Raw genomic sequence first — 144,179 nt, 5'->3', positions numbered from 1 at the left:
AATTCTATTTATTAATAAAAAATAGTCTTTCTATTGGCTCCCCCTGGATCATAGCCTCGATAAGGTCTATCAAGGTAGTGGACTTGATCATTGGGGACCCAACATTGTCCAAATCCAACTTGATTAACCAAGTTTGACTTGGGGGCCCATGCTTGGACTATTTTTCTATTTGCTCTACTTACAAGAGATAAATAAGACTTGTATTTCCTTTTAGCCTTAAATCCAAATCCGGATCGGTTGTAAACAGCTCGTTGTTTTCCAAGAATCAAATTAAGATTCTTGAAACCTAAGGTGAACTGTTCCAACATATCCTTTAGTTTCTTAATTTTTCATGCCAGAATTCTCTTCCTCAAGCTTTTAGACTTGAGTTGAGGTTCCAGTCTGAATGTGGTTAGTCAAGGAGCTAGGGTTAGTCACTTTTTTAAGGGTTGTTACCTCCTTTTGAAGTGATTTGACTCGGACATTGGATTTAGCTAATTTGCGCATAAGGTAATTGACTAAATTATAAAGTTTATTTACTTGAGAAATTCTTACAGTGGGTTTAGGCCATTCGGAAACGAATACGGATCCATGGCTTCTCTCGGACTCTGTTTCCGATTCGCTCTCGGTCTCCAATTCGTCGATTTGTTCCCGAGCTGTCAGTGCAAGGAAGCTCCTCTGCTCGAGCTCTTCATCGGAATCTTCTGACAAGGACTCATCCCAAGTTGCTTGCAGTGCTTTCTTCTTCCTCTGCTTCTTTGCTTCCTTTTAGTTTGGACAGTTGACTTTGACATGTCCCTTTTGATTGCAACCATAGAAGGTTACTTCGAACTTCACCTTTGGACTTGTTTGTACTTTCTTGGATTGAATCACCTTTTTAATGTCCTTCTTTGTGAATCTCTTCTTCTTTTTGTAGAGTCTATGCGCTAGGTTGACGAGTTTGGGTGCTATTTCGTCGTCGTCATCGTTTGAGTCTGGTTCTTCTTCGGACTCGGGTTCAATCTGATGCTTCTTTCTAGCCTCCTTTTCCTTGCTTGTACCTACAATCAACGCAATACCTTTCTCGGCCGGACGTGCATTAATCTGTTCATGCAATTCAAATTCGGAAAACAACTCATCTAGTTTAATTAAAGACAAATCCTTAGATACCTTGTAGGCGTCTACCATTAATGCCCATAACATATTCCTTGGGAAAGCGTTGAGTGCGTACTTTATTACATCCCGATTCTCCACCTTTTGTCTGATTGCATGGAGGTCGTTGAGAAGATCTTAAATACGCGCGTGAAGTTGGCTAGCCGCCTCACCTTCCTGCATTTTGATGTTATACAGTTTATTAAAAAGTAAATCATGCTTGCTTACCTTCATGTCGGAAGTGCCCTCGTGCAGCTTGATCAATTTTTCCCACAGCTCTTTCGCGCTTAAGAACGGGCCAACTCGGTTCAGCTCCTCCTTTGTCAGTCCACATTGAAGAGTGCACGTTGCTTTGGTGTTGGCATCGACCTTCTTTATTATACTTCCGTCCCAAATCTCACATGAAATTGGTTTTACCGTGCCGTCAAGTGGGAGTGTAATGCCGATTTTGATGACCATCCACATCTCGAACTGGGTTTGAAGGTAAGACTCCATTCGACCCTTCCAGTAGCCGAAATCTTCGCCTGAGAAGAGTGGCGGTCGAGTTGTGATATAGCCTTCTTGATGGGCCATTTTAGAGAAAACCTCGCACACAAAAAGAGAAAAAACTTTGTTCCAAGACTTGGTCTTGGATTTAGTAGTGTGTGATTTAAGAAATTAAAATGCAAACTCGAGTGGTGTTGCACCAACTTCGAGAGAAAAAATCGATTGCGATAAAAACATATCGAAAGGCAGCAATTTTACCGATTCCGATCTACTCCTAAAAAACTGAAAATTATCAGAAAAAAATACTTGAATGATGGTTTCACCAATTCAAAGCGACCCCGCTCTGATACCAATTGTAGGATCGAAAGCGCTAGAAGGGGGTGAATAGTGCTCGTGGCTATTACGTTCGTTTAAAGCAATCGAGTAATACGCAGCGGAATAAAAGCAATAAAAGAAATGTCACGTTGGTTTTACTTGGTTCGAAGCCTATGGCGACTCCTACTCCAAGGCCTGCGATCGTTGATCGCTTTCGGTGGATATCACTATAAGCTCGGAAATTCTTTACAATTTCAAGTACAATATTAAAGCAGTAATAAAAATTATACCGACTACTAAGAATAGTAAACTTGAAACTTCTGGTCTTCGGAGTCTTGTTACAGCTTTGTCGGATCATCCTTTGAGTAGCACACGGAGAAAAGATCATGAGTTTGTGTTGTTGCCTTGCTACTTCTCGAACCGGGCTTAAGTAGCCCGTGGAGGGCGCCTCCAACACTATGGAGGGTGCCTCCAACACTATGGAGGGTGCCTCCAACACTATGGAGGGTGCCCTCAATCCCGTCGAAACCGCAGTGTGGATGAGCTCCGAACTGGTCACCGTTTATCCGCCTGAGGGCGCCTCCAACTCCATGGAGGGCACCCTCCACCAGCGTCCAGGGCGCCTCCAGCTCCATGGAGGGCACCCTCTGCCCTGCTGCGTGGAGGTGTTCGGCTAGTGTACCCGAGGCGCCTCCAAGCTCCATGGAGGGCGCCTCAGGTACTATTCATCCTAGGATTTACATCGTTTTTGCTCCCTATAAGATGTGCTAGTCCAAAATATAAAATATATTATGCAAAACAGAGTTAGGCATAATAAAATAATATTAAGATAAATATTTGACAGTCATTAGACTGTTTGGTTCTGACTTCGGATTTCCAACCGAAAATCCTAGGTCAAACCGATGTCTACTGTTCCCTCATTGGGGAAAGCGCCCTCACCTACTCCACTAAGGAGATTATACTTATTGTCAGACCGGTCTTCCAAACCGACTGGACTTTTGTTCATCGCCCAAGGTTCCAGGTCTTTCTGCTGGACGTCCACTCCACGACCCGTCCAGTCTACCACCTGGTTCGTGATATCAGGACTTTCCACCTAGAGTCCCCGACTCTAGGTGTAACGCCCGCAAATTCTCAAAACTATTCTAGAAATATTCTATGATTTTTCTAGAATTTTAGGATATTTTTACAGAATTTTTAGAGTAGCGGAAGTAGCAAAAACAAATAGAAAACGAAAACGGCCTAAGCGGGAATTGAACCCGAGACCTATGGTTTACGGATAATTTTAGTAACCAGTTGAACCCAGCAGGGCCGTGCTGAAAGGAAAGGGAGGCAATTAAATTTATATTAGAGTTGGGTGAATTAATCCTTTAATATAAATAGGGAATTAATAGGTGAAGAGTTATTTTAACGTAACTTTTCTCCTCCTCACCCTAACCTCACGCCGCCCACTTCTCCTCTTCCTCTCTCGGCGCCAACCACAAGGAAGGCTAGGGTTCCTTTCCTAGGGCTTCAAGGACACCTTCCGGCGACATCTCCGACACGAGGACGTTCCTCTCCGCGAGAAGAACGCATAGACGCGAGAAGATCGTCGAAAGGATCATCTCCTTCGGAAATCTAGCGATTAGAATCGTAAGAAAATCCGAAAATGAGTTAAGAAACCCCTCACCTGCAGTATAAGTAGCTTTCGTGTGAATTCCATGTCTTAGTTTAGTAATATGTAGACTATCGACACAAAGGATGCGAATTAGCGCATACTAAGTGTTCGATTAAATTATTTAGCACAGAAAAATGCAACTTAGACATTTTAATAGCTCAGTAAATGCAATAGAAGCATTTAAATAGTTTAGTTAGCCTTGCCACAGCATATATGGGACTACGGTCCAATGGGTGGGCACCCACAGTCGCCTCTAGGTTCAGATAACCTAGTAAAAGCAAGGTAAATTAATTAGCTATGATCCAGTATTTTACTTCCAGTAGGGGCACTGTACAGGATTAGATATCCATTGGGCTGGGCTCCCATAGTCGGTCCCTAGGTTTAGATAACCTAGTAAACCTTACTAAATTCGGGATTTGCAACACCGGGTCTAGTTAAGGATGTGCGCATAGCATGTACAGTTGCCGGGGCCGTTAGCAGTATGATTATGTACTTTAATCTATTACATTATTAGTTTTTCAAAACTCACAAAGATTAGTTATGTTAGTTGAGTTTGAATTCAGCTCCAGTCTAGCTCAATTTATGTTCAGTTCAATTTTTTTATTATTGATACCTATGCTAGTTTATGGTTAGCTTTGTATGCCATGCTTTGGTGTTCATGTTCAGTTTTGTTACACATGTTAGATGATAGTATGTCATGACTAGCTTTGATTTCTATGTATGATAGCATGCCATGTTTCAGCCTAATCAGTACATATTTTAAATAGCATGTTTTCAAAGCATGATTTGCATCGATTGCATGTTTTGTGAGGTAGATGATTTCTTACTAAGCGAAAGCTTACAGATACTTTTTCCTTATACTGCAGATAAAGGTAAAGGAAAGATGGACTAGCGGAGGCTGGAGGGCAATGCTACGAAGATGTGTGTGGGCAGGAACTTGGAAAGAAGATCTTAGGAAACTCTAGCAAGTTGTTTAAACATTAGAACTTTTCAGTGTTTTAGTATTTTGCACTTCAGTATGTTAATTGTCATGAATTAGTTAACCATGCACCTGATCATGCTTAGAACACTTCTTTTATGATGTTAGAATGTTATTTGTTAGTGGTAGAGTGATTTCTAGTCATTTTAGAACTTGTAATAGGATTGAGGCACGAAACAGTGCTGAAATCAGAGCTTAACTGTAAAATCAGAAACCCCAATTGATCGGTGGATCGATTGGGGGGTCCCAATCGATTAGCTGATCGATCGGGCAAATTGCTCCGCGAACAGTAGGTTCCTGGATCGATCAGCCGATCGATCCAGCAATTTCTGTCGCGAACAGAAGGTTCTGGGATCGATCACTAGATCGATTGGTCAGTCTGGATCGATCAGCCGATCGATCCAGAATATCGTCCCGAGCACAGTAGCGTGCTGGATCGATCACTGGATCGATCCAACCTATGTCCCGCATACAGTAGCCGGCTGAATCGATCCCTGGAACGATCCGACGTTCCAATCGATCAATGGATCGATTGGGAGGTCTAATATCAGCGGGAAAATGTCTAAGTTCAGTTCCTTGGCCATGGGGGAAGTAAGACATGTTATGAATAGTTAGTTACATCCCTTAGTATGCATAGAATCAAGAAAAGCAATAGTTTAGCAAAATTTTAATTAGTACAGCTTCCGCATCTAGATTTAATAATGGGCATGGAATAGCATTAGCACAGCATAATGTGACGATCAGCCTCACAGCCTAGTTAGTAGGAGGCGGGTCGTTACACTAGGACTTTTGCCCGAAGCACTCGACCCGCCAAGACTTTATGTCTAGGGTTACCACCACCTAGGACCTAGGGTTACTAACCCCTAGGGTTTTCCACTTGCCTAACCGTAGCTAGGACTTTTGTCTAAGTACACTTAGGACTTTCCTACAAACTCATTCAAACACGTTAGATAACAAATAACCTTAACTTTGAACTCTTTGTCATTATCGAAACTTAAGTTCAATCATCGGATGCTTCCCACACTAACAAAGTCAACTTCTAGATGACTGATACCTCGATTATAATCCATAAATAGATTGTTCCTTGGTCGAGTATTAGTATAAGTAAGAATCTACCTAAATCCCAAAATGCAAGTCATTTGATTCTCAACTTAAGAGTTACCATATTAAGCTCCGACTTCATCACTAAAGACGAATGCTACTAGGTTACTTGTCCCTAGATGAACACTGCTGATGGTGTCATTTTCACTGGCTCAGACTCCTCCTATCCCTCTTCCTCTGATGTTGCAATGGTGTGTGCTCTTTGGTATATTTGTTGTTAGGGTCCTGTGAGTCAACGCATGTCAGTCGGCATTGTCGACATAACCCCTCTGACAGTCAAGTCAACAATGAGGTGAAAGTGAGGAAGCGAAAGGGCTTGAAGAAGAAGAAGAGAGTTGTCTTTGCATAAGAGAAGAAAATTATACCTTTACTTACCTTTTCAGAACCCTATATATCCATGAAGGTGGAAGGTCCACATAAGTTACCATGCGAGCCCTAAACAGGTCAGGTGGACGACCACCCAAGCGAAGTGTTGCTTGATGAACAACTGCCCAAGTGGGGCGTTGCATTAAGGAGGACAACCATTAGAATGTACTCTTGGCACTGTCTGGCTATTAGCCCAACGTTGCTTTCCCAATAAGCAGCTTCACTAAGGTTGGTTTTGCGTCCGATGCTGTCGGAGATTGAGGTTAGGTAGAAATCGCTCGGCTAGGATTCCTTGTCGTCCTAGAACTATTGTAGCCATGCGGGTAGGGGAGATCGATGTCAACCAACGTATAAGGTCGAGATAGGGTGATGATCTGATCCAGTTTACTCAGGCTGCATCACATGTCCCCCTCCAAGTCGGACTGAGGATCGCAGTCAAATGAAGGTCGATGAAATGAGTAGGAGGTTGTCAGGGACAAGGGTAGAATGACCTCCCCGCCTGGGAGAGGAGCTTGGTTTCATGACTGTGATCATAATCTAAATTCCAAGAATGCCAAGAGTATCAGGAATAGGCAAAGAATATCAGAAGTTCAATCCTGTCCCGATCGGGGAGAGGAACTTGATCCCTTGGTCATGAGGATAATAATTAGGATATTAAGAATAGCTAGATGATGCCATGAATACTAGAGTACAAACTATAATACGATCGAGGAGAGGAGCTCGATCCCACATCTATGAAAACAACCATAAGAACTCTAGGATACTAGAATGTCAACTACAATATGATTGGGGAGGGAAGCTTGATTCCACGATTATAAGAATAACCATAAGAATGTCATAATAACATAATGTTAACTATAATATGATCGAGGAGAGGAGTTTGATCCCACGGTAATAAGAGTCACCATAAGAATGCAAGAATACCATAATATCATCATACCATTATAATCTGACTGGGGAGAGGAGTTGAATCTCTATGTTATGAGAATAACCATAAGATTTCTAGAATACTATGTCAATTATAATTTGATCAGGGAGAGGAGCTTGATTCCAAGATTATGAGAATAACCATAAGAATAGCAAAATACTAATTTGGTTGGGAAGAGACGTTTTATCTCATAGTTATGAGAATAACCATAAGAATGCCCGGATACCAGAATGTCAATTATAATCTGACTGGGAAGCGGAGTTCGATCACATGGTAATGAGAACCATCATAAGAATGCCAGAATATGATAACATCAATTATAATCTGACTGGGGAGAGGTGCTTAATCCCACAGTTATCATATTGTACCAAAATAGGGCAAATCTTGCCCCGATCAAGGAGAATAGTGATCCCATGATCATGAGGATTATACCATAATTGGATAAATTCTATCCCGATCAGGGAGAGTAATAATCTCATAGTCATGAGGATTGTACCAAAATAGCTAAATATTCATTTAATTTGGACCGGGAAAAGGAGTAATCTCTTGGTCATGGATAATTGTATCAAGATAGAGCAAATCTCCCCTCGACCAAAGAGAGTAGCGATCCCGTGGTCATGATGATTGTACCAGAATAAGGTAAATTCTATTCTGATCAGGGAGAGTAGTGATCTTATGGTCGTGAGGACTGTACTAAAATAGCTAAATATATATTTAATTTGGATCAGATAGAGGAGCAATCCCTTGGTCATGAATAATTATATTAAGATAAGATAAATCCTGCCCCGACTAAAGAGAGTAGTGATTTCATAGTCGTGAGGATTATATCAGAATAGGACAAATCCTGTCCCAATCAAGGAGAATAGTGATCTTATGGTTGTAAGGATTATACTAAAATAGCTAAATATCCATTTAATTTGGACTAGAGGAAGGAGTGATCCCTCGATTATGGATAATTATATCAGGATAGAGTAAATCCTGTCCCGACCAGGGAGAGGAGCAATATCACGATCGTGAAAATTATACCCATGAAGATTATACCCATGAGAATGCAGCTTTGATAGTTACCTTTGTAGGAAAACTGGCATAGAAAAATAGATAACCATGAACTAAATAAGGATACTGGGGATTATACTCGTGAGAATGTTCATTGGTGAGTGCTGATGTTAGGATTGATCAATGTAGTTATCGGTGCAGCTCAACTCAGCTCTTTGATTCAGCCCTAGGATCGGAGTTAAACACCTGCTTTAAGAGGCCATACTTTTAACAATAATGAAGCCCATTGAGGCTAGACACCTACTTTAAGAGCCACACTTTTTACTATAATGAATCCTATTTAAGAAGCTCCGGAGCCATGAGTACATCACATGTCCTCATTCGTTTCTCACATGTGTTATTTTTCAATGTTTCATATCCTCGGCATGTGACCGACACATGCCCTAACCCTGTCCACCCTCTGACCTGTTTATCGCACATTCATAGCGCTAATGCTAGTCAGCTTGACTCTCGAGGTTCTATTCGGTAGTGCGTTTTTATCGAGCTCTGAGAGCTCTTCGCCGAGCTCGGTTCCTCGAGTCCTCAGGGGGCATTTTATTTAGGGGAATAAGAGTGGGGAATGGAAACAACAATCATTGATTGTCATTGTTGATGTTTGAATTATAATAATGTAAATACAAATAAGGGAATGAATCTTTATAATTGGGTAATGATTCATTCCCATGTCTCCCCCCTTGGGGTGTCAATTCGGGTGGGTCGGGTCGGATTGGGTCAGGTTGAGTTTTCTTTTTTTAAACCCAACCTGAACCCGACCCGAACCCGAGTTCAACCCAAAACACCTCAACCCGAACCCGAACCCGACCAACCCGATCAACCCGAACCCGACCCATATAACCCGAAAATCCGATTCAAAATGACTTTTTTGGGCTATTTTCCCTATAATTCTTCATTTTTATCTCAATACTCCATCATTATCATACAAACATGATATTAATATACATAAAAACATCTAAATTTTTAAAATAAAATTTGATTTAACCCCAAAAAAAACCCACAAAACCCTATATTTAAGTCAACTCGGGTCAACCCGAACCTGACCCGAAACTTTTTTACTCTCCATCCCGAACCCGACCCGAACTCGAAAATACCCAACTTGAACCCGATTTTTTTCGGGTCGACTCGGGTTGGGTCGTCGGCTCGGGTTCATTTTTGACACCCCTATCTCCCCCCTCCTCCTTCAATGAGTCATTACTCTATTTTCAACAATCAAAATATTCCCTTATTCCAAAAATACCCTTGACCCAAAACTAAAATTTTCCCCCTTAATATCAAATATCAAAATATATTTATTTAATTTTTCTTTCATATCACTTTCTCTCTCCTTATTCTATCATCATATTTTTTTCTCTCCTCATTTTATCACCCCTTTCTCTCTCCTTAATCTCTCTCATCACACTTTCTTTCCTCTTTTTTCTCATTTCACTTTCTCTCTCATCTCACTTTCTCTCTCTTTAATGTCTTTCATCACACTCTCTTTCCTCTTTTTTCTGATTATATTTTCTCTCTCATCATACTTCCTCTTTCATCATATTTTCTCTCTCCTCAATCTCTCATATCACAATCTCTTTTCTCTTTTTCTCATCACACTTTCTCTCTCATCATGCTTTTTATCTCATCACACTTTCTCTCTCAATCTCTCCCATCACACTCTCTCCCTTTTTTCTCAACACACTTTCTCTCTCATCATACTTTCTCTCTCATCATATTTTCTCTCTCCTCAATCTCTCCCATCACACTCTCTCTCCTTATTTTTTCTCATTACACTTTCTCTAATTCTCTCTCTCTTCAACCTCTCTCATCATATTTTCTCTCTCATCTTCTATTATCATGTTCTCTCGCATCACACTCTCTTTCCTCATTTTCTCTCATCGCACTTTCTCTCTCTTCATTCTTTCCCATCACACTTTCTCTGTCATCATACTTTCTCTCTCATCATATTTTTCTCTCACATCTATTTTTTTCTCTTATTTTCCTTTAAGGGTAAAAAAGAAAATTTTGATTCATTCTGATAGAAAATATTCGACTAACCAAATATTAATTTTAAGAGTGATATTCATATTCATACTCATTCTCATTCCACAATACTATGATTCCTATTCTTAGGAAAGAACCAAATACCCCCTCAATTTAATAGCTTTTAAGAGTGATATTCATATTCATACTCATTTTATTTCACAATACTATGATTCCTATTTTAGAAAAGAACCAAACGTTCCCTCAATTAGGAAAGAACCAAATACCCCCTGAATTTAATAGCTTTTTAAGAATGATATTCATATTCATACTCATTTTATTTCACAATACTATGATTCCTATTTTAAGAAAGAACCAAACGTTCCCTCAATTTAGTAGCGATCATAAGTTGAAGTGGCCCACGACCTCTATATGGTCCCTCCATGCTCCACATTCATTACTTCCAGAATTAATGGACAGTAGTAGCATTCGAACGTTTGACATGAATGGAAACAATTAAACGATTTCCTGAAGATCATGGGCATCATCTCTACATGTTTCTCTCATCTCGTATTTATAAATACAAAACTAGTGACTTTGTCAAATTACTCTGACGCCCTCCGATATTTACTCTAGTATGTACAGGTCAGGCAACGCTATCCCAGTGGGCCATCCTATGTAAGCCAGACTATGCTTCTTCCATCTCAACATCCACCTTATTGGCAGACCTCTACATCATCACTAGCACATTTTAGCATCTCAACATCCACCTTATTGGCAGACCTATATATATATATATATATATATATATATATATATATATATTAATTTGATATAATTTTTGATCTGGCATATCGATCAAATGTAGAAAAGCAAATCAAAACAGCATAGTTGCCAGCAAAGAGGAAAAGGGCATAGGATCATACATTTCGGTGCACTATGGGATCTATTTCTTCTGCAAAATCTGCTGTAGTGACTTGTAAAATAGCGAATTCAATGAACCTCTTATCAATGCCGGCTTATGGAAAATCAAATAGAATGCAGATGGTATGAAAAAAAAAAATACCGAAACTCCAAATTTAAATTTTCATCAAATAGTCAGATTACAACACAGTGCTTAGAGTTTGAGGTTTCACTTGAAATATTTTCAGTATAAACAGTCTTGAAATGAAACATACATTAGGCTGACCACAGATAAACAATAGAGACGCTCATCAAATGTCATCTTCCCACCATGACCTTAACCCACCAATAGTCATCTTCTCATCATAACCTTAACCCATTGCGTACCTCTGGGCCCAGCTCCTTGCTGTAGTCTCGTACTTGGTCCTATCTGTCTTGTACATGTGAGCAATTTCTGGAACCAACGGATCGTCCGGGTTTGGATCAGTTAAGAGGGAACAGATTGACAACAGCACCTGAAACAGAAAATTTCCTCCAAGCTTATTTTGTTACACAATGATATACAGGTTCAATAGGAGACGAGTGTTGGAAAGATAATGATAAAAAATTTCAGGGTGATGCAAACAAAAGACGATCAAATTCACAAGAATCATTTTTATATTTCTTGAACCAATCATCTATAGTAACTGAAGGCACTACTGAAAGTTATTGACAATTTGGAGAACAGGAAAACAATTTGCCCAAGGTCAAACATAGTTCTTGTTGTGACCATATGAGACAGTTTGAGAAAACAGCAGAATTAATACATACCATATTGATGGCAATGACCAGCCCTTAATGGAATCTTAAATATGATCATTTCATTGCAAAATAAATGCAACCCAAACTGTTATAGATTAAGTGATACAAAGAATAAAGAACCTTGGAAATAGTTAATGCAGGGCTCCATTGTTCCTTCAAGATGTCAAGGCAAATGCTTCCGTTGCTGTTAATATTTGGATGAAAAACCTTCGTCTTGAAAGCAACCTGGAGAAGAAAATAAAGTCAGATATACTCTTAAATAGATGCTAATTAACTTGGGTTATCAACCAGAAAATAAATATCATGATGTCCAAGTGAAGCAGACGCTGCAGTACATGGAGAGAACTTTACCATTTTTTTTGCTTTTTTTTTAATATTTTCCATAAATGTTACGGCCAGGCTTTTGTGTCAAAGGTTAGGGGTAATGCAATATATCAATATATATATATATATATATATATAGATAGTTGTATTAGGCTTTGATTAAGTGTATTTAGATCATCCCTATTATAGCTAAGAGTTAATTAAAATTATTAACCTAAAGTTTAATTTAATTATTCCAATACACTGCACCATGTGTCGTCACACCGTGACCCGCAGAGGTAAAAAATGACATAAGGCTAAATGTTGTGAAAAAAATAACATAAGACCATAGGTTAACACCCCAAGATACATCATAAAAGAAAATGGCATAAGACTAAATTGTCGGGCAAACTTTCAAAGTCATTAAAGATTGATTTTACTTCCTTCCCCACAAACTTCCCTCAAATATACACCAATGAAACTGCACATGGAATTTTCAGTTTTCTACTATCATAAACAAATTATTAAGGACACATTTCCTTGGGCAAGAATACTTAGAGAAGGAAACGACCACCCGGAAAGAGTATTTGACTTACCTTTTTCCCTTTGTTTGCTTGGGTAGAAACAAAGAGAGGGAAGGAAACAACTGAGAAACACTATCCCCAATTTTAGCCAAAATACTTTGCTTAAAAATTAAGCAAAAAGTTCCAATTCTACCTATATGCCACAAAATTTGGCAAAAACATTATTTCTTTCACTGTTTTTTATTTTTTATTTGTTTTTTAATAATCATTTAACAAAATAAAGTTATCCTCCCTCTCATTTCACTCCAAGGAAATAGGGGGAAAGATTTTCTTTTCCTCCTTTCTTCCCTCCAAGGAAACACAATTGGGAGTTCCTTATCCTTCCCTACAAATTTATTTCCCTACTCTCATTCGCTCCTCCAAATGTTTGCTCTTTGTAGAAAATCAAGGCTTAAGTGCTTTCTATTTATGATTTGATTCAATTTCAAGTATTTGCATGAGTCAACTTTACCATTGTCTTAGAAACACCAAAAGCCGATAAAATTAGAGTAGCAGATGACAAAAGATGATCTTCTTAATTAATAATATTTGATAGCCAATGTTAATTGGTCAATGTTTTAGGCTACAATGACAATATTCCATGTTCTGAATGTAATAACTGTAATAGAACTAATTATGCTAAAATAGTAATATTTAATTGCACTAATAAACGACGAGCATGCAATAAACTTTAATAACAGCAAAGGGTTAAGAAATTGTGTATCTCCGGTCAAAGCGTCGGACGTGCCGACTGTCTTTAGAGAATTGATTGCCGCCCACGGTGCAAAGGCTCTCCGGCAAAATCCTCCCAAGATCCGACAACCGCTCGCGTCGCTCGTAGGTGCACTCCAAAACGAGCACCGCACTCGGACTCAACCTCAAATCGCAAACCAAGCCTCAGAACTCGGAACAAGGGGAGAGAAGAAGAAGCAGAAGGCAGAAGAAATGCTTTGCTTCGGTGTGTTTTCAGAAGGAACGGAGGAAGTGTATTTATACACTTCGAAACAGTGCAGAGGAAGGGACGCACTTCCTCTTCTCACGCGCAGATGAGTTGTATCGCATCCTCATACGACGCGGAGCGCGCGCGGATGCGTTGTATCGACGCGGAGCGCTGCTTCGCTTCCTCACGCGGACCAGAAACGAGACCAAACCAGAAACCAAACTGGTTTGGTTCAGACTGAACTAAACCAGCAAAAACAGACCGGACCGCCCGTGAGCGCAAGGCCCACGGGCTGGGGATTTGCACCCCCCCTGCGCGCGTTAATCACGCACGTGACGCCCGGTTTATGGATTTCCGGCTCGAACCCCCCAAATCCACTCGATTTGGGCTTGGCCCGCGCATGTGTGTAGGTCTTCTTATTATTGCTAAGCAAGGATGGAAGGGCTTCATATATAAGCCCTTCCAAGCTTCTCCACTTAGCAATGTGGGACTAAAAAACACTACAAAAATTGCTTTGAATTTAAAACAAAACTCAACAATCCCCCACAAATTGAAATTTTTTAGTCAAAAACAAAGATATGTTCTGAGGCTTGGTTGCAATGAGCTTTCAGTGAAAATACCTTCCGGTTTGAATTTTCACCTAAGTACACCAATCTTATTCACATAGGTTTGAAGAGAACAGAGTCTTGATCTTAAACCTTTTATATGTGAAGATCAATTGGTAACAACTCATCACTGGCGACGGTTGAATCCTTCGGGTTGGTGCATTACGACCATGCCACCGAATCTTGTTTCATAAGTGCTAAGGAGAGTTGCCTAGACCCCCCACACTGCGGCCTCACAGTTACACTTACATAGGTGAGTTCTCCAAGGATGTACTGCAAGCATCCTGTCATTAAGACCTTGAACTCATTAAGAGCTCCTAAGCTCATCCTTACTAGCAGTCAAGCATCTATCCAGGGAAGAGACTATGAGATTACATCTCAATTAATTTGATGTTTACGTTCCACCCTTATAGCTTGTTTGTACCACATTGAACTTACTTTTTGGGATCTCCAATCGGATAGGTTGGGTTGCCGCTATACATGAAACCAGGACAGGCCTCGGTCCCATTCCCTTACTGGATCTCTTGATTTTCTCGAATCAAGTCCTTTAGTGAGTGGGTCAGCAATATTGTCTTTTGAACTTACAAAGTCCAATGACACCACTCCAAGAGACACTAGCTCACGAATAGACTTTAATCTTATTCGTACATGTCTCTTCTGTTTCGGTTATACTTGGAGCTTCTAATCTGAGCTATTGTTGTTTGATTGTCACAGTATCTGAAATAGAAGGTATTGGCTTCATCATCAAGGAAATTTCAGAAAGAAGACCCTTAAGCCAATCGACTTCGTTTGTGGTATCCAAAGCACACAATTCGCCTCGATGTAGAACGGGTTATAATCGTTTGTTTAACACCAAGCAACTGCACCGCCTCCAAGTGTAAAGACATAACCAGTAACGCCTTTACACTCAGCAGTGTCGACTATCCAACTGGCATCACTATATCCCTCCAGGACTGCAGGGAATCTCCCATACCACAAGCCCAAGGATATAGTGCCTTTTGGATATCCGAGTACTCTATCTAATGCATCCCAATGCGTTCTGTCCGGACAGCTGGTAAACCTGCTCAATTTCGATATAGCAAAAGAAATATCAGGTCTAGAACAATTAGCAAATACATTAAACTACCTATTATTTGTGAGTATCTTAATTGAGACACTGCCACACCACTATTATTCTTGTGGAGAGTTTTTGAAGGGTCATATGGTGTGACAACAGATTTAACTTGGCTATAGCCATATTTCTCTAATACTCTCTCAACATAGAGTGATTGAGAAATTGCTATTCCATCAGTTGATCGAGTCAACTTTAGCCCTAAAATCATATCAGCACAACCCATATCCTTCATATCAAACTTACCACTTAAGAGGGTCTTAGTCTCATTAATAATTGAAAGATTAGTTCCAAATAGTAGAATATCATCTACATATAAACATAGGATAATACAATTATCACCTTTCATTTTAGCATACACACATTTATCAGAGTCATTTACTTCAAAGCCAAACGATAGCATAGCTCTATCAAATTTTTCGTACCACTGCTTTGGGGCTTGCTTCAAACCATAAAGAGATTTGACTAACCTACAGACTTTATTCTCATTTCCAGAGACTACATATCCCTCAGGCTGATCCATATATATCTCTTCTTCTAGATCTCCATTTAGGAATGCCGTTTTGACATCCATTTGATGGACCTCAAGATGATATATGGATGCTAATGCGATTAACACTCGGATTGTAGTAATTCTGGTAACAGGAGAATAAGTATCAAAATAGTCAATCCCTTCTTTCTGTTTGAATCCCTTAGCAACTAAGCGGGCTTTGAATTTATCTACTGACCCATCAAGCTTTAGTTTTCTCTTAAACACCCATTTACATCCTATGGTGGTACACCCAGGAGGTAAATCTACCAACTCCCAAGTGGCATTAGAGATAATAGAGTCCATTTCACTTTTAATGGCCTCTTTCCAGTGTTTAGCTTCAGGAGAAGCCATAGCATCTCTATATGTCATAGGTCACCTTCTATATTATAGGTAATAAAGTCCTGGCCTAAATCCGTAGACACACGTTGCCTCTTGCTCCTTCTCGTTCTGTACACTCACTAGATTCATCTAGTCTAGAGTGACTTGAGGAAGGTGTACCCACTACGGATAATGGGACCTCTATGGAAGAAGGCTCATTTCTAGTAGGAATACTAGATTGAGGTGTTCTCGTCTTCATAGGAAATATATCCTCAAAAAATATAGCATCGCGAAGTTCTACAATAGTATTTGTATCTATTCCAGAAATTTCTGATTTAATAATCGGGAACCTATATGCAATACTATTTTGAGCATAACCCAAGAAGATACCATCTACGGTCTTTGGACTAAGTTTTTTTTCCTTCTGTGTTCAGGTACTAGTACCTTTGCAAGGCACCCCCACACTTTAAGGTATTTCAAACTTGTCCTTCTACCTTTCCAAAGCTCATATGGGGTTTTATCCCTTGACTTCATTGGGACTCTATTTAGCACATGGCATGCAGTGTATAGAGCCTCCCCCCACATAAAGTTGGGTAACCCAGAACTACCTAACATGGAATTAATCATATCTTCAAGGGTTCGATTTTTTCGTTCTACTATACCGTTGGATTGAGGACTATATGGAGCAGTTACCTCATGGATTATACCTGTATCTTGACAAAATTTTTGAAACAGGTTCGAGGTAAATTCTCCACCCCTATCAGACCTTAACCTCTTAATAGTTTTATCGGTTTGATTCTCAGCTTCAGATTTAAAAATCATAAATTTATCTAAAGCTTCATCCTTGGTTTTAGCAAATAAACATAACAATAACGAGAGTGGTCATCAATGAAGGTAATGAAATACCTTTTATGGTCTCTCGTTATTACACCGTTAAACTCACAACAGTCAGTATGAATCAATTCTAAAATATCAGAATTTCTATCAACTGATTTGAAGGGTTTACGGGGTTGTTTATATTGCACACAAATTTCACATTTTTTCTTATCATTTATAGCATGCTTAGGGATCATGTCAAGATTCATCATCCTTTTTACGGTATTAAAATTGACATGTCCTAATCTGTCATGCCACATATCATAAGACTCAATGTTATATGAACAACCAATATTAGAAGTTTTATTTAAAGTAGCATTTTCTACATTGAGTTTAAATAAACCTTCATTAAGGTAACCTTTTCCAATAAAGGTTCCTAAATGTAATATTACAACTTTATTACATTTGAAGTTCAACTCATAACCAGCACGAACTAACTTTGATCCGCTAATCAAATTCCGACGGACCGCTGGAACATGATGCACCTCATGCAGTGACAGGACTTTTCCAGAGGTGAACCTCAGGTCAACTTGTCCTATCCCAAACACCCTGGCTGCAGAATGGTTCCCCATGGTCACGGAAGTGCCTTCAATTACCTGATAAGTAAGGAAGGCAGAGCGATCAGCACAACAGTGTACATTAGCACCTGTATCAACTAACCATTCATTGGGTTGATAGATCAAGTTTAGTTCGGGTTTGAAGGTAACAAACCTATCGCCGGTGTCGTCACTAGCAGTCACGACATTTACTTGTGCCTTAGTGTTGGACGTATTGCTTTGGTTCTTGTCCTTTCGCTTAAGGCAGAATTTGGCATAATGTCCAACCTGTCCACATGCCCAACAAGGCTTAGGTTTAGTTTCAGTTTTCTTTTGAACCTTTGGGTTGGGTTTCATCTTGTTCTTCATTTTCTGATTTTTGAATTTCTTTTTGTCAGATGAGACTACTACATTCGCCTTTGGAATAAAATCCATAGGCATTCTTGTATCATCATTTTTATGTTGCTTCCGATGTTCTTCTTCGATATTTAAGGCAATCATCAAATCTTCGAGAGAGATTTTACCTCTCCGATGTTTAAGAGTCATGCCAAAATCTTCCCAACTCGGAGGCAATTTTTCGATGATAGACAAGACCTGAAATTTTTCAGGTAATGGCATATCTCCTTCAGCAAGACCATGAATTTGAACTTGGAATTCATGTGTCTGCTCAACCACAGATTTACCTTCAACCATTTTGAAGTTCAGGAATTTTGCCACAGTATACTTTTCTAAACCAGAATCTTCGGAGTTGTATTTTTTATCCAAAGATTTCCACAGCTCTTTAGCTGAAGAGGTTGAGCAGTATACATCAAATAGTGCGTCTGAGAGGGCAGACAGGATTCTCCCATGGCAGAGATAATCCCTTTGCTTAAACCTCTCTAAGGTAGCACTACGGGCAGGTTCCTCTTCATTAGGTGAAGGAGGGTCTGTTTCTATAACGGAGAATAGCCCTAGCGTAGTAAGCCAAAATTTCATTCGTTGTTGCCAACGTCTGAAGTTTTGCCCGTAAAATTTTTCGGGTCGGGCACTAGCCTCATCAGACCTCGTTACCCTATCGTTCATCATGTTTATTGATGCTACAATCAATTCTCTAAAATTGTAATAACTGTAATAGAACTAATTATGCTAAAATAGTAATATTTAATTGCACTAATAAACGACGAGCATGCAATAAACTTTAATAACAGCAAAGGGTTAAGAAATTGTGTATCTCCGGTCGAAGCGTCGGACGTGCCGACTGTCTTTAGAGAATTGATTGTCGCCCACGGTGCAAAGGCTCTCCGGCAAAATCCTCCCAAGATCCGACAACCGCTCGCGTCGCTCGTAGGTGCACTCCAAAACGAGCACCGCACTCGGACTCAACCTCAAATCGCAAACCAAGCCTCAGAACTCGGAACAAGGGGAGAGAAGAAGAAGCAGAAGGCAGAAGAAATGCTTTGCTTCGGTGTGTTTTCAGAAGGAACGGAGGAAGTGTATTTATACACTTCGAAACAGTGCAGAGGAAGGGACGCACTTCCTCTTCTCACGCGCAGATGAGTTGTATCGCATCCTCATACGACGCGGAGCGCGCGCGGATGCGTTGTATCGACGCGGAGCGCGCGCGGATGCGTTGTATCGACGCGGAGCGCTGCTTCGCTTCCTCACGCGGACCAGAAACGAGACCAAACCAGAAACCAAACTGGTTTGGTTCAGACTGAACCAAACCAGCAAAAATAGACCGGACCGCCCGTGAGCGCAAGGCCCACGGGCTGGGGATTTGCACCCCCCCCTGCGCGCGTTAATCGCGCACGTGACGCCCGGTTTATGGATTTCCGGCTCGAACCCCCCAAATCCACTCGATTTGGGCTTGGCCCGCGCATGCATGTAGGTCTTCTTATTATTGCTAAGCAAGGATGGAAGGGCTTCATATATAAGCCCTTCCAAGCTTCTCCACTTAGCAATGTGGGACTAAAAAACACTACAAAAATTGCTTTGAATTTAAAACAAAACTCAACACTGAATACAAATATAGGCCTTCACGCTCTGAATACTCCATGATAAAACCAGTAATTATGCTTGATCCGGTGATAAGTATGGGGGACCCTCGTCGGCGGAAGGTCAATGACACGCGAAGGTCAAAGGTTAAGAGATCTAACCCTAAGACCTAACCGACCGGAAGAAGAGGGCCGACCGGCCGCTCGACTGACCGGAACGAGATGGCCGACCGGAATCCCCCATGGAATAAAAGACAACCCGACTAGGGGTCGGGTTTCCGATGCTCGGGTAAAATGGTTGCAGGGCCGATCGGGCCGTCCGTTCGGCCGGGGCACAAGGCAACAAAGATAGGCAGGAGCAATCTCGTCCAAGCATACGACTGAGGCAGAAGTGATATGCCCGCCGAGCGGCATAACCGCTCGGCCTTGGAGCAGACAGGAAGCGCAAGAGGACAAAGGAGACAGGGGATAACATCATCCTCGAGACGCCTGCCGCTGACAGGCAGCAAGGTTGGCGGCCGAGCTGTACACAGGATCATACGGTGGAAGCTTCCACCGTCACATCCGGGATATGCTCGGACGATTGCGGAATGGCGCCAGAGGTACTTTTCTGACAGGGGATCGTTAAGGTATGTTTGGGGAAACGTGCACACATAGAGAAGCGTGCCCGCTTCTCCCCGGGGTCCTATATAAGGACCCCAGACATCGACAAAGGTATGGGCAAATCTCTACTGTAGCCACAGTTACGCTGCCTCTCTCGTTGCCTGACTTGAGCGTCGGAGGGCCGTCGTCGGGAAACCCCTCCCGGCTCGGTTTCTTTGCAGGTTCGCTGGAGAGCTACACCACCCGTCGAAGACAGCGGAGCGTGCCACGTACCTAGCGTCCGACTCAGCGCTCGGACAGGATCAATGCTATATATCCTTGATTAATCATGTGGGATAGTAATGCATGAGTAAATAAAGAATCCTACAAGAAAAGGGAAACACGTCCATTGTATGGATAAGAAAATTCCATATCATTGCGTTCTGATCATGGTCCAACATGCATGTCTGATGTTTGATGCATTTTGAGTCAGGATGGTTTTAGTCCCGCAACTCAACTACAAGACAAAAGGCCATGGATCATCTTCTTCCAATACAACTAAGCATCTCATACTTTAATCTTCTCATTCAAGCTCCATTGATCAAGATTTAAGGTAAAAGCTTTCATGCTGGCTGTTGATAAAGCAATCAGTCTAAAATGATCAAGATGTGCTGTTTCTGTTCTAACACTAAGTTATCATATTTTTAGCTTCAATTCATGATCTAACTATGAGCATATAAAGCCAGCCAACCTAAACCTTGTGATTACTATAAAATTGTTTCCTATACCATAAGATCAGAACAGAAGTTGCTGTCTTCTGTTCCCATGCCATATAACAAAGCCGATACTTTGAAACCAAACTAATGTACTAACTGTTTTGAGCAAGATTCAGTAACAAAAATAAAGTAAATCCCTTATAGATTGATATAGGCCTGAGGTGTCAGACATAATTAATTAGATTCTCAAGTGTGGATCAACAGCTCAATTATGGGTATAATCCTGGTTCCAGATATAGTCTGGAACTAACTGTACCAAACACCACATATCTCTACGAAGGACAGGTAGAAGACCCAAAGAATTAGTACCAGTTAGTACCAACTTAGTCATCATCTTGCATTTGATCCTGCATGGCATTTAGATGTATTCCATACATTATATAGCCCAAACGAACCTAAGCATAGGATCTATGTGATATACATAAGCTTGAGACATCTTCCTTGATCCAAGTTGAAATATGCAAAAGCATCCATCAGGAATTTGCAGTAATCAACTTCAAAGAATCAGCTTAATAGCAAAAAAAAATAACAAATATGCTATCAAATTTCTACATATGTTCCCTAGAAACTGATATTTCCATGTGTCCCATTCTAATGGATTTGTACAATGCCCTGAATTATATAACACACATCTATATTTTAAACTATACAACATCATTGGGTAAGATTTTATAACCTACAATAAAATCTGTGTCTATTTAACTAATTTGTCTTTAAAACAGGTAGGGAACAAAACTGAAATTACAAGGCATAGCATGTGCATGTTTTCTGTTTCTATATTGAGAACATTGATATCATGGTGCAAGTCTTTTGTTTGCTTCTTATGCCAACAATACCTTAGGGGGTTTGAAGGGATAATCTGGAGGAAAGTGGATAGTGACAACAAAAACTCCCCCTGCATACGGACTGTCAGGTGGACCCATAATTGTTGCTTGCCAATGAAACATATCTTCAGCAACTGGTCCTGCAGGACAATAAAATTTCTGAAACTGATTGTACAAAACTATAAATTAAGGTAGATAAGCATGATTCAGACGCTTGAGAAGTTAACCAAAACCCAACCAACATTAGAAATACACAAGCAACTCAAATCTTTGGTATATTGAATTGAGAACTTCATTAGCTGAACAGAAAACTAGCAAGAATGTTTCCTAAAAGAGCAGTATAATCTTGCTTATTCTGTATGTACCTGGGTCATTCTTAAGGTGCCATGTTCTATATTTTTCCATGAAATTGGTTGCTTTACCATTCAATAAAGTTTATAGGAAATATAATGGAATTTGCAACTATAAGCAACTTGGTAACATGGATAAGTGGATAAAGAAGATACATGAATAGTGATGTGGGTAAAATTATCCATCAATTCTAAAAGTCTCTTAGATGGATGGCACATATTCTTTGAGAAAGCCAACAGGCAATGATCTAAGTTCTATAGACTCAACCAACAGAAAGTTAACATGTGTCCACTTAGACTAGTTAGCATAGTGAAAACTATCTGAAGGAACAATCATGCGCTATATGTTTCGTCCGACGACGTAACTAATAGGCATTGGATGTGCACTCACATTGAGGCATATACAAGGGGACAATAGCGCCTTGGGCACATTGAAAAAGGGAGGGACCTCGCCACCTCGGATTATTCAACATTCTCCACCTCTAATTAAATCTCAAAATTCACTCCAGCTTAATCCTTCTTACTTAAAACTGCCACACCACTCACTACCCATAGCCAAAATCAACCTTAACTCAAATTACTTGAGTCAAGCCCAAATTATCCCCGCCAAATTTATCTCAGTCAAGTTGCCTGCCATTCATCAAAATTCAACCTGTCTCATCTGAGCTCTTTATCTGAGTCAAGTTGCCTGCCATTCATCAAAATTCAACCTGCCTCATCTGAGCTCTTTACAGTTCGATCAAGCTAAACCAAATTCCTTATTCAACCAGATCAATCTCTTATCAACCAAGCCTACTCTAGCCAGTTTCTCCAACTGAGGTCCAAGCTAGATTTAAAACTAACAAACTTCTGTATTGGTTATATATTTTTACCATAACAAATAGGAACATAATTTGTAGGACACTGAAGCAATTATCCACCATAAACGCATTTATTTATGTTTCCTATCATCTGATAAGACCACTATCATTCCAGAGAAAAGCAAATGATATTTTCCATATAACTTTACTGTATGTCCAAACCACTACCATGAACAATTGCAATATAACTTTATCATATGTCCAGACCACTATCACTTAAGACAGAAGGCAGAATATAATTTGTAGAACGAGTAAAGGAAGAACTTTTTATGCATACACACTAATCCTACAAATCCTAAGCAAGCAGGCCTATGCTTCGAAGATAAGATGACGTTGTTTCCTCCCGAAATGAGTTTCCAACGGCCAAAACTTGAAAGAGGGAAAAAAAAAATCTGAATCTGAATCCGAATCCGATGAAGAAACTAAAGGGAATTTATCGAATCATCCAGAATAAAACAAACATAATAGGAAGAAGAAGGACCTGCGCTGCAAGAGGTTGGCGGGTCTTTCTGGAGATCCTTCAACTCCTTGATGATACGCCTCGAAGCCATGGATTCGGCGATGACCTACCAGTTGAAAAGCAAAAGGCAGGAAAAACAATCCAAACGATTACGAACGAATCAAACCGCAGAAGAGAAACCAACAATCGATTGATCGAAAACAAGAGTGTAGGAACAAAGGCGATTACCTAAACTGTCTTGGAAAATTCTGGAATCGATCTCTCTCGAACGCGATTGGGATGCAGGAGCAGAAGGGAAAGAACCACGAGCTGAATTTGTACGCGAGGTTGCTACACGACCCACCAACCTCGTCTTACGGTGGACGGGATTCCACCTCTTCGTGAGAAAAGTCGTGTAACAAGTCGGGTAAGTCGGGGGGCCAAGCTTTCTAGCGGTGGCGCTCGTGACTCTAATTTCCATCTTCAATCCGTTCATCCATTAACGACCTTTTTTAGCTTTTTAAAGAGTTATTATTTTTAATTTGTTTGGGCTGACCATTTGAATGGTTTTCATGATCGCTTCTCAATACGTAGAAAATTTTTATAGACGTGGATCAATTATTCAGAGGTGGAAATAAGACAGGAATAAATATGGGTATTGTTGGAACAGGTTGGACCAGTAAAAAGAGGTAAATTGTCTCTTAAAAATAAAATAAAAAATTTTCTCGATGTATATTTATAAAAAAAAATTAAATAACTAATAAATTAAAGATATTAACGGTGTGTTTAGGAGGAGATAAGGGAAGAAGAATGAAGGGTAAATAAGGGGAAGGAAACTTTAAACCGGAAGGAGTGAGGAAATGGAAGGAAAAATAAGAAAGGGTAAGTTTTAACCTTCGTTATCCATGAAAAGAGAAATTTTCTTACATCTTGAATTGGGGTGTAAAGAAAGGGAATGGAAAACAAAAGATTTTTTATTCCAATTTTATCCCTGTTTTTAATAGTTTAAGAAATGTTCCAATTTCTAATTTTACTATGTTGTCGAAGTCCAATTTCCTCACCTTCTTCACAGTTCGCTTGCTGCCAAATTATTAGAGGAGGGGATCTGACACGTCTTCTAACTGAATTAAAGAGAGAAGACATTTTTGTCATCAAAATTTAAGAGGATATCTACTATTTTTTAATTTTTCCATCAAAATTTAATAAGTTTTTAAATAATAGGAATTGCAGTTATCAGCATTACCTTTCAAATTTTTTTATTTATAATTTCTAAAATCATTATTTTCATTATTTCTCATTTAATTACTTAATTATCGGTAATTCATTGTTTTATTATGAATAGTATAAAAATTAATTTTTTATTAAAAAAATAACTAATTTAAATGATAATATAACAAACTAATTTTATTATTAAAAATATCTAATTTATATTTATAAAATAAATACTAATATTATGAAAAATGTCTAATTTAAAAAATAAGGGTATTTTTTAACTTTATCTATTTAACCTTCATTCCCTTTCTTTTCCTCCCAAACAAAGTAATACATGTTACGTTAATGAATCTTTCCTCCCTCTCAAACAAGAAGAAGTTAAATACTTTACTTCCCCTCACTTCCCCTTCCTTCTCCTCCCTTCCCCTTCCGTTAATGAACATTCCCTCGCTCCATCCAAACAGAGAGTAAGGAGTTACTTTGTTACAACCTAAATGGTTGTTAATCCAAGACAAAAGAAAGCACTGAAAAAATCTCCTTCATGTAGGCGGAGAAGCCTATTACACTTGTTGAATGCTCAAAAATATGCTAGGAAATGAATACAAAAGTTGTTGAATTATTCCTACATCCAGGGGTCTTTTTATAGCCCCTAGAAAATTCTATCTGAGGTTGGAAGGCGCCTCCAGCGTAGCAATTTTATCCGTGCGAAGATAAAGTTTTATCTTCGCCAATGGTCACTGGGAAGACACCTTCAATGGCTTGAAAACGCCTTCGCATTGTTCATAGAAGGCGTCTTCAAGCCATTGAAGGCGCTTTCACACTGTTCGTCGAAGGCGCCTTCCATTAGGCAATTCAGCTTCTTTTCTTCTCAAGCAAGCTTCCGCACCTACTTCTCATCCCTCGAAAACACCGCGTGCTTGCTTCTCATCCGCTAACGTACTTTTCAGCAGCACATCGTCCCTCAAACACATCGAACCCGTCGACTCTCTCTCGTGTCGTCCTTCTCACTAGCTACGTCTTTCGCTCGACTTCCTATGCTCTAAAGTTCCTGCACACTGAGACACAAGGGTTAAACAACAACATAACCTAACTTGATTTGGTTGATTACATCAAAATTACCATGGGGTACTTATAGATATAAATATTTTTATCCGTATATATCAAAATTTCTTTTTTTATCTTTAGAGGAAAATAGGAGAAAAAAATAGAAAAATATGATAAGATATAAAGTGTTATTAGAAGAAAATACGATGGGAAAGAACGAATAAAGGAAAATATAATGAGAGAAAATGATGAAAGAGAGTGTGATGGGAGAGCATAATGAGAGAGGATGAGGAGAGAGAAAAATATGATGAGAGAGGAAGTGTAATGAAAAAAGAATAAAGAGAGAAAGTATGATAAAAGAAAATGAGGAGTGTGTGATGGGAGAAATTGAGGAGAGAGGAATTGTGATGAGAGAAAATAAAGAGGGAGTGTGATGGAAGAAAAAGGATGAGGAGAGAGAAAGTATGATGGGAGAGAATGAAGAGAGATAAAGTGTGATGAGAGAAAATGAGAAGAGAGAGTGTATGATGAGAGATATTAAGAAGAAAAAAAGTACGATGAGAGAAAAAAAATGAGGAAAGAGAGTATGATGGAAGAGAAAGCATGATTAAAGAGGATGAGGACAAGAAAAGTGTGATGAAAGAGAAAGTGTAATGGAAGAAAATGAATAGATAAAAAGTGTGATGAGAAAAAATAAAGAGAGAGTGTATGATGGGAGAGATTGAAGAGATAGAAAGTATGATGTGAGAAAGAGTGTGATGATATAATAGAGAGAGAAAGTATGATTAGAGATAATAAAGAGAGAGAAAGTGATAAGAAAGAAAATTTGAATAAATATATTAAGAGTATTTTCATTCAAAACTTAACTCTCATTCTCATTCTCATTCCCATCAAAACCTAAGGGAAGAGGTGAGTTTCATTAATACTAAGATTTTAAATTTTATTCTAAAATTTTAATTTCATTTCCATCAACCAAACATTAGGTTTGGAATGAATTCATTCCCTCATTCCCATTTGGTCAAAATCAAATCGATCATCAAATTTAGAAATTCGATTTGGTTAATTCGATTTTTTATTTTTAAAATTCAGTTCGATTTTCGGTTAATTCAGTAAAGTTTCAATTTTAAATTTTGTAATTATGTTAAACTGAATAAATCAAATAAAAATATTAATTTAATTATTTTTTGAAAATATATAATAAAAACTTAATTAATTAAATAAAAGTTTGGTTTTTTAAGGTAAAATCGAATAAGATTTTAAAATTTTGATTAATTCGATCGAAAACTGAATTAATCGATATTTTATTAGTTCAGCCGATTCGATTTTCGTAGAAAAAATTGATCGATTCGGTTATTCAAAAAATTGTTGCCTTATTTGATTTTTTTCACCCTTAGTTACTTTAAGAATTGATCGATTAATTGGATACATAGTGTCAATAAAAAAATATAAAGAAATTATAATTTATGTCTATTTTTAAAAATAAAATACATAAACAAAATTATTTTATTTTTTTAATTAATCGAGATAAGGAAAATATAGTGAGGATGCACGTCTCTTTAATAACAATCCAAGTAAGCTTTTTGAAATGATTTTAAAAATAAAAGTCTTTATTTATGAAAATTTTCTTTCTAGATTTTATTTCTAGAAAATAAATTAAAAATAAAATACATATTATTAGCAACTTAATGGTACCTTTAAATAATATTTTTCTTCATAGCAATCCTATTTGATTTAAAAAAAGAAATAAATCATAGAGAGCTTCATCCAATAGAGCGTCCTTTTGTATAGTGAGCTAAGTGACCCGCAATGCATTTCGTATATGATGAAAATCGACTTCATGACCTATTACAAAGATAACACCTGCAAATACCAATCATGTCGATTCATGAGAGCGGTTTGCCCTTCCTTGTAGCTTATAGATAGATTGATTTGTTCATTGGTGAGAAATTAGCATTAGTGAGAAGCCCAACAAGGATTTGGTAAAGGAAGAAGTCTTAGAACGTCGTAGGAGATTGGAAGTTAGGAATTAGGTGACGAGTCCAAGTCAATCAAAAGTAATCAGATGTTTAACAGTTGATCAGAAGTTCTAGTAAGTTGTAGGAGACCAGATGTGAAAGGAGTAAACTTTAGACAAGTGTGAAAAATCCTAAAAGAGTAAACTCTATGCAAGTGGAAGCCCTAATAGTAACACTAGACAAGAGGAAGTCCATAAAACTAAAATCTCAATAATGAAAAGTCTTTAAGTGAAGAGAAGACTTTGTAAGTTGATTATTATACTAATGTTAAAGTCTTAATGAGTAAAGGTTGATTCATATAACAATTTGTTAAATTATATATCTATGATTTTCTAAGCAATAGGTTATATAGCTTAATAGGTCCAAATCTAACTCAGGCGATTAGAAGGAGATTTTCTACTCGACTGAAACACTTTTTAGTTAATTGAAAAAATTAGTCGATGGTAAAAATAATTAAAATCTAGATAAATCAATCAGGAAGAATTTTTAGTAGATCAAAAAATTCTTATAAAAGAATTTCGAGTAGAGCACTTTAAAAACATGACATTCATTTCTACATCTAAAGCTCTCAAGGATTCTGTTGTTCCTATATTCTATTGTTCATGTGAAAATCTCAATTGGCTATTATACCAATTCAGAGTGATCTCACTCTAATATCAATTATAGGATCGAGAGAAGCGTTGGAGGGGGTAAACGACGCTCGTCTCATCGCTTACTAGTTTAAAAACTCATTTTTATCTTTTCAAAGTTTGCAATGGAAATGTAAAACATGACAAGAACTTGTTTATTTTTACCTAGTTCAAAACCTCATATTATTACTCCAAAGCTTACGATCGTTGATCATTTTAGTTTAACAATTCACTAATAATTTTTCCTCTGAACAACTATTCAGAGAAAGAAATTCGTCTTTTATAAAAGATAAAGAACAATAATAAATTTCCCGTTCCTTAAAATTTAAAGCACGAAAAAGACGAGCACAATAAAAATGATACTCATAAAGTATATCTTAGAGGGCTAGGGTCGCTTTATTTTCGGAGTAGCACAACGGCATCATGAGGGAGCTTTGCACATAACAAGAGTAGGAAGGTGTACGACAGTTGTATGTCAAGCCTTTGATTGAGCCTTCTTTTATAGGTTAGGTTGGGTCTGCCAATCCATCTGATTAATCTACAAGTTGTCTCGATAATAAAATCCAAAACCAATCTATTAGTCGACTTGTCTACAAGATCGATCTACCGATCCTCCATCTAGCCAGTCCCTTTCTGCCACCTCAGCACCTTGACATCAATCATCTACCATGTCAACTTTGCAAGCCTTATCATTGACCGCACCTTTTGCCATGCCAGCAGATCAATCCATATCCCCATGCCATGTTAGTCGTATAGTCCTTATCTAGTGTCATGTCAGCCATCTAAGACTTATCCTATCCACCTCGGATGCCACATCAACACACAAGACATCTCAGCTGACACTTCAGCATAAGGTCGACCAAATCTTACCATTCGGTCTACCAAATCTTACCATTTGATCTATCAAATCGTTCGGTTAACTGATTAGCTCGTTCGATCTATCAAATCCTACAAAACAGAGTTAGTACAAAATATAATAATAAGCAAGATAATGTTAGGCAGTTACTTAACTGTCCGATATCGACTTTGGAATCCGAGTGGAATTGGTAGTCGGACCGTTGCCTAAGGTTGTTCCCTTAGAGAGAACACGTCCTCACTTGTCCTGAACTTTACCTCGGCTTAACTTTTGCCAAACATCAAATCCAACTGATTTGTTTAAACTTCCCTAGTTTATGTCAGATCCTTCAGCACATCATGACTTCCCTTGACTCATTATTAGGTCCCATCAAGTATGTTTTTCTAGATGCCAAGTCCAGTAGACTCATCTGAATTTCTTACCTAATGTCAAATTCTCTTAGTCCACCAAGTCTTCATTGCCTAGTATCAGATCCACTTGACTTATTAGGACTTTCATGTTAACTCTTGCACGTTTAACCAAGCGTGTTAGTCCAACAGATAGCTTAAATTTAAATATTTACTAACATCAAAACTTCAGTTTGATTTTGATGCTCCCTGCACCAATAGTAACCTCCATAAAATCCCCTTTATAGGATTTATATTTGAGATTTGAATCCACTAATCAATTGCCTATTCATTATCTTTCGGTCAATTTCTTGCTCATCAATCAACTGCTCTATTTATAGGATAAGAATTCAGCCATTATAAAAACCCTATCCAATTATTATCTCCTCAACAAATTCATATTTTAACAGTAATCGATTATGCTAGTTGATTGCCTATACACTAGTCATCTATCACAAATGATCTAAAACATTCTATTTGATTTTATTTTAGCTTGAGTCAACTACCTAATCAATTGCACCATTAGTCAACTGATTCAATACCAGTTGACAGTCAAAATAATGAATCCATCTAAATTATAACTTTATGATTTTTGATTCATTAGTCAATTGCTATACATGAAACTTGACTAAACCATATTTTTGTTGTTTCATGTTCATCGATTGAGTATCTCTTCTACCAATCGAGTGATACTCTAGTTCTGACCACACAAAGGCTAGAGATATGTCATGCCAAAAGACTTCTTGCCTACCTAGTACAAGTTAACGCATCTTACCAAGATTTCTTCCTTGCCTAGTATCATCAACCTGATATGACTTCACTTTCTTAGAGACTCCTTGTCTCTAAGACTTCACCCATTGCCTAATATTCAAATCATTGGCCCAAGACTTCCTTTTGCTTGGATTCAGGTTACCTTTAACGTTGTAGGACTTTTATCGCATAAAATCCACTCCTCTAGGACTTTCAACCTTAGCATCCCATCACCATAATGTATCTAGATTTCCATCACTACCAAGCTACCAATAACCATTGACTTATCTAGACTTTCCATCAACTTTAGTCATCCATGAGATTTCAAGACTTTCCAACACATGCCTAATGTCTAATATTCTAAGACCCATTAAGACTTTCATCACCAACACCAGTTGGATTTCAACTACTAACTGTTCAACCAATCTTATATCCACTTAGAATTCTCCCTTATCAACTTGTTTAACATATAATCATCTAATATCCAATCAACTTTGATCCACTTAAATATTTTCACTATCAAGTATTTGGTCAATCTTAGCCTCTTTGACACATTGCTTAACCATCAAATATATTAATTAAATATTAAAACTTAATTTAAAATTGTTCAATCTTAACCATGGGTTGACTACACTAATGCAAGGTCGGGAGAAATGCTTCCTTAAAGGGAAAGGGACTTCCCTAAAGATAAGTAAATTGGATTGAGAAGAAGATGGAAATGGGGGAGGGGGTAGGTTACACACTTTGATGAGATGAAAGACTCATGGGGATGAGCATCAAGATGACCCTTAAAAGGAATAAATAGAATCTATCTTTGTTAAAATGGGTACATATTTCTTTTTAGGGAAAGGTTCACCATTAAAGTACACACTTTGCTCAAAATAAGGGAAGATGTTTCTTTGAAGGGGAGAGGTGTTGGTGTGGGAAGCATCAAACGATCGAACCCAAGTTTTGATAATGACAAAGGGTTCAAAGTTAAGTCGTCTTGTGATCTAACAGTTTGAATGAGCTTGTAAGAAAAGCCCTAAGTGTACTTAGGCAAAAGTCCTAGCTGCGGTTAGGCAGGTGGAAAACCCTAGAGGGTGGTAACCCTAGGTCATAGGGGGTGGTAACCCTATGCGAAAAATCTTGGCGGGTCGAGAGCTTCAGGCAAAAGTCCTAGGGGGTGGTAACCCTAGGTGAAAAGTCCTGGTGTCGCGAACCAGGTGGAAGACTGGACGGGCCAGGAAGTGGAAGTCCAGCAGAAAGTCTAGAAGCTTCGAACGCTGAGCAAAAGTCCAGTCGATCTGGAGGATCGCACTGGCAACAAGTAAATCTCCTGAGTGGAGTAGGTGAGGACGCGTTCCCCTAGAGGTAACAGTAGGCGTCGGGCCGACCTAGGGTTTCCGGTTGGAAATTCGAAGTCAGACATGGACAGTCCGTTGATTGTCGATATTTCATTCAGTATACCTATTCTGTGCTAACTTTATTTTGCTGGGTATGTGTTTGGGACTAACACATTTTCCAGGAATAAAGAAACAACTTATACCTCGGATGAACAGTGTCCGAGGCGCCTCCAAGGAGCTTGGAGGCACCTCGGGTTCAAGTCAAAGCCAGCTGTCCAGAGGAGCTGGAGGCGCCTCGGACGTCGCTGGAGATGCCTTGGACCATGCGTTGGAGGCACCTTGGAGCAACTTGGAGGCGCCTTCAAAGGGATAAGGCGCGACTGGATCAACGCTTATCACCGCGTCAGACTCGGGGCTTGGAGGCGCCTCGGACAGGCTTGGAGGCGCCTCCAGCACTATATAAAAGAGGGATTCGAGCAGCACCTTTTTCCAAGAATTCCAAAGAGCTATTCATCCTGTGTGCTGCTTACGTAACGACCTCGACATGCTGTTTCAAGTTTCCGACGACCCGGAGCTCCGCTATTTTTGATTCTGTCATTCGGTATCATTTTCATTATTGCACTCATTGTAACTCATATTCTGTACTATTGTTTCGAGCTTATAGTTGTTGCTCACCGGAAGCGATCAACGATCGTGGGCCTTGGAGTAGGAGTCGCCACAGGCTCCGAACCAAGTAACTCCTCGTGTCTTTGTGTGTTGCTGTGTCTTCTTTACTTTATTCCGCTGCTTTAACTCGTACGATTTACAAATTTGAAAATAGTGAAAGCCACAAGCGCTATTCACCCCCCCCTCTAGCGCTTCTCGATCCAACAATTGGTATCAGAGCGGGGTCGCGTTGATTTGGTTCACCCACCAATCACGCAAACTTTTTCATGGTGTTTTCGATTTTACGGAGTCAATTAGAATCTAGCTTAATAGCTACATTCTAATTTTTTTTTTTCAAATTGGTTTTAGCTCGAAGTTGGTACAACACCACTCGAGCTCGTAATCTTAACTTTATTTCCCGCACTGCTAATCCAAGACCTAGTCTTGGGACGTTTCTTTTTTCTTTTATTTGCATACTATCAATGGCCCAACAAGAGGGTTTCAGCATCGTTCGTCCCCCGCTCTTCATCGGAGAAGATTTCGGATACTGGAAGGGACGAATGGAAACCTTCCTCAAAATTCAGTTCGAGACGTGGATGATCGTCAAGACGGGATTGCAACTACCAACCGACGAAGACAACAAGCCTACACCTTGCGAAAAATGGAACCCGACCCTAATCAAGAAGGTGGAAGTCGATGCCAGAGCAACCTGCACCCTTCAATGTGGCCTGACCAAAGAAGAGCTCAACAGAGTTGGACCGTTCTCCAGCGCAAAAGAGCTATAGGAGAAGCTGATCGAACTCCACGAGGGCACCTCCGACACCAAGGTTAGCAAGAGGGATTTGTTATTTAATAAAGTATATAATCTAAAGATGCAGGAAGGAGAGACAGCAAGTCAACTCCATGCTCGCATACAAGACATTCTCAACTCCCTCCATGCGATCGGGCAGAAAGTCAAAAATCGGAATATTATAAGGTACGCTCTAAATGCTTTTCCAAGGAGTACATTGTGGGCATCAATGGTAGATGCCTACAAAGTCTCCAAGGACTTATCTTCCATTAGACTAGATGAATTATTTTCTGAATTCGAATTGCATGAACAGACTAATACACAGCCAACCGAGAAGGGTATTGCTTTGGTTGCAGGTACCAGTCGAACACGCGAACCAAGATTACGGCGAAGAACTGAATCGGAGTCGGAAGACGAACCTGACTCAGACGATGAAGATGACGAATTGACCTCCGAACTCGTGAATCTTGTGAAGAATCTCTACAAGAAGAAGAAGGGCTTCAACAAGAGAAGCCTAAAGAAAGCAGTCCAATCCAAGGAGAGTCAACCAAGCTCAAAAGTCAAGTTCGAGGTAACTTGCTATGGGTGCAACCAGAAAGGGTACATTAAGGCCAATTGCCCAAATCAGAAGAATGCAAAGAAGCAGAGGAAAAAGAAAGTGTTGAAGGTGACATGGGATGAATCCTCAGAAGAAGATACCGACGACGAACTCGATCAGACGAGTCTCCTCGCACTGATGGCCCGGGACTAGATCATTGTGTCCGAGAGCGAGAGCGAATCGGAAGCCGAGTCCGAACGAAGCCACGAATCCGTATCCGTTTCCGAAGGGCCTGACACCGTTGTAAGTATTCCTCGGTTAAATAATTTAGTTAATTATTTATTGCGCAAACTAGCAAAATCAAACTTTAGGGTCAAGTCACTTCTAAAGGAAGTAGCAGTTCTTAAAGAAGTGACTAATTCCAAAACCTTGCCTGACCCAGCTCAGACCGAAAATTCAACTCAAGTTCAAAAACTCGAGAAAGAAAGTTCCAATATGAAAAATCAGGTAAAGGATTTTGGAGAAAACTTTTGAACGGTTTTCTTTGGGCTCCAAGAAACTTGACCTAATTCTTGGGACACAAAGAGCCGTGTACAATAAAACTAGGCTAGGATATAAAGCCAAAAGGAAATATAGATCTTATCAATCCTTAGTAAACAGATCAAATAGTAAATCAGTCCAAGCATGGGTACCCAAGTCCAACCTAGTTAATCAAGTTGGACTTGGTCAATATTGGGTTCCTAAGGATCAAATACATTACTTCGATAGACCATACCGAGATTATGATCCAGGGGAGCTAGAAGAAAAACAATAAAAATTAAATTAAATTAAAATCCAAAATTAAAATTAAATTAAAAATAAAATTAACGTTAAAATAAAAATTAAAATTAAAATTAAATCAGAAATCAAATTCAAATTAAAAATTCAGATTAATTTAAAATTTAAATCAATTTATAAAATAAATTCTTACAAAATCTTAAAAATCCAAGGGTAGGCTCCAGAATAGCTGGCACCTCTAAAACTTAATCTACCCGACAAGGGTAACCAAGAATAGACTACTCGGCAGAGTAATTAAGGTTAGAATAAAAAGGGTTAGGTTTAACTTGACTCACGGTACTGGTAAAGTATTGGATGATAGTACGTTGGGGAAGCTTAGTCATCGCATGTCTAGGAAGATATGACTTCGACCTGGTGCGTTTGGCTAAGTGAAACTGACCGAAGCTACCCTTTATGGATCCTAACTAATTAGACCAAGGTTTTGTACTAAGTTCAATGGGTAGGACTATTTGGAAAACCTCGAAGGCATAGTTACTTTAATGACGTCCTTGTGACTCACCATAGCCCAGAAGTTTATCCAAAGAATGTCTATTTGTTGAACCCAAAGCTAAACCTGAATCTCACACAAAGTTAAACCAAACCCTAAAATTGAACCTAATTCATCTCACAATATGATAGAATTCCCTAATTGAAAATTTAAATCGGGTGAGATGACTAAGGATAAATTAAAATAAATCAAAATTAAAAATTAAAATTAAATTAAATTTAAATTAAATTAAATTAAAATTAAACTAGAATTAAATTAAAACTAAACTAAACTGAATTAACATTTTGTTAAATTTAAATTAATTTGATGATCTGAAAATTCAATTAATTAATATTCTTCCAAAATTAAATTAACTTAATAATTTTTTAAAATTCAAAAACTTAAATACTTTTTCAAAAACTTAATTAATTTAATACTTTTTTCAAAAATTTAATTAATACTTTTTCAAAATTTAATTAACTTAAATACTTTCTCAAAATTTAATTAACTTAAACACTTTTCAAAACTTTAATTAACTTAATATTTTTTCAAAATTCAATTAATATTCTTTCAAAATTTAACAAACTTAATATTTTCAAAATTCAATTAATTTAATATTTTTAAAAAATCTAATTAACTTAATATTTTCAAAATTTTAATTTAAATACTTTTTCAAAATTTAATTAATATTCTTTCAAAATTAAACTAACTTAATAATTTTTTTAAAAATTAAATTAACTTTAATATTCTTTCAAAATTTAATTTAAACTTAATATTTTCAAAATTCAATTAATTTAATATTATTTCAAAATTTAATTTAATTTGATAACTTAACTAGCCCTTTTCAAAATTTTAATTAACTTAAAATTAAAAACTTGTCCAAAACTTAACTTAAACATTGTTCTAAATCTAACTTAAATATTTGTCAAATTTAATCAACTTAAATGTTTTTCAAAATTTTAACTAAATATCTCTCTTACAACTTAATCAACTCAACATCATTTTATATTAAAAATAAAATTTAAAAGCATAATTAATAATTTTTTTTAAAAAAAAACATGGCATCTCTCGAAGGCACCTCCCACTCAAGGGAGGCGCCCTAAACAGAGGCGGGAAATTTCCTGCCGCCTTCACTAAAGGGGCCTCGGATGCTCTCCGAGGCGCCTCCAACAACTCACTTAAGGCACCTTAAGCATCGTCTAAGGCGCCTTCAATCCCGAATTTCAGAAACGAACAGAACCTTTCTGTTCGTTCACGGATCGCTTTCTCCACTAGACCTTTCTCCAAAAAAAATGGTGATTTCTTCCCTCTAAGGCGCGTTCAACTCCTTCCAACTCCTTCCCTCATCCTACAATGCCTCCTACGTATATCTTCAACCATCTTAATGTCCTTACATGATTTTTTATGCATTTTTTTTGTTATATCTTGCATAAAATACGAAACATCGCATTGTTGATCCTACACCGGCTAGGGCCCCTTCTACGGAACCTAGATTCCCCTCAGAGCAGCATAGGGTAGATTTTGCTAGGTTTACATTTGAGTCTATTAAACCTAGGTATGTAGGTAGGACATTTTTTACCCAGTTCTGTCAACCCACCGTCCAAATGATAGATTACTATCAATTAGGGAAACTAGTTTACTGCAACAATACAGTAAACCAGGACTTGTGTGCATAGTTCTATCACAACCTCGAAAAGGTTGATGATAGTACGTATTCCACCAGAGTTGATGGAACTGACATCCAGTTTACTCCCTCCCTGATTCGCACTAGCTTAGAGCTTAGGGAGTCTACATGTACATTCCTATGCTACCCAGGTAGAGATCTACCATTTGGTGATCCCTATTCCCATATCACCTTAGACACCATCTACACACACTTTTTTGGAGAGGAGAGACCATTTGGCATGACTGAGTTCAGATCAACTCTTCTTAGGGTTCAGGACTACGTTATGTACAGAGTCCTGACAGCATGCATTTTGCCGATCACATTTCGTGACATCACAAAGATGCGATCCTCTCACTCATTCTTTTTGTATGCCCTGAGTCAGCGTTTAGATATAGATATTGCACTGCATATATTCCATAACATCATACATGCATCTAGTATAGTCACATCAGGAGTCGTGAACATGCCCTACTGTCATATCTTGACTCAGATTTTCTCCACCTCTAGGATAGACACGGGCATAGGGACACTCATCCCACTTACACTATATGACGAGTTAGGGCAGCGTAGTCTTCGATTAGCCGGTATAGAGGTCACCGCTGAGGGGATTCTGGCCTGGAAGGGTCGGCCACAGCCAGCAGCTGCTGCTCCTATTGCTCCAGAGGTCGAGGATGCACCGGGCGAGGGAGAGGAGTGGCTCGACTTCCTAGCAGAGGAGTTTTTCGCAGATCCGTTACCTTCCACCTCTGCCGAGCCTTCCACATCAGCCGGACCTTCGACTTCAGCACCACTTTCCATCGAGGACAGACTCGCTCGGCTCGAGATCCAGTCCATTCAGACGCGACGAGTTGTGCTAGATAGCCATCGCTTCCTCCGATCTCTACGATCCGAGATAGCTGCAGGATTCGCTTCTCTCCGGGGTGAGATACGTCCCCAAGGACATCCTGAGCTTGCACCCGAGCAGCCCCTTGCACCACCTACAGTTGATGATCCTGCTGTTTGACACTATCATGTATCTTGGATATTACACAGACACCTCCATTTTCTACTCTGGTTGTACTAGTGTTAGAGAACTCTACTTATTTATGCATATCAGTTTTATTTATTTAACTCTACACAATTAGGAATGTGTTGGGTAGAATAGATTTTGATTTTCAAATCAGTTTCCTACCTTTATTCTTAAATGTTTTACTTGTTTTCAAAATCATCTTGTGTTTTAAAAATTCTAGGAAAAATTTTATTTTCAAAATTCCAATTTTACTAGATTTTCAAATTTGGACTTAGCCTAGGCTCTACCTTAGAAATCATGTTCCCCTAGAATTCAGCCAGAGCATCTCACAAACACCTAGGCTTACCTTGATTGTGTTTGAAAAACTTAGAATGGTGTGAGATGTATAGGGTTCAGCCTAGACTCCAGAATGCTTATATCTATGCATCAATATGAGTCTGGGCGTTAAATACCTAATTTACAGTAATCAAGTCAAGTCATCCAGCCCTAGTCAAATCTAACTGGATCTATTGACTTAACTTAACTAATCAAGTGAAAGTTGTTGTCCTCTAGGCAATCAGCTAGTAACTGTAGGACCGTTGGGCCGGCTAGGAGGGGGTTGTTGGATATCCTGCTAACAAAAAAAAGAAAACAAGCCCTCCTCGAACTCTTTAGGCTAACACTTGCATAATTAAGTTAAGCAGATAAATTAAAAGCATAAAGAAAAGCGAGGCACAAAAGATTTACTTGGTTACAACCGATGTGGTTGTTAATCCAAGGAAGATTAAGCTCAATAAAACTCCTTCGGGAGGAGAAGCCTCATACAACGTTGAAGTGCAGAAAACAGAAGCTTAGACTAAAAGAGAGTGTGCAAACACTGTATTTACAATCAGTGAGTTCTTTTTAAGTTTCTGGACCAAGGCTATATTTATAGTCTTGGTCCGGGCGCCTGGAAGGGTTCCGGGCGCCCTGGGGGGGATAAATTTTATCCCCCAACGGTCAGATTGAGTCAAAACTCGATCATGTTGAAAAGTCGATTCCGGGCGCCCGGAAGGGTTCCGGGCGCCCGGAGCCCTAAGGTCAACATAAGTTGACTTTTCGACTCCGGTTCAACTCGTCTCAGTTCGGCTCGTCTTGGTCCGGGTCTGTTCGCTCCGGCTCCGCTAGCTTGGGTGATCTCGGCCTTCCGGAATAGGGCTCACCCGAACCCATCTTCCGGTCTTCTCGAGCGTGCTTCCCTCCGGCTTCTCGTCCCTCGGAATTGTCGCGTGTTCCTTCTCGTCCACCAGGGTACTCATCCGCAGACTTCGTCCCTCGGTTGCACCCCGTGCCGACCTTCGCGCTAGCTGCGTCTCTTGCTCCTCGAGCAATCTTCCGCTCCGGCTTTCGTACCTCGGAACCACCGCGCGCACTTCCTTCTCGTCCGCCGGTGTACTCTTCCGCAGCACCTCGTCCCTCGGACGCACAGCGTGCCATCCTTCTCGCTAGCTGCGTCTTCCGCTCGAGTACCTGTGCTCCTAAGTTCCTGCACACTTAGACACAAGGTTAGAAACAATGCAGGACCTAACTTAACTTGTTGATTACACCAAAATAACCTTGGGGTTCCAACAATTTCCCCCTTTTTGGTGTGATCAACCCAAGTTAAGCTAGGGTCAAAAATAGATATGTAATTAAACAATTTATTGCAATAACATGCAACATGATAGAAGTAATTAAATTTCAAACATTCCAAATTTTAATTTTCAATTTTCTACCTCCCCCTAGACTTATACTTTCCTTCTCCCCCTTTGATCACAATAAAAATGGGGAACAACTAAAATCTAAGGGTTGACATTAAAAAAAAAATTAAAAATATATTTCAATAATTTTCAGGGAAATATTTCTAAGTCAAGAAAAAAATTTCAAGTATTCGTCATCAATAATTAAACACTTTCTAAGCCGAAAAATTTATGCAAGAAAATTTTAAAAAAATTGATAGCATGAAAAAAAAAATTCTATGCATTTATTTATTTTATACTGATACTTATATCAACAAGTTTTAAATTTCCATTTCAATTTTTCATAACTTCTCAAATTACACTTTTTCAAAATTAAAGCCACAGATGTTAAACATGCAATAATTTGTATCATGTTAATTTGTATTATTTTTTGAATTGCAACTTCACAAAAATATTCAAATAGCATAGATTCTAACTTGATAAAATTTTTCGACAATATAAAAAATTCTTTCGGCAATGTGCAAAATTCGTTTGAAAGAATATTTTGTAATTTGCAAGAATTTTTTAACAATAAGAATTTGCAGGAATCTATTAATAATAGGTTTCTTAATCCGAAAATATTTTTCGATGAATCAATTTCTAATTCATAAAACTTTTTCAATACAGTAATTTGTAATTCCAAATTTTTAGGACCAGAAAAAGTTTTCGATAATATTTCTAAGTTGCATAATTCTTTCGAAAAACTTCTTCGTGATTCACAAAAGTTTTTTAGCAAGGTTTCCAACTTGCAAAATTCTTTTGTTAAGATATTTTGAAATTCGAAGAACTCTTTCGATAATATTTCAAATTTGCAGGATAAGTTTGACAATGGATTTTCTAATATAAAAAACTCTTTCGATGATTCGTAAAAATTTTCAGGCAATTCTTCGATTGAATCATTCAATTGATCAGAGGTTCGAGTCCATACCTGACTTACCTTGTCAGTAATTGATTCTCCCCCTATCGAGTTGCTTTCTTCCGAAGATTCTCCCCCGTCATCGATCTCGGGATGTACTTCGACTGTTGTAGTACTTACCTCGATTTCGAACTCTTCTGTCGGTGGCTCGGTGTCTATTGAGGTGTCAGCTTCTGAAGGTTCTTCGTAGAGCTGCAAGAACTTTTCCCAAAGTTCTTTTGCGCTTTCATAATCTGCGACCTTTTTGAAATCTTCCTTTGGTATTACATTCAGAAGATAATATTTTGCTCGCCCATTTGCCATAGACTCCTCACGTTGCTTTTCATTCCAGAGGCGTAGATCGAGTCCTTCTCCGTTCGTGTTCTTTGGTTCTTCATAACCAAATTTCATTATTAAAGAAATATCAGAATCTGAGTTAAGGTATACCTCCATGTTTTGTTTCCAGATGGAAAACTCCCCCTCGAATGCAGGTGGGTAGTCACTAGCTCCGGCCATCGTTTTGTTGCTTCAGACGGCGGTTAGTCCTTCTGAGGCGTACTCGGCTCTGATACCACTTGTAGGACCATTGGGCCGGCTAGGAGGGGGTTGTTGGATATCCTGCTAACACAAAAAAGAAAACAAGCCCTCCTCGAACTCTTTAGGCTAACACTTGCATAATTAAGTTAAGCAGATAAATTAAAAGCATAAAGAAAAGCGAGGCACAAAAGATTTACTTGGTTACAACCGATGTGGTTGTTAATCCAAGAAAGATTAAGCTCAATAAAACTCCTTCGGGCGGAGAAGCCTCATACAGCGTTGAAGTACAGAAAACATAAGCTTAGACTAAAAGAGAGTGTGCAAGCACTGTATTTACAATCAGTGAGTTCTTTTTAAGCTTCTGGACTAAGGCTATATTTATAGTCTTGGTCCGGGCGCCTGGAAGGGTTCCGGGCGCCCTGGGGGGATAAATTTTATCCCACAACGGTCGGATCGAGTCAAAACTCGATCCTGTTGAAAAGTCGATTCCGGGCGCCCGGAAGGGTTCCGGGCGCCCCGGTCGGTTCCGGGCGCCTGGAAGGGTTCCGGGCGCCCCGGTCGGTTCCGGGCGCCCGGAGCCCTAAGGTCAACATAAGTTGACTTTTCGACTCCGGTTCAACTCGTCTCAGTTCGGCTCGTCTTAGTCCGGGTCTGTTCGTTCCGGCTCCGCTAGCTTGGGTGATCTCGGCCTTCCGGAATAGGGCTCACCCGAACCCATCTTCCGGTCTTCTTGAGCGTGCTTCCCTCCGGCTTCTCGTTCCTCGGAATTGCCGCGTGTTCCTTCTCGTCCACCAGGGTACTCATCCGCAGACTTCGTCCCTCGATCGCACCCCGTGCCGACCTTCGCGCTAGCTGCGTCTCTTGCTCCCCGAGCAATCTTCCGCTCCGGCTTTCGTACCTCGGAACCACCGCGCGCACTTCCTTCTCGTCCGCCGGTGTACTCTTCCGCAGCACCTCGTCCCTCGGACGCACAGCGTGCTGTCCTTCTCACTAGCTGCGTCTTCCGCTCGAGTACCTGTGCTCCTAAGTTCCTACACACTTAGACACAAGGTTAGAAATAACGCAGGACCTAACTTAACTTGTTGATTACACCAAAACAACCTTGGGGTTCCAACAGTAGCTAGATGGTTAGACATGTGGCCAAGAAATTAAGTGTTTGATTTCTAGGGTTACTCAACTTGCACATTAGGGCTCTGATACCTTACTAAAAGAACTTAATTTAACTCGACTCATGCTTGGACATTAAGGTTTAAACTAATTGCTCCTCCTTTGCCGTTAAGTATTTTGGAATTCATTATTTGTTTAAATATTTTTTTTTAAAAAAAAATATAGTCATAGACTTTCTTAATATTTTTTATTACTTTTCAAAGTCGTTTGAAAATTTGGTGAAGTTTTTTTTTTCTCTTTCCAAGTTATTATTCAAAAAGCTTGTTCAAAATTAAGAAAATGATCTCTTTAGACATTTAGCTAAGCGTTTTACAATGAAAATTAATTATAAAAAACTAAGTGTTTGAAAAGCTCTTTAAATTATCCAAATATCCTTTCTTTAAAGCTAAGTGTTTTCTTTAAAAGCTTAAGTTTTCAAATTTTGGCTAAACAGAGTTGCTTTGCACTTAAACTATTTTCACTTAGCAAAATTTTACTAAGCTTTTTCCTACAAAGTTTTCCCTACAAAGTTTTAAAAGCCAGGTGTTTTAAATGTTATTTTTGGGCTTCAACATTTTTACTAAGTTTTTCCTACAAAGTTTTTTGATATATGGCAAAAGGGGAGAGTAGGACAAAAAATTCAAATTAAGGATAAGAGTTCTCTTATTAAGGGGGGAGCCTTAACTTTGAAAATTTTAAATTTACCTTAACTTTCATAAAGTTTAAAATTTCTTTAGCTTGTACTTAACTTGTTACTTAAGTATGCTTACGTTTGTGCTTAAACTTCTTATTTAAAAGCATGCTTATGTTTATTTATGTATTTTATTTTATTTAACTTTGAATTTGAGTTGTCATAATAAAAAAGGGGGAGATTGTTGGTGCGGGAAGCATCAGACGATCGAACCCAAGTTTTGATAATGACAAAGGGTTCAAAGTTAAGTCTTCTTGTGATCTAACAGTTTGAATAAGCATGTAAGAAAAGTCCTAAGTGTACTTAGGTAAAAGTCCTAGCTGCGGTTAGGCAGGTGGAAAACCCTAGGGGGTGGTAACCCTAGGTCATAGGGGGTGGTAACCCTATGCGAAAAGTCTTGGCGGGTCGAGAGCTTCAGGCAAAAGTCCTAGGGGATGGTAACCCTAGGTGAAAAGTCCTAGTGTCGCTAATTAGGTGGAAGACTGGACGGGCCAGGAAGCGGAAGTCCATCAGAAAGTCTGGAAGCTTCGAACGTTGAGCAAAAGTTCAGTCAATCTGGAGGATCGCACTGGCAATAAGTAAATCTCCTGAGTGGAGTAGGTGAGGACGCGTTCCCCATAGAGGAAACAGTAGACGTTGGGTCGACCTAGGGTTTCCGATTGGAAATCCGAAGTCAGACCCGAACAGTCCATTGACTGTCAATATTTCATTCAGTATACCTATTATGTGCTAACTTTGTTTTGCAGGGTATGTGTTTGAGACTAACACATTTTCTAGGAACAAAGAAACAACTTATACCTCGGATGAATAGTATCCGAGGCGCCTCCATGGAGCTTGGAGGTGCCTCGGGTGCAAGCCAAAGCCAGCTGTCTAGAGGAGCTGGAGGCGCCTCGGACGTCGCTGGAGGCGCCTTGGACCAGACGTTGGTGGCGCCTTGGAGCAGCTTGGAGGCGCCTTCAAAGGGATAAGGCGCGACCGGATCAGCGCTTATCACCGCGGCGGACTAGGGGCTTGGAGGCACCTCGGACAGGCTTGGAGGCGCCTCCAGCACTATATAAAAGAGGGATTCAAGCAGCACCTTTTTCCAAGAATTCCAAAGAGCTATTCCTCCTATGCGCTGCTTACGTAACGACCTCGACTTGTTGTTTCAAGTTTCTGACGACCCGGAGCTCCGCTATTTTAGATTCTGTCATTCGGTATCATTTTCATTATTGCACTCATTGTAACTCATATTCTATACTATTGTTTCGAGCTTATAGTTGTTGCCCACCGGGAGCGATCAACGATCACGGGCCTTGGAGTAGGAGTCGCCACAGCCTCTGAACCAAGTAACTCCTCGTATCTTTGTGTGTTGCTGTGTCTTCTTTACTTTATTCTGCTGCTTTAACTCGTACAATTTATGAATTCGAAAATAGTGAAAGCCACGAGCGCTATTCCCCCCCCCCCCCCCCGGTCTAGCGCGTCTCGATCCAATAAGAGGAACTTTCCTAGATCAAAGGAATTTAGGGACTGCTTGTTTGGAGGGTTTGGAATGGGAATGAAATGAAATTTGGTGCTTGGTTTGGGAAAATGATGGTGGGACCCACGGATTCATTCCTCTAAATATAGGAATAGACCATTACTGAGAAATATGGGGGGTATGCGAATCATTCTCATTTCATTAATATTTGCAATCATTCCTATTCTCATTCTCATTCCCTTACCCGAACCAAGCACCCCCTTAGATTTTGAAGAAGACCTCTAAAGGTAAGATTGTTGGTGCAATCTCTAAAATTAAAGGGGAAAGAAAAGCTCAAGATTTGAGCATGGGACTTAGCTTTAGAGGAAGACAATTTAATCCTCTAAGGAAGAAACTTTTGATCATGATACTTAAGACAGCTTGTGAGACCTTTTTTTAATGTTATCAAGGGTTTATGTTAGAAACAATAATGAGATGGTTGTAAACCATCATTGTAAAAGGGGAAGAAGTGAAAGGTTTTAAGTTAGAAAACCATCACTATAATAATAAAGAGGGGATAGCGAGTAGTTGAGCACTTATGTATGGCCTTAAAGAGCTTTATTCTAGTAGTGTACATAATATATGGCCTTGTAGTTGTCAAGTACATCAAATTTTTCAATAAATTTTGAAACATGGTTGGATTAACCAATTTCTCTTCACTATGTTTGCTCAACTTCGATCCTATAACACAAGTAGTACTTGAAATAGGATTTGCATTCTCCATTCTAAAATTTTCAAAATCTCTTTTGCATAATTCTCTTGAGTGATGAAAATTTCATACTTGGATCTTAGAATTTCAATTCTAAGAAAATGGTATAATTTTTCCTAATCAACTAAATCAAATTATTTCTTCGTTGAAATTTTAAAATCATCTATTATGTTTAAATCAATAATAGTAAAAATTGTTGGGGCACTCCGAAGCTAGAGGGGGTGAATAGCTCGACTCACTGGATGGCTCGTTTGCTTTGTCGTATTGATTTTGCAGCAGATAAACTCAAAGCAAACTCTCAATGCTAACAAGTAGGATTTACTTGATATCCATTTCAAGATGAGGTGACTAATCCAAGGATTCATACCAAGCACACTCTCCACTATGAAATACACTCCTTTTTAGAATAATTCAGAGGTGGAGAAACCTCTACAACCCAAGAACAAGAAAATACAACTTGAAACTAGGAAACAAATGTAAATACAAATCGAAAATGACTTGACACTTTGAATCTTGAATTCTTTGAGTCTTTCTTGATTTGAATGTCTTTTGAAGATGGGAAATGTAGTAGCACTTTGTTTTCAAAAAATTCCAAGAACTGACTGAAGAGAAGCATGTCAGTGTTGTTGCGTTTGAACTCATCGTCACCTTTATATCTACGTTTTTAGAGCTCCCAATCAATTGGATCTGCTCTCAATTGATTGCCACGTCATATCCAATCAATCCCAGTCATCTAAATCTCGTATCTTGCACAATAGTGATATCTCAATTGATTGATTGATTGATTGATTAGAGGCATTTAGATCGATCGGCTGATCGATCCAGAATTCTTCTATGCTATTGCAAAAGTCATCGGAATTGATTGACCAATCGATTCTGACTCTCTTGCATCCTTGTAAGAAAACCTACTCCAATCGATCGGCTGATTGATGGGAGAGCACACTGTGCTCTCTGGCGATTTTCCCCAATCGATCAACTGATCAATTAGGCTAAACTTGGTTCAATCGATTGATTGACCGATCGATTGACCAACTTCAACTTGGTCAACTCAAGTCTAGGATTCCCTTGCCTAATATCCGGTCAACTGTAACCTGCTGGGACTTTCTCATGCCTAGCATATGGTCAGCATTGACCTGCTAGGACTTCATCACCAAGTATCCGGTTAATCATTTGACCCACTTAGACTTTTCTCCTCGTATTAAGTATCCAGTCATCCATGACCCACTTGGACTTTCATTTACCAAATATTTAGTCAATCATGACCCATCTGAATTTCTATTGCCTAATTTTACTCATCAGGACTTTCTCATTGCTTAGCTTCACTCACCGGGACTTTTCCACCTGACTTCACTCACCAGGATTTCCGTCTGCCTAGTTTCACTCACTAGGACTTCCCAACTACTTACCTTCACTTACTAGGACTTTCTCACTGCTTAACCTCAGGCACTAGGATTTTTCACTTGGCTTCACTCACCAGGACTTTTCTAATCAGCCTAGCTTTACTCACTAGAGCTTTTCAATTGTCTGGTTTCACTCATCAGGACTTTCCATATCAAATGTCAGGTCAACACTGACCCACTTAGATTTTCTTCTTCTGCCAACCTTCCCATTGGACTTGCCCTTGCCTAACTTTCAGTTAGGACTTTTCAATCAAGTATCCAGTCAACCTTAACCTACTTGTCTCTTCTAGTCAACCTTTGACCATTAATCTCCTATATAGATAATTACACCTACAATCTCTATATATTGTCAAACATCGAAACTCAAACATCAAGACTCAAGCTTGAGCCAACTCGAGATTAGTCAACTTGGTCAACTTTAACCCAAGGGAAATTACACCAATAATCTCTCCCTTTTTGATATTAATTGACAATACATTTAAGTTAGGTCAATCTCATAGCCTTAATTTTTCTTTATGTCAAAGTATGAATGAGGATTTTCTTCATTCTCCCCCTTTCCAAGAGGGTAAACTACCCCTATGAGTAATGAAGATTTTCTAACTTAAATCTTACATTCTTTCCTTTTGGCATACATTAAAATTCTCCTTTTAAAGAGTTATTCACAAGTTGTTCACAATCTCACTTGTTGCTTATAACATCACAATGAAGGTCGCATACCTTCTTTATGCCAAATACTCACCCTTAAACATTAACCAATCATGCAATACTCATTTTAGAGCATTCACAAACCACAATGAAGATTTTCAATCTTTCATTGTTTCCCAATGCTTAACCTTGAGCATTCATAACAATGAAGGTTTCCAACCTTCTATTGTATCGTGTTTTGAAATAAAATTTAAATCATGTCTTTAAGGAGTAGCTTCCCCTTAAGACATGCTCCAAATTTCTATCATTGCACCAAGAATGACTTAGAGTTTCTAAACCTTTAGAAAATCTAAAATTTAAAGTTTTGAAGTTCAAAATCTAACTTTAAAATTAAACATCATCTTAATCTTCAAATTAGTTTCCTTAACCATTTCATTCTTGTTTTCATCAAGAAAACTACCCTTAAATATTCATAAATAAGTTTCTTAGGGTTATAGATGGTTAAAATAACTAAACATAGCTTAATGAATTGAAATCAGACTAATACAACCAAAATCAATACTTCAATCGATCGACTGATCGATTCCACAAGCCTTTGTTCACGGAAATGCGCTTGAATCGATCAACTGATCTATCCAATCATGGGTTAATCTATCAACGGATCAATTCTGAGAGTTTTTGCTCACAAAAAACCCAGTTTAATCGATCGGCTGATCGATTAAACACCCCCAATTAATTAGTTTGATTGAGTTTCTGATTTTCTGAAATTAAATTTCAACCGAAATTCAAAAATTCCTAAATAATTCTATGATTTTCCAAAAAACACAAAATTTTATGTAGACATTATCTAAGTCATATACTATCAGGGAAAAAAAGTTTTCTAAGAAAATAACTCATATTTTCAAAGAGACACAAAACTCGAAACCGTTAAAAAAACTTCAATATTTCTTCCTAGTTTGTATCTAACTATACAATGGTGAGCACTATTAAAATATAGCCTTCACGAAGATTTTCCAAAAGTATTTTAAAATGATTTTAAAATCAATTTCTAACCATGTTCCTTGGGCTAAATGTGCGACTAGTATACTAGCTTTCCCAATGATTAGATGACACATAACTATGTGTTTTGATGAACCTAAAACTTAAAAAGATACACTAAATCAACATATTAAGGTTTGTTCATCTTCCTAACATCTCACTTGTATCTAATGTGCACTAAAACACATATAAATCATCTTAAAGTTTTTGTGAAATGTAATTATTAGTTTTCCCTAATCTAAGAGTTTATGGATATCTATCTAGGCATTTAAGTTGTGATCATCCACCTAGGATATCATTTGATAACTAATGTCATTGTCCTTAATTATAAGGAATTTAAATTAATGCACAATGATGATTATGACTTATATTCAAATGAATATTTTTCAAAGGAAAAATATTTTAGCTGCATGATGTATGTATGACATGACATGTGATATTTTCTAAAATAAGTATGAATGCAAATTATAACGTCATGGTATATGATGGGTAAACAATCATAGAAAGTTAGCATAAATGAAATACCTAGATTATCTATTTAAGTGTTTCTATCCTTAAACTATTTGCTAAACTAAGAATAACCTAAGTTGCCCTTTTCTCTCAAGAAAATATCAAAATTCTAACCTGACATTTCTTTAATTCTTCCCTTTTGTGCCTAATTTAATTAAGCTTCAATCTTTAAATTTTGACATATTTTACTCTTCCAAAAGAGTAAATAATTAAACTTATATTTTTAAAGGTTAACACAACCTTGAAAATGCTTCCAAGTGTCAACTTCATCAAGGTTGGGTTATCTACCATTCCAATTATAGTTGACACTCTCTAAACTCATCTAGGGTGTAGAGAACACACTCTTATGAACCCAAAACTTATTGGTGCTTCTTGGATGTGGTAGGTACTCACTAGGGATAACTTCCTTAGTTACCTTTCTAATGACATTTTCTAGGTCAATTTTAGTGATAACTTCTCTTGTGACATTTTTAGTGCTTTCTTAGGCTTCTTAAAAGCCTAGTTTACATTGGTCTTTTTAAGGTTACTTCTACGGATAACTTCCCTTATAACCTTGACTTGACCCCTAAACCTATGGTTAGTTTCATAATTATATAAAACTCTATGATAGGAAGAGACATCTTTCTTAGATTGAGATTTGTATCCCAAACCCCTCCTATAATTTGATGGTTCGTGTTTATCTATCCCTAGATTATGCTCATTTGACCTCTTAAAAATATTTTTCATTCTCTTTAGGGTCTTTTCTAATTTATCAAGTCTTGACCTCAAGACTTGGGTTTTCATCCTTAAATTCTTAGATGTGGATTTTCCTAATTTGTCTTTGGCATATTTATCCTTAGTCTTATATCTAAAATCCTTAGAATTTTTACCTAATTTGTTATCTACCTTCCTCACCTTAGATACGGTAGTTTTAGTATGATACATTACATATTTTCTTTTAACCCTATAATGCTTCTTATTTTTATGATAAATTGTATTAAACTGATAAAAATGACTTCTAGTATGTTTTTTATCATTACTCAAAGTAATTGCATTAATAAATGATGCATTGAGTTTACTCTTAAGAGCTTCCCCTTGAGTTGAACTTCCTTCTTAGACTTTGGTCGATTTTCTCTCCTTAGGATATTGACTCCGATAATGTCCTTTTTGATTGCAAGAAAAGCATACAATATGTTTCTTGTCTTTTCGTACAACAGACCCGACTTCTTTGGGCTTCTCCTTGCCCTTTGGTACTAATTGACCCTTCTTCTTGGTCAACTTTAAACACTTACTCTTGTAATGCTTACTTTTCCTACACTCAAAGCAAATAATGTGACTTTTATTATTAACAATTGAAATTTTTATACCTTCATTACTTGTAGAGATGACACTTTCTACTTTTGATCTGGATGTAGAGGTCTCTTATTGATCTGTTATTGATGGTCTACACTCCTCAATCCTTGAGGTGGATGCCTCTTCATCTTCATCCTCAGATGTTGAGTATTCCTTAACCTCTGAATCCTCATACACATCAAACAAGGAGTATGCTCCTTTGCCTTTGTCTTTACACTCTATTGAGGATGGATCTTCTTCACTTTCTTCTCCTTTAAAAGATGAGCATTTTTCAACTTCTAACTCTTATTCTTCAAGACCCAATGAGTCTCCCTCTTTGGATTCTTTTTGATTTGACATAGTAGAGGGATCTTCATGAATCTTTGTCAATTTGCTCCAAAGCACTTTGACAACTTCAAATTTTCCTATCTTGCTCAAGATGTTGCTAGGCAATAAATTGACCAATAGTTTGGTCACATTGCCATTATCCTCACATATTTGAATTTGTTCCTTACTTTAATTGCTTCTATTGATGATTTTACCTTTGTTATCCCTTGGAGCTTGAAAGCCTTTCATTAGAATAAACCATTACTCTATCTCGGCCAGCATGAAGAAGTTTTCGATGCTTGATTTCCAAGAATCGAAACTTACATATATGAATGATGGAAGCACCCTTATGTCAAATCCGAGTCCATCTCGGAACGTCATCTTGAAGTTGAGCTTGTTTGTGTAGTCTTTGACTTTGTTGACTTTAGGGCTTCAACTTCTTCTTTTTCCTCTAGCTCTTTGCCCTTTCCGGTGATGAGTTCGATGAAGAACGGTCTCACTTTGGTATCACTTGTTGGGACTCTCTAGAGCTAGAGGAGGGGAGGTGAATATCTCGACTTGCTCACTTGTTTCGTCAATGTTGATTTTGTAGCAGATAAACTTAAAGTAAGCTCTCAATGCTAATAAGTATGATTTACTTGGTATCCACCTCAAGATGAGATGATTAATCCAAGGATATACGTCGAGCACACTCTCCACTATGAAATATACTCTTTTTCAGAACAATTCAAAGGTGGAGAAACAACTCAAACTAAGAAAATAAATGTAAATATAAATCGAAAATAATTTGACACTTTAAACCTTGAATTCTTTGAGCCCTTCTTGCTTTGAATGCCTCTTGAAGAAGAGAAATGCAACACTTTGTGTCCCAAAACTTCCAAGAACTAACTGGAGAGAAGTATGTGAGCATTGTTGTGTTGCCTTTATATTTGTATTTTTAGGGCTCTCAATTGATTGGACATGCTCTCAATCCATTACCACATCAAATCTAAGTGATCCTAGCCGTCCAAACCTTGCATCCTGTGCAACAGTATATCCCAATCAATCGGCTGATTGATTGGGGGTATCTAGATCAATCGGTTGATCGATCCAAAATCCTTCTGTGCTATCGCTGAAGTCCTCGGAATCTATTGACCAATCGATTCCAAGTCCCTCGCATCTTTACGAGAAAACTTACTCCAATCGATCGGATAACCGATTGGAGTAGCTCAATTGATCGATTGGGGAGTACACTATGTTCTCTCGTGATTTCCCTCTAATCAATCAACTAATCGATTGGGATACCTTTGCTCGCAGTACTCTCCAATCGATTAAGGGACCTGGTTCAATGAATTGATTGATCGATTGACCAACTCTAACTTGCTCAACTCAAGTTTAGGGTTTCCTTGCGCAACATCCGGTCAACTGTGATTTGTTAGAACTTTCTTATGCCTAGCATATGGTCAACCTTAACCTACTAGGACTTTGTCACCAAGTGTCCGGTCAATCCTTTGACCCACTTAGACTTTTCTCCTCATAGCAAGTGTCTAGTCATTCATGACCCACTTAGACTTTTACTAACCAGATATCTGGTCAACCTGTTGGTTAGTCCTAAGAAAACGTACCGGTTCCACTGTACAAAAATTTTGTACAAGTGTCGAACCTTTCCTTAAATAACCTATTATGTTATTTAGAAGTTAAATTAGGAATCGCAGACGGAACTTAACATCATTGATTCTAAATTTAACCTATCTGTTCTTAATGGTTTAGATTTGAATCGCAAGCGGAACTTAACACTATTGATTCAAATCCACCTGTGTTATTAATTCCATTAAATATTAATTTCCAAAATTGGCTTCCAGGACTACATGGCGAGACACATGACATTCTTGGATATTGGATCAACCACCACCGCCTAGACAAAGCCTTTTAAGGAAAGCTAATATTTAACTTCCTTAAATAACTCTAGGTTAACCAAAAAGAACAATCGAATCACAAATTCGAAAAATAAAGAAAATACAAATTCGAAAAACTAGATCTAATGTCTCTTGTGTTTGAATTCTTACAAAAAGAAATAACTAGCATGATGCGGAAAACAATTGCTAATTATATCTTCTCTTTGTAAACTAATGACATCGAGATCTTTTGCTGTATTCCTCGCCTCGCCTTGGACGTCGTGTGGGCGATGATCCTCCAAGATGAACACCACCCAAAAGCTTTCTTCCTCTTCCTCTAAAATCTGGCCATCACCACCACCAAGGAGAAGAGAGTAAAGGGAAAAGGAGAAGAGAGAGGGTCAGCCACACAAAGAGAACCTCCGAGCAAGAGAATAAAAGTTGTGTCTCATGAAGCCTCCTCACCCCTTCTTTTATATTACTTGTCCAAGGCAAATAGGGGAATAATTTTTACAAAAATTAAAATCTTCCTCTTGTTTTTTCCTTTTCTCTTTTAATTTTCCTTTTCTTTCCTCTTGATTGAATCAATCACCAAATCAATTAGATGATGATTTATTATGATTGGTCGACCCCTTGCTTGGGCTCCAAGCAAGGTGGCCAGCCACCTCATCAAGGATAATGAAATATATATTTTTTTAAAAAAAAATTACAAGAAGAAATCCTCTTATAAAATTTACAAGCTCTCTTTCCTAAAGTAGGAGTTAAAAAAGGAAAGTTTTAAAAATTAAAATCATGTTTTAAAATTTAAAACTTCTCTTATAAAATTTCTTTTTTTAACATGGTGATAGAAAATTCAAATTTTAAAACTTCTCTTCCTTTTTTTCTTAAACCATGAAGATGGTTAAAAAATGAATGTTTTAAAACTTTTAAAACTCTCTATTAAACCATGTGGCCTAATTCAAATAAGGAAAGTTTTAAAAATTAAAATATCTCTTTTAAAACTTATAGTTTTCTATAAAGAGAAGATTTTAAAAATTCAAAACAACCCTCCTTGTTTGATTAATATGGGCGACCCCTACTTGTTTAGTCACCAAATAATAGGGTTGACCCTCATAGAAGAGGATGTGGCCGACCCTTGCTTGGTCACCAAGCATTGGACCGACCCCCTTCTTGGACACCAAGATGGGATTATATTTGGATAGACTTGAGGCTTTAATGAGACACGACAGGGACCAAGAGGAGAAATTGGTTTTGACCTTCTGATGAGCCTGAGTATCCCGTGTTCGCCCCGAACACACAACTCAAGTTCATCGATAATAACTCATTCCACTAGAGAGTTATTATCGCACTACCGCACCAATCCCAAATTACATTATGGGCTCCTTCTTATCATGAGTGTGTTAGTCTCCCTGTGTTTAAGATAACGAATGTCCACTAATTAAGTAAGTTACTGACAACTCACTTAATTAATATCTAGCTCCAAGAGTAGTACCACTCAACTTCATTGTCATGTCGGACTAAGTCCACCTGCAGGGTTTAACATGACAATCCTTATGAGCTCCTCTTGGGGGCATTCTCAACCTAGATTACTAGGACACAGATTCCTTCTATAATCAACAACACACACTATAAGTAATATCATTTCCCAACTTATCGGGCATATTGATTTATCGAGCTAAACCTCACCCTTTGATAAGTCAAAGAAATAAATATTAAATATACGTGCTTGTTATTATATTAGGATTAAGAGCACACACTTCCATAATAACTAAGGTCTAGTTCTTTTATTAAGTCAGTACAAAAAGAACTTACCTTAAATGGTCATACTCAATACACTTAGAGTGTACCAGTGTAATTTATTAATCAAGATAAATTAATACTTAATTACACTACGACTATTTCGATGGTTTGTTCATTTCCATCTTAGTCGTGAGCAACTGTTTATAATTTATAAAGAAACGACAACATGATCTTCTGAGTGTGACACCACACACCATGTTATCTACTTATATAAATTAATTGAACAATTACATTTAACAAATAAATGTAGATATTGACCAATGTGATTCTTTTACTTCAACAAATAAATGTTTACAAAAGCTAGACTTTTAGTATACACTCCAACACAACCTTGATCCACCTGGATTTCTATTGCTTCACTTTACTCACTAAAACTTTTTCACTGTCTGACTTCACTCATCAGGACTTTCCCACCTGATTTCACTCACTGGGACTTTTCCACCTGCCTTCATTCACCAGGATTTCCATCTACCTAGTTTTACTCACTAAGACTTTCCAACTAGCTAGCTTCACTCACTAAGACTTTTTCACTGCCTAGCATCAGTCACTAGGGGTTTTCACCTAGCTTCACTCACTATGACTTTTTCCATCTGTCTAGCTTCACTCACTATAAATTTTCCATCTGCTTGACTTCACTCACTAGGACTTTCCCTACCAAGTGTCTCGTCAACACCGACCCACTTGAATTTTATTCTTCTGCCAACCTTCCCGTTGGACTTGCCCCTGCCTAATCTCCAATTAGAACTTTTCAGTCAAGTATCCAGTCAACCTTGATTTACTTGACTCTTTTATTCAACCTTTGACCATCAATATCCCATATGGACAATTGTACCTACAATCTTCAAATATTGTCAAACATTGAAACTCAAATATCAAGACTCAAGTTGAAGTCAACTCAAGCTTAGTCAACCTGATCAACTTTGACCCGACAAAATTGCACCAACAAAAATAAGATGATCAACATAAAGACTTATAAATATGAAGTCTCCATGCAGATTGAATTGGTATAGAGAGTATGCTCCCAATAAGTATTTTAGAAAGTCATTTTTCTCGAATAAGAATTGATGCATTGTATCAAACTCTTAGTGATTAATTTTCTCAGCCTATAGACTTAATTTTCTTCTCCCTTTTCACAAAACTAGGAGGTTGTTTTAGATAAACTTCTTCATGAAGTGCATCATTTAAAAATATTAATTTTACATCCATTTGAAAATTCTTTCAATTATTTTGAGTTACAAGAGAAATTATTAATTGAATGATGTCAAACTTTTACATGGGAGCCTTGCTTTATGCTTGTTGGTGAAGTAATTTGAATTCTTTTTTATTTTTTATAGTTATTTAATGCCTATGGGATTTTTTTTATGTCATTATAAGAAAATATAGTTTTAAAGATGAAAAAATTCATTCTAAAAGTTATTTTTTAAATCCATATATAATTTTTTTATTATATTGTATTTCTATATTTCTCATGTGCATATTACTTTTACAAAACAATCACAAATTTCAATTAAATTAAAAATATTTAAAACAATTAATTTTAAATTCAAAAGTACTATACTATTAACATTGAGAAAGATAAATAAATATTCACATAATCCAAATAAATTTAACTATTAATTAAATTTTAAATAATCGATGAATTTTTTATCTTATCACAAGTAATTTAATTTTTATTTTATCTATCACGACGTTCACAATGACTATATCCTTCTGGATTTGTAAATCTCACCTCTTGAATCATTTTATGAATCATCTACTTAAGATTTATTTTTCTTTGTCTACCTTTCTCGATAAACTTTTCATCTTTCTATCTATTTTCTTATTTTCTATGATAATGAGTTTCAATATAATTTTGCTTTCAATAATTTTTTCTTCCATCATCTTGTTAGTAGTATGTATGTCTTCAATTTCTTGTGATAGTTTTTTGTTCTTCTTATTGGAGCACATTTCATTAGAACTTTAATTGTATGATCTTCCAAAGTGTTGATTGCTTCTAAGTCTGTACATCCTCTCCCTATATGGGTCATCCATCACATAATACTATGATTTAAGATTGAATGAAGGTTGAGTAGATTGATCAGCAATATTTTATCTCTCTATATTGTTCTTTTCCATATTATAATAGCATATATTAGTCCAATAAATATAAAAACAAAACATTAAGAATCAATACGATATAATAAAAAATTAATGAACAATTAAATTGTTGACTTTTGCGTTTCTAAAATTATACACATATCAAACAAAACAAATGAGATATAATGAATTTAAATCTAAATACACAAATTTAATAAAATGAGATGTATAATTTTTTGGGATAAATACAGAAGAAAAAGAGATTTACTAGTCTAACAGTGTGTGTTCAAAAAAAAAACTTAAACCCCAAAATACTTGGTAATAAACTAATTCTCCGCTTTCGTTTTATTTTGACATGCAATATCATATTTGATCTTGTATCTTACTATTTTATTAAAAATCTCCCCCCTTTACTAACTAACTTTGGTGAAGCCTAAAATGTATTTACGTTAATGTCCTTTATTCTATTTACACTAAAAATAATTCTAAGGTTTATTAGTAATTCCATAAGCGAAACAATCAGTGATCTAGAATTCGAGACTCAGCTACAGCGTATTATTATGAATTTTTCTCATCATTAATTTTTTCTGGTTGTTTTATATAAAAAAAATATAGTTCTCTTTAGTCTCATATCTTAGAATTGACAATAATATGATCAAAGATGCTTCTATAAATATTTTAGGTCGACGATGTTAAAAAATATACTTTTCTTAGTTTTTTTTTACTAAGACAAGTATAATATTAAATTAAAATAATTTTTTGCATAGAGAAACCCGTTACAGTAGTTTGTTACTGAGATTTTTTAGCGTCACTATTGTATGGATCTGACAAATCTTACTCAAATAATTAATTATTGGTTTAAGGATAACACTAGAAAATCCAAACAATTCAGATTTTCAAAGACCCAAATAATTTATATATTATTATATTACACACGCAACGCGTGTGCACGATCACACTAGTTTCAATGATTTTTAACTAAGTTATTTCATATATTAGCTTCCATCCATTTAGATCTCTTACCTATTTATACAAAATGCAATATTTTTTTTTCCAAATGTAGTACTAGCCTTAAAAATTTTCCAAAGAAAATCCTTAATATCATTATATACCTTTTTTCCACATTGGTCATGTTTCTTTAATCACTACTTTGATATCATTTGTAATTTCACGAAAAATCTCAATTTCAACTAATCTCTAGACAACAAAATTAAGAATATTATAACTATTGTGCCCAAAAGAATATCCATATATCTCCACAATGGTATGATATTGCCCACTTTGGGTTTAGAATCTCATGACTTTGCTCTTCAGCTCTCTCCAAAAGACTTCATGCCAATAAAAATATCTTACATTTTTTTAAACCCATGATATTTATCAAATCATTTCAATGTGAGATTTTGATTTAATCATAACAATAGTAAGAAAAATAATTTATTGTAAAAGTATCCAAACTTATTAAATTTAAAAGTCATATGACTTATTTATAATTACGTTGATTTTAGTTCCTTCATCGATATTCATTGAAATATGAGACCATTGATTAGGCTTCTTCGTCAAATTATTGATGAACTGCCTTTTTGTATCGAGCATCGTTGATGATATCATTATTTGAAATTTATCTTTCTTTCTCATCCTATGACAAATAATAATATATGTAATTTAATAAATATAATATCAAAATAAAATTTATGCATCTATATTTTATTTGATCTTCTAAATTATTGATGAACTATCTTCTCCGTATCAAGTATTATTGATCATATTATTATTTGAATTTGTTTTTCCTCCTCATCCTAAGATAAATAATAATGTATGTAATTTAATAAATATAATAATTTGATACCTTACAGTTTATTAATGACTTTTGGAAACAAGTTATTAATGAACTTAGGGATCTAAAATTGAAAGAATTTCGACATGGGGAGAATAAAAGAATGCAAATCAGTCAATTTGAGGTTTTCATTATAATCAATGGTTTTTTTAACTAGAGACTTACGACTGAGGAAGTTTGGACATGCGAAGGATGAAGAAAATGCAAAGATAGATGAAACACTCAATAGGAGATTTCCTGATCCATCAATGACTTTTGATAAAAATTGATGAACTTCGAGTATAAGATTGCGGGATGTGAACATGAGAAGAATGAGGAAAATGTAAACAACACAAAGGTGGGCAAAATGAATTAATTTAAGGCCTATAGGGCCATGAATAACTTTTGAAAAAAAATATTGATGAATTTAAAGGCCTCAAATGAAGAGAGTTTGGACATAGAAAGAGTAAGGAGAACATAAGGAATATAAGGTGGGTGAAATGAGTCAATCTAAACCTTATGTTCCATTAATATATTTTTTTAATCTAAAATCATTAATAGACTTAGATATCTTATAATGAGACATTTTGAATATGGAAAGAGGAGAATACCAAATGTTGGCAAAATTAGTCAATTTGAGACCTCTAGTCCATCAATATATTTTGAGTAAGAAGTTAATGATTGAGGTAAACATATGATAACGCTCACATCAAACATTCCTCATGGTCAATCTCACGATGGAAAAAAAAGGTAAATCAATTACTAAGTGACCTCTTAAATGAGAGGATTATTTGCTACATTTACAACTCGATTCTGCTCATTGATAAAGTTTACTATTTGAGTACCAACTCAATTACATATTAGGGATGAGCAATTAGTTCATGATCAACATAGAGACTGCTGAAGCAAAGCATTAGGGTATAGGATTCGAATGGAGAAGTGCAAGGAATATAATGATGACCGAAAGAACTCATTTTGAGACCTCCAGGTAAGGTATTCAGAGCATGGGTATAAATATAATGAGGATTATGAGAGTTTCAAAGAGAACAACCGTTAAAAGTAGCTGATATTAAGGTTTTCGAGAACACAAGTTGGGAAAGTGATATTAGAGTAAGAGAGCAACAGTCACTATAAACTCAACCTATAGTTTGAGAATTTAACTGAGCGGCGGATCAGCTATGTTTACGGATGGATGAAGGATTATTTTAGAAAATGAATGCGTGATTTAGTAAAATGTAAAGTAGGATGAGCTGAATTGAATATTTGTGAAGCCTAAGTTTCACCAAATTGCCGAACACGATTCGAGACGGACCAACTTAGGATCGAAAGGTTCGGTGTTTCTGCCCCTCGATCGTAATCCGACGGCGACGAGAGAGATCCCCAAACCTAGAACAGCCCGAACCCTTTTTATTTACCTCACTCCAGTTCTCGGCTCCGATCGCGTCGCCGCACCTACCTGTTTGCCGTCTCCGTTCGCCTAGCGCCGAGCTCCTTCCCTCCACTGTCCCGGAGGGCAGTCACCTTGGGGTCTCCTTAGTTGCTCGGAAGTCGACCTTCTCTGTCGGCGTCGGTCACCACCATCACCATCACCACCGCCACCGCCAGAACTATCGATCATCCGATAGTGGACGCTTGGCTGAGGACGAAGCTCTGTTCTAAGATAATCTCCGCAGGTGGTTAAAAAGGCTTCCCTTCTCGTGATCGTCAGGGTTCGTCCTCACTTCCTTTCCCGGGGTATTCAAGGGATTTGTATTAATTAAGCGAAGGAATTTCGTTCTGCTATGAAAAACTACCTGCACGAAGCAATCAATGAAAATGAACATAATAATTTGTAAATAAAAAAAGAAAAATCATTGTGGTCACACTATGCCTTTGATTTTGTTACTCCTGTTACGAGTATCCAAGACAGCTGTGGTTGATATTCTAAATGTTCTTCACGTGGTCATTGTGTCTGAAGGTCTTGCACAAATATGCGTGCGTGGGGGCATTGAAGTGCCCAAGTATAACTATTTTATTTTTAAGAACCATGATTTCGTCTGTGATGTTATGCTGATATTTATCAGATATGCACTCTGATTTGACAAATATAGCTCTTCAAGATCATGCTTGTGCAGCACCATGATACCAATAAATAGGCGCATTGCTGCTTCCGGTAGTTTTTAGTTACATAACTCATACGATTCACTACAACATACCATGATTTTTTAAATTGGGCGTGCCATATGTAGTGAGCTTAATTTATGCACTGGCCTAACTCTTGGAATCTATTTGTGCAGGGATAGTACAGAATTCTGTCTGCGTTTGTCAAACCTATCAAATATGGCAAACATTAATATAACAAATATTTTGGAGAAGGTATGCACACACCAGAACTTTAGTCTGACTAAATCTAATAATTTTTATTTTGCTTATTTGGGTACTGATGATGATGACCATCCTCTAGATGACAGGCAAGGATAAGGATTATAGATATATGGCAACTTCAGATCTGCTTAGCGAACTGAACAAGGAAGGTTTTAAAGCTGATTCTGATCTGGAATTGAAATTAACAAGTGCTGTTCTCCAACAGCTTGAAGATGCAGCTGGAGATGTTTCTGGACTAGCAGTGAAATGGTTTGAGTTCTACATTATATTCAAGACTTTTGCTTATGACGCCTTTGATTCGGAAGGCGTTATATTAACATATTCATTTGCTTATTATGTGGATATTATAGAATCTGGATTGGCTGAATAAATTCATGTAGCTTATATGTCTTATTGTTTTTGTATATTTTTTGCATGCCAGTGAGTTTCAACATTTAGAATAATGTCAGTAATTGACCTTGTTTATGTTTCTTTGTCTCTTTTATTTTTTCCATTAATTAAATACATTAGGGTAGAGGAATTGAATGTTGGTCAAAGTTGCATGCAGGATTATGGCCTTTTCTTCCTTGGACATGTATCAAAAGATTGTTTAGAAGAGAACATATTTGTCAGATCACAGTATTTTTTTTATTCTCATGTTTTAAATTTGTAAATTGTTTTTTTTTTCTGGGATGAAATTACACATGCTATATTCTGCGATTTGTTCAAAAAGCCCATGTTTTTCTTTTGGGGCTTAAGTGGGATTTATTTGTACCTACTAATGGTAAAGTGATTTTAATGAACTTATGTCAGAGATTCTCGTAACTTAAGATGCTACTCATCCACTTATTCGTCATCCCTTCTTTTACTTTGGATTGCATGTATCATTTGTTAAAAAAGTCCCCTTTTATTCTTTTGGGACTCAAATGGGATTGATTTGTACCTAGTTCTAGTGGGTACAGTGAGTATAATGTATTTGTATCAGAGATTCTCGTACTTTAAGATGTTTCTCATCCACTTATTTTCATCCCCTTTTTTACTTTGCACTGCATGTATCATTGGAGTTACAGGAGAAGCCTGTGCCCCATTATTATCCTTTGCATACAAAAACATAATATTTGTCATTAATATAAGTCTTTTCTCTGCCAAAACAAATCAATCAACACTTCAAGAAATTGTTGGCTCAAACCTGGAAATGGACAGCATCATTTCTTATGTATGTCTGCAACTATGTCGTCGAACAACATTTTTTCTTAGTATTTTCAAGCCAAGTCATTGTAGGAGAATGTTTATCATGTATCTTAAATTGCATGATATAGTTCAGTATGTTGCTATTGATCTTTTCCCTCCCTTTTCTGAGTGCAGCTTAGCTCCTCTTGTCAAGAAGGTCAGTGAGGAGAGAATTATGGAAATGGCGAATAAGCTCTGTGACAAATTGCTGAATGGGAAAGATCAATATCGTGATATTGCTAGTATAGCCTTGAAGATGATAATTGCTGAAGTTAACACACCATCTCTTGCGCAACGTATACTTGTTTCACTTGGCCCTGAATTGACAAAGGGCATAACTAATCCTGTAAGTTAATGGCCATTTTTTATTTTTAGCGGGCATTTTTTTATCAAACCGTATTTGTATGAACTATTTTCGATTGGCTACTTGAATTTGATCCCTCTATGGACTTTTATGTAGTCTATAGACTCTATATTACTAGTAATATTCAAATCAATTAAATTATTATTTTTATACATTATCTATGTAACCATTGTTTGAAATTTTGGGGATCTTACAGTACTCTTTCCTTGAATGTTTGAGGCTCACTTTCCTTCTACATTTTTTTTTTAAAGAAATCCTTTGCTGCTAATTAAGGATGCAATTATTTTGAACTTGTGCTATGGTCACCTCCTAGTGGGATAAGGTTTGGTTGTTGTTGCGTTGTGCTATGGTCACCTACCTGATTAATGCAATCAAGGGGTTTTTGCTGAAGGTTGATTGCATTTAGAGTAGGCAAATTTGAAAATTTTAAAAGATAGGGCAGTATTGGTTTTACTTCTCTCTGCTTTGCTGTGGTTCACAGATAATATATTTTTACTAACTCATAATCATTGTACATATTTTACCTATGCCATATATTTTCAAAGTGGTTAAGCATGCTTATATCATTTCATCTTTCCAAAAGCTCCTTGTTAAAATTAATAGAGTGACCCTACATTGTTTATGTATTGTATTCATGTAAACTGTGGTCCTATATAAAGTATAACTATTTAGTTTTCTATTGAATACAATTACTCTTTTCTTTTCAATTTGGTTCAATGCATGGTTTCTCTCAAAATTCTTCCCCAATTTCTTGTTGGAAGGTGGTAGCAGGTTTGATATTGTGGCATGACATCCTTTCTTCTTGCCTCTGTTCCTTGTCTCACTCCATCTGGGTCTTTTCAGCTGCTGCCTTCTCCTTTACCTATTTTATGGCATGTTGTTTCTTGGTTCTTTGTGGCCTTGCTGAGATCGTATACATGTGATCTTGTTACTCCATGCCATCCTTGACCAAGCCAATCCATAGAAGCTCCCAAAGCATGCTCCATGTGTCCTCAAAAAACACTTGCTACTAACTTTATGCTTTTCACAGATCCAACACCTTAATAGATTTCTCAATCCCTTCTCATGATCTTGCCTTCTCATCACAATGTTGTGTTGCTACTTGCTAATCATTGGGTTTGCACCTTCACTTGTGAATGTTATAGCTATTAAGTTTTTTTCTCTATCATCCAACAAATAATACTTGATATTCCTTAACAACATTAGCTATCAATTATCACTTGTCTTTCTGTTGGTGATGCATATAGCCAAACTATCATCAACTTACGACACACTAGAACCACCACCATGGTCCTTCCTTCTATGTCAATCACCATGTAAGACTTCTTCACCATCACCGACATGTAACACTTCATTTGCCCAACTACCAAGTTGTAACAAGAGGTTGCATTTCTACACTAGGTTGCACCTAGGGCACTATGGTGTTGCAGGCACCAAAGCTTGTGGTTGCGACAAACCAACATCGAAAAAGTTTGATTAGTGCAAGTTAAACATGACCCAGATATGTACCAACTGAAAATAGAATGAGTAGATAAATTTTATAAAAGTGGAACAACAAAAGGGTAGCGTTTATTAAAAATAGAAGATTTCAATAAAAAATAATCACATAATTTTCCTGTTATCTTGAAGAAACCTTGTACTTCATGAAGACTCTCACCAACTAGGTGCTACTTGCAACTTCCCATATGCATTTTATTTAGTATATGAAATTCTTCCCATCACAAGCAAAATCTAAGTTTTGAAGCTAGATATTAAATTTGTTGCTTCCTTTTACTTCAAAATTGAAGTACTATTAGCATTTTAGTTTCACTATCAGGGTTTTAAGTGTTGAGTTGTGCTGATTGAAATCTTGGAACATTTCGTTCTGAATCTGACGCTGAAATTTGTTGGCATAGGTGATTTTGACATGGATAGAGGGAGAGAGAGTGACAAGATGCAGACCCATGCATCAACATTGAAGAAAGAGAAGAGGGTGAAGGTGGGAGAGAGATTGGCATTGCGAGTGGGAGAGAGATGATTACCTGCTGGAGAAAGGAATAACAAGTGGAATCGATGGCTGCTCCAATGTCTTGAGAGTGAGAGATTGGGTGGGAGGATCCTGTGTTGCAAGAGAGAGGACATGAGCGAGAAGGGAGAATAATTAGAATCTCATCCAATAGTTAGATCCAACTGAATCAGAAAACACAATTGAACTTGATTTGCATCAAAATAAGTTTGGTTCAATCTTAAATTGATCAAATTGAATTCAAATTGGACCAATTTGAACCCACTCAACCAAAATGACAAACACTATCTAAGGACTCAACCACACCCCGATTATGCTTCAATTTAGGCTTCTAAAAAACTAATAATAATTAGCTTGATCTAGCGTAAATAATCAATACATAATAAAATTTAATAGCGATGAACTATATAATAAAATTTTAATTGAAAGCAAGATAAAAGTTAAAATTTGGTCTAAATTCAACTAATAATTCTTGAACTGAAGAAAAAATTTAGTAGTTAATGGATTAACAAAGATGTATACTTTGAAAGAAATAACAAGCAAATATAGTTGTGCATGCTTTGTTCTGCTAGATGTTTACTTTTTGGTGTTTTTATTTGGCTTCTACTCGAATCATTTTTTTTAACTGGTGTCCCCCAGCTACAGGATTTTCTAAATGAAATTTAGACTAATTATTTCAAAACCAATGTAAATTGCATAAATTTTGCTCTTTTGTATTTTAAAGCTATTTATGTTTTGACAACTAATTACCGTGCTTGAGTGAAGTTTGAACTATGGATTTAATTATTATATATGTTTTGAGGAACAATGGCTTTACACTAGGAATTTATATACAAGATGTTATTGTTGCTTATTAAAATGATATAATTTCTTCAATTTACTTTTATTTTTATATTAAAAATGATGTAGAAAAGAGATATATTAACTTTTGTATCTTGTCAAATAGCAAGGGCTAGACGAGTAGGTAACAACTTGTAAAAGAATAGTCAATAATGTTTTCTTACATGAATTTTAAAAAGGAAAAAAGAGAGTTTCTCTCTCTTTTGGATGAAGACGATTACAATGAGGGGTTTTAATCTCATTTGAACAATTTTTAGTTTGTAAAAATAAAGTTGTACAAGCATTAACACATATGTGCTTTCCAGATATAGAATACACATCTTATACATGGTGAAATTTTTTCTTCAATTAGCTAGTGAGTTCTCAAGCCTGGATAAAGGAGGAGGGTTGCGTTAGGTTGCCAGCCAGCGTCAAACTATGGCAAATATTCAATGAATGAATCCATTAAACTATTAAGCTAGTGAGTTCTCATTTCCTACAAAGTAAATAAATAGAAACAATTAACTTTTTGTTTAACCAATAAAGGAAACAAAAAGAACAAAATTATAAAATTTATAGATTTATTATTGAAAACAAAAGATGTCATGTGAACATTTTGATAGTGATATACCTCTATAAGCAAGGTGCTAGAGTTTTTTGTAATAGTTTGCAGGATATTGCTTTCAAATATTAATGAAAATAAGTTTTTTATTGGCATGTACGCATATCTGAAATTAAGTACCAAAACCGTATCAGCACAATATGACACGTTAAGGGACTCGTGTTGTGTTGTTTTGGTCAGAAACCAAATTAGCTAGAGATTTTTAACCTTGGTTAGGAAGGGGAGCCTTGGCGCAACGGTAAAGGTGTGCCATGTGACCAAAAGGTCACGGGTTCGAATACTGGAAACAACCTCTTGCAAAAATCAGGGTAAGGCTGCGTACAATGGATCCTTCCTCGGGACCCCGCATGGCGGGAGCTTCGTGCACCGTGCTGTCCTTTTCTTCAATTTTTTTTACTATTGAGTGGAAGATTTAGACAAGATTACTTTCTTGCTCTTGGTATCATAATGACTCATAATAGAAGTTAGAATCTTAATCTGACTTTTGTTTATCATCAATTATCTTCATTAGCTGCAAGATTAAAAGATAAAAAATTGCTAAAATGTAATATTTTGTTTTGTCGTCTCTCAGGTGTCAGATATTTTCTCCCTAGTCTATTTGCCATTTATCACCCTTAAAATTTTCCTATAATTTTACAAACTTCTGGTCCCCACTTAATTTCAATTTAAGTGGAGTTATTATATTGTGTTGAAGCAAAATAATTAACTTCAACATTTTACCATCAAAGTTCTCAATTACTCGACTAGTGCTATATATATTTTTGGTAACTATGCTATTTTAAACAACTAGCAAAACATCAGAAGGGGGGGGTAGCCCCCCAATTTACAATGTTTGGGTTAATAGTTTTCCACACAAAGTTTATTGCTCTTATGCTGTATTGTGTTCATCTATATGATTAACTCAGGTTGCTATTTAATGTAATTACTATTTCCCTTACTTTATCTTTATTCCTTTAGAAATTCAAGTCAGCCAGCCCTGTCATTCTTCTGCTACTTCTATTGCATCATGGTGTCTTTTCATCTTTTGTTTTTCCTTACCACATATCTCTGCTCTCTTTCTCATTTCATTATTCCTACAGCTTGTGGTTCCATTACTACTGCTGGCTTTATCACCTTTGCAGTAACAATTCTTGCAGTTAGGCTTGCCCTTAAGATCTTTTTACATATTATTGTACTGTGTTATTGTGACTTGTCCATCTAGCTTCCACACTCATTTGTTTTCCTTTGCTTGAGAGCATACCATACTTTGTTTCTTTCTCATAGTCTAAATTTAACCATCTTGATTTTCATGGTATTGATTTTGATAAACTGATGGCAAGATCTGTAGGTTGCTTGAACTATCGCAATAATGACATTTATATGAATGCTTATCACCACTGCAGTTATATTTTCCTGTTTGTTCTTTTGTTATTTTATCCCCTTTTATCACTCTATCATTAGCTGGCTGTAATTAAGTACTTGCGTTGACTTGTTGGTCTGACATAATTCTGATTTATGTTGCAAAGGATACAACTGTTCATGTTACTATGCTGTTTTCTTTTAAGAATCATCTCTGACTACGAACTTGAGTGTATTTGATATAGTATTAACTATTTATTATTGTTCTCATTCCTATTGGAAAATAAAATCCATCAGTTAGTGTTTGCTTTTGTTCTGTTACAGGTATCAGTTTTTTACTCTTTCCGGAATTCTTGCTTCCCTAGGCGACAGATCTATTCTTATTAAACTTCTTTTGTGCTCTTTCGTGACAGGGGAAGGGTAATGAAATAAAGTGTGAATGCCTTGACATATTAGGTGACACTCTCCAAAAATTTGGAAACTTGATGACAAAGGATGCTCATGAGGAATTGCTGATTGCCCTTCTTTCTCAGTTGGGTTCCAATCAAGCCAGCGTCAGAAAGAAATCAATTCTTTGTATTGGTGAGGAATAAGTTATTTTATGTGATACTTTTTTTTTTCTGGCATGTGAATTCTCAAAGTTTTATTTTTCTTTTTAAGCCGTGCGTGTGCGCACACACACACTTTAAGGGTCTCTTATATAAACAAGTAGTGCATCATCTGCATCCATGTCATAGTTCTGAAATTGAGTGTATACCATTTCATGTTGCTTTTAGCATCACTTGCCTCAAGTCTACCGGATGATCTACTGGCAAAGGCAACATCTGAAGTTGTTCGATTGTTGACAAGCAAGAACATGAAACCTGAATTTACTAGGACAAACATTCAAATGATTGGAGCCTTAAGGTATTTTTCCATTCACCAACTTTTATGGTTTAATAGTTTTGAGTTGTTTTTCTCTCCTCTCTATCAAATTGTGCATATTTATTTGCCTACTTTTCCTTGGTAATGTGGTATCTTGAGTGGGTTTATGCTTGGCCGGCATTAACCATCAAAAATTTTGTTAGATGCACATTCCTATGGATCCAAGATTTTTTTTGTGTCAAGAAGGGGATGAAGTATTGTTTTGTTCCTATTATTGTAAAGGATAATTATTATGTTACATTTATAGGACTTAGCTATAATAACTTGTTTTTAAATATCCAGTGGATTAAACCTATTCAACATGTAATCATGAATCTGATAACTTGATATGATTCTAATAATTCTAACACCCTCTCAAGTTGACACCCTCTCAAGTTGGATCATAGACACTATCTACATTTAGTTTGTTAATGAACAAAGAGAAATTAAAACAGATAAAGGCACTTTACAATGACAGAGGAAAGTAATACTAGTATAGTGGCTTGAAGATGCAGGCAGTTGAATTTGTTCTCAAAGTGTTGATGGTTGGATTGAAAATTGATGACACCAAGAGAAAGAAATTGTTAAAGGACAAAGTTTATGTTGATTCAAAGCATAGATTGAGATCTTGTACCATGTCGGATGAAATGGTCGAAACGTAATATTCTAATAAATTATCGAAACTCAATACAACTTTGCACTGAGATAATATCTCTTGTGTCTGTTGATTGTGTCGATGGGTATTATGTAATTTATGTCATGTTAACACTCAACATCCCTTGGCATGCTACAGTTTTAATAACATTGTTTTTTTTTTTATACTTTGTCTCTGTAGAAGATAATGACCAAATTATAGCATTTCAAAGGGAAAGCAAACACCGATCTTAATTATATAGTCGTCAAATCTTTTTCTTTTTCTTTTTCATTTCTTTCTTTTTCCACCTTTAATTTATCACTGATATCATACATGGAAAGGTCGCTATGATACCGAAACAGTGTCTTCAAGTCAAAGACCAAAACATCGGCATGATTTGAGATTTCAAATATAATCTTCTTCCTTATCTTGAATTGAAGATAGCACAGTATGAAACGACAAAGAGGAAAGTAATGCTGGTACAATGGCTAGAAGATGCAAAAAGTTGAATTTATTCTTGAAGTTTTGTTGGGTGGATTGAAAATTAATGACACCAAGAGAGAGAAATTGTCAAATGACAGTTTATGTTGACTTGCAAAGAATTTAATTTAATCTTCTTCCGTACTCATCTTAAATTGTAGATAGCATAGGATTTTGAACTTTGTGAAAATGAAACGATACTTGTGAAAGGTTGTAGAGTGAAGTAGATACATTATGATTCAAGCTTATAAAGTCAAATATTAATTTGAGGGATGTGAAAAAGGTCATTTTGTAAATTCTGGCATCTACTTGTGGGAAAGAAAATACTAGAAGAAAGACAAAGACTAATCTATTTTCCATGAACTTGCAACTAATAGAGAAAAAGTGTTTCAGATTAAAAAATAAGATTAGAGTTTCAATAATTTACATTGAGAGGAGAGAAGAGATGTTGAAAATAATATAAAATGACTAATCTAATTGAAGTTGCTACCAACAAAACTTTGATGGTTTGATATTCACTAGTAGTTCTTCAATCTGAGACAAATACGAAGGAGGAAAATTTGAAAATTGTGATTTTTTTTCCCGATCTCTTTTACCATCATTTGAATTTTGCAGTCTCTTTCTTTTTGTTTAATTAGCCGCTTTTCTAATTGTTTCTTTTTAAGTTTGGTTTCCCATTTGTTTTCTTACATCGTCCTTTGATCTTTTTTGTGCCTATGACTTTAACTTAGCCCCTATAATGAAACCGTTGTGCTGGATCTAGACTTCACCCCTTACTAGTGGGCTGATAGCTAGGAGCTGATTGAGTGGCTATCATTTTGGCAAAGAGAGAATGTTGAGATTTATAATGGGAAGTGTGGCAAACGAGGACCTGAGAGTTTGTCTCATCGATGAAGGTTGTAAAGATACATATGCCACCACCTCAGACTCATGTTTTTAGGAGGAACATGAGACTCATGTGATTAGGAAGAATGCTAGCCTGAATCACTAGAACTCTACACAAATCAGTGAAGAAAGAGACGTGCACCTTGAAGTACAACCCAATTTCAAACAACACGACGTATAGTGTGCCTTAAAGGTAAGTGACCAACTCTAACTTCAAATGATATCATAAATATTGAGGTAGCTGAATTATTTTTTTTTATAAAAATAAGTTACAAAAATATAACAAGCACCTCGACTAATAAACCTTAGTCAAAATTCATCATGGCCTGGTCCAATATATTAGTCCTTTGCATGGATGACACCAGAGAGATTAACTATGTAGATTGGTATTGGGTTTCAGAATTTAATGGAAGGGTAAAATTTTGATTGTGTTGGATTGCATGACATGAAATTTCAATATATGCCACAAGGATAAATTGAGTACAATGGACTAAGTTAGGTTTCCTATCCACTCTTACCCCTCTATGAGAGTGGTATCACTTGTTTCTTCAAACATGGGTACACATATTATTCAATTGAGTAGCTCGAATTACATCATGTTCGGCACTGTACAACTAACAAACTGGGTGATCACTATAATTATAGATTTTGAAAGAGTTTAATATATGGGAGGAAGTCTTAAATTATGTTATGTGTGTGTGTATATATATATATATATATACATATGCCATTTATGTAAATATTAGTTTCTACTATGCCCATGCTCACAACTAACAACATCATTTTATATATTGCAAGAATATCATCATTAGTAGCTCATGTGTATAAAATAATTCATGATGCTAAAGCATGATTAACATTATCTATCAATTGACATCTTTTATATATGGACCTTTTATCCACCATTTGTGTATTCATGTGGGGTGAGCGTAATCACCTTTTGCTACAATGTGTGACACTGGCACTTGAACACCAACCACTTTGAGTTGTCCTCCAATTCCCCTATTGATTGGGTAAAAATTTATAATATAAAGAATCTTGTTGGACATTTGGATCCATACCTGTGTGTAATTGTATGAGATACTAATGTCCGAATCCATGTAACAGACTAGCATAAACATCATATCTATGTCTACTATACATTACATCCTAAACTCATATTTTATAAATGTACATAGTCATCTAGGTCATATGATTTCACAGCATGAATGCAAATCAATAAGAGCATACTATGATAAAATGAAGTATAAGAGATTAAGAGCACAACACAATTAGAAGAAGCCAAATAGAAAAGACAATAAGATAAATTGAGGTTCTCCTTGGTGTGGTTGAAATGAAGTATAAGAGATTAAGAGCACAACACAATTAGAAGAAGCCAAATAGAAGAGACAATAAGATAAATTGAGGTTCTCCTTGGTGTGGTTTCACTATAGTCAACACTCAAATAACATTTGCAGTTAAACCTAGTTTAATCATCAGCCCCATGCGTTCCAGTTTTGAACACATCACAATTCTCTCTTCAAACTCAACATGAACAACATGAACTATTCCTTCAGAGTTTCTCCTTTTTTAGCATATGTACATTTCATCAATCGATGCACATTTGTAACAAAGCACAAAAATATATCATCATTTGCTACACCTTAATCATACACCCCTAGAAAATTTAACAACACATCAATAGATGATTCATGATTAGTCAAATGGAAAGAGAAATAACTCACTATGATGGATACTATCCCAAGGTGACCTTGGATTGCATGAGCTCAATGTTCTCGCATTCTCTCCTTTTGGTCTCCACCTCTTAAATTGAGCCTATCATAAATAAACCTTTATGTCAAATTAAGCTCTATCCTGATCAAGTAGCTCCTGATTAAGGTAGGCCCTAATGAAATTCTAGGTCACAACCACAGTATTCTCATTTCCATGAATTTGGTCCTCTAAATTCACCAATTGGAATCTGATATTCCAAAATCCGCATGACATCTGGCTAGTCACTTCTTTTATGGTTCCCTACCCATTTGCAGGTAACACGAGTACACAACCAACCAGGTTTCATTGTGCAACTTAAATCCTATCTACACTCCATATTATAGCAGACCTATAAGGTTAAACAAATTAACGTATAGGCTGATTTATTTGGTATACTTCAGCTACTGAGCTTCAACCAAAAACCTTATATCAATGGAAACAGATCAGACGAGCAACCACTCAAATTGTAGATCACAGATAAACAATTTAGATTGTAGATCACAGTTCAACAATTCAAATTACAGTTCATATGTAAACAATAATATAACAGATCTTGACAAACAGTTCAATTTACAAATCATAAATCAACAATTCACATCGTATCATAGATTGCAAACAATTACATATAAATCAATGAACAAATCTCATGATTTTGTTGATTGAAATATGGATCAAAAGGTAATCAACACAATCAATACTTTCAAGGTCCAGCATATATCAAGACCACAGACAAATGCATCATTGGCAGTAAATTCTACAGTAAATCAAACATTTAAATTCAATGTCAACCAACAATGAGTCGACTGGTTAGTCAATTTCCTGATCTTTGCTCTGCACACACTAATTTGTCTGTACTTATATGAAATATTTAATAAATTCACTTAAGCTTATTTACAAATGAGATATTTAAATTTTAATCTATCCTGAAAAAAAGTAATTGTACTTTACAGTTTGCTTATCATCTACTTTGGTTGGAGGTATGGTAGTGTTACCAGCTTCTGTCTTTGCCATTATATATCTTTAGATTTGGTCATGAGCTATTTGCAATTATTTGAACTTGCCTGATTATGTGACTTTTATCCATTCATGTCTGTTCTCTAGTTTCTTCTGAGCAATTTGACTTACCAATCATATTTTGCTTTCTTGATTTGAACTTGCCCAATGGCGTAAAAAGATCCACATAGCTGACCCCACCTAGTGGGATAAAACTTGGTTGTTGTTGTGCATTTGTAATGTCTTATTGTGTAGATTATTAGAGTTTAATGTGCATACTCTTGTTCTTTTAGTCGATCTGTTGGATATCGTTTTGGGCCACACCTTGGTGAGTCTGTTCCATTGCTTATCAATTACTGCAAGAGTGCATCAGAATCTGATGAAGAACTTCGTGAATACAGCTTGCAGGTAATCTGACCTAGGTCTTCATTAACTTCTCCATAATTTAAATAGATTACATTATCATTGTGTAAAAGGTAGACAGATGTACCTTTTTCCAACTTATTTCAGGCATTGGAGAGTTTTCTGCTTAGATGTCCAAGGGACATATCTCCTTACTGTGATAATATTTTAAATCTAACTTTGGAGTATTTAAGCTATGACCCCAACTTTACTGATAACATGGAGGAGGACACTGATGAAGAAGGGAATGAGGAGGAGGAAGATGAGTATGTTGCTTAGATGTTTATAAGCATAGCCTCAGAACTATTTTCTGTGTTTTTTGCTCTGAATTCTAAATTCTACAGTGAAAGTGAAAATGAGTATACTGAATACTGATGACGAGGATGCAAGCTGGAAAGTTCGAAGAGCAGCTGCCAAATGCTTGCAGGCAATTATTGTATCACGGCCGGAGATGCTTACAATGTTGTATGCAGAGGTATGTGAAGTATTTAAATTTATTTTTGTTTATGTTGCATATAATCTTGGAAGATCTTATATACATTTGTGATCACTGTTCTAGCTTCAACAACTGAATTTTATCATCTTTATTTGAAGTTGTGTATTTCTATTTGAAAATGATATGAATATTTCCTTTCTAATTTTTACTTGTTAGTATTGTTATGAGGGTAACTTGCCTACATTCTATACCCCATCTCTTATGGTCTAGATGGTTCCTAATGCTGTTTGTAGGCATGCCCCAAGCTGATTGAAAGATTCAAAGAAAGAGAAGAGAATGTCAAGGTGCTAGAATTTTTCTAAAATCATTGTTGGAGAGGCAAGATATGCTGATGTGTCCTTTAACTACAAATATCCTTGTTTCTCAGATGGACGTATTTAATACATTTATCGAGTTGCTACACCAGACTGGTAATGTGTCAAAGGGACAGGTCGACATTAATGAGTCAGGGCAAGTAACTAATTGCATTGTAATTTTCAAGCTAGAGAATTTGAAGAGTATCTTGTGATCACTGTTAATGTATTTTATAATTGCAAGGTGCAGTTAAAGTAGTATCTGTAATTTACATTCAAGGTGGAGCTAAAATGAACTAAGATCAAATCATCCAAGTAGCATCACTTCTTTTATTTATTTGGTTCTTGTATGTTAACTTTGCTAAATTTGGTTTGCTCTGTTTATCATATACCTGTTTTTAACTAAAAATTATATATCATATGCAATAAGTTCATCTTTATTTTTGCAAATATCATATTTGCTCAGATCACTAACAAGAAAATTTTAGATAGTGGGATAGTTACTGAACCTTCTCAGTCATCTATTTTCCCATCTTAAATCAGCTGACAACTTTAAATGCATGTTTTAATTGAATAGTTGGTGACAGTCTGTCTCTGGGATATTAAGTGCCACTTTACCAAGTTCTTAGGCTTCAAACCACTCATGCAACTTTGGTGTTCTTAAATTTCAGTTTGAAGACCTAGTATATCTTGCAATCCTAATTCAAGTCAGCAATTATTTATACATTCTATTTTGATAACATCAGATCAGTTAATAATTTTTTATTTTCTCTCCTCTCCCCCACTTTCCTTTTTTGTTTTTTTGCTCCTGCATTGGAGTCACTCCACCCTCTTCTTCGTTTTCACCTGGGTGCGTACTAGTACACCCTGTATAAACATTGATTTGTTGGTTGCTGCTATTACATATCTGACTGCTGACTAGTATCTAAGCATGGATCAGTTCTTACTTAATACCTCGAGGTGTATTTGACAAGTTGATTTAGTAAATTAAAGAAATTTCTTTTGCAATGACTTCCCAATGAAAAGATATTAGTGACCAAATCACATTATTGTGAATATAAAGGATATTTTGCACTCTTATCTCTTCATAGATGTTTTCCTTTATTTTATTATTTTAATATTTCCTTTCCACAATTTATTATATGTTTGCCTTCTTTCTATTTCAAAATTTCATTTTCTGCATGTCTTATGTTCCATTGTTCCATTACTATCTTATACCTAATTAAGATTTTCACTTCATCTTGCCCAAACCACTAATGCTATTCTCTCATGTAGTTTATTGATGTAACATGTTTTATTGATTCTGCAGTCCACGATGGTTGTTGAATCAAGAAGTGCCAAAAATTGTGAAATCGATCAATAGACAACTCCGTGAAAAATCTATTAAAACAAAGGTAAGATGTCTTCCTACATTAGTTCTTGGCTAGTGTTGGTATTTTTAGTGAGAATTTTCAGTATATGCATTTAGGTTGGAGCATTCTCAGTGTTGAAAGAACTTGTGCTTGTCTTACCTAATTGTCTTGCTGAGCATATCAGTGCTCTTGTTTCAGGGATTGAAAAGGCTTTAACTGTAAGTTATTGCTTGGTACTTTAGTGCAATACTGTCTCTCCTTGTAAGGATCATTTAACGTGACCTTCATTCCTAATTTTGTTTGTTCCTTTATCTAGGACAAATCTTCCACTTCAAACTTAAAGATAGAGGCCCTTGTTTTCACCAGATTGGTTATGGCTTCACATTCACCATCTGTATTTCATCCGTACATCAAGGTAAAAAAAAAGCTATTTTTATTTTGGACTTGTGTTAGTTGTCATGTGTTTACATGGAAAAGACATGACTTTACCTTTAGTGCATATTTCCTATGAGGGAAGCAAATATAGGCAGGAAGAAGGAAATATGGATGGAAAGGTGGCAAAAAGATTTTCCTAGCGACACTCTCCCTCCATTTCCTTTGGCAAAAATAGGAGGGAAGGAAAAGCGTGGGCAAATATTTCCCAATTTTGTGTGTGGAGTGGGAAGTCATTGTTTGCATATAATGGAGCTCAAATCCAACCTTGAAAAGTTGATTTTGTTTTCAAATATATATTTTAAATGTGTTTAACGAATAAAGTTTTGAAATTTAAATTGTCCACCCTCTTTCATTTCCTCCAAAGAAACAATTGGAAGGAAAACTTCACTTTTTTCCTTTACTCCAAGGAAATCAAATCTAGGGAAACATTTTCCAACCTTTCCTTATGAGTTTTCTTTCCTCTAGATGTTTCCTTTCCCCATAGGAAACAAGGCCTTAAATATGGTGTAGGAAGTTGCTTAGTATATTATTCTTTATATACTTCAATGCTATTCCAGGAAGCTGCTTATTTTGTTGCAGAAAACAAAATGGATGCCAATTAGATTTTATTGTGATTGTGCGTAAGCGGGTTTGTGTGATAGGGGATGACGAGAGTGATGTGTTGGTGGTGACTGCTAGAAACAGTAGATTAATAGTTGATTAGTCTATTGGGTTTGCCCACATTAGTAGTTCTAGTTTTAGGGTTCATAGAGCCCCTTTACACGAGTAAGAGCTGTCCAAAAAGAAGTATTCCCTTGATCGGGAGGTAGACATTTTCCTCATTTGTCTCTCTTTCTCTTTTCTGACACATGTATGAGTAATTGAAGTTCTCTATGGCTAACAGCTTTGTGCATGATTCAAACTTAGAGTCATGTGAATCCAAGGCTTCTCTTGCACTTATGAGCTACATGACAATCTTCTTCCACAAGCATCCACCTCCAGTTGCTGCCTTGCCATGATGAAATCCCTTGTCCCCAGGTTGACACCTCCACCAAGCTCTCCCTTGATACTTTTGCGAGCCATCTTAGGGTTCAACTAGGTGCTGCTGCAATGGATCATGTCCTTAAGAAGTCTCTTGACTTCTTAATCACTATATCCCTCAAGCTCTCCCTCAAGTGCCTCCTTGATGCAAGGCTTCTTGAGATGGAGAAGGATTGACTTGTCAAGGGCACGATGGAGGCTGGATTGGCCCTCCTCGAGGTTGCTAGGAGATTCACCCATTGGCATGTGTTGAAGCACAGCTCCTCTTCTAAGCCATTTGATCTTACTGTCAGGGTATTCTCCGAGCTAAATACCTAGAGTCTTTGCCATGCCGCGGCTACTTGTTCAATCATCAATGAACAACAAGTCAACATATTATCCCATGTGATATCAGAATATCAAGCTAATAACTAAAGTGCCAAAGAAAAAAAGAGTTGTGGATGCAAGAGGAACCATGCTGGGGAAGAAGTAACAAGAGTTGTGAGTTGCAATTTATGGGCTCGTTATCACACCTAAATATTATATATATTTAAGTATTATGTGGATTTGATTTTAAAAAATGGGGCAATCAGCTATTGGTTGTACCATTCTTGCATATGTTGCACTCATTTAAGCCCTTGATTCAGTTAGTTTTAAAATATTCAACTATGACATTTTGTTTTAAGTTTATGAGGTTAATTAATCTAACACATGCTATTCTTACAACTTTAGGTTAACAAAGTCGGTCTCATGCATATTAATTATTTGGGATGGCTCTGGGAAGATTTTTTTTTTTTTTTTTTGGGGGCATTGCCATGTGATTCATGCCATCCCATACCATGTGCATTCATGGCTGAACATCGAGGCTACCATTTTAGGTTAACTTCGAAATTGACAAAGAAACACAAAATTTAAACTTTATTTGTAGAACTAACTTCACCAGTATATTCGGATTGTACAACTCTACAAGAGCCACACATAAGAATTATTGACAATCTAGTGTTCTTACATTGCGATTTTCACAGCCTTATATGTAAACATCCACCATATCTTTTGTAAAGTGGCTAATAAAATAATTTCTAAGCTGAATATTGAATTCCTGTTCTATTCTTTCATTGCTTACTAAAGCACAACTTCAGGCTCTCTCTAGTCCTGTTCTATCTGCTGTTGGTGAAAGATACTATAAAGTAACTGCTGAAGCATTAAGGGTTTGCGGAGAATTAGTTCGTGTACTTCGCCCTAATTTTGAGGTAACAAGTTATTTTCTAATATTGGCTGCTGTCTGAGGTGTTAAATTGAGCTTCCCTTTTTCTAGACTTCCATGCCAGACTTCAGACCATATGTTAGCCCTATCTATAGTGCCATATTGGCTCGCTTGGCAAATCAAGATCAAGATCAGGTTGGTGAGATACTATATCTTTGCTTTGAACAGCTTATATTATAATGTCTCCAAACTAAAAAATTTGAAAAAAAACAAAGCAAATTTATGTTGTGGTATCTACTTCTCATAGTGTTCGAAATCTTCTTATGAGACTTATAAATTCAAGGATTATTATTTTAGTTTTTTTACCTTTTTCATCATTTATGTATTTATGAATAGATGATTATATCTTATGAGATATGCATGTCCTGAGTTCTCTTTTTGATGAGTTAGATTTAGAGTTTACAACACAAAGCTAACTCAATAAACATGTGGATTAAATCATGTTGGATCATAATTTAAGATAAAAAATGAAACTCAGTTGTTTATAAAACAATTTGATTGAGGAGGAATCTAACTTATATTAATTTAATCCAGGAGGTTAAAGAATGTGCAATATCTTGCATGAGCCTTGTGATATCAACTTTTGGTGACAACCTTCAAAAGGATCTACCAGCTTGCCTTCCCATACTAGTTGATAGGATGGGAAATGAGATCACCAGGCTAACAGCTGTGAAGGTTATATCTATTCCATCAGAATTCTCTATTATAGCAGGATGTGGATCTGATATCTTTTTAATGTGTCTGCTTATTTTGTTTTCAACTTCATAATTCCTAGTGCTAAATATCTCATATGTAGTGTTTTAATTGTTTTCATATTTTTTGTTAGCAAAGTTCTTTAGATTATATTACAATTATTGTTCGATATTAAAGCTTGCATGCAAATACTTAATCAAGTTTCATTGGTCCTTTTTGTGAGCAAAACTAAATATATCAGCTTATGTGATAGGGTTAATTACTGGATGATAGTAATAGCAACTTCATGGTATAAAATATTGTTCCCTTTTAGTTGATATAGGCAAAACACTTCTCTCTGTCTGTTGATCAGCATGAGAAATAGTAGCTTAAAGAAACCCCTTAACTAAGCTGTCGCGAGCGATTTAAACTCTAGAAACAATGGACAATATTGATGGTGACCCTTATGTGATGGCTGTTTAGCAACCCTTCTGTGTTGATTGCAACTCTTGCAAAATGACAATGTCTATTCAATGCCCCTTCTGTGATCACAATGACTCTTTGGTGATCCTTTTGCGATGACAACCTTCCACCATGATTAAGGTTGTCTGGCGATCATTCTATGAATGATGACACACCAGAGGCTTCCTTGAGGCATATGAGTCTTCCATGAGCTTTGCAAGGTCAACATGAGTCTTTAAAAACAACAAACAATGCGAAAGAACATTGGATCCTCTTAGTCCTCTCCTTCCTCATCTTCTTGTGTTCGATACACCTTCTGTCACCGGTGGCACACCATATTGTCCTCCTTTCTTACTGTTAGGCACACCCTATGACACTAGTGATGCATCATCTTCTTCCTCCTCTTTTCTTTCCAACACTTGCAATACATCGAGCCCTCTTCTTCTCCATCCTCTTCTTTTCTTTCTTCCCTCTTGGCTTTTGGTGTTTGACACACCCTCTGGTATTGGCACTAGACACAGGTGGTACGTTTCGAGTTGAGTAGGGATTGAAACATGTCTCAGCTCGAGATTTCAAATCTTGAAGTTATTAACAAAGATGGGGGTTTGGTTAAAATTTCAAATTAAAGAATTATTGTTTCATATAAAACTTTCATGTAAGTACTTGATCAAGTTCTTAGTGTCCTCACGGGATGTCCAGTTAGTTAGAGGGTGGCAGACTTGCTACAATGGGGCAAGGGATCAATTCCCAGAGGGCTCATGCCCTTGGAGAAAAAAAATCCGTCCCATCCTCTAGCCAACTTGGCAGTCCGCTATAAGTTGACCCCGTGATTTACTTTCACATAACCCGGGGACGGATTGTGAGGGACGCTTGGGATGAGCGTAATCACCTTTTGCTATAATTAATCAAGTTCTTAGCTCTTTATATGAGCAAAACTAAATATTTGTGCTTATTAGGGTTAATTACTTAATAATAATATATAACAATTGAATTACTAACCAAGACAAACTATCTAATTGAATTTGACCATTGTTTGAAATCTCATATTGTTGAAACAGTCGAAACATATCACTTCGGTGAATCATTGAAACTCAATACTACTCGGCACAAAGGTTTAAAGTCTCAAGTTGTGCTGTAATTTTGGTCTTTGATTGTAAAGATATTGCTACAGTACTGTCCCGATGCTTCGACACATGGTGCCAGTGGCGTGGAGGTTGAAGGAGGAAGGAGATAAACAAAGGAAAGAGATATTCTCCGTGTTAAGTGGTGTTGAGTTTTTGTAATTTATTGGAATGATATGCTTTGACCTTTTCACATGGCATGGTACAATATTTAAAATCATGTTCACCATAGACAATGTGTCCTTTCTATGCTTCATTTCCTTTTTTCTTTAACCCCAATCCCTTAATGACACCGTGCATCAAAACCTTTACATGATGCCGAAGAGATTTTGAACCCTGATTTTTACAACCATTATATTTTGGACTTTGTAAAATCTCAAAAATAGACAATAATTTACATCTATAATAGCTTGTCAGAGTTCATTCAAACAATTGATAAGGCATGGCGCATGTGATCTAAAGTAATATTAGAGAAGATAACTAAAATAAACATTTATCATATTGGAAACCATAACCAATACTGTAACCAAGTTAGTTTCTAACCTATAATTGGAGATCAAGAAAATAGTAATAGGAGAATCAGTACAAATGTGCATAGTGGATCAATAATAGATGTACATGAATTCATAATTGTTCAAGAATTCTACCATGTAATATTAAGAACCTTTAAGTTAATGCCAGTTTTAAGATATCCCCAATTATCAATCTTTAGTTATCAATTATCTAACTTTGTGGGTATCACTAATCATCAACTAGTTATCATCAATTATTAAACTTCAAGTCTTTAGATGAGAGTAAGCTTGAAATAATCACCAATTATCAAACTTTGAATTACCATCACCACCCATGTATCTACAAATTATCACCAACAATAAAGTTTTATTAAAAATTATAATCTCTTTCGTTAAGGTGAAACACTATATGTTGGTGCAGCGGGGCCGGTAAGAGGGGGGTGAATTGCCTGCACAATAAGAATACCCTCCTCGTTTCTTTCAACTCAAAAAATGCAATAATAATAAAGAAATAAACTAACAGAAATAAAGAGGAGACAGAGAATTTAACTTGGTCACAACCCAGTGGATTGTTAATCCAAGGCGATGAAAAAACTCAGAAAGATCTCCTTCTTTGAAGGCGGAGAAGCCTTTTACACACTAAAAGCTCTTACAAGTTGCTAGGAAGTTGTTACAGAGTTGATTGATTAATTTTCTAGCTCCAAGGGCCTTTATATAGCTCCTGGAAATCTTATCCCGAGTGTTGGAGGCACCTCCAAGAGGGTTGAGGGCGCCTCCAAGCAGTTTGATCGGATAAAGCTCTATCCGGTTGCAAACGATCACGAGGACTGGGTCTGAGGAGCCTCCAATGCCCTTGAAGGCGCCTCGGATTGGTCTGAGGCGCCTTCAAGGTGATGGAGGCGCCTTCAATGTTGAGGGCGCCCTCAATGATGTTGAGGGCGCCTTTAACCTGCATGGTATAAGTACCGCTTTCAACCTGCATGGTATAAATAGCTTCTAGCTTCTCTTTTTCCTCTTCTTCCGAAACTCCGATCGCTTGGGTGCTTTCGGCCAACCGAAATAGGACTCACCCGAACCCAATTTCCGGCCTTCTCCTTGAGCAGGCTTCCGACCCGGCTTCTCGTCCCTCGAACGCCGCGCACGTTCTTCTCGTCCACCGATGTACTCTTCTGCAGCTCTTTCGTCTTTCGGACGCACCGAGCCCATCGACTCCCTTCCTGTGCCGTCCTTCTCGCTAGCTGCGTCTTCTGCTCGACTTCTTGCGCTCCTAAGTTCCTGCACACTTAGACACAGGGATCAAATAACAAGCAGGACCTAACCTAACTTGGTTGATCACATCAAAACACCCACGAGGTCCAACACTATAGTCATATCCACACATCAATACTATATCATCTCATACACACTCCAACACGCTCAATTAAAATATGTAAATGGGTCGTGAAGCACCCATAATATATGCTTATGGGTTGAAGGCTTGCTATAAGCACAAATGGGCCTAAGATATGGGATTTACATTGTTTGACTAGTTTTCATCATTTCCACTTATTTATTCTTCAATATGCATTTGCTTGTTTATTTATTTATTTTTATTTTTTTATTATTATTTTTGGGTAAGTAAAAAATGTATAAATCACGAATCACAATAATCAGGCGTTAGGAGCGATTCATGTTTGAAAAAGTGTTAGATCCGAATACACTTCTAATGTCGTGTATACATGAATCTGCACTCTTATAAATCCTCTCACAATTCGATTGACCCACACCAAAGAAATTATGATTATGTGCTCTTCATATAAAGTGAATCAAGGAAGACAAAATAAGATGCCTCGCCTTTGTCAGTAGCTATCCTCTATAGTACTGCCCAAAGACTCGAAACATATGTTGGTAGGTGGACATCTTTTATCCCATGTGAAGCCAATCTCTGATCCTCCATAAATCCACAATAGGTGGACATCTAAAAAATAGTTGCTCCTATGACTCTATCACTTGGTGGCAAAAAGTAAATGTCGATCCTCCAAATAGTCTTGCTTGTCTCTAGTCGGAAGACGCCTTTGTGCCAACATCCATAACGTAATTGCATGACTAGGTTGGATATAGGGTTTCCACACCGTCTTCACCCATGACTTCTTAGAATCGGCATGCTTAAAGAAATCTTAGGCCATAGCCACTCCATTGTCCTGCACAAACCAATTCGATATCCTAGCATCTGTCGGTGACCCAATAGTTGAAAGGATGAGATCGCAAATTTGTATTAGCCTCTTGATCAGTGGTGAATCCAAGTGCACTGCCTCTCAAGTCCAGACATCTGTTCTCCTCAAGTAGATGTGATGCACCCACTTGATCCAAAGGGCATCCTCCTTGGCTTGTATTCGCCAAAACACCTTAGCTAGAAGGGCAAGGTTTCATGCTCGTAGATCGCGAAATCCCAATCCACCCTCCTCTTTGGGCTTGCACATATCTGCTCATGACACCGGCGGGTGTTTTGATGTTCACATAAAAGACCTATAGATGCTATAAATGAGATTCATGATTCCCATAGGAATGGGTAGAATCGAAAGGTAAAAACACTCAACCCCTTAAGATCAGCTGTGCCTTACTGGCATAAGGCAAAGTATTTCGTGGCCAAGCGTTGATCCGTCGCCTAGGGAGTCAAATAGGGGGTTGTGGTCAGAAAGTAGAAGACACCGCACCGCTAGGGGATCCCTAGATATTTGATGACATGATCCCTTCCTGGAAACCTGTGATGGTAAGTAGCTGTCGACATGCCGAGTCCTCAACTCCCGCCACGAAGATATTTGACTTCAACTTATTGACCTGAAGTCTCACAATTGCACCAAAATCTAGTAAACAATATGTCAGGATACCAACAGAAGCTACATTGTCTTGACTGAATAGAAGATCATCTACATAGGCAAGATGGACTAGTTTGAGATGCCCACACTGGGATGATAGTTGAATTATGCTTTGGTGGTACTCCTTTGTAGTTGGCTTCCAAAAATCTCTATGCAGACGCCAAAGAGATAAGGTGACAACAGATCTCCTTGCCTCCTCTAGCTCCTTCGAAGCGTCCAAAGGTGCCTCCATTGATTGCAGTGAGGAGGTAGTAATTACACACTCCATGATCCATGACTCAAACTGTAGTGGAAAGTTCAACCCAGCAAAGCATCTCGCAAGAAGTCCTAGTTTACAAAATCGAATGCCTTCTAAAGGTCAATCTTCATGATGCACCTGGGTGATATCCTCTTCCTGCTATATACCCTGAAAAGTTCTTGGGCCATGTGGATATTGTCAGAGATAAGCCTGCTATGAACAAATGCCGCCTGAGACTGATGAAGAACCTGATCCATGGTGTTTGAAATCCCGCCTACAAAATCTTAGAGATAACTTTATTGAAAACCGTACAACGAGATATAGGCCTCTAGTCAAATACTTTACTAGCATGCACTGACTTAGGAACAAGAGCTTCCCAGTGCCGAAAAAACTCTTGTACTGCAGCCACAAAAACTGGTTGGACTGTATCCCATGTGTGCTTGAAGAACCTAGAGCCATAGCCATCCAAACTAGGTGCTCTCTGCAGGAACACACACAAGCTGGCCATGTTACGGCTCTACCATTCGGTCATGCTGCAAACACTCCTGCGAAAAGTAGTTCTGTTCACCCCCGTGTTGAGTTGTGTCTGGAAGTGATTTGTAAAGGCTGTCACAACTTCCACAAATGACATGGTGAGTTGCCCATCCGATTTCTCCACAGCTATAACCTCGTTCCTTCGATTATTTCGCTTTACATGAGCATGAAAGAAAGATGAGTTTTGGTCAATTTGTTTGAAGTAGCCCACTTTTGCCCGTTGCATACAAAAACTACGTTCGACTTCACTCAATCTCCAACAGTCTTACTACACTAAGTTTGTTGTCTCTGAAGAGGGATTCCACCCTCTTCTGTTTGAGGCCTTGAATGTTCCAGGATTCAATCTTCATCAGGCCTGAGATGGCCTAGGCTGCCCAACATTATTTAGCTTCGTTCTTCCTTTAACTACTACTAGAGTTTTGTTCCCCTTGGTGGGTGGCGCTACAGAACTTTGTGTGTTGCCTGTTTGCCATCTATGTGCGATGCGTCTGCTATCTCTAGAGCTTTCCCTTTGCTTCTTGTAGTGGGGGCGTAGGCTTGTTGATCCCTTGCCGGAAGGGCATCAATAATCTGCAGGACTGTGCCTGACTTGATCCCGCAGGATCCATACTTTGTTGAAACCTTCTTGAGCTCTTCCGCCTTGTGTGAACCACCCACTGTTCTGTGTCCGGTTTCTTGCCTTTATCAGGTGCTTGTTTATGAATGACCATTAGATAAACTTTTCTCGTTCAACTTGATGTACTTATTCATTTGATAATCTTATTTATATACTTCCAAGTTTATACAGGTAGAAGAGACTAACCTAAGTTGCCCTTTTAGTTGCGCTTAGCAATTCAATAATAAATTGTTTTATCATATCACACAACAGTCTTTTATGATGAGTTAATTCAGAGAAGGATGATTGTGTCCAAAAGTATTATGAACCATGATTCGATTTGAAAGATGCAATACAATTAGAATGGATCATTAAAAAATTCATTAGATATTCCTCTCATACCCATGTCATCATGACAGATATGGGTATGAAGATCAAGTCTCGAAGTATTCATTTATGAGAATGAGAGGAGGAAGAAGAAGCTTATTGATATTGCCTTCATGGGTTGTTGGAGCTCAATAACCTCGAGAGGGGATGTGAGGAAGAAGAAGAGGCGATAGATGAAGCTTACTACTGTTGGCTTCAACTTTTTTACTCAAGTAAGCATGATTATGTCTAAAAGAATTGTTAATCATGATTCGATATGAAATATCTAATATAATTAGAATGCGGCATCAACTTTGTTACTTAGACTCACTTGTTACCCCTTCTGTACCATGTCTACACGATAGAGATATGGTATGAAAATTGAGTTGAAATAATCGTACTCGTTTAGGTAATAGGAGATTGACGATCTAACACTAGGAAGTGAAGAAGAATGTAATATCAACTATGTTACTCAGATTCAGTGACTACCCCTCACATATTCGTGTTGACACGACACATATATGTGTATGAAATCATGTTCAAATAGCCATATTCGTTTAAGTGGTAAGAGTTCGATGACCTCACACTGGAATGTGAATAAAACAAAGAAAAATATTGTGACTTCATAGGTGATAGGAGTTCAACGACCTCGCTCAAACTCATTGGTTACCCCACACGTACCTATGTTGACACGACACAACTATGGGAATGCAAATTTGAGTCCAACCAGGAAGAACTTTAACTTTGTTACGTAGACTCACTAGTTATAGTTCTTGTACCTTTGTCGATACATACTTGTGTCAAGTCGACACGTGTAAAAATTGAGTCCAAACGGCCATATTTGTTTAAAGAATGAAAGGGGGAAGAGGAAGACTTTTGTGAGGACCTTGCATTGGGACATGAGAGCGTTGGAATGCTTCATAGGCAACGTAAAAAATACGGAGCTGTGTCGGTTAGCATGAACGAAATTTATTGTTCGGCTTGGGAATTGACGTTGGCACTGCGTCAGAGCTGCGAGGCCATCACGACCTCGAGCAGAGAGAAAAAAACCTCTTAACCCCTTTAAAGATAATTCTTTTCATCTTCATTTGTCCACGATATAAACAGAGAGAAAAGAAACTCTTAAAGGATAATTTTTTTTTTTTTTCATTTGTTCACTAGGTAAACAAAGAAAAAAAACATGATAGACAAAATAAAAATAATATATTTTCTAACCTCATAAAATATACTAATACTACTCATGAATTAAATTTTTTTGTATAAATTTGATTTAATTTTAAACTAATCAAAAATATATCCAAATTAAATTTACTTTAAACCTATTTTGATCGTGCTATGTCTCCTTGGATTTGCTTGCCATCTTTCAAAGAAAGAGAAGGCTTCTCATTGTGTGGAGCTACCGAAAACCTCTTTGTTTTTGCTGAATTAGGCTTTTGATTGTTGCTAGTGGAATAGGGCCTCACTATTCTATTGATGTCCGGATTGACATTATTATAGTGTTATTCCTGCATAATTTTCCAATGCATTCTGATCTAAACTATACATGGTTCAATGAAGTTGATTGTGAATCAAGTAGTAACACCTAACATCTGTAAATCACTTGTTAACTAATTAATATTAGATACTTAAATTTATTCATACAGAAACTGGTGAACACATTGAGTGCATCATTGATTACACAAAATGTCCTTAACATGCAAAGCTTGCAAACTGACCTTACATTCAAATTTGAATATCACCTCTAAACTAATTTATCTTCACTTGTACATACATGAACCTGTTTCATTAATCCACATTTGCAAGAACATTACAAACAAGACAATTCCCTTGTTCTATGCCTTGTCAAGTCAGCTTCATTGGTCTCAAGCTGTTTTAACATTGATTTATATGTGTTGAACTTTGTTTGCAATTCTTGTATTGCATGAGAAGACTTGGTACATAGGGTGGATTAAACCATCTAAAGAAGCCATATCCATGGAATTTTGCAGAAGATTAAACATAGAGGTAGTACCATGTATGTGATATGATTTCTAGTACTTTTGCCCATCGGAAGGACCTTCTTTTCGGCTAAATTTTCTTCCATGTCTTTTATAGGTTTATTCTATCTTCTCTTGTTTTTTCCTCCTATATTCTTAAAATTTTCACTCTCTTCACTGTAAGATACATTCTCTTCTTCTCTTCACTGTAAGATACATTCTCTTCTTCATCATCTGTTTTACCTATTTTTTATCTCATCATCTTAAGTATTTCATTTTTTGTTCTATTGCTTTGAATCCATTTAAACCTTTTATTATCTTTTTGTAATTGCAAGCTTGAGTTTATGATTCATATTTTAATAATATTTCAATGTTGACTGTGTAGGCGCTCGCTTACTGCCTAGTTGCTAGGCAGTTGGCTAACTGCGTATCACCTACCATCCGAAACTGCTCTTTATGACATTTGTCATAATTTCTAATATTTTGCTCAAGTTTATAACATTTGCAAGTTAGTTGTATCTTTTTTTTGCCGCTAGTAAATCAAGCTCATTATATGATGTTGTTAGAGTAAACAAAGTTTATATGTATATTGATGTTTCCTGCTCTGCTAAATATATTTAGTGAATCCAGGCATTTGCTGTAATTGCGAACTCGCCTCTGCGCATAAACCTCTCATGTGTTTTGGAACAAGTTGTTTCTGAACTGACGGGATTCCTGCGGAAGGTATATGTCTGTGCCATTAACTGATAGCTTGTAAACTTCTCATGCAACGATGGTGATTTCATTTCAACACACTTTTTTGTACATGTTTTACAGGCTAACAGAGCCTTGAGACAAGCAACATTGGGCACACTCAACTCCCTAGTAGTTGCATATGGCGAGCAAATTAGCTCAACAACTTATGAAGTTATAATAGTGGAACTTTCAACACTTATAAGGTTCTTTTGATAATGTTGCATATAGTCTTTTGAGGTTATTTTGATGATGCTGTATACTGCACTACTAGATGTATCATGAATCTAAGTTATGTTTTTTCTTTGGCAGTGAGGCAGACTTACATATGACTGCACTTGCTCTGGAACTTTGCTGCACGATGATGATGGCCAAAATATCTAGTCAAAGTGTTGGTGTGACTGTTAGTCATAAAGTTCTTCCTCAAGCTCTTATACTAATCAGGAGCTCGCTGTTGCAGGGTCAAGCTTTGCAAGTACATGGAAGTTCAGCTGTTTCAGCATGGATTTTTGTATTTCAACACTGACTAAATTTTTATTTTTGCACTTTTGCAGGCATTACAGAGATTCTTTGCTTCCTTGGTTCATTCAGCAAATACAAGCTTTGATTCACTATTAGATTCCCTCCTTTCAAGTGCTAAGCCTTCACCACAGTCTGGTGGTCTTGCTAAACAGGCTCTTCATTCTGTTGCACAGTGTGTTGCTGTACTTTGCTTAGCAGCTGGTGATCAGAAATGTGCATCCACTGTAGACATGCTGAAAGGAATTCTGAAAGATGATAGCAATATGAATTCTGTATGTTGTGAATTTTTTATTCTTTGTTTCTGCAACATTTGCATCTTTTATTGTAGATTTAGGAATGTGAAGAACTTCTACATGATAGGTATATGACTCATGATAAAAGTCAAGCTATCCCTCTTCAGGTTCTGCAATGGGTCACTTTCTGTAATATAGTTGCACTTATTTAGGCATAAATTGCTGGAAGATGAAAATGAAGTGATCTTATACATCCTTCTACAAGAGTACTATATTGTAGCATGGGGACACAACTGTGACTTTCTATCATTTTATGATTCCCTCTTTAAAAAATGGTCCCATTTTAAGGCCACTCTTTATAATGTTCAAGTTTTCTTTAAGTGAAATTAATTAGGTATATTACTTATTACTTGGATCTTTACTTATTATCAATTTTAATTGGTTTCGAGTATTAGTATCCAATCCATGTAAAACATATTATCAATTGGGAATATGGGGTTGACGGGATCTGCATCTGGTACGACATACCCTTATGAGGTCCAACCATCAGTACAACTATGATAGAAAAGGATTCCTTTAATAGATGGTCCCACTTTATATATAGTGAGTGGGAATATGGGGTCAAAGTGATCTGTATCTGGCACGACATACCCTTATGAGGTCTAGTCCTCAACATAACTATGATTTTCTATCACTTTACGATTCCTTTAAAATATGGTCCCACTTTAAGGCTTCATGTCTGCTTAAAGTGAAATCAACCAGGTATAGTATTTGTTACTTGGATCTTATTATCAATGTTAATTGGTCTTGAGTATGTGTATCCAACCCATGCATGAACCTATTCCAAACATGTTATCAAGTGGGAATATGGGGTTGAAGGGATCTATATGTCTGGCACGACATAGCCTTATCAGGTCCAGCTTTTGATACAACTAAAGGAGATAACCAGAATCCTAATAACATAGTGCAAGTCTTAATAATAGAAAAACTAATGTTTTGCATTACAAGTTCTAACATCTAATGGAAAATTAATGAAGTTGGTGCACACATAATACATTAATAATACTTTTGGTTTATAGAAGGAATTAATTCTGGAATAGAGTAGTTATTCTTCGAAAATGGAAACCTATGAATAGACTATGAATATTCATTAGTTAGTTTGATTAATGGAATAAAAATTCCATTGCATATGATCAAGTATTCGTGGCTTTAGTATAACAAAAGCTAGCAAGGATTGAGAAGGAATGCTTATTGAATTTTTGTGATACCTTGATGCTTTTGACAATGCTGGCATAACCTGGCAGATCGCTGCTTAAGACATGCAATATCCTTGCTGTTCCACTAAAAGCAATGTAATTACAGTGGCATACTGCCAAATATTTTGTTTTTCCAATTGCCATGCATGTAATATCAATTTTTAATAATTTAAGATCCATGCCAGGATGAAAGTTAAATAAAAGAAGGAAAATGGAGAATTTGAAGGGTCTAGAAGTTAAGACGTGGAGGGGCTTAGATGATTTGAGATTTTAAGATGTTGAGTGATCTGAGAGACTTATTCATGGAATAAAATGGAGGGACTTTGTGTAGTTATGAATAACAATGGAAAGCAAGAAAATTAGGGCTATTTTTCATGTTTAGTGTCTAGTCTCTAGCTATGTAACCTGGTGTATATTACAAAGTCCTATGAGTAGTGGAAAGATGGTTTGGCTAGGAACAGGTACTTATTGCAATTAGATAGTTTGCCTATTGACCACCTATCAGAGTATCACATACAACAACAACCAAGTCTTATCCCACTGGGTTGGCTATATGGATCCTTCTACGCCATTTGGCTCCATCTCCTACTATATTATCATTTATATTCAAAGAAATTTTATCCTCTTTTATTGTTGCCGAGTCTTTTTTTTTTTGCTTTTCCTCGTTTGATATGCACATTTGTTATAGTTTCACATCACTCGGAGCATTTACATGTCCGTGCCATCTTAAATGTGTGAGTTTTCCCTCAATAGGTGCAACTCCGATTTTCTCTCTAATATTTTCATTTCTTCCATCAGAGTAGCACATAAGTACCAAAAATCTTAAAGGATGCTATGTTACATTCATGCTGAGCCATAGCATGCTTGGTAGTTAAGAGTGCAATTTGGACCTTAGGATCGTATAATCTTATATCTATATTATAATATGACAAAGCACAATTGATATTAATATAACAAATGGCAACTTCACTAAGATAAATGATAATTATTGATGCATGACAACTGCAGAAGTTAAAATTTTTTTTTTCTAGTTGAGAGTTAAAAGAATCTCAGAATACCAATTTTTTCTCAGATGATCTATTTAGTAAATCTCAATGTTTAAAATATCTATAAGAAAGTAATTTTATTTCATCTAGTCAAGGTTATCAAAATCAAGATTGTATATTCATAAGATCCTAGCTCAAGATCAAGATCAAGATCATAGATTCTTAAGATTCTTTCTCGAGTCAAATCCTACAAGGACTTGGATGAAGTATATAATGCTCATGTTACTATTATTATATATTAAAAAATAATGTAAAAGATAAGTTATAAATGTAAAATTTAGTTTTAAAAAATATTTCAATTTATTGTAGGTACTATTATTATATATTAAAACATAATGTAAAAGTAAGTTATAAATGTGAAATTTAGTTTTAAAAAATATTTCTATTTATTGTAGGTCCTGCCAACCCTATGCTATGATCCTACAATCCGAACTTTCAGTCTCTGTACCTTATTACACTTATTACAAAGGTAAATTTGACTGACCTATATGTACAGTGATATGAAGTTATAGAGGCTCTATGCAAATATAGCTGTCTGAACTAAACTATTTTTTTATTCTTATTCTCTGGAAATTTATTTTAATGTTGGAGCTGGTGCTTAGAAATGAGAGGATTTTTCTTATTAAAAATATGAAATATCAGATCCCACTATCTAATTTTGGTGAACTCATGCCACTGCTAACAAAATTGTCATTTTATTTATTGTTGAAGATTCTGATTCTTTTACAATTCACAGGCTAAACAACACCTGGCATTGCTATGTCTGGGAGAAATTGGAAGAAGGAAGGATCTAAGCGTACATGTGCACATTGAGAATATTGTTATTGAGTCATTCCAGTCTCCTTTTGAAGAGATAAAATCTGCAGCTTCATATGCTCTTGGAAACATTGCTGTGGGCAATCTATCTAAATATCTTCCATTTATCTTGGATCAAATTGACAATCAACAAAAAAAACAATACCTTTTGCTTCATTCTTTGAAAGAGGTTATTATTTCTTTAAATCTCTGATTTCTTTTAGGGCATATGATCTAGGTGCAATTCATCAACTTTTTTGCTGCCTATGTAGGTTATTGCTAGACAATCTATTGATCAGCCTGGCAATCTTTTATTTATTTGGTTCTTGTATGTTAACTTTGCTAAATTTGGTTTGCTCTGTTTATCATATACCTGTTTTTAACTAAAAATTATACATCATATGCAATATGTTCATCTTTATTTTTGCAAATATCATATTTGCTCAGATCACTTACAAGAAAATTTTAGATAGTGGGTTAGTTACTGAACCTTCTCAGTCATCTATTTTCCCATCTTAAATCAGCTGACAACTTTAAATGCATGTTTTAATTGAATAGTTGGTGACAGTCTGTCTCTGGGATATTAAGTGCCACTTTACCAAGTTCTTAGGCTTCAAACCACTCATGCAACTTTGGTGTTCTTAAATTTCAGTTTGAAGACCTAGTATATCTTGCAATCCTAACTCAAGTCAGCAATTATTTATACATTCTATTTTGATAACATCAGATCAGTTAATAATTTTTTATTTTCTCTCCTCTCCCCCACTTTCCTTTTTTGTTTTTTTGCTTCTGCATTGGAGTCACTCCACCCTCTTCTTTGTTTTCACCTGAGTGCCTACTAGTACACCCTGTATAAACATTGATTTGTTGGTTGCTGCTATTACATATCTGACTGCTGACTAGTATCTAAGCATGGATCAGTTCTTACTTAATACCTCGAGGTGTATTTGACAAGTTGATTTAGTAAATTAAAGAAACTTCTTTTGCAATGACTTCCCAATGAAAAGATATTAGTGACCAATTCACATTATTGTGAATATAAAGGATATTTTGCACTCTTATCTCTTCATAGATGTTTTCCTTTATTTTATTATTTTAATATTTCCTTTCCACAATTTATTATATGTTTGCTTTCTTTCTATTTCAAAATTTCATTTTCTGCATGTCTTATGTTCCATTGTTCCATTACTATCTTATACCTAATTAAGATTTTCACTTCATCTTGCCCAAACCACTAATGCTATTCTCTCATGTAGTTTATTGATGTAACATGTTTTATTGATTCTGCAGTCCACGATGGTTGTTGAATCAAGAAGTGCCAAAAATTGTGAAATCGATCAATAGACAACTCCGTGAAAAATCTATTAAAACAAAGGTAAGATGTCTTCCTACATTAGTTCTTGGCTAGTGTTGGTATTTTTAGTGATAATTTTCAGTATATGCATTTAGGTTGGAGCATTCTCAGTGTTGAAAGAACTTGTGCTTGTCTTACCTAATTGTCTTGCTGAGCATATCAGTGCCCTTGTTTCAGGGATTGAAAAGGCTTTAACTGTAAGTTATTGCTTGGTGCTTTAGTGCAATACTGTCTCTCCTTGTAAGGATCATTTAACGTGACCTTCATTCCTAATTTTGTTTGTTCCTTTATCTAGGACAAATCTTCCACTTCAAACTTAAAGATAGAGGCCCTTGTTTTCACCAGATTGGTTATGGCTTCACATTCACCATCTGTATTTCATCCGTACATCAAGGTAAAAAAAAGCTATTTTTATTTTGGACTTGTGTTAGTTGTCATGTGTTTACATGGAAAAGACATGACTTTACCTTTAGTGCATATTTCCTATGAGGGAAGCAAATATAGGCAGGAAGAAGGAAATATGGATGGAAAGGTGGCAAAAAGATTTTCCTAGCGACACTCTCCCTCCATTTCCTTTGGCAAAAATAGGAGGGAGGGAAAAGCGTGGGCAAATATTTCCCAATTTTGTGTGTGGAGTGGGAAGTCATTGTTTGCATATAATGGAGCTCAAATCCAACCTTGAAAAGTTGATTTTGTTTTCAAATATATATTTTAAATGTGTTTAACGAATAAAGTTTTGAAATTTAAATTGTCCACCCTCTTTCATTTCCTCCAAAGAAACAATTGGAAGGAAAACTTCACTTTTTTCCTTTACTCCAAGGAAATCAAATATAGGGAAACATTTTCCAACCTTTCCTTATGAGTTTTCTTTCCTCTAGATGTTTCCTTTCCCCATAGGAAACAAGGCCTTAAATATGGTGTAGGAAGTTGCTTAGTATATTATTCTTTATATACTTCAATGCTATTCCAGGAAGCTGCTTATTTTGTTGCAGAAAACAAAATGGACGCCAATTAGATTTTATTGTGATTGTGTGTAAGCGGGTTTGTGTGATAGGGGATGACGAGAGTGATGTGTTGGTGGTGACTGCTAGAAACAGTAGATTAATAGTTGATTAGTCTATTGGGTTTGTCCACATTAGTAGTTCTAGTTTTAGGGTTCATAGAGCCCCTTTACACGAGTAAGAGCTGTCCAAAAAGAAGTATTCCCTTGATCGGGAGGTAGACAATTTCCTCATTTGTCTCTCTTTCTCTTTTCTGACACATGTATGAGTAATTGAAGTTCTCTATGGCTAAGAGCTTTGTGAATGATGCAAACTTAGAGTCATGTGAATCCAGGCTTCTCTTGCACTTATGAGCTACATGACAATCTTCTTCCACAGGCATCCACCTCCAGTTGATGCTTGTGGCAGGAAGAAGGAAATATGGATGGAAAGGTAGCAAAAAGATTTTCCTAGCGACACTCTCCCTTCATTTCCTTTGGCAAAAATAGGAGGGAAGGAAAAGCGTGGGCAAATATTTCCCAATTTTGTGTGTGGAGTGGGAAGTCATTGTTTGCATATAATGGAGCTCAAATCCAACCTTGAAAAGTTGATTTTGTTTTCAAATATATTTTAAATGTGTTTAACGAATAAAGTTTTGAAATTTAAATTGTCCACCCACTTTCATTTCCTCCAAAGAAACAATTGGAAGGAAAACTTCACTTTTTTCCTTTACTCCAAGGAAATCAAATCTAGGGAAACATTTTCCAACCTTTCCTTATGAGTTTTCTTTCCTCTAGATGTTTCCTTTCCCCATAGGAAACAAGGCCTTAAATATGGTGTAGGAAGTTGCTTAGTATATTATTCTTTATATACTTCAATGCTATTCCAGGAAGCTGCTTATTTTGTTGCAGAAAACAAAATGGATGCCAATTAGATTTTATTGTGATTGTGCGTAAGCGGGTTTGTGTGATGGGGGATGACGAGAGTGATGTGTTGGTGGTGACTGCTAGAAACAGTAGATTAATAGTTGATTAGTCTACTGGGTTTGTCCACATTAGTAATTCTAGTTTTAGGGTTCATAGAGCCCCTTTACACGAGTAAGAGCTGTCCAAAAAGAAGTATTCCCTTGATCGGGAGGTAGACAATTTCCTCATTTGTCTCTCTTTCTCTTTTCTGACACATGTATGAGTAATTGAAGTTCTCTATGGCTAAGAGCTTTGTGAATGATGCAAACTTAGAGTCATGTGAATCCAGGCTTCTCTTGCACTTATGAGCTACATGACAATCTTCTTCCACAAGCATCCACCTCCAGTTGATGCTTGTGGCAGGAAGAAGGAAATATGGATGGAAAGGTGGCAAAAATATTTTCCTAGCGACACTCTCCTTCCATTTCCTTTGGCAAAAATAGGAGGGAAGGAAAAGCGTGGGCAAATATTTCCCAATTTTGTGTGTGGAGTGGGAAGTCATTGTTTGCATATAATGGAGCTCAAATCCAACCTTGAAAAGTTGATTTTGTTTTCAAATATATATTTTAAATGTGTTTAACGAATAAAGTTTTGAAATTTAAATTGTCCACCCTCTTTCATTTCCTCCAAAGAAACAATTGGAAGGAAAACTTCACTTTTTTCCTTTACTCCAAGGAAATCAAATCTAGGGAAACATTTTCCAACCTTTCCTTATGAGTTTTCTTTCCTCTAGATGTTTCCTTTCCCCATAGGAAACAAGGCCTTAAATATGGTGTAGGAAGTTGCTTAGTATGCTATTCTTTATATACTTCAATGCTATTCCAGGAAGCTGCTTATTTTGTTGCAGAAAACAAAATGGATGCCAATTAGATTTTATTGTGATTGTGCGTAAGCGGGTTTGTGTGATAGGGGATGACGAGAGTGATGTGTTGGTGGTGACTGCTAGAAACAGTAGATTAATAGTTGATTAGTCTATTGGGTTTGTCCACATTAGTAGTTCTAGTTTTAGGGTTCATAGAGTCCCTTTACACGAGTAAGAGCTGTCCAAAAAGAAGTATTCCCTTGATCGGGAGGTAGACAATTTCCTCATTTGTCTCTCTCTCTTTTCTGACACATGTATGAGTAATTGAAGTTCTCTATGGCTAAGAGCTTTGTGCATGATTCAAACTTAGAGTCATGTGAATCCAGGCTTCTCTTGCACTTAAGCTACATGACAATCTTCTTCCACAAGCATCCACCTCCAGTTGCTGCCTTGCCATGATGAAATCCCTTGTCCCCAGGTTGACACCTCCACCAAGCTCTCCCTTGATACTTTTGCGAGCCATCTTAGGGTTCAACTAGGTGCTGCTGCAATGGATCATGTCCTTAAGAAGTCTCTTGACTTCTTAATCACTATATCCCTCAAGCTCTCCCTCAAGTGCCTCCTTGATGCAAGGCTCTTGAGATGGAGAAGGATTGACTTGTCAAGGGCACGATGGGAGGCTAGATTGGCCCTCCTCGAGGTTGCTAGGAGATTCACCCATTGGCATGTGTTGAAGCACAGCTCCTCTTCTAAGCCATTTGATCTTACCGTCAGGGTATTCTCCGAGCTAAATACCTAGAGTCTTTGCCATGCTGCGGCTACTTGTTCAATCATCAATGAACAACAAGTCAACATATTATCCCATGTGATATCAGAATATCAAGCTAATAACTAAAGTGCCAAAGAAAAAAAGAGTTGTGGATGCAAGAGGAACCATGCTGGGGAAGAAGTAACAAGAGTTGTGAGTTGCAATTTATGGGCTCGTTATCACACCTAAATATTATATATATTTAAGTATTATGTGGATTTGATTTTAAAAAATGGGGCAATCAGCTATTGGTTGTACCATTCTTGCATATGTTGCACTCATTTAAGCCCTTGATTCAGTTAGTTTTAAAATATTCAACTATGACATTTTGTTTTAAGTTTATGAGGTTAATTAATCTAACACATGCTATTCTTACAACTTTAGGTTAACAAAGTCGGTCTCATGCATATTAATTATTTGGGATGGCTCTGCTGGGAAGATTTTTTTTTTTTTTTTGTGGGGGGGGGGGGGCATTGCCATGTGATTCATGCCATCCCATACCATGTGCATTCATGGCTGAACATCGAGGCTACCATTTTAGGTTAACTTCGAAATTGACAAAGAAACACAAAATTTAAACTTTATTTGTAGAACTAACTTCACCAGTATATTCGGATTGTACAACTCTACAAGAGCCACACATAAGAATTATTGACAATCTAGTGTTCTTACATTGCGATTTTCACAGCCTTATATGTAAACATCCACCATATCTTTTGTAAAGTGGCTAATAAAATAATTTCTAAGCTGAATATTGAATTCCTGTTCTATTCTTTCATTGCTTACTAAAGCACAACTTCAGGCTCTCTCTAGTCCTGTTCTATCTGCTGTTGGTGAAAGATACTATAAAGTAACTGCTGAAGCATTAAGGGTTTGCGGAGAATTAGTTCGTGTACTTCGCCCTAATTTTGAGGTAACAAGTTATTTTCTAATATTGGCTGCTGTCTGAGGTGTTAAATTGAGCTTCCCTTTTTCTAGACTTCCATGCCAGACTTCAGACCATATGTTAGCCCTATCTATAGTGCCATATTGGCTCGCTTGGCAAATCAAGATCAAGATCAGGTTGGTGAGATACTATATCTTTGCTTTGAACAGCTTATATTATAATGTCTCCAAACTAAAAAATTTGAAAAAAAACAAAGCAAATTTATGTTGTGGTATCTACTTCTCATAGTGTTCGAAATCTTCTTATGAGACTTATAAATTAAGAAACTATTCAAGGATTATTATTTTAGTTTTTTTACTTTTTTCATCATTTATGTATTTCTGAATAGATGATTATATCTATGAGATATGCATGTCCTGAGTTCTCTTTTTGATGAGTTAGATTTAGAGTTTACAACACAAAGCTAACTCAATAAACATGTAGATTAAATCATGTTGGATCATAATTTAAGATAAAAAATGAAACTCAGTTGTTTATAAAACAATTTGATCGAGGAGGAATCTAACTTATATTAATTTAATCCAGGAGGTTAAAGAATGTGCAATATCTTGTATGAGCCTTGTGATATCAACTTTTGGTGACAACCTTCAAAAGGATCTACCAGCTTGCCTTCCCATACTAGTTGATAGGATGGGAAATGAGATCACCAGGCTAACAGCTGTGAAGGTTATATCTATTCCATCAGAATTCTCTATTATAGCAGGATGTGGATCCGATATCTTTTTAATGTGTCTGCTTATTTTGTTTTCAACTTCATAATTCCTAGTGCTAAATATCTCATATGTAGTGTTTTAATTGTTTTCATATTTTTTGTTAGCAAAGTTCTTTAGATTATATTACAATTATTGTTCGATATTAAAGCTTGCATGCAAATACTTAATCAAGTTTCATTGGTCCTTTTTGTGAGCAAAACTAAATATATCAGCTTATGTGATAGGGTTAATTACTGGATGATAGTAATAGCAACTTCATGGTATAAAATATTGTTCCCTTTTAGTTGATATAGGCAAAACACTTCTCTCTGTCTGTTGATCAGCATGAGAAATAGTAGCTTAAATAAACCCCTTAACTAAGCTGTCGCGAGCAATTTAAACTCTAGAAACAATGGACAATATTGATGGTGACCCTTATGTGATGGCTGTTTGGCAACCCTTCTGTGTTGATTGCAACTCTTGCAAAATGACAATGTCTATTCAATGCCCCTTCTGTGATCACAATGACTCTTTGGTGATCCTTTTGCGATGACAACCTTCCACCATGATTAAGGTTGTCTGGCGATCATTCTATGAATGATGACACACCAGAGGCTTCCCTTGAGGCATATGAGTCTTCCATGAGCTTTGCAAGGTCAACATGAGTCTTTAAAAACAACAAACAATGCGAAAGAACATTGGATCCTCTTAGTCCTCTCCTTCCTCATCTTCTTGTGCTCGATACACCTTCTGTCACTGGTGGCACACCATATTGTCCTCCTTTCTTACTGTTAGGCACACCCTATGACACTAGTGATGCATCATCTTCTTCCTCCTCTTTTCTTTCCAACACTTGCAATACATCGAGCCCTCTTCTTCTCCATCCTCTTCTTTTCTTTCTTCCCTCTTGGCTTTTGGTGTTTGACACACCCTCTGGTATTGGCACTCGACACAGGTGGTACGTTTCGAGCTGAGTAGGGATTGAAACATGTCTCAACTCGAGATTTCAAATCTTGAAGTTATTAACAAAGATGGGGGTTTGGTTAAAATTTCAAATTAAAGAATTATTGTGTCATATAAAACTTTCATGTAAGTACTTGATCAAGTTCTTAGTGTCCTCACGGGATGTCCAGTTAGTTAGAGGGTGACAGACTTGCTACAATGGGGCAAAGGATCAATTCCCGGAGGGCTCATGCCCTTGGAGAAAAAAAATCCCTCCCATCCTCTAGCCAACTTGGCAGTCCGCTATAAGTTGACCCGTGATTTACTTCCACATAACCCGGGGACGGATTGTGAGGGACGCTTGGGGTGAGCGTAATCACCTTTTGCTATAATTAATCAAGTTCTTAGCTCTTTATATGAGCAAAACTAAATATTTGTGCTTATTAGGGTTAATTACTTAATAATAATATATAACAATTGAATTACTAACCAAGACAAATTATCCAATTGAATTTGACCATTGTTTGAAATCTCATATCGTTGAAACGGTCGAAACATATCATTTCGGTGAATCATTGAAACTCAATACTACTCGGCACAAAGGTTTAAAGTCTCAAGTTGTGCTGTAATTTTGGTCTTTGATTGTAAAGATATTGCTACAATACTGTCCCGATGCTTCGACACATGATGCCAGTGGCGTGGAGGTTGAAGGAGGAAGGAGATAAACAAAGGAAAGAGATATTGTCCGTGTTAAGTGGTGTTGCGTTTTTGTAATTTATTGGAATGATATGCTTTGACCTTTTCACATGGCATGGTACAATATTTAAAATCATGTTCACCATAGACAATGTGTCCTTTCTATGCTTCATTTCCTTTTTTCTTTAACCCCAATCCCTTAATGACACCGTGCATCAAAACCTTTACATGATGCCGAACTAGAATCGTTCAGTTAAAGACCGAAACTTCGGTATGACTTGAGATTTTGAACCTTGATTTTTACAACCATTATATTTTGGACTTTGTAAAATCTCAAAAATAGACAATAATTTACATCTATAATAGCTTGTCGGAGTTCATTCAAACAATTGATAAGGCATGGCGCATGTGATCTAAAGTAATATTAGAGAAGATAACTAAAATAAACATTTATCATATTGGAAACCACAACCAATACTGTAACCAAGTTAGTATCTAACCTATAATTGGAGATCAAGAAAATATAATAGGAGAATCAGTACAAATGTGCATAGTGGATCAATAATAGATGTACATGAATTCATAATTGTTCAAGAATTCTACCATGTAATATTAAGAACCTTTAAGTTAATGCCAGTTTTAAGATATCCCCAATTATCAAGCTTTAGTTATCAATTATCTAACTTTGTGGGTATCACTAATCATCAACTAGTTATCATCAATTATTAAACTTCAAGTCTTTAGATGAGAGTAAGCTTGAAATAATCACCAATTATCAAACTTTGAATTACCATCACCACCCATGCATCTACAAATTATCACCAACAATAAAGTTTTATTAAAAATTATAATCTCTTTCGTTAAGGTGAAACACTATATGTTGTTGCAGCGGGGCCGGCAAGATGGGGGTGAATTGCCTGCACAATAAGAATACCCTCCTCGTTTCTTTCAACTCAAAAAATGCAATAATAATAAAGAAATAAACTAACAGAAATAAAGAGGAGACAGAGAATTTAACTTGGTTACAACCCAGGAGATTGTTAATCCAAGGCGATGAAAAAGCTCAGAAAGATCTTCTTTGAAGGCGGAGAAGTCTTTTACACACTAAAAGCTTTTACAAGTTGCTAGGAAGTTGTTACAGAGTTGATTGATTAATTTCCTAGCTCCAGGGGCCTTTATATAGCTCCTGGAAATCTTATCCCGAGTGTTGGAGGCACCTCCAAGAGGGTTGAGGGCGTCTTCAAGCAGTTTGACCGGATAAAGCTCTATCCGGTTGCAAACGATCACGAGGACTAGGTTTGAGGAGCCTCCAATGCCCTTGAAGGCGCCTCGGACTGGTCTGAGGCGCCTTCAAGGTGATGGAGGCGCCTTCAATGTTGAGGGCGCCCTCAATGATGTTGAGGGCACCTTTAACCTGCATGGTATAAATACTTCCTTCAACCTGCATGGTATAAATAGCTTCCAGCTTCTCTTTTTCTTTTTCCGAAGCTCCGATCGCTTGGGTGTGTTCGGCCAACCCAAATAGGGTTCACCCGAACCCAATTTCCGGCCTTCTCCTCGAGCAGGCTTCCAACCCGGCTTCTTATCCCTCGAACGCCGCGCATGTTCTTCTCGTCCACCGGTGTACTCTTCCGTAGCTCTTTCGTCATTCGGACACACCGAGTCCGTCGGCTCCCTTCCCGTGCCATTCTTCTCGCTAGCTGCGTCTTCCGCTCGACTTCTTGCGCTTCTAAGTTCCTGCACACTTAGACACAGGGATCAAATAACAAGCAGGACCTAACCTAACTTGGTTGATCATATCAAAACATCCACGGGGTCCAACACTGTAGTCATATCCACACATCAATACTATATCATCTCATACACACTCCAACACCCTCAATTAAAATATGTAAATGGGTCGTGAAGCACCCATAATATATGCTTATGGGTTGAAGGCTTGCTATAAGCACAAATGGGCCTAAGATATGGGATTTACATTGTTTGACTAGTTTTCATCATTTCCACTTATTTATTCTTCAATATGTATTTGCTTGTTTATTTATTTATTTTTATTTTATTATTATTATTTTTGGGTAAGTAAAAAATGTATAAATCATGAATCACAATAATCAGGCGTTAGGAGCGATTCATGTTTGAAAAAGTGTTAGATCCAAATACACATCTAATGTCGTGTATACATGAATCTGCACTCTTATAAATCCTCTCACAATTCGATTGACCCACACCAAAGAAATTATGATTATGTGCTCTTCATATAAAGTGAATCAAGGAAGACAAAATAAGATGCCTCGCCTTTGTCAGTAGCTATCCTCTATAGTACCGCCCATAGACTCGAAACATATGTTGGTAGGTGGACATCTTTTATCCCATGTGAAGCCAATCTCTGATCCTCCATAAATCCACAATAAGTGGACATCTAAAAAATAATTGCTCCTATGACTCTATCACTTGGTGGCAAAAAGTAAATGTCGATCCTCCAAATAGTCTTGCTTGTCTCTAGTCGGAAGACGCCTTTGTGCCAGCATCCATAACGTAATTGCATGACTAGGTTGGATATAGGGTTTCCACACCATCTTCACCCATGACTTCTTAGAATCGGCATGCTTAAAGAAATCTTAGGCCATAGCCACTTCATTGTCCTGCACAAACCAATTCGATATCCTAGCATCCGTCGGTGACCCAATAGTTGAAAGGATGAGATCGCAAATTTGTATTAGCCTCTTGATCAGCGGGGAATCCAAGTGCACTGCCTCTCAAGTCTAGACATCTGTTCTCCTCAAGTAGATGTGATGCACCCACTTGATCCAAAGGGCATCCTCCTTGGCCTGTATCCGCCAAAACACCTTAGCTAGAAGGGCAAGGTTTCATGCTCGTAGATCGCGAAATCCCAATCCACCCTCCTCTTTGGGCTTGCACATATCTGCTCATGACACCGGCGGGTGTTTTGATGTTCACATAAAAGACCTATATATGCTAGAAATGAGATTCATGATTCCCATAGGAATGGGTAGAATCGAAAGGACACTCACCCCCTTAAGATCAGCTGTGCCTTACTGGCATAAGACAAAGTATTTCGTGGCCAAGCGTTGATCCGTCGCCTAGGGAGTCAAATAGGGGGTTGTGGTCAGAAAGTAGAAGACACCGCACCGCTAGGGGGATCCCTAGATATCTGATGACATGATCCCTTCCTGGAAACCTGTGATGGTAAGTAGATGTCGACGTGCCGAGTCCTCAACTCCCGCCACGAAGTATTTGACTTCAACTTATTGACCTGAATTCTCACAATTGCACCAAAATCTAGTAAACAATATGTCAGGATACCAACAGAAGCTACATTGTCTTGACTGAATAGAAGATCATCTACATAGGCAAGATGGACTAGTTTGAGATGCCCACACTGGGATGATAGTTGAATTATGCTTTGGTGGTACTCCTTTGTAGTTGTCTTCCAAAAATCTCTATGCAGACACCAAAGAGATAAGGTGACAACAGATCTCCTTGCCTCCTCTAGCTCCTTCGTAGCGTCCAAAGGTGCCTCCATTGATTGCAGTGAGGAGGTAGTAATTACACACTCCATGATCCATGACTCAAACTGTAGTGGAAAGTTCAACCCAGCAAAGCATCTCGCAAGAAGTCCTAGTTTACAAAATCGAATGCCTTCTAAAGGTCAATCTTCATGATGCACCTGGGTGATATCCTCTTCCTGCTATATACCCTGAAAAGTTCTTGGGCCATGTGGATATTGTCAGAGATAAGCCTGCTATGAACAAATGCCGCCTGAGACTGATGAAGAACCTGATCCATGGTGTTTGAAATCCCGCCTACAAAATCTTAGAGATAACTTTATTGAAAACCGTACAACGAGATATAGGCCTTTAGTCAAATACTTTACTAGCATGCACTGACTTAGGAACAAGAGCGATCAAGGTATGGTTCCATCTCCATAATAGCTTCCCAGTGCCGAAAAAACTCTTGTACTGCAGCCACAAAAACTGGTTGGACTGTATCCCATGTGTGCTTGAAGAACCTAGAGCCATAGCCATCCAAACTAGGTGCTCTCTGAAGGAACACACACAAGCTGGCCATGTTACGGCTCTACCATTCGGTCATGCTGCAAATACTGTGAAAAGTAGTTCTGTTCACCCCCGTGTTGAGTTGTGTCTGGAAGTGATTTGTAAAGGCTGTCACAACTTCCACAAATGACATGGTGAGTTGCCCATCCGATTTCTCCACAGCTATAACCTCGTTCCTTCGATTATTTCGCTTTACATGAGCATGAAAGAATGATGAGTTTTGGTCAATTTGTTTGAAGTAGCCCACTTTTGCCCGTTGCATACAAAAACTATGCTCAACTTCACTCAATCTCCAACAGTCTTACTACACTAAGTTTGTTTCTCTGAAGAGGGATTCCACCCTCTTCTGTTTGAGGCCTTTGCTGAGGCCTTGAATGTTCCAGGATCCAATCTTCATCAGGCCTGAGATGGCCTAGGCTGCCCAACATTATTTAGCTTCTTTCCTCCTTTAACTACTACTAGAGTTTTGTTCCCCTTGGCGGGTGGCGCTACAGAACTTTGTGTGTTGCCTGTTTGCCATCTATGTGCGATGCGTCTGCTATCTCTAGAGCTTTTCCTTTGCTTCTTGTAGTGGAGGCGTAGGCTTGTTGATCCCTTGCCGGAAGGGCATCAATAATCTGCAGGACTGTGCCTGACTTGATCCCGCAGGATCCATACTTTGTTGAAACCTTCTTGAGCTCTTCCGCCTTGTGTGAACCACCCACTGTTCTGTGTCCGGTTTCTTGCCTTTATCAGGTGCTTGTTTATGAATGACCATTAGATAAACTTTTCTAGTTCAACTTGATGTACTTATTCATTTGATAATCTTATTTATATACTTCCAAGTTTATACAGGTAGAAGAGACTAACCTAAGTTGCCCTTTTAGTTGCGCTTAGCAATTCAATAATAAATTATTTTATCATATCACACAACAGTCTTTTATGATGAGTTAATTCAGAGAAGGATGATTGTGTCCAAAAGTATTATGAACCATGATTCGATTTGAAAGATGCAATACAATTAGAATGGATCATTAAAAAATTCATTAGATATTCCTCTCATACCCATGTCATCATGACAGATATGGGTATGAAGATCAAGTCTAGAAGTATTCATTTATGAGAATGAGAGGAAGAAGAAGCTTATTGATATTGCCTTCATGGGTTGTTGGAGCTCAATAACCTCGAGAGGGGATGTGAGGAAGAAGAAGAGGCGATAGATGAAGCTTACTACTGTTGGCTTCAACTTTTTTACTCAAGTAAGCATGATTATGTCTAAAAGAATTGTTAATCATGATTCGATATGAAATATCTAATATAATTAGAATGTGGCATCAACTTTGTTATTTAGACTCACTTGTTACCCCTTCTGTACCATGTCTACACGATAGAGATATGGTATGAAAATTGAGTTGAAATAATCGTACTCCTTTAGGTGATAGGAGATTGACGATCTAACACTAGGAAGTGAAGAAGAATGTAATATCAACTATGTTACTCAGATTCAGTGACTACCCCTCACATATTCGTGTTGACATGACACATATATGTGTATGAAATCATGTTCAAATAGCCATATTCGTTTAGGTGGTAAGAGTTCGATGACCTCACACTGGAATGTGAATAAAACAAAGAAAAATATTGTGACTTCATAGGTGATAGGAGTTCAACGACCTCGCTCAAACTCATTGGTTACCCCACACGTACCTATGTTGACACGACACAACTATGGGAATGCAAATTTGAGTCCAACCAGGAAGAACTTTAACTTTGTTACGTAGACTCACTAGTTATAGTTCTTGTACCTTTGTCGATACATACTTGTGTCAAGTCGACACGTGTAAAAATTGAGTCCAAACGGTCATACTTGTTTAAAGAATGAAAGAAGGAAGAGGAAGACTTTTGTGAGGACCTTGCATTGGGACATGAGAGCGTTGGAATGCTTCATAGGCAACGTAAAAAATACGGAGCTGTGTCGGTTAGCATGAACGAAGTTTATTGTTCGGCTTGGGAATTGACGTTGGCACTGCGTCAGAGCTGCGAGGCCATCACGACCTCGAGCAGAGAGAAAAAAACCTCTTAACCCCTTTAAAGATAATTCTTTTCATCTTCATTTGTCCACGAGATAAACAGAGAGAAAAGAAACTCTTAAAGGATAATTATTTTTTTTTTTTCGTTTGTTCACTAGGTAAACAAAGAAAAAAAACATGATAGACAAAATAAAAATAATATATTTTCTAACCTCATAAAATATACTAATACTACTCATGAATTAAATTTTTTTGTATAAATTTGATTTAATTTTAAACTAATCAAAAATATATCCAAATTAAATTTACTTTAAACCTATTTTGATCGTGCTATGTCTCCTTGGATTTGCTTGCCATCTTTCAAAGAAAGAGAAGGCTTCTCATTGTGTGGAGCTACCGAAAACCTCTTTGTTTTTGCTGAATTAGGCTTTTGATTGTTGCTAGTGGAATAGGGCCGCACTATTCTATTGATGTCTGGATTGACATTATTATAGTGTTATTCCTGCATAATTTTCCAATGCATTCTGATCTAAACTATACATGGTTCAATGAAGTTGATTGTGAATCAAGTAGTAACACCTAACATCTGTAAATCACTTGTTAACTAATTAATATTAGATACTTAAATTTATTCATACAGAAACTGGTGAACACATTGAGTGCATCATTGATTACACAAAAATGCAAAGCTTGCAAACTGACCTTACATATCAAATTTGAATATCACCTCTAAACTAATTTATCTTCACTTGTACATACATGAACCTGTTTGATTAATCCACATTTGCAAGAACATTACAAACAAGACAATTCCCTTGTTCTATGCCTTGTCAAGTCAGCTTCATTGGTCTCAAGCTGTTTTAACATTGATTTATATGTGTTGAACTTTGTTTGCAATTCTTGTATTGCATGAGAAGACTTGGTACATAGGGTGGATTAAACCATCTAAAGAAGCCATATCCATGGAATTTTGCAGAAGATTAAACATAGAGGTAGTACCATGTATGTGATATGATTTCTAGTACTTTTGGCCATCGGAAGGACCTTCTTTTCGGCTAAATTTTCTTCCATGTCTTTTATAGGTTTATTCTATCTTCTCTTGTTTTTTCCTCCTATATTCTTAAAATTTTCACTCTCTTCACTGTAAGATACATTCTCTTCTTCTCTTCACTGTAAGATACATTCTCTTCTTCATCATCTGTTTTACCTATTTTTTATCTCATCATCTTAAGTATTTCATTTTTTGTTCTATTGCTTTGAATCCATTTAAACCTTTTATTATCTTTTTGTTATTGCAAGCTTGAGTTTATGATTCATATTTTAATAATATTTCAATGTTGACTGTGTAGGCGCTCGCTTACTGCCTAGTTGCTAGGCAGTTGGCTAACTGCGTATCACCTACCATCCGAAACTGCTCTTTATGACATTTGTCATAATTTCTAATATTTTGCTCAAGTTTATAACATTTGCAAGTTAGTTGTATCTTTTTTTTTTCCGCTAGTAAATCAAGCTCATTATATGATGTTGTTAGAGTAAACAAAGTTTATATGTATATTGAATTATTGATGTTTCCTGCTCTGCTAAATATATTTAGTGAATCCAGGCATTTGCTGTAATTGCTAACTCGCCTCTGCGCATAAACCTCTCATGTGTTTTGGAACAAGTTGTTTCTGAACTGACGGGATTCCTGCGGAAGGTATATGTCTGTGCCATTAACTGATAGCTCGTAAACTTCTCATGCAACGATGGTGATTTCATTTCAACACACTTTTTTGTACATGTTTTACAGGCTAACAGAGCCTTGAGACAGGCAACATTGGGCACACTCAACTCCCTAGTAGTTGCATATGGCGAGCAAATTAGCTCAACAACTTATGAAGTTATAATAGTGGAACTTTCAACACTTATAAGGTTCTTTTGATAATGTTGCATATAGTCTTTTGAGGTTATTTTGATGATGCTGTATACTGCACTACTAGATGTATCATGAATCTAAGTTATGTTTTTTCTTTGGCAGTGAGGCAGACTTACATATGACTGCACTTGCTCTGGAACTTTGCTGCACGATGATGATGGCCAAAATATCTAGTCAAAGTGTTGGTGTGACTGTTAGTCATAAAGTTCTTCCTCAAGCTCTTATACTAATCAGGAGCTCGCTGTTGCAGGGTCAAGCTTTGCAAGTACATGGAAGTTCAGCTGTTTCAGCATGGATTTTTGTATTTCAACACTGACTAAATTTTTATTTTTGCACTTTTGCAGGCATTACAGAGATTCTTTGCTTCCTTGGTTCATTCAGCAAATACAAGCTTTGATTCACTATTAGATTCCCTCCTTTCAAGTGCTAAGCCTTCACCACAGTCTGGTGGTCTTGCTAAACAGGCTCTTCATTCTGTTGCACAGTGTGTTGCTGTACTTTGCTTAGCAGCTGGTGATCAGAAATGTGCATCCACTGTAGACATGCTGAAAGGAATTCTGAAAGATGATAGCAATATGAATTCTGTATGTTGTGAATTTTTTATTCTTTGTTTCTGCAACATTTGCATCTTTTATTGTAGATTTAGGAATGTGAAGAACTTCTACATGATAGGTATATGACTCATGATAAAAGTCAAGCTATCCCTCTTCAGGTTCTGCAATGGGTCACTTTCTGTAATATAGTTGCACTTATTTAGGCATAAATTGCTGGAAGATGAAAATGAAGTGATCTTATACATCCTTCTACAAGAGTACTATATTGTAGCATGGGGACACAACTGTGACTTTCTATCATTTTATGATTCCCTCTTTAAAAAATGGTCCCATTTTAAGGCCACTCTTTATAATGTTCAAGTTTTCTTTAAGTGAAATTAATTAGGTATATTACTTATTACTTGGATCTTTACTTATTATCAATTTTAATTGGTTTCGAGTATTAGTATCCAATCCATGTAAAACATATTATCAATTGGGAATATGGAGTTGAAGGGATCTGCATCTGGTACGACATACCCTTATGAGGTCCAACCATCAGTACAACTATGATAGAAAAGGATTCCTTTAAAAGATGGTCCCACTTTATATAGAGTGAGTGGGAATATGGGGTCAAAGTGATCTGTATCTGGCACGACATACCCTTATGAGGTCTAGTCCTCAACATAACTATGATTTTCTATCACTTTACGATTCCTTTAAAATATGGTCCCACTTTAAGGCTTCATGTCTGCTTAAAGTGAAATCAACCAGGGATAGTATTTGTTACTTGGATCTTATTATCAATGTTAATTGGTCTTGAGTATGTGTATCCAACCCATGCATGAACCTATTCCAAACATGTTATCAAGTGGGAATATGGGGTTGAAGGGATCTATATGTCTGGCACGACATAGCCTTATCAGGTCCAGCTTTTGATACAACTAAAGGAGATAACCAGAATCCTAATAACATAGTGCAAGTCTTAATAATAGAAAAACTAATGTTTTGCATTACAAGTTCTAACATCTAATGGAAAATTAATGAAGTTGGTGCACACATAATACATTAATAATACTTTTGGTTTATAGAAGGAATTAATTCTGGAATAGAGTAGTTATTCTTCGAAAATGGAAACCTATGAATAGACTATGAATATTCATTAGTTAGTTTGATTAATGGAATAAAAATTCCATTGCATATGATCAAGTATTCGTGGCTTTAGTATAAACAAAAGCTAGCAAGGATTGAGAAGGAATGCTTATTGAATTTTTGTGATACCTTGATGCTTTTGACAATGCTGGCATAACCTGGCAGATCGCTGCTTAAGACATGCAATATCCTTGCTGTTCCACTAAGAGCAATGTAATTACAGTGGCATACTGCTAAATATTTTGTTTCTCCAATTGCCATGCATGTAAGATCAATTTTTAATAATTTAAGATCCATGCCAGGATGAAAGTTAAATAAAAGAAGGAAAATGGAGAATTTGAAGGGTCTAGAAGTTAAGACGTGGAGGGCTTAGATGATTTGAGATTTTAAGATGTTGAGTGAACTGAGAGACTTCTTCATGGAATAAAATGGAGGGACTTTGTGTAGTTATGAATAACAATGGAAAGCAAGAAAATTAGGGCTATTTTTCATGTTTAGTGTCTAGTCTCTAGCTATGTAACCTGGTGTATATTACAAAGCCCTATGAGTAGTGGAAAGATGGTTTGGCTAGGAACAGGTACTTATTGCAATTAGATAGTTTGCCTATTGACCACCTATCAGAGTATCACATACAACAACAACCAAGTCTTATCCCACTGGATCCTTCTACGCTATTTTGCTCCATCCCCTACTATATTATCATTTATATTCAAAGAAATTTTATCCTCTTTTATTGTTGCCGAGTCTTTTTTTTTTTTTTTGTCTTTTCCTCGTTTGATATGCACATTTGTCATAGTTTCACATCACTCGGAGCATTTACATGTCCGTGCCATCTTAAGTGTGTGAGTTTTCCCTCAATAGGTGCAACTCCGATTTTCTCTCTAATATTTTCATTTCTTCCATCAGAGTAGCACATAAGTACCAAAAATCTTAAAGGATGCTATATGTTACATTCATGCTGAGCCATAGCATGCTTGGTAGTTAAGAGTGCAATTTGGACCTTAGGATCGTATAATCTTATATCTATATTATAATATGACAAAGCACAATTGATATTAATATAACAAATGGCAACTTCACTAAGATAAATGATAATTATTGATGCATGACAACTGCAGAAGTTAAAATTTTTTTTTTCTAGTTGAGAGTTAAAAGAATCTCAGAATACCAATTTTTTCTCAGATGATCTATTTAGTAAATCTCAATGTTTAAAATATCTATAAGAAAGTAATTTTATTTCATCTAGTCAAGGTTATCAAAATCAAGATTGTATATTCATAAGATCCTAGCTCAAGATCAAGATCAAGATCAAGATCATAGATTCTTAAGATTCTTTCTCGAGTCAAATCCTACAAGGACTTGGATGAAGTATATAATGCTCATGTTACTATTATTATATATTAAAAAATAATGTAAAAGATAAGTTATAAATGTAAAATTTAGTTTTAAAAAATATTTCAATTTATTGTAGGTACTATTATTATATATTAAAACATAATGTAAAAGTAAGTTATAAATGTGAAATTTAGTTTTAAAAAATATGTCTATTTATTGTAGGTCCTGCCAACCCTATGCTATGATCCTACAATCCGAACTTTCAGTCTCTGTACCTTATTACACTTATTACAAAGGTAAATTTGACTGACCTATATGTACAGTGATATGAAGTTATAGAGGCTCTATGCAAATATAGCTGTCTGAACTAAACTATTTTTTTATTCTTATTCTCTGGAAATTTATTTTAATGTTGGAGCTGGTGCTTAGAAATGAGAGGATTTTTCTTATTAAAAATATGAAATATCAGATCCCACTATCTAATTTTGGTGAACTCATGCCACTGCTAACAAAATTGTCATTTTATTTATTGTTGAAGATTCTGATTCTTTTACAATTCACAGGCTAAACAACACCTGGCATTGCTATGTCTGGGAGAAATTGGAAGAAGGAAGGATCTAAGCGTACATGTGCACATTGAGAATATTGTTATTGAGTCATTCCAGTCTCCTTTTGAAGAGATAAAATCTGCAGCTTCATATGCTCTTGGAAACATTGCTGTGGGCAATCTATCTAAATATCTTCCATTTATCTTGGATCAAATTGACAATCAACAAAAAAAACAATACCTTTTGCTTCATTCTTTGAAAGAGGTTATTATTTCTTTAAATCTCTGATTTCTTTTAGGGCATATGATCTAGGTGCAATTCATCAACTTTTTTGCTGCCTATGTAGGTTATTGCTAGACAATCTATTGATCAGCCTGGCAAAAGTGAGTTACAGGAGTCTAATGTTGAGAAGATATTGAGCTTACTCTTCAATCATTGTGAAAGTGATGAAGAAGGGGTTCGCAATGTTGTTGCTGAGTGTTTGGGCAAAATTGCGCTTATTGAACCTAAAAAGCTCGTACCTGCACTAAAGGTGTCTTGTTACCTTGTTCAAGTTGTGATGGAAATCTTTATAGCACATTCTACACTTGCAGAATTCAAATTTGTGTTTATTGCTGTAGGAACGGACTGCTAGTTCTACTGCATTCACAAGAGCGACAGTTGTTATTGCTATTAAATATGCTATTGTTGAAAGACCTGAAAAGATAGATGAAATTTTGTATCCAGAGATCTCCACATTCTTGATGCTCATTAAAGACAGTGATAGAGTATAACTTCATGATTTCTAATGATGTAAATAATCTTTTTAGTAATTGAAGTTGATGTTAATCCAATGTATTTTCCAACAGCATGTTCGTCGTGCAGCTGTTCTGGCTTTGAGTACAGCTGCTCATAACAAACCAAACCTGATTAAAGGACTTCTTCCTGAGTTATTACCGCTGCTCTATGATCAGACTGTCATTAAGGTATGGTGTGTCTTCACCTTATTTGGTCTGTTTGTAAAAGAGGCATTTTACATTCATTGGGAATGCCTAATCCACTTTTTCTAAATGAGCCATCTGCATAGGGATTGGAAAACAAACTTCTGTTGAGTTTAATGTGGTCAGAATTATCTATAAGACTGTTTTTGTTTTAGTTTTCTTCACGGTCTGATGTTAGATATATTGTATAGCAATTTTATCTTGCAAGATTAAAGAGAATGTGATTGATTTTGCATAGAGTAACAATAGAAGGATGTAGAGTTGGCACATTTAATGAGAGGCTATATCAGTTAGGTAAGATATTCATTTTCTCTTAATTACATGATTATGCTGTTTTAAACATCATTTTGGTGCCAAGTTTGCTGCATCTTGTGGATTGGCATGAATTGCTTTGAACCAGATTAATTATTGACTTGTTGTCATTCATTCAAACAGTCTGTTTTCTTACAGAATTTTGCTACTAGAGTTCATCTGAAGAACAATTTATTGGCAAGCTTGTTTTTCTTACCTCTTTTTGTTTTTGTTATTGTCAATGGTTCTTGATTTTTATTAAAAGTAATTTTTTCTTATTGCACCACCAAGTGTATGTTATTATTATATATATATTTTTTTTGCAGAAAGAAATGATAAGAACAGTTGATCTTGGTCCTTTCAAGCACATTGTAGATGATGGTCTTGAGCTTCGAAAAGCAGCTTTTGAGTGTGTGGACACCTTGTTGGACAGTTGTCTAGATCAAATGAATCCCTCTACATTTATAGTTCCTTACCTGATTTCTGGATTAAGTGGTATGGGTTCTTTAAAATAAGCAAGCAAAGATAAACTTAATGCAACCTATGATTATTGCCATTTAGAGCAGCAAATCTTGGCTGATATGACATTTTCATCTAATATCTTCACTATATCTTCAGAGTTCAGACAATTGCTCCATATCTCAGATGATTCATTAGTTCTGGCTATGTTACTCGTGTTGAACCAGATTACCTCTAAAATTTGGTTTGTATTGTCTTCTTAACCTTTAAACTTTATGGCCCTTTCAGATCATTATGATGTGAAGATGCCATGCCATCTTATCCTCTCAAAACTTGCAGATAAATGCCCTGCTGCTGTTCTTGCAGGTTTTTTTTGATTGATTGTTTATCATATTGAAGCTTTTTTCATTTTTTACTTGCAAATTATTTGTTATTGTTTCTCATGCAGTTCTGGACTCACTTGTTGATCCTCTTGAAAAGACCATCAGTCACAAGCCAAAGGCAGATGCAGTGAAGCAAGAAGTAGACCGTAATGAAGATATGATTCGAAGTGCTTTTCGAGCTATTGCTTCCATAAGCCGCATAAGGTTGTCATTCGTAACTCTTCTGAAATTTCTTAAATTCTTTAGAGATTAACAGGCTAATGATCGCCACTGGTTGGATCAACTAACAATTGGGATAATTGGTGGCAAAAAGCATGTTAGATAATTTGTGGAAAAGAATGCTTGCCGCTCAGCTACCTACTATAAATCTGGATAGAATTAGCAAGTTTTATTAAAATTAATGTTGTATTTTTTGGTCTTCGTTCTATGATATCCTTTTAAAATAGAATGTATTTTAAATTCAAGGAAGTTCATATTAATGGGGAAGCAAAAGTGATCCATTTCAACAGAGGTATAGCTTAGACAAACATTGGGCCTTGGGTTGTTGTCCATTATCTCACACTTGGTTTGATATTTTATCAGAAAAGAGAGCAAAGTTCTATTTCTCATTGGTGGTTCTTTACACCGTGTTCTTTTTGTTGAACACGTGTACTGATGACCAATTTCACAAGGATTTTATATGGTTTAGTAGCCCCTAGGCTCCTATTCTACAACCTATGATCCATTAGTGGATCTCTCTTGGGAAGACACTAACTTTTTCCTTCACGATCAAGTATTGGAAGTGGGAAGCCTCTTACAGGGTCACAATTACGATAGAGGAATACAAGAGAGCTCAATTACGAAGAAGGCTATTAATCGGGTATAACTAATTCTTTTTTGCTAATAGTGAAGCCTCTATCAAATCCTTTTATAACCTTTAATACCTCTTGTTGTAATTTATTCTACAACCTTTAATTCAGTTGACTACTATGTACCGCCAAGTGATTGAACTTAAATCAATTCTTGTGGATCACGATTGTTTCCTTCAGGGACCATTTCATCTAGCCTCCGCTAATTGACTGGCCATACGAACTAGATGACTAGCTGTTCACATTTAAGTCGACTACTCAGTTGATTCAACCACGAGTTGGGAAAAGGGCTCAGTCGACTGTTTATTTTGACTACAACTCATCTAATGACTGAGTTGTCTAAGTGGAGATTTACTTGCATGCCCCCGAGTACATTTTCTCATAATTCTCAACTCACTATACTGCTGTGTCTATCATCTATGTCAAACTTCTCGTTCCTTAATTGAACCATGCCTGTGGTTCACTCCTTCACATATGTAGTCCTCTTCAACTATCTTCCGTCAAGCTTCTTATCCCTCGGATGCATCGAACCCTTACCCACCCTTGACTCTCCCTATGCTATCCTTTACGCTCTACTTACGTGGCTCGTGATCTTAGGCACAATTGCACTTTGATGCTCCTAGTCCGTAATTCCTTGAATATTCCATACAATCCTTCTCAGATCTCAATGGACCTTGAGCCATCAAGTAACCAGGACCTTGGTCATGCACCAAGTCGTCCCTATGTGTCTATCCATTGTCCCTACACACTCAAAGACGTAGCAAATCACAAGATTGAGCCTAATGCAAACCTTTTACCCAACCATTAAAATCCAACGTCACATCAAAGCGTTTTGGGCATGATTGCATTAATAATCTCTCATTATTTATATTTGACAATTTGTTTAAGTTAGAGAAAAACATCTATAATAAAATATAACGAAATGCTATTGCCACAACGAAATAAGCATATGTAACATATACCATCCAATCTCACAAGGATTTTAAATGGTTTAGTAGGCCCCTACTATTCTACAACCTATGATCCATTAGTGGATCTCTCTTGGGAAGACACTAAATTAAACATATTCACTTCTTGAAGAGTTGGATGATTCTTTGTTTGAGTCATCTGAAGAGGGTTTTCAGTCCACCATGATGCCCTCAATGGTTGGAGCTTGAATTGCCTCCTCTTCCTCGATTTGTGGAGTTTCTTAACTTTCCTCAATTTTCTCGACAACCTCTTCAATTGCTTTTTCTACCTAGGCTCTCTTTTTGTTCAAGCTTTTCATGAAAATGAACAACTTATTGCCAAAGCTCTTTGACATCTTTGTATTCCTCTAGCTTTACTCAAACCATGGTTAGCTAAAATCGAAAGCATTCACTCCATACCTTTCTTGTCACCTCTGTACCAATCTCGACTTGAAACATCATTCACTTATTTTAAAAAGTCCTCTCTTAGTCTTAAGGAAAATTCCATCCATATTTCATGACTAGAGTGATGTGGAAATTGGTGTTTAACTATGTCTATGTTCTCCTCCATAGTCAAAACAAAACAATCTGTGGTATGGCAACATCTCGTAAACTATCTTGGCCATGATCTTGTTGCCCTCTTGGCAGTTACTCCAAAGAAGAGCCAATTTAGCTCTAATACCACTTGTTAGCACACCTTTCTCCTTCTAAGTTAAGTACTGTAGGTGGAGAAATTTCTTATAAGATTACAATTACAATAGAGAAATACAAGAGAGCTTAATTACAAAAGAAGGCTTCTAATTGGATTTGACTTGCGATTGGTGCAGTTGTCTTCCAAAATGGTATGGGGCAACTATGGGTTTTGATGTTTAGGCAAAGCGTTTTGAAGAGTGTTTGAGTGTGCAGGAACTTGCAAAAATACGCATGGAGCTTGTCAAATTCGTGCTTGATGAGGTTGAGTGATGACTCAGTGCTGACTTGACGTGGCTAAGGTGACACAATCAGTGGCGTGGAGGTCTGTAGAGATCAATAAGGATGGAATAAGACATTTGGGGGATTGCAGAATGAGGAGTACTGAGGTTGCGTTGGAGCAACTCTAGAGCAATGAGAAGTACTGAGGTAGCTCGATGGCTTGAGTTCGTAAGTGTTCAAAGAAAGTTGCATGAGACAAATTAAGAGATTGCGGGACGAGGAGCATCGAGACAACAAGGATGCCAGCCGATGGAGGTGGATTAGGTAGGTGAAGAGGTGAATGATGGCATGTGAAGCCGAGTGCTCGTTTACATCTGAGGGATACAACAAGCTGATGAGAGATGGCTAAGGGGTGAAGTCAAGTAGCGATGGCAAGGCTCCTACATGAGTTGTGAGTATTGAGTAACCTGTACACATGGGGCGAGGGTGGAACTCAATGTAGGTTGGTTCGACCTTAGAGTTGGTTGCTATTGGGAGACTAGTCGACTCATGAAACATGCAGGCGACTGATGAACCAAGCCCCAATGTTGTAGTTGGTTGGAGTTTGTGGTTTGGATCAGTTAACTGACATGGAATCCGGTCGACTGATGGATGAATTGAGTGACTTAGGGTTGGAGCCAACAAACATAATGATTCTATTTGTGGCCTAGTGTATTGAGTAGTCGGATGGTAATTTACCGGTCGATTGATGCTAAGGTGGATAAGTGGAAAGGACGTGACAACTGTTGGATCACGATGTAGCAGTTGATGAAGTAATCGATTGTTGGTCCAGACCGGGCACGACTGTTGGGCAACAAACCAGATTACAACAAGGGGTGTCTATGGATAAAAAAGGATAGCTCGGTGGAGGGTTTGTGGTTGGCAAAATAAAGTTGCTTAAACCCTATTGGAAGCCTCGTAATTCTTTTAATCTTATTTTTGGAATCCTTGTAATTTCTTAAGCTTGTAAGAGGTTTCTTTACCTTCGTAGTTGATCAAGAAGGCAAAAGCTAGTCGTACTTTCTGGGAGTTACTATGAATACTATTCCCCCTCGTGCCACTCTTCACACTCTTACGTGGTTCGCTATTTTACTCACAGCTACACTCTTATGGTCCTTCAAATGTCCCATACCGTCCTTCGATCTCAACGGAGCTTGAGGCACTAGGTAAGCATGACCTTGGTTGCTCCAAGTCATCCTCGTGTGTATCCACGGAGTCCTTGCACACTCCCGCACACATATCAAATCACAAGACAAAGTCTAACTTAAAATCTTTTTAACTTAAACTCTTTGTCCAAACTTCAAAATCCAAGGCTCCTTGTCTATCAGAGGAAGGTTGCACCAACATTTTTTTTTCTTTTAGAACTGTTAGGAGACTTGATATTTCATCTCTCGTCATGACTTGTTTGTGGCCTTTTGTATTTCTTTTGTACCTGTTGGTCACGATAGCAATGCATTTGATGAAAATAGCATGATCAATTTGGTCAACTGACATGTCAATGACAAGGATCTTTACACTCGGGAACACTTTAGCTTTTGAAGAAAAACTTGTTTGCTTTTTTTTGGTCTTGATATGATTCTAATGCTCTCCCTGATTTCTCAATACAATTTTGTATAACTTGAGGAATCCCATAAATTTGGATTTTTCCTAGATTGATATTATTCTTATTTCTTGATTGCTCAAATACATATATTTTTGGTTCATAAGATTCTCACAAGTTTAGAAAACTGTGCATTTATTGTTCTATGTTTGTGAATGTGGCTTCTTTTTCATAAAATCACGACTAATTGAAGTATGGTAAAGTATGCTGAATAGTTAATTTGGTTGTTTTTTTTTTTTTTGGCTAAATCTGTTTGGATCACATGTATTTTCTTTGTTTCTGAGTGATGTATTCAATTTGTCTTGCATAGTTTATGGAAGTATTTAAGATATATGTCTACTTTATATGAAAGTTGAAAGATATCTATGGATAGATTTTAATTTGAACTTTTGGTATGGTAATTTTCGGGCCAATGCTACCATGTGATATATAAATTAGAAGAGCTAAGTGTTTTTCTTGTTTGACGATGGATTTGCTTTTCCCTAGTTGAGCTTTCATTGTTACAAGGCCCATTTAGTAGAGGAATTGATGTGCAACGTGAAAACAGTTGCGCTTATTTTTGTAAGCAATTATTTATGACTGCATTTAGTTAGTCATAAAGTCCGTTAATATATACCGCCCCCAACTTCTTTTCTGACAATTTCTTATTTATTTCTATATTTATATGTCAGCGGAGGTGAATACAGTTTGAAGTTCAAGATGCTGATCAATAATATTTTGAACACCGCCGCACTTGCTGAAAAGTACAATTTTGTGCGCTGTGAGTGAATGATAGGAAAATGGTTGTTTCAGGCAAATCGGTAAGAATTCTATTAAACAATTGCAGGGTGGTCATGGAAAATGTTCTCTATTTGCAGAGGCATTATCTCAGTTACTGAAAATATTGTTTCTATTTTACCCAAACAAAATCTCAGACAGGGAAGAGCATAGGACAAGTATACAGTGACAGTGATGTTTTCACTAAATTTTGTAAATTCAAAATTCATAGTTTTTGTTACCCCTGATGCTTCAAGCAAAGATATGAGGTGTTGTTATCTTTCGTAGTAATCTTGGTTGGGAACCAGAGGGTTGGTGCTTCATGTGTTAGCTGCTCTCAATTGCATATTTGGGCTCGGGTTTGCTTTCATGGATGGCTAGGAATGAAAAGAATAGTGAAAAGGAATAAAAAAACCACCACATTAGAATTCGCCACTTGCAATTTATTGTTCCTTTGCCTCGCCAATTATTTTTTTAAATCAAGCCTTATGATCTTAATGCTGTTATTGGTATTAAAGAAACAAGGTTTCACAAGGTTATTTTTTTTATTGACTAGTGGACGAGATTTTAGTCTTACATTGATTAATAGTCGTTTCTGTAACTGCTGGAATGTGTGTAGATGATGATCAGTGGTTTTGCAGACCGTGGCCAAAAATTTTTCTAACCTAATTTTATTTGGGTTTCTGGCCCTGCTTGAATACTAAAAAAAATACTTGCAAGCTTAGACCAAAAATGCTATATATTGAGGAGCTAGAGTTGAGGATCAATCATGGACGTGGAGTTATGATAGATCATAGTTGTTTTCAAGAGATGACCCCATCTTGGAGGGGCCAATGGTGGGATTAGCAATCCCAGTATGCCTCCATGCTTTTCAGCAACCTAAAGCCTCTTTAAGAGTAAGCCTAGGTTCAGTGAGATGGCTGACGACTGCTTTTGATTGAAGGAGTCTTAGAAATGTTGAAGGATACTAGTATTTTGATTTCTTTGAAATGAGTTTACCAATTGTCTAGGCCAGTTACAATCTTTATTGTTGTTCCACCAACCTTGCTCCCTGATTAAACTCATGCTGACTTGTAATGAGCACCACATTATGCTTAGAGACAGATGGTATGATCAGGTTTGATGATTACGTTTCAGGATATTTGGAGCTTGTGGAACAGAGAAAGCTAGAAGAGCAGGGTGATACTTGCTAGAAAGCAAAAGGTTGCTCCATGAGCTAGCTACTTGCCATTGTTTATGAATTTGTTATTTGCAATTAGTGTGGACCATGCTGGATCTCGATGGAATCAATATTTAGGCAGAAAATTGTTGCTTGCTAGACTTGTTGCAATGATTTTTTATCATTTCATTGTTCTGTTTTGAATATTTGGTTTAAAGTCTTCATGGGGCCATGGTTTTTGGATAAGAAGGTTGTGGGGATTTTTTAAGTTGGGTTTAAAAAGTCTTCATGGGGTCTAATTTGAGCTCATAATATTCAAACTCAAATTAAATTGTCATTTTGTTGTATACAATTTTCGTTTGAATATGTTTAATTTAAAATTTGAATAATTCAAACCGAACTCAAGATAAAATGTACAATCCTAACGTTTTTATCTTAATTTAACTTAAACCGAACTTGAATAGTTTTCTCATCATTAAAGTTTTTTGCATAGTATTTCCATTATTATAAGGCCATTTCAAAATTGATTTGGTTTCGAGATGTGAAATCCATGATAAATCACCATCTAGTAGGATTATTAGGACACTAAATTCATGTATATTTACTGATTAATAAAGAAATAACACTTCCTCGTGATTTTATTTTAAATTTGGACATTTTGGCTCAACTTTATCTTAATTAGTTTTGTTGATGGAGCAGCTCCTTTTTCATATATAATATTTGGAAAATTCACTCCTAATCAACGAAACCACTTTTCCAAATGAGATAGTTGAGTAATCCTTTACCATCTTTATGATACGATGATAGACTTCCTTATAATGATGAGCTAAGGAGCTCTTGGTGAAGTGCTCTCAACTTGTTTTTTCCTAGTTGAACAAACCCTTCATACAGAGCATACAATAAACTCGTTATCATGTAGTTGAAGCGAAATAATTTATTTAAAATTTTTTGAGCATCCCAAATAAATAAGATCCTACATGTGCAAGACATAAATGTAGATCAAAAAGATTATTTAGAAGTTATACCTTTCCGTTGATGTTAAATGAAAAGAAATCATTTAGCAAGTTTCACCAAACTTGCTTCTATTAGTATCCATACTGAGATATTTTAAAGACGATTTCGTGAGCCACAAGTTGCATCTCCGTTTGATGCTAGTCAAATAGAAGAGACAACACAAAGGGCAGAGAGGTTGGCAACACAAAAGGAGAAGCTGACAACACACAAGGGGAGCCGACAACACACAAGGTGAAACTGGCAGTACCAGGAGAAGGTCGGTCAACAATTTAGGTAGCGACACAAGAGGAGACTGACCAACAAAGGTTGGGCAACACTTGGGTTGGCCAACAACTTGGAGGTGGGCGACACTATATTGAACATTTAAAATTAATCATTAATTATGAATAAATCTTGAGTGACACCTAATAGTACATCATGACTTCCAATTGATCGAAAAATCATAGATGACTTCAGATTATATTCTGAACCTTTCAACAACTACAATTATCAGTGCTTCTATTTCTTTCACCCAGCTTATATCGACTTGGTTTAGGACATGATTTATGTGTTATCCCTACTAGGTTGACTACGTCACACCTAACCCAAGTTGTAGTTCTTTGTCCTATGAATTTAAATTACTTAAAGAGAAAAACATACGTCCAAGAAGATCATCCTTTTGAAATGTTTGTTTTGGCCAAAGACTTATGAATAATAATCTTGACAAGAGCCATAGGATATATGTCTTCTTATAAAAGAATTGGTGAATCATCTGTGAGTTATTCGAACACCTTTAGACACATTGTCTTATAACTAATCATTCTAGAACTACACCTCCTAGGAGATGTTTAGCTAAGATGCCAAAGTATAAGCCTTCATGATCAAGATGACTTAAATATCTCAAGTCTAAGGAAACTTACACTTGAGATGTAATGAGATCTTCATTGACATGTAAAGAACTACATGAAGTCTCATAGTATATCATATCCGATGAACTAGTTACCCTTAACTAGTATTTATATATTAACTCTCAACATTCCTATGTTTCCAACCAGTGAGGATCAACTCCTTGGATTAACCAAGGAGTATGACATATGCTAGTCTCAAAGAATTGACGAGCATCAATTCATGAATTGACGATTTCAATACGTACATAATTATACATGATGAGATATCCATTAATTGTAATCCAATCACAATTTCTCTAATGCTATGCTTTGTATTGTGGACTATATTAATTGAGTTTAAAATTAAATGATAGACATATAGAATGTACACCCAAAAAGTAAATTTTATTTATCAAATAAATAAGACAATATTTAAGGCGATAGCCTTTATGACACCTTTCAAATATAATATACTCTTACTTAGCCTAAAGTTAATTGCCTTGGTATCTAATATCATAGGCCTCTACATGTCTCTCAAACTTATTTTGAGATAGAGATTTTGTCAAAGGATCTACTAGATTTCTTTCGGTGAAAATTTTCTCAATTTGTATTTCTTTTCTACTTATGATCTCCTGGATTAAGTGATAGCGACGAAGTACATATTTAGATCATTGATGAGACCCGAGTTCTTAGGTCTGTGCACTAGCCCCATTGTTATCACAGTGAATCGATAATGCTTCGACAATACTTAGAACCACTCTAAGTTCAATGATGAACTTCTTGATCCAAACTTCTTCCTTGGTCACTTCTAAAGCCATAATGTATTCTGTCTCAGTGGTATAATCAACAACGATTTCTTGTTTAAAACTTTTTTTAACTTATTGTGCTTCCATTTAAGGTGAATATGTATCCAAACTGAGATTTGGAATCATCTTTGTCCATCTGAAAGCTGGCATCAGTGTACCGATGTATAACCATATCACCTTCTTCATATACCAAGAACAAGTCCTTAGTTCTTCTTAAGTACTTAAGGATTGCCTTGATAGTCATCCAATGATCTATATTTGGATCAGATTTATACCTGCTTGTGACACTCAGAGCGTATGATACATCATGCCTAGTACATAACATAGCATATATGATTAATCCTATAGTTGACGCATATGGGATCTGACTCATGCACATCCTCTCGTCTTGTATATTCAGGCACATAGACTTCGAAAGGTGAATCCCATGCCTCATGGAAAGAACACTTATTTTGGATTCATCCATGCTAAACTGTTTTACACTTTATCTATATATATGTAGACTGTGAAAGACCAAGCAATCATTTTAACTATCTCTATAGATCTTAATCCCTATGATATATGTTACTTCTCCCGTGTCTTTCATGGAGAATGTTTTGGATAACTAAACTTTGACTGAATTTAGAATAGACATATCCTTTCCTATGAGCAATATATCATTACATCCAATACTAGGAATACGACCGCACTCCCACTAACCTTCAAGTATACGCAAAGTTTATCAGAATTTTGTGAGAAATTAACTCTTTAATGGTCTCATCAAAATAGATATTCCGACTCCTGGATACTTGATTCAGTCCATAAATGGATCATTAAACTTTACATATTTTATTTTTATCAATAGATGTGAAACCCTTAGGTTGTATCATATCACATCTTCAGATAGATTTCTATTGAGAAAAGCTATTTTCAGATTTATTTGCCATATCTCATAATCATAATGAGCTGCTATGACCAAGAGTATCTGAATGGATTTAAGAATGGTTATTGGTGAACATGTTTTGTTATAGTCAGCACTTTATTTTTGACGATAGCCTAACGCAACACATCTTGTTTTATAGGTAATCACATTACCATCTATGTCGGTTTACTTCATGAAAACCTACTTGCACCCAATAGGTGTTATGTCTTCTGATGGATCCACCAAGTTTTAAACTTAGTTTTCATATATGGAATCCATTTCTAACTTCATATCTATTAACCATTTGCCCCTTTATAAATATTTCATAACTTCTTTATACCTAGTAGGCTCCTCATCCTTTTTCAGTAACACATTTTTTGATTCACTTATGAGAAATCTATATCTCTGAAAAATTTGGCGTATCCTACTAGATCTATGAAGAAGTGGTTTATCTACAAGTTCAGTCGTCATCTCATCCTTATGAGTAATTGACTGAGATTCTAGACTAGACATCTCTTTCGTGTCTACTGGAGTCTCTTGAACTATCCCAAGTTTGACTTCACTCCCACTATTTTTCTGTAAGAAAAACTCTTTCGCTAGGAATACAATATGCCTTGAGATAAACACCTTTTGTTCCAAGGGATGATAAAATTGATATCTCCTTATTTTTTTAGGGTAACCAATAAATAGACATTTATTAGACTTAATATTTAACTTATCTGATAAAGTCTTCTTCACATAAGCAGGACTACCCCATGTTTTCAAATAAGACCAATGAGGTTTCTTACTAGTCAATATCTCATATGGAGTAGTAGAGGCTGCCTTAGTCGGGATCCTATTTAACAAGTAAGTAGTTATCTCGAGTGCATAGCCCCAAACAGATTCAAAAAGATTTGCATGATTCATTATCGATCTAACCATGTCCAACAAGGTTCGATTTTGTCTCTCTAACATGCCATTGTGTTGTGGTGTGTAAAATGGAGTCTATTAAGACAATATGTGATTGCCCCTGAGATAATCTTGAAACTCTTGGTTTGTATTCACCACCTTAATTTGATCGATGTGTTTTGATACTTTTTCCAAGTTGCTTCTCCACTTTATGTCTATATTCTTTGAACTTTTTAAAGGGCTCAAACTTGTATCCTAAGAGATAAACATACCCAAATCGTGAGTAATCATCGATGAAAGTAATGAAATATCTATAACTTCCTCGTGCATGAGTTGACATGAGTCCACATACATCGATATGTATAAAACCCTACACATCATTCTCTTATTCACCTTTTTCCTTAAAAGATAACTTAGTCATCTTTGTTGGGATATGCCCGATGCGATGTGTGTGGTAAAAACATATTTTGTAAACATGCACAGTGGAAGACTTAACGATAAATAAAATAATTTATTACATTACACATACCACACACATGCAAGATATAATTGCATAGACAAGATTATAAAATAAAATGAAATCGAATAACAATTATTCTAGGTATATCTTATGGATGACCTGTAACGAGGACATCAACCTTTTGAGACATTATTGAACCTCTCCTCTATTCATATCCATGCTGAGCTCTTTAAGATAACTCCAAGAGAACAAGGTTTTCCTTTGGAAGGTACTAGCCATGAGCAAAGGAGAAGGATTAAGAAGAGAAAGAAGAAGCAAAAGGAAGATCTTCTTCCTTTGGATGACTCACGGCAACAAGAGGAGAACCTCTTGTTGTGGCCGGTGGCAAGAGAGAGGGAGAGAGAGGTATTGGGTCTAGGTTTCAAAACCTAATCAAGCCAATAATAAATTGTTTATTAATTTCGTCTTAATAATATCAATATATAGTCCTCTTTAATGAGTTGGATTAGAAAGCCTAAATCCAACCCATTATGCCTTAACTAAAAATTAACTTATTAACCCCTTAGTTTGGTTCGCAATTAAATCAAGTTGGTTCATGGCTAAACCAAATTGGTTCATGACTAAACCAAATAGGGTCCAACTCTTTCATAAGATATGCGACCCATCCGCACTTTCGTTCCAACAAATATTTTTATATTTATCTTATATATGGTCCAACCAAACATTTATCTCTTGATTTGAGAATCCTATTCTCTAACTTATTTTACGTCTTTTAGAGACTCATAGTGCATGTGACTGAATAGGTTCCCGATTTATTTTAGTCGTCCATAATTAACTACTTAATTATGGAATGATCATGAGTAACACCTAATAGTACATCATGATCCCTAATTAATTAAAAAATCACAGTTGATCTAAGAACTAATTCTGAACCTTTAGCATACAATGAGTCATGCCTCGTTCTTTTCACTTATCTTATACCCACTTGATTTAGGACATGGTCTATGTGTCTGCCCCCACTAGGCTGACTACGTCACCCCTAGCCCAAGTAATACTTCCTCATTCCGCGAATTCAAATTACTCGTACATGTGTATAAAAGTCTCATACTCTTAACATGTGATACTTTGACTAAAAAATTTGAGTAATAATCTTAACGAGTGACCATAGGGTATACGTCTCCGCTCAAGGAGCAGTAAATCCTCTATGGGCTATCCAAACACATTCGGACACTTTGACTTATACCCAATCATCTTGGGTCCACACCTCCATGAGATGTTTGCTTAAGATGTCAAAGTATAAGTCTTCATGACCAAGATGACTTGTATAACTCAAGTTGAAGGAAACTAGCACTTGAGCTGCAGTAAAAACTTCACAGGCATATATATATAGAGAACCATATGAAAACTTATAGCAAGTCACTCCAATGAACTAGTTACCATAACTAGCTTTCACATTTAACTCTCGACATCCCAATATCTACAACTAGTGAGAAACAACTGCTTGGCCGAACCAAGGAGTATAACTCGTGCTAGTTTTATAGAATTGATGATGTCCGAATGCACCAATTTGATGATTAGGAAAATTCTAATACGTCCATAATTACACATGTAGAGATAATCATAAGTTATGATCCAATCACAAATTCTCTTATGTTATGAATTATATTGCAGACATTGAGTAAATGAGTTTAAGACTATTCAAACATATAATATGCACTCAAATAATGAATCTATATTTATAAAATAAATAGTAAAATCATAAGACGATTGCCTTAGGATATCCCTCAAAATCTAACACTCACACTTGGCCTAATGCCAATCAACACGATGTCCTAAATCATAAGTATGGGCGTGACTCTTAAACTTGCTTTATGGTAGAACCTTTATCAAAGGATCCACTAGGTTCCTTTCAGTAGAAATTTTCTCGAATTGTATTTCTTTCCTACTAATGATCTCCTTGATCAGATGATAGTGGTGAAGCACGTGTTTAGATCGCTGATGAGACCTAGGTTCCTTTGCTTGCACAATGGCTCAAGTGTTATCACAGTAAACAGGTAATGCTTCAACAGTGGATGAAACTACACCAAGTTCGGTAACAAACTTCTTGATCCAAACTGCTTCCTTTGCTGCTTCCGAAGTTGCAATGTATTCTGCCTCACTGGTAGAATTTACAATAGTGTCTCACTTGGAACTTTTCCAATACACTACGCCTCCATTTAATATGAATATGAATCCAGATTGGGACTTGGAGTCATCCTTGTTTATCTAAAAGCTAGTATCTGTTAGGACACTTGGCAGCCGGCTAGAGGGGGGGGTGAATAACCCCTTCACAAAACAAACAAAAATACCTTCCTCAAACTTGTAACTTAATATAACATTTGCATAAACAAAATAAGAAATAAACTGAAAAGAAAGAGGCACAGTGAATTACTTGATTACAACCGGGGAGGTTGTTAATCCAAGGCGAAAAAGTGCACTAACAAAATCTCCTCTGGGCGGAGAAGCCTCTGACAGCATTCAAAGCTCACAAAGCAAAGCTAAACTCTAACAAACTTAAGCACAAGTGTTGTTTCAAACTATTCTGTGTTATTGTTTAGCTTTGGGAGTAAGGTTACGTATATAGCCTTGGTCGGGGCGCTTGGAAGGGTTTCAGGCGCTTGGAGGGGGATAAAATTTTATCCCCTTCGTAATAGATCACGGTCAAACGTGATCGGGATAAACTTCGATTCCGGGCGCTCGGAAGGGTTCCGGACACCCTGACTAGGAAAGTCAACCAAGTTGACTTTTTCAGTCCAGGTCTTCCGCTCCGGTTTCGCTCACTTCGATCTAGGTCTTCCACTCCAGTTCCTCTTACTTGGGTGATCTCAGCCATCCAGAATAGGGCTCACTCGAACCCAACTTCCGGCCTTCTCGAGCAAGCTTTTGCTCCTGAGTTCTCGTCCCTCGGAAACGCTGTGCGCCTCCTTCTCGTCTGCCAGCGTACTCTTTCGCAACAACTCGTCCATCAGGCGCACCAAGCCCGTCGGCTCTCTCCTGTGTCGTCCTTCTTGCTAACTACATCTTTTGCTCAATATCCTGTGCTCCTAAGTTACTACACACTTAGACACAGGATTAAACACAACAGGACCTAACATAACTTATTTGATTACATCAAAACAACCCTGAGGTACTAACAACCTCCCCCTTTTAATGTGAATAACCCAAGTTAAGTTAGGGTAAACTAACATAAAGTAAAAGTAATAAATTTTTAATTAAAGTGCAAAAAATTAAGAAAGTTAAAACTACCTCCCCCTAGACTTAATCTTCCCTTCTTTCCCTTTGATCACATAAACAATGGGGCACCAAAAGAAATCTAAGGGTAATTTTTTCAAAAAATAGGAAAGTTTTTAGTTAAAAAAAAAAAAAAAAAAATCTGATTTTCAACATTTTGAAAAACTTATCAAGTTTTTGAAAAACTTTGAAAATTATTTTGATATCACTTAGAAAAAATTTGCAATAAGTTTAGAAACTTTAAGTTTTGCAAAAAAAATTTTCTAAGTAAAATTTTCTAAGATTTTTTTTTTCTAAGTTAAAAATACTGCAAAATATTTGAGTAACTATTCAAAGCATTATTTAATTATAATTAAATACTTTATCAGTTAGTCAATTAAATATTTTATTTCATTAATTGGCTTCCAGGCTATGGCGAGACACTAGACATTTTTGGTTATTGGTGCAACAACCACTTTCTAGATAAAGTCTCTTAAGAAAATTCAAACATTTAATTTTCTCGCTGAAAGCCTTAAGTCTAATTAAACTTTTTAATTTATAAAAGTTTTTGGAACCTAATATAGGTTCCTTTCTACAAGAATAATTATAAATTTTGGGGGTACATAACTTTTGAGAATTTTTCTAATTTGACCCCTGTGAAATCTAAGATACCAACTTAGTCTATTATAATTTTAGGTTTTAACATTTAAGCAGGTATGGTTTTTTAAGTTTTCTACTTGTATTTTCAATTCATCATTTTCCAATTTTAACTTTTTAAAATCTTCTAATAGGCAAGATTTGGCTAGAATTAATTTTAATTCTTTATTTTCTTTTTTAAATTTACAACAGTCTTTAGATAATAACTTAACAAATTTAAATAACTTATTGGGAGGAAGAGATCGTACCTGACTTACCTTGTCGATCTCATTATCCGTAGCTCCACCTGAACTACTGCTTTCTTCCAATGTCACTCCCCCATCATCAATGCTCTTGATGCTCATTTCGGATGAGCTTGCTTCGTTTTCATCGTCTTGATGACTTGCCATTAATGCAAGTTCGGCAACAACTTCAACTTCTGATTTGGAGGACATTTCATCCCATGCCACCTTTAGCATCTTGTACTTGTTGGATTGGATAGGCTTCTTGTTATACCCGTTGTCCTTGTCCTTGATCTTTAACTTAGGACAATTGTCTTTAACGTGCCCTTCTTCATTGCAGTGGTAGCATCTGATTGTTCTTTTCTTTCTACCCTACAGATGGTTAATTTTTCTAGATTTAAATAATTTTTAAAATTATCTTGCCATCATTACCGTTTTTCATCGTTCAGAGAGGATTCTGAATCTTATTCGTCTATCCTTGCCTTAAAGGAAACGTTGTGCTTCGACTCCTTCTTCGAATATGCACATCTCGTTTCATGGACTTCAAATATTGAAAATATTTCTTCTAAGGTAACAAGATCTAAATCTTTAGAAATAGTAAGCATCTACTAATGATGCCCACTCAGTAGATCTAGGAAATGCATTAAGCGCGTACCTTAGCGAATCTCGGTTGCTTACATTTTCTCTGAGATTCGTGAGTCCGGTGATTAGTTCCTTCATTCTCGAGTGAAGATGTGCAACGGTTTCTTCTGCTTCCAGTTTTATGTTGCTTAATTGATTCCTTAGCAGATCTCGTCTCGCGAGCTTGGCTTCGGACGCACCTTCATATAGCGCAAGGAACTTCTCCCAAAGATCCTTTGCTGAGTCTTAGGCGCCGATCTTATTGACTTCTTATGGCAGTAGGGTATTCAGCAGATGGAACTCTACTTTACCGTTTGCCACGAAGTCCGCCCGCTCCTTCTTCGTCCATTGGTATTCTTCCTTTCCTTCGGGTGCTACAAAACTGAATTTTATTATTAAAAGTAATTCAAAGTCGATTTTAAAGAATACCTCCATTTTCTTTTTCCAGCTCACGAACTCCCCCTCGAACTTCAGTGGATAGATGTGTTGGTATAAGTTGCACCAGAATCAAACCTAAGTTTTGATGTTATCAAAGGTTCAAGTTAAGTCTTGTTGTGATCTAACAAGTTGACTAAGTGTGTAGGCTGTTTACTCAACCCGGAAAGACCTAGTTGGAGGCTAGGTAGGAGAAGTCTTAGCAGATCGTGGAACCCAGGTGGAAAGACCAAGTGGGCCGAGAGGACCCGACACTTGACAGTGAGATTGAGAGGTCTGGAGGACCGAAGATCGAGAGAAAGTCCTGGCGAGCCGATCAAGGCTAAGTGAAAAGTCCAAATAGATCTGGAGGATCAAAGTTTGGCAGGTAGGTTTAGGTAAACAACTGGAGGAGCGATGGTGAGGTCATGTTCCTGAAAGGAACAACCTAAGGTCGCTGACCCAACTGAAGAAACCGAGAAGGTTTCTAAGTTGAGATAAAGACAGTTGAACTGTCTATTACTCATGCATTAGATATATTATTACTCTGCTAATATCTATTTTGCAAGATTATTGTCTAACACTATTTTGTAAATTCAGCCTGATCGGTCGATCGAATGCAGGTATCGGTTGACCGAACCAGGTTGACACAGACCAGATCAAACCAGAACTAAACAGAACATAATTTCCGATTTAAGCCTGATTGGTCGACCAAACCAGAGGATCGGTCGACTGACCAATGATGACATGGAAGCAAGCTAATCGAGCTGAAGCAAAGAAGGAGGATTGGCTGATCGGTCGACCGAACTAGGGAATCGGTCGACCGAACAATGAAGACATTAATGGTGCATTAATTCAAGATCTTGTCAAATAGGGAGGGTCACTGGTCAGTCGACCGAACCATTAAAGATCAGTTAATGCTAAAAAATAAGATCTCAGCGAATCCTAGCGAAGAAGGGAGAGAGCGGGATCGGTCGACCGAACCCACGGATCGGTCGACCGAACCCACGGATCGGTCGGTCGAATCCATGGATCGGTCGACCGAACATCAACGATTCTTATAAAAGAGAGCTCGAGGTCCAAGGCTGAATAACACATTCTGGTTGGTTCGAAGTTCATCTTTGTGAAAGCTGCTCATGTTACTGCTACTATAACTCGCAAGCAACTACTTCATTTAAGTGCCGATCAAGCTTCAACTTTAACATACTGTCGGTATACTTTTATTTTATTACTTGCATTGTACTTAACTCAAGTAAGATAGTAGGTTGTTACTATCTTACTCATTTTCTTGTATGCACTACTTCTTTCAGAGGTTTTTGGAAAGAAGAGTTTTAGTGAATTGCCCAACGGTGCGATCAAGAATCGCGGGTCTTAGAGTAGGAGTCGACCTAGGTTCTGAATCAAGTAACCCAATGAGTCATTTACTTTCCGCTGTATATTCTGATTGTCTTTAAAATGCTGAAAAGAAAAGTTTTTAAAAGCGCGATATTCACCCCCTCTATCACACTCATTCGATCCTACAATTGATATTAGAGTACTGTAGCTCTGAAAGTACTTAATCGTTTTTAGAGCACCTTTAAATTTTTTTTCTTTTCCCTTATTTTTTTCTTCTTTTTCCAGCACTACTAATCCCAAGAAGAGAGTCTTCGAAATTTACTTATTTTATTTTTTGATACAAGGATGTCGAACTCTTATCAAGAAGGGTACAACACCGTCTGACCTCCACTATTTAAAAGAGAGAACTTCAGCTATTGAAAGAATAGAATGGAGTGCTATCTTAAGTCCGACATTGAGCTTTGGTTTACAATACTAAAAGGCTACACACCTCCAATGAACGATGGAATACCGCTAGAACTAGAAGACTAGACTCCCCCAATAATCAAGAAGGCACAACTAAACTATAAGGTGATCAGCACCATTCAGTGTGGGCTGACAATGGAGGAATTGAACTGGGTCGACCCCTACGACAACGCTAAAGAACTGTGAGACTGCTTGGTAAAGCTACACAAAGGGACCGATGAGTTTAAGGTAAATAAAAGAGACCTACTTTTAAATAATTTATTTAATATTAAAATGCTTCCCGGAGAAATGACTTCGCAACTACACGCTCGAGTAAAGGACATTTCAACGACCTCCATCTGATCGGACACAACCTGGAGAACCATGACACAATAAGATACACACTAAATGCTTTTCCGCGGAATGCTTTGTGGGCATCAATAGTAGATGCTTACAAAGTTTCTAAGGATCTTTCAATTCTTAAACCTGATGAGTTATTTTGCGAATTAGAAATACACGAACAATCTAACTTGAGCCAAGTCGAGAAAGGAGTTGCTTTGTATGCAGGTCCAAGCAAGGAAACCAAATCAAGAACAAAGATTGAATCAGAAAGTGAGTCAGATTCTGATTCAACAAATGAAGAAGAATTGATCAATATGGTCCGGAGATTGCTAACAAAGAAGAAATTCAAAAGAAGCTCCAAAAGGACACCAATCAACCAAATGTAAAACAAATCAGAAATGATTTGTTATGGATGCAACAAGAAGGGGCATTTCAAAAATGAATGCCCAAATCGGAAGGAAGAAAGGCCCAAGTCGACAAGAAAGAAGAAAGCCCTCCAAGCGACATGGGACGAGACATCTTCCGACGAATCCGATACGGAAAAATCGAAGTACTCGAGTCATCTTGCATTTATGGCAAGAAATGAAGACTCAAACCCAAGGAAGAATATGAGTTTGAAACCGACACTGAATTAGAGATCGACATCGAGTTCGAGAGAAGCCACGAATCCGTATCCATCTCTGAAAGTCTAAATATGATAACAATTTATTCAAAGTCAAATTTGCTTAAAGTAGTTAAATGTTTATTTAAAAAATTATCAAAATTTGAAAAACAAAATAACTTGCTACTTAAGGAAATAGACCACCTTAAGAAGCAAGTTAACTTGAATGACTCGACTAACCAAGTTCAAGTCGGAACTTCAACTCAAGTTGTAAAACTTGAGGAAGAAAATTTCAACTTGAAAGGTCAAGTCATGCGACTCAAGAAAATGTTGAAAAAGTTTGAACTGGGATCCAAGTATCTAAACATGATACTTATATCACAACGAGCTGTGTACAACAAATCAGGACTTAGCTATAAACCAAATTAAACAAACAAACCATATACACAATTATAAAATATATACATGATACTATAGTTTACACGTTTCTAACTATATAATCCCTATTATATATTTTATATTATATAAAATATTTTATTTCCATATTAATTAGTCATTCATCTATCATACATACATAGTAATATTTAATTCACATATTATAATTTATTTTAAATACGTTTATATTACATATTACATATGATACTATAATTTACACGTTATATATTTTATATCATACCAAATATTTTATTTCTATATCCATCTTTGAAAATTTCTACATACTAAGTTTTATCCCTAAATGGTAAGTCCTTTAATTCCTATATATATTTTATATAAAACCTCATACTAAGTTATGAAATCTTGAAATTCTTAGTTATTTTCTATAACATATTTCATTGGTTAGGTGTTTACACATGAGACATGTAAGTTGGCGTATAAATTCATATGCTTTTATTTACTTACTAGTTAGGTTTCATAAATGATAAGTCCTATATATTATTCTTATAGATCTTGATACTAAGTCTAAATAGAAACCGATCTCATGGTTATATAATTCCATGTACGAATTCCATATTTATATAAATCCATGTATATATTACCCAAACATGGTAATATTTTTAATTCATATTAGAGTTTCTTAATACTAAGTCATTAATTTGATATTGAATCAAATTATATATTTCCATATACATATTTTATTACATATTACATTACACGTTTATATTTCCTATATACCTATATTATATTATAATTTCTTATTTACACTTTTCTAACCATATAATTTATATCATATATTTTATATTATACCTAATATATTATTTATATTTTATTTCTATATTTACTACATGTTACATACATAACATATTAATTCTATATATATTTTCCTTATTCTTATATTTTATATTATATAATATATCCTATTATTTCCTTAATTGATTAATCCAAATTCTACAATTATATGTTAATTTAATTAATTTAAATCTATAAATAAATTCTTAATTAAATTGAATGAACCCTCTTAATTAACCATTGCTTTGCGAATATTACAGTTAGTTTATCTAAAGCATCTTTAATTTGGTTTTCAAGTTTATTGTATCCTCCATGAGCTAGTCATGATTCTCCTGTGGGTGTGGAGGCACTAGAGAAGATGGAAAGGAGGAAGGCCATGGAAGAACTTAGCAATTCACACACCTAAAGCCTCGACCGTGTCTCTTAGACACGATCGTGTCCACCCTCCAGAGGAGAAGAGCATGATCGTGTCAATTGACATGACAGTGCCAATTTGGCCGAGGAGAAGCAAGGTGAGGCCGTGTCATTTGACACGATCGTGTAATGTCAACTGAGGGCAATCAAGGTTGGGTCGTGTCGTTTGACACAACTATGCCAATCCGCCCAAGTGCATTCCAGTCATGTTCGTGTCTAAGCTGTGTTCAAAAAAAAATATTATAGCACAACACAGCTATGTCATTTCGACATGATCGTGCCAATTTAACCATGTCTATAAGACATGACCGTGGGTGTGGCCGTGTCCACCGTCACCCCCCTCTCATCTTTCCTCTTCTTCAATTCTTTCTCCCATTTTCACACCATAACTTTCTTCTCTGCTTAAGCCTAAGCATTTCTCTTCTTCTTCTTCATCCCCATCTCAAAATCTCCCCTCCAATATTCTCAGATCTCTTTTCCTTTAGATCAAGATCTAGATCTAAAGGTTTTCTCCCTCAAGCTTTCTTCTCCTCCAAGTTCTTCTCCTCTCCACCTCAAGATCTTTCTTCATTTCTTCAAGAACAACCTCTTTTCCTCTTTAATAATTACTCTCCCTCACTTGTCTTTCAATTATGTCAACCTTTTGAAAAGGATTTGACGAGGGAGTAGTGGATCTAGCAGAGGAAATTACCCAGAGAAGGATAAAGGCAAAGGGAAGACTATTTCCAAAGGCAAAAGCAAACGACTTCCATGCAACGAAGCTAACAACAATGAACATGACATTATTTTTAGAAACAATGAGCAAAAATCTAGATATGATTCTCTCGTTACCCAAAAAATTATTTGCACTAGATACTTGACCCTACTACCATGGAAGTTTTAAGAATTAAGGGGGATGTAGATTAATTAATTAGTGTCTTTGATTGGAATGATATGATGTATTCACATCAGCCAACATATCCCCACCTTACCCTTGAGCTTTTGATCTCAATAGAGATCCACTTCACCACCGATGAGGATTATATTAGTAATATCAGTTTTAAGCTGACGAACCAAGAATTTCAGTTGACTCTAAGCAACTTTAATAATTATTTTAGCCTACCTAAGGGGGATCTCGCAAGTTTGACTATAGTTTTAATAGCAATTCCTTTTGGAGCACAATTATTGGTTTAAGTGAACCCTACAACCCTTTTAGATCTAATGTTTCTCACATGCAGAACCTCATTTTCTGATACCTCCACTATAGAATGAGCAAGACTATCTTTGGTAGAGGATAAAGTGATGGGGTAGTTAGAAAGGTGGAGCTTTATTCTTTTGGGGTCATGCTTCATAAAATTAATTTTTATACCGAATTCTTCTTTTTGCATAAACAGTTGAGAAATTTGGGAAGGCAACCTCAGGATCTATTATTTTTGGTGGTTTGATAACTCAATTCGCTATAAAATTAGATTGCAAACTGGATGGTTTAGAAGTTATTCATGACAATCATAAAATCAATCTTGATACATGTCTTGCCATGAGAATGATATGCTGGGATGAGAATGGCTTTACCCTGCCTAAGAGGGATGAATTTCCATTACCTCTACCTTGCCCCGAGTGTACCATAGTTCACAACCCTACCAATTGGGTAATCACGGGCATAGCTCCCAAGTTTGCCCCTACTCCTGTGGAGTATATTGAGCCCTCATCATCTGAACACCCATAGCTATCCAGACATCCAAAACCTACTAGGTATTCTTTTGCCTATGGTACGGGCCATTCTAGATTTGATTTCTCTAATTTTCATACCTCTCTGGATTCATTTCATGAGAAGCATAATACCCAACAACACATGTTGGAGGGTCAATTACAAATTGCTTGATGGCTAATTCCAAGAGGTACGCGATCACTTCTAGTTCACGAGGAACTTTTAAGGCTAGGTTACTGAATTTATTCAAGACTACGACACTGAGCATGGGAGGATGGATGCCTTAGGTGTTCCATGGGTATTACTAGATAGGAAGTGACTACTCTTTTTTAATACCATGAATATACTAGCCAACTTTCCGGAATGTCTAGATTTCCTCCTAGACCACGTATTGCTCGGTCTAGAGATTGTTGGTTAGTCCTAGGAAAATCGTACCGGTTCCACTGTACAAAAATTTTGTACAAGTGTCGAACCTTTCCTTAAATAACCTATTGTGTTCTTTAGAAGTTAAACTAGGAATCGCAAACGGAACTTAACATTATTGATTCCAAATTTAACTTATCTGTTCTTAATGGTTTAGATTTGAATCGCAAGCGGAACTTAACAATATTGATTCAAATCCACCTACGTTATAAATTTCATTAAATATTAATTTCCAAAATTGGCTTCCAGGTTAAACATGGCGAGGCACAAGACCTTCTTTGATATGGGAGCAACCACCACTTCCTAGACAAAGCCTTTTAAGGAAAGCTAATATTTAATTTCCTTATATAACTCTAGGTTTAACCAAAAAGAACAATCGAATCACAAATTCAAAAAAATAAAGAAAACACAAACACGAATTACTAATTCAAAAAACTAGATCTAATGCCTCTTGTGTTTGGAATTCATACAAAGAAAAATAACTAGCATGATGCAGAAAATAATTGCTAATTATACCTTTTCTTTGCAAGCTAATGACCTCGAGATCTTCTGTCGTATTCCTTGCCTCGCCTTGGACGTCGTGTGGGCGACGATCCTCCAAGATGAACACCACCCAAAGCCTTCTTCTCCTTCTTCTAAATTTCGACCACCACCACCACAAAAGAAAAGAGAGCAAAGGGAAAGGGAGAAGGGAGAGGGCCGGCCACACCAAGAGGATCACCAAGCAAGAGAATAAGAATTGTATCTCATGAGGCCTCCTCACCCCTTCTTTTATATTACTTGCCCAAGGCAAATAAGGGAAGAATTTTTACAAAAATTAAAATCTTCCTCTTGTTTTTCCTTTTCTCTTTTTATTTTTCCTTTTCTTTCCTCTTGATTGAATCAATCACCAAATCATTGGATGATGATTTTATTTTTATTTCTATTTGGCTGGCCCCCTTGCTTGGGCACCAAGCAAGGGTGGCCGACCCCCTTAAAGAGGAAGGAAATATTTTTTTTAATAAAATTTTACAAGAAGAAATCCTCTTATAAAATTTTACAAGCTCTCTTTCCTAAAGTGGATGTTAAAAAGGAAAGTTTTAAAAATTAAAACATGTTTTAAAATTTAAAAATTCTCTTAAAAAATTTCTTTTTTTTTAACATGAATAGAAAATTTTAATTTTTAAAACTTCTCTTCCTTTTTTCTAAAACCATGAGGATGGTTAAAAAAGGAAAGTTTTAAAACTTTTAAAACTCTCTATTAAACCATGTGGCCTAATTCAAATAAAGAAAGTTTTTAAAATTAAAATCTCTCTTTTAAAATTTATAGTTTTCTACAAAGAGAAGATTTTAAAAATTCAAAATACCCCTCCTATTTGAATTTATTTTGGCCGGCCCCTACTTGCTTGGTAACCAAGCAAGAGGGTCGGCCCTCTTAAGGAGATGGTGGCCGGCCATTGCTAGGTCACCAAGCAATGGGCCGACCTCCTTTCTTGGACACCAAGAAGGGATTTTAATGAGTGGTTTATAAGGCACTAATGAGGCTACGACAGAGACCTAGAGGAGAAATTGGTTTTGACCTTCTGATGAGCTTGAGTATCTCGTGTTCTCCCCGAACACACAACTCAAGTTCATCAACAATAACTCATTCCACTAGAGTGTTATTGTTGCACTACCGCACCAATCCCAAATTACATTATGGGTTCCTTCTTACCATGAGTGTGTTAGTCTTCCTGTGTTTAAGATAACGAATGTCCACTAATTAAGTAAGTTATTGACAACTCACTTAATTAATATCTAGCTCCAAGAGTAGTACTACTCAACTTTATTGTCATGTCGGACTAAGTCCACCTGCAGGGTTTAACATGGCAATCCTTATGAGCTCCTCTTGGGGACATTCTCAACCTAGATAACTAGGACACAATTTCCTTCTATAATCAACAACACACACTATAAGTAATATCATTTCCCAACTTATCGGGCCTATTGATTTATCGAGCTAAATCTCACCCTTTGATAAGTTAAAGAAATAAATACTAAATATATGTGCTTGTTATTATATTAGGATTAAGAGCACACACTTCCATAATAACTAAGGTCTAGTTCTTTTATTAAGTCAGTATAAAAAGAACTTACCTAAAATGATCCTACTCAATACACTTAGAGTGTACTAGTGTAATTTATTAGTTAAGATAAACTAATACCTAATTACACTCGACTATACCAATGGTTTGTTCCTTTCCATCTTTGTCGTGAGCAACTGTTTATAATTTATAAAGAGCTGATAACATGATCTACTTTATAAATTAATTGAACAACTATATTTAACAAATAAATATATAGACATTTGACCAATGTGATTCTTTTATTTCAAAAATAAATATTTACAAAAGCTAGACTTTTAGTATACACTCCAACAGAGATCCACCTCCCTATCTTTACCCTCCCCCACGAAGTCCTCCTTTTCCCCCTCCTCCACCATTTTGATTTCATTAAGACGATAAAAGGTTTAAGTCTAGGGGGTGTTGTATATAATATCATTTTCTTTATAGTTTAGTTTAGTTTAGTTTTATTTTAGCTTATTTTCATGTCAGTTCTTGTTTTGAGTGTAGTCTTTCTTTAGTTGTGTTGATTGTCATTTTGGCTGTCTTTTTGGTTGATTTTGTAGCTTATTAAGAACATCCATCTTCACCTTACCGTTGGCTTGTTCAATGGCAAAACTGTTAGCATGTTTATATTTAGATTCTTGTTGTAATTTGAGATAGTGATAGTATGTTTAGCGAACTTCTTTTCTCTATCTCTAGTTGTAACGTTACGGCCCCTCAGCCCCTTGGGCGGCCACACTAGCTGCCCAACTGGCGGCCCCTGATGGTCCCTTGGGCAGCCACAATGGCGGCCCAACTGGCGACCCCTTATGCCATCATCCGACGACCCTCGATCGTGCCGTTACTCACAAGAACTTCCCACCCCTTCCCACCCCAGGATTCGAACTCTAGACCTCCAGGATAAGTACTAGAGTTTATGAATCCTGGTAGCCAAGTGAGCGCCCTCGCCGAATAACAAGACCATAAACTCATCATGGCCTCCTCCTGGGCATCTGGGTCTGGCTGGTGCTGTGCCCCCCTTCGCCAAGACATGACACCATCATCATCTACATGGACACCTGCTAATGAGAAGCTCCTAGGTCCTATGACGTCGAACTCAGTCATGGTCCAAACATTACCTCGGGTAATGTCACTATGTAGGTGGGAGAAATATGCCGTCAAAATATGACAATACGACATATGAACTCGAGCGCTGGTGATATATCCAGCTGAGTAGATAATGGTCTGAAAGATGTGTAGACTAATATCTATATCTAATCTATGGCAAAGAGCATACAAGAGAAAGGAATGAAATGGACGCATCATCGCTATGTCGCGAGTGGATAGTGGTAAGATGTAGAAAACTAAAATCCTATAGAGTGCATAATCATGAACTCGAAGGCCTACTGACCTAAACATAGTCACCGTGAGTACCCGCTCCCCTCCGAAAAAATACAAGTAAATCGTATCCAGAGTAATGTGTGAGTAGAGATCACCAAATGGTAGATCCCTAGGAGGGTAGCACTGAAAATGACACGTAGATGGTCGTAACCCTAAGAACTCCTAATAGTGGTAGGAGATAATGTAATATCCGTACCAGATACCCTAGTGATATAAGTGAGATCATCTACCCTAACCAAGTTATTATAAAATTCAGCACATAAATCTATGTTTACTAAACTGGTACAGTAAACAAGGTTTCGCAAGTTATAGTGGCTAATAACCTCTACAACTGGAACACATGAACGTAAGAAAAACTCTCTATCTAGGCACTTAGTCCTAATAGGCACATAAATAGTTGACTCAAACTTAATCCTAAGTTTGTCAGTAGGGAACCTAGGGTCAATACTAGCAGTCGAGGGCCCATCACCAGATCTAGAGCATTTTCTACATTATTTAAAAAAACATACTTAAGCGAGTAATCAGTGAAATCTTTAAAGAAACTTAGGAGGAAAAAGAGAGTTACCGAGGCATCGTGACTAAAGTTTTAGAGATGATGACCTCGATTGGTTCGCAGTAGTGTAATAATCGTGAAATGAAGTAAAATTTTAATTTTGATTACTCTCGCGGTAAAGCTCGGAAGGAGCCTTAACAAGAGTGAAGAGAATGTGGTGCAAAGGGAGAGGGCACCCTTGCCCCCCTATATATAGGGGGTCGCGGGCGCCCGGACCGTTCCCGGGCGCCCGGGATCAGGTGGGGCGGGGCACCCGGAGTCCTTTCCGGGCGCCCCAGAAGGGAATACTAGGGGCGCCTGCCCCTGGGTTTTGACCTCGTTTTTTTAAAAAGATTTTTAAAATTTTTAAAAGAATTTTTAAAATAATTTATAAAAGGATTTTTAAAATTTTTAAAGAGTTTTTAAAATGATTTTAAAAAAGTTTTTTAAAGTTTTTGAAAGAGTTTTAAAAATAATTTTTAAAGTTTTTGAAAGAGTTTTTAAAATGTTTTTTAAAAAATATTTTTAAAGTTTTTAAAATAATTTTTAAAAAGATTTTTAAAGTTTTTGAAAGAGTTTTTAAAAGATTTTTAAAGTTTTTGAAAGAGTTTTTTAAAATAATTTTTAAAAAGATTTTTAAAATTTTTGAAAAAGTTTTTAAAATAATTTTTTAAAAAGATTTTTGAAAGAGTTTTTAAAATAAAATTTAAAAATATTTTTAAAGTTTTTGAAAGAGTTTTTAAAATAATTTTTAAAAAGATTTAAAAAATTTTAAAATAATTTTTAAAAAGATTTTTAATGTTTTTGAAAGAGTTTTAAAAATAATTTTTAAAGTTTTTGAAAGAGTTTTAAAAATAATTTTAAAAATATTTTAAAAGTTTTTGAAAGAGTTTTTAAAATAGTTTTTAAAAAGATTTTTAACGTTTTTGAAAGAGTTTTTAAAATAATTTTTAAAAAGATTTTTAAAATTTTTAAAAGATTTTTTAAAATGATTTTTTTAAAAAAGATTTTTAAAATTTTTGAAAGAATTTTTAAAATAATTTTTAAAGTTTTTTTTGAATTTAATTTAATTTAATTTATTTTAATTTGATTTGATTTAATTTAATTTAATTTAATTTAATTTTATTTGTTTTGATTTAATTTAATTTAATTTAATTTGATTGAGTCCTTAGTCATTTCACCCGATCTTCGTTTTCAATCAGGTAATTCTATAATTTTGTGAGATGAATTAGGTTTAATTTTAGGGTTTGGTTTAACTTTGTGTTAGATTCAGGTTTAGCTTTAGATCCAACAAAAATGACGTTCTCTGGATAAACTTCTGGGCTATGGTGAGTCACTTGGACATCATTAGAGTAACCATGCCTTCGAGGTTTTCCAAATAGTCCTATCCATTGGAGTTAGTACAGAACCTTGGTCTAACTGGTTAGGATCCATAAAGGATAGCTTCGGTCAGTTCCACTTAGCTAAATGCACCAGGTCGAAGCTATATCTTCCTAGACATGCATAGACTGAGCTTCCCTAACGTACTATCATCCAAGACTTCACCAGTACCATAGGTCAAGTTAAACTTGGTCCCTTTCTAATTAGTCCTTATTACCCTGCAGAGTAGGTTGGTTTGGGTTACCCTGCCGGGTAGGTTAGTTTTGGAGGTGCCAACTATTCTGGAGCCTCCCCCTGAATTAGTGGCCTTTAATTTTTGGTTCTTGGTTTATGTTTGTTCTTTTTGTAGTTATAATTTACTTGATGATATTCTAAGTCTTGGTGTGACTTAAAATATTTAGATTTAGATTTTGTTGGTCTAGGTTTGTATTTTAATTTCTGATTTGATTTATTTGGTTTTATATAATGTATTTTTTCTTTGGATATATAGTATTGGTTAAGTCCTACTTGTGTGGTTAGGCACGCTTTCGGAACCCAAGCTTTGCTTGATTGTTTGTGTTGGGTTATTAATGATTTAAATGTTTTATTTGAACTTGACTTGTAGCCAAGTCCGGTTTTGTTGTAGGTTGTTTTTTGATTATTTAAAATTAGATCTAAATTCTTAGATCTAGTTGTGAATTTTTCTAACATTTTTTTTTAATTTGTTAATTTCTAGTTTTAGTAATAAATTTTCCTCCTCAAGTGTTGTGTCTTGAGTTGGATTTGGATTTTTGATTTGTTCCTTGAGATTTTGTTTTTCCTCAAGGAGCAATTTATTTTCTTTTTCTAGTTTAACTAATTTACTATTCAAGCATGAAATAATTTTAAAATTTTTTATTTAAAATAAAATTTACCTCGTCGGGACCTTCAGAAACGAGTATGGACTCGTGGCTCGATTCAGGTTCGGACCTGTCTTCCGATTCTTCGTCCGATTCTTCTTCGAGGGCCATAAGCGCGAGGTGGCTCTGGTGCTTCTGATCTTCAGCCTCCAATTCGTTCGAGGAGGAGTCATCCCAAGTCGCTTTGAGAGTCTTCTTCTTCGATGCTTTTGTCTTGTCGCTCTTTAGTTTTGGGCACTCATTCTTGTAGTGTCCCTTTTTGTTGCATCCGAAGCACGTTACGTTCTTTGGTTCGGGGGAGTTGATTTTCTGCAAGTCCATCTTGCTGAAGCTGCTCTTTCTCCTGGTAAACATCTTCCTTACCAGGTTCACTAGGTACTCTTCATCTTCAGTCTCCTGATCCGACTCTTCTTCGAGTTCAGGCTTGTTTTTAGATCTCTCTTTAGAAGAACCTGCAAACAAAGCTATACCTTTCTCGGTCCTGGCGTTAGTTTGCTCATGCAGTTCTAATTCACAAAAAAACTCATCTAATTTAAGTTTGGATAAATTTTTAGAGATTTTGTAGGCATCCACGATAGATGCCCACAAATTGTTGCGTGGAAAAGCGTTCAAGGCATACCTTATTAAGTCTTTGTTCTCCATTTGATGTCCTATTGCGTGGAGACCATTGAGGATGTCCTTAATCCTTGCGTGGAGCTGACTTGCCGTTTCTCCTTCCTACATTTTAATGTTAAATAACTTATTTAATAACAAGTCGCGTTTCATTACCTTTGCGTCGCTTGTTCCTTCGTGTAGCTCGATCAACTTGTCCCAAAGTTCTTTCGCATTCTGGTGAGGTCCTACCTGGTTCAGCTCTTCCTTCGTCAGTCCGCATTGGAGCGTGTTGAGTGCTTTGAATTTCGTTGAAGCTTTCTTCTTTATATCCGAAGTCCACTGTTCTGGGTCCAGTGGGACTCCGGAGTTGTCGACCGGCATCTTGTAACCTCTTGTTACGCTGAACCATTGGTCGAAGTTCGTCTTTAGGTAGACTTCCATCCGCTTCTTCGAGTATGAAAACTCATCCCCGTTGAACAGGGGAGGACGTACTGTGCTTAGGGGATGTAATCGAGCCGAGCCGAGCCGAACTCTTGGATGGTTGAGTTTGGCTCGTTTATAATCGAGCCGAGCTCGAGGTTTATTTAACGAATATATTCATGGCTCACGAGCTTATTCGAGCTTTTATCGAGCCTAAATGAGTTTAATAAATATAAATTATAAATTTAAATATTCATTAAAAACTAAATTATATATTTTAAAAAATATATAATATTCTTGTTAAAATTTATAATTTTATTCTAATAAATAAATTTAATATATTTGTTTATGTTTTTCATAAGTAGAATGTAAAATTTATAAATTCAATATCAAAACTATTATTTTTTTATTATCTAAAAGTTGATTCATGAGCTTAACGAACATGTTCACGAGCTAACGAGCCGAATATTGTGAAGCTTGAGCTTAGTTTGTTTATCTTAACGAGCCTCATTAAATGAGCTCAAACGAGCTTTTATCGAATCGAGCTTCGAATAGCTCATGAGCGGCTTGGCTCATTTACACCCCTAACTGTGCTGAAGCCTTCAAGTTGAGACATCCTACACACAAATAAAGAGAAAGACAAACAGAGTCCCAAGACTAGGTCTTGGATTAGTAGTGCGGGAAAAAATAGAAATAAACTTAAAAACTGATTTGGTGTTGCACCAAATCAAATTAGTAGCAGCGAAAAGAATTCCCAAACAGGTAATAATACCAGTTTGGGATAAATACGAAAAATTGAAAATCAGAAAAGAAAGGAAAGAAAATTACACCCCCTGTCTGATTGGTGGTTGCACCAAATCAGAGCGGTACCTGCTCTGATACCACTTGTTGGATCGTAGAGTTTCGCTAGAGGGGGGGGGGGGGGGGAATAGCGATTTAAAAAATTACGAGAGAGTAAGCACAGCGGAAAAAGTAAACAAGCCAAAGAGAACACAAGGATTTACTTGGTTCGGAGCCTTTGACGACTCCTACTCCAAGGCCCGCACACAAGGGTGCTTTCGATGGGCAATCACTAATAATTTGAAACTTATTACAAACTACGTACAGGAATTATATAGTGAAAGAAAACCGACAATTAAGAAAATAAGACAGGAAATAAACCAAAACTTCGTCGGAGATCTTTTCGCAGCGTCGCAGGAGCACACGAGAGTAGATTCTGAGTTCTGTTCTGACTCCAGCCTTGACCCTCCTTATATATGAGGTTCGGGGCACCTGG

General features: G+C 36.6%; 3 protein-coding genes across 4 annotated transcripts; 2 read left to right on the top strand and 1 right to left on the bottom strand.

Annotated features, from left to right (window-relative positions):
* Positions 1-11,011: 11,011 nt before the first annotated feature.
* On the bottom strand, positions 11,012-23,643 carry LOC121976114 (ubiquitin-conjugating enzyme E2-17 kDa-like). Its single transcript, XM_042528109.1, has 5 exons — positions 23,490-23,643; positions 23,283-23,367; positions 21,604-21,731; positions 11,773-11,877; positions 11,012-11,366 (listed from the first exon to the last, which is right to left on the bottom strand). Exons 2-5 carry the CDS (start codon positions 23,350-23,352, stop codon positions 11,223-11,225), a joined length of 447 nt encoding a protein of 148 aa, XP_042384043.1. The 5' UTR covers positions 23,353-23,367; positions 23,490-23,643; the 3' UTR covers positions 11,012-11,222.
* A 48,432-nt stretch (positions 23,644-72,075) lies between these two features.
* Positions 72,076-92,513, top strand: LOC121978569 (cullin-associated NEDD8-dissociated protein 1-like). Its single transcript, XM_042530898.1, has 19 exons — positions 72,076-72,190; positions 72,293-72,450; positions 72,529-72,659; positions 72,914-72,964; positions 73,048-73,130; positions 74,283-74,367; positions 74,442-74,543; positions 74,642-74,740; positions 76,899-77,009; positions 77,075-77,158; positions 77,558-77,698; positions 86,985-87,077; positions 87,171-87,292; positions 87,399-87,561; positions 87,641-87,880; positions 90,880-91,128; positions 91,211-91,266; positions 92,229-92,313; positions 92,388-92,513. The coding sequence occupies exons 2-19, from the start codon at positions 72,381-72,383 to the stop codon at positions 92,511-92,513; spliced, it is 2,091 nt and encodes a 696-aa protein (XP_042386832.1). The 5' UTR covers positions 72,076-72,190; positions 72,293-72,380.
* Positions 92,155-119,193, top strand: LOC121976113 (cullin-associated NEDD8-dissociated protein 1-like). Of its 2 annotated transcripts, XM_042528108.1 has the most exons (19): positions 92,155-92,313; positions 92,388-92,489; positions 92,588-92,686; positions 96,650-96,760; positions 96,826-96,909; positions 97,319-97,459; positions 106,812-106,904; positions 106,998-107,119; positions 107,226-107,388; positions 107,468-107,707; positions 110,707-110,955; positions 111,038-111,223; positions 111,312-111,458; positions 111,540-111,656; positions 112,289-112,457; positions 112,710-112,787; positions 112,870-113,008; positions 117,822-117,950; positions 119,044-119,193. In XM_042528108.1, exons 3-18 carry the CDS (start codon positions 92,645-92,647, stop codon positions 117,916-117,918), a joined length of 2,178 nt encoding a protein of 725 aa, XP_042384042.1. In that variant the 5' UTR covers positions 92,155-92,313; positions 92,388-92,489; positions 92,588-92,644; the 3' UTR covers positions 117,919-117,950; positions 119,044-119,193. The 2 variants fall into 2 exon arrangements, with proteins under 2 accessions (XP_042384042.1, XP_042384041.1); XM_042528107.1 differs by lacking the exon at positions 119,044-119,193 and having other exon boundaries at positions 117,822-118,189.
* Positions 119,194-144,179: the final 24,986 nt, after the last annotated feature.

Source organism: Zingiber officinale, chromosome 4B (genome assembly GCF_018446385.1).
Source record: "Zingiber officinale cultivar Zhangliang chromosome 4B, Zo_v1.1, whole genome shotgun sequence".
Taxonomy (NCBI): domain Eukaryota; kingdom Viridiplantae; phylum Streptophyta; class Magnoliopsida; order Zingiberales; family Zingiberaceae; genus Zingiber; species Zingiber officinale.
Note: the sequence above shows the minus strand (reverse complement) of the source record. Positions and strands in the feature narration are given on the sequence as shown.

What these genes read in the sequence shown, in the direction of transcription:
- LOC121976113 (XM_042528108.1), top strand. Translation starts at nt 92,645, where the DNA reads ATGGCTTCACATTCACCATCTGTATTTCATCCGTACATCAAG. An exon ending in GAACTTTCAACACTTATAAG is followed by an intron (nt 107,120 to 107,225) that starts GTTCTTTTGATA and finishes TTTCTTTGGCAG; the next exon opens with TGAGGCAGACTTACATATGA. An exon ending in GCTTCCATAAGCCGCATAAG is followed by an intron (nt 113,009 to 117,821) that starts GTTGTCATTCGT and finishes TTTATATGTCAG; the next exon opens with CGGAGGTGAATACAGTTTGA.
- LOC121976114 (XM_042528109.1), bottom strand. Translation starts at nt 23,352, where the DNA reads ATGGCTTCGAGGCGTATCATCAAGGAGTTGAAGGATCTCCAGAAAGAC. An exon ending in ATCCCTTCAAACCCCCTAAG is followed by an intron (nt 11,878 to 21,603) that starts GTATTGTTGGCA and finishes TTTCTTCTCCAG; the next exon opens with GTTGCTTTCAAGACGAAGGT. An exon ending in CTGCATTAACTATTTCCAAG is followed by an intron (nt 11,367 to 11,772) that starts GTTCTTTATTCT and finishes TTTCTGTTTCAG; the next exon opens with GTGCTGTTGTCAATCTGTTC.
- LOC121978569 (XM_042530898.1), top strand. Translation starts at nt 72,381, where the DNA reads ATGACCCCAACTTTACTGATAACATGGAGGAGGACACTGATGAAGAAG. An exon ending in GAACTTTCAACACTTATAAG is followed by an intron (nt 87,293 to 87,398) that starts GTTCTTTTGATA and finishes TTTCTTTGGCAG; the next exon opens with TGAGGCAGACTTACATATGA. An exon ending in TGCAGGGTCAAGCTTTGCAA is followed by an intron (nt 87,562 to 87,640) that starts GTACATGGAAGT and finishes GCACTTTTGCAG; the next exon opens with GCATTACAGAGATTCTTTGC.